This window comes from Peromyscus leucopus, chromosome 6 (genome assembly GCF_004664715.2).
Source record: "Peromyscus leucopus breed LL Stock chromosome 6, UCI_PerLeu_2.1, whole genome shotgun sequence".
Taxonomy (NCBI): domain Eukaryota; kingdom Metazoa; phylum Chordata; class Mammalia; order Rodentia; family Cricetidae; genus Peromyscus; species Peromyscus leucopus.
The window spans coordinates 7,902,502-8,046,680 of NC_051068.1; the positions used below are offsets into that span (position 1 = coordinate 7,902,502).

General features: G+C 45.4%; 2 protein-coding genes, 1 long non-coding RNA gene, 1 other non-coding gene and 1 pseudogene across 5 annotated transcripts in view; 3 read left to right on the plus strand and 2 right to left on the minus strand.

The window, feature by feature from the left end:
* The first annotated feature begins 30,712 nt into the window (after nt 1-30,712).
* On the plus strand, nt 30,713-30,883 carry LOC114697563. Its single transcript, XR_003735214.1, has one exon. It is a non-coding gene; the product is annotated as a small nucleolar RNA SNORA81 (small nucleolar RNA).
* A 17,994-nt stretch (nt 30,884-48,877) lies between these two features.
* On the minus strand, nt 48,878-61,806 carry Tmem212 (transmembrane protein 212). 2 transcript variants are annotated; one of them, XM_028875804.2, is made up of 3 exons: nt 61,378-61,806; nt 50,760-50,819; nt 48,878-49,487 (listed from the first exon to the last, which is right to left on the minus strand). In XM_028875804.2, exons 1-3 carry the CDS (start codon nt 61,534-61,536, stop codon nt 49,122-49,124), a joined length of 585 nt encoding a protein of 194 aa, XP_028731637.1. In that variant the 5' UTR covers nt 61,537-61,806; the 3' UTR covers nt 48,878-49,121. The 2 variants fall into 2 exon arrangements, with proteins under 2 accessions (XP_028731637.1, XP_037062403.1); XM_037206508.1 differs by lacking the exon at nt 50,760-50,819.
* A 7,667-nt stretch (nt 61,807-69,473) lies between these two features.
* On the plus strand, nt 69,474-72,563 carry LOC119088145. Its single transcript, XR_005091724.1, has 2 exons — nt 69,474-70,082; nt 71,597-72,563. It is a non-coding gene; the product is annotated as an uncharacterized LOC119088145 (long non-coding RNA).
* A 26,777-nt stretch (nt 72,564-99,340) lies between these two features.
* LOC114697545 lies at nt 99,341-101,592 on the minus strand (annotated as a pseudogene).
* Nucleotides 101,593-107,625: 6,033 nt separating this feature from the next.
* Pld1 (phospholipase D1) overlaps nt 107,626-144,179 on the plus strand; it is a 223,088-nt gene continuing 186,534 nt past the window's right edge. The window contains exons 1-2 of the mRNA XM_037207272.1: nt 107,626-107,737; nt 126,122-126,271. The gene's annotated coding sequence lies outside the window, so the exon portion shown is untranslated. The remainder of the gene's footprint in view (nt 107,738-126,121; nt 126,272-144,179) is intronic.

Sequence of the window (144,179 nt, forward strand, 5' to 3'; positions counted from 1 at the left end):
AAGAGCTTTCTGCGGGAGCGTTTCCTGTGGTCTGGACAGTTTGCATGGAATCGGACTGTAAAATATCTCCCAGAGCAGCTGTTCGTTCTAGGGAGGAGCCGCGAGAATGGACCCTTGCTATGATTGCTGCTGTTTGCTCTCTCAACTCTACCTTTCCCTGTAGAACCATGTCCAGCTGTGGGTCATTTCAGATTTTTCAGTCTCCTCAGACTTATCTGTTAGTTTTCCTTTTTTCTTCTTCCAGAATGTTGAGTCCTCCTAGTGAAGCCTTACAATCATCTTCCTTGAACCTGTAAGAACCTTGTTAACTATGGGATACAGGGTAAACCAAACACTTGTGTAGTGTCTGTCTGCCTGAGATAAAGCGTTCTTCCAATGAAGGTCCTGGAAGACATCAATGGCCTCCCTGTGTTTCAGATGGTTCGAGTACTCGAGCCAGGGAGGATGGGGTGTGTGTGAGGGGGTGGAGAGTGGGGGCGTGCAAAAGAGGGGAGGGGGTCAGGGAGAGAAGACAGAAAAGAGAAGGAGAGGAGACAGATGGGAAAAGGGGAAGAAAGAAAAGGAGAAAATGGAGGTTAAGAAGGGAAGAAGAAGGAAGGGAAAGTCTAGATACACAGAGAATCCCAATTTCCTGCAATAAAAAAAAAAAAAATGAGTGTACCTGGGCCAGTAAGGTTCTTGTTTTTGTTTTGCTTTGTTTTTTTTTAAACAATGTCTGAGGTAGCCTAGGCTAACCTGAACCTCCTTATGCAGCCAAGGTTGGCCTTGAATTCCTGATGCTCATGCCTCTGCAAGACCGGAATTATGAGCTACCACACACTGCTGTGAAGCAAAGACAGTATTCTTCAGCAGTAGCACACCAAAACTTCTTCAAAGGAAAGTACCTCTGTGGAGGGGCAGGCCTTTAGAGTAAAAAGCATGCTCTATCTAATGAAGCCCCCTCTTGATTTTATTCGTTTTATGGATAGTGTATGCGTTGAATTTTCTGAATAATTAATAGAAACTTGAACTTAGTTTGGCTGTGTGTATGTGATCCTGTGTACAGGATTGTGCATGTGTTTACAGGTTCACGTGCACTTGTGTGCATGACCTGTGGAGGCCTGGAGTCATCCCTCAGTTGCTACCACCGCCTCAGGTTTTGAGACATTAGCCTGGAGCTCATGGAGTAGGCTCAGCTGGCTGGCTGGCGAGTCCCAGGTTCCTCCTGAGAGTTCCCCTTCAGTGCTCAGACTACAGTTGCACACCAGCACGCCAGCCTTCTCTGATTTCTAATGTGGTGCCTGGAGCACACTCACTTTACTAGCCGAGGTGTCTCTATAATAGTGTCACAGCTCTGGCTAAGACAGAGACATGGCCAGGCCTCGGGCTGGATTTCAATAGGCTATTTTCCCAATGTCACACGTCCAAGGCTAAAATTCAATTTTAAAAGCTTCTGTACACGCTGAGTTTTGTGCAACACTTCTTCACTCAGGATTTCAAGATCATCAAAGGCTACAAAGCCAATTTGAGGCACACCTGAGTTCCATGAAATCCTGTTTCAAAATTCAAAAACCCAACTCAAAGCCAAAACTACCCCCTGAAAAACTCCAAACAAACAAATGAAATACCCCAAACCAAACACACACACAAAACCCCAACACCAAAACCCTTCCCTCCAGAATCAGTCAGGTCACTCTGCCAACCATCATCAAATCACAGCTTGCATTGAGGGTGCAGATGCCTTGCTGTGGAAGCAGGGATCCGTTTTGTGGGACACTCTTGCACTAAAGAACACAGCCATGAACAGAGTGATTGTAAACATGGCTCACCTACTGTTGGAGGGATTCTGGGTCCCTGTTATTCTAGGACTGAGTCAGTCTCTTCATTTTCTATCTAGAATCCTCTGTACAAACGTGTGTGTTTGTGGGTGTGCATGTGTGTTTAAGAGCAGTGAGGACGAAAGGCTGGATGGGATTTGATATGGTCGGTAATTTGTTTTAGTGGAAATCAAAAAAGAGGACAGCCTGAGTGAGAAAAACTGCTCCTCAATTACTTTCTTGTTTTTGTAAAAACAGACAAACAAGCCAAAAACACGTGAGCTCTTCTGAGCATCAGAGTTTGAAGGGTGTGCAGTCAGTGCATCACTCGGGGGGGGCAAGGGGGCAGGCGTGGTCGCCCAGGCGTGAGACGGCTGCTCACACCTCCATAGCCAGGAAGCAGAGCGAGGAGGATGCTGGTGCTCAGTCCACTTCCTACCCTCTGTTCTGTCCAAAATCCCTGTCCATGGAATGATTTTGATCACAGGGTACATCTTGCCATCCTAACTAACCCAATCTAGAAACTCCCTCATGCCTGGAAACCTGCCCCCAGGTGACTGTAGATCACATCAAGTTGATAATCATAGCAACCACTGGAATTCCATTACTGAAATGCCCAGAAGGTTTACTTGTGTGCTAGCCTACTGGGTTTTCTTATCAACTCATAACTGAGAGTTTTTTGAGAAAAAAACTTCTGTGAGAAAATGTCCCAGCAGACTGGCCTGTAGGCAAGCGTGCCAGGCATCTTCTGGGTTGATGGTTGACATGGGAGGGCCCATCGTACTGCGGGCCGTGCCCTGGTCAGGTGGTCCTGGTTGTATAAGTAAGCAGGCGGAGCAAGCCATAGTCTCTGCTTCAGTTCCCGTCTCCTAACTCCTGCCCTGACTTCTCTCAGGGATGGAGCATGACCTGAGAGTTTTAAGCTGAAATAAAATTTTCTCCCCAAGTTGCTTCTGGCCATGGTGTTTATCACAGCAATAAAAGCCCCAACCAGGACAGCTGTTATTTGCAAGCCTAAGATGACATGAATCTCAACAGCTACTCAGACCCTTGAGCAACATTTTTGGCAATGTCCTTGGGGAATCTCTGATTTAATGGCACGTCCCGTTTCACTCTCCCCCGCCCCCATTTCCAATGCAAGTGGATAGAGTCATGAGACTCTACAATATATGCTGATGATCTGCTGATGTGTGTTGAATTTGAAACTCATTCTGGTGCTGTCAGCATTCTACACAAATATTTCATCAATATCTGGATGGCTGATCTTGATTATCAATTTGATTGGATTTGTAATCAACTAAGAGACATGGCTTTGTGAGTCCATTAGTGTATTTTTAAACATGACTAACAGAGGGGAGAAGAGCCTCTGACTAAGTGGGCAGCACCTTCTAGTAGTAGCCTAGATAGAAAGAGGTCTGAGGGAAAGCAATGTTACCTTTGCCTGCCCACCTTCACTGCCTGCTGAGAAGCACATCTACTCTGCGGCTGCTGCTGCTATCACCATCTTTTGATGACAGCACAAGGCACCGTCTTAGCCTTCCAATATGAAGACCATAAGTTCTCCAGGATTCCTCAACACCCTTAGCACCAGACTGAACAGCTGAGGCATCTCACTTCAAGGACTGAGATCTACCAAGCTCTCTAATTCTCCAGTTTGCAGCCACTGTGGACTACTTAGCCTGTATTATGCCACCCAGTCTAATAAATATCCTTTTGTAATATACACCCATTCTATATATTGTCTTCTAGACTAGAGAATCCTAATACAGATATGTAATAACTCATTTAATAATAATTAAAAAAAAACCCACAATGAGTTGATCGGGGATGGTGCACACCTTTAATCCCACCCAGCACTCGGGAGGCAGAGGCAGGCAGATCTCTGTGAGTTCGAGGCCAGCCTGGTCTACACATCGAGATCCAGGGCAGGCACCAAAGCTACACAGAGAAACCCTGTCTCGAAAAACCAAAAAGAAAAAACAAACAAAAATCCCACAATGACTTGCAGGGCTCATGATGTATCTCTCTTGTCAAAGTTCTCGCCTATCATGCACAGAGCCCTGGAGCTTGATCCAGCACTGCATGAACTGGATGTGTTGGCACATACCTGTAATCACCGCACTTAGGAGGTGGAGGCAGGAGGATCAGAAGTTAAAGGTCATCTTTGACTACATAGTGACTTTGAGGTCAGCCTAGGTTATATGAAACTCTGTTTCCAAAGAAACAGGACAACTAAACACAATGAATGGCAGGAAAGTTGATCAAATCTGATGAATTAAGATCTAATTTCTACTCCGTGTGTGCGAAGTGTTTCAGATGTATTTGCTTTGAGAAGTTTCTGAGGGATACTGGATGCGAGGCAGGAAGGCGGGCAATGGCCGCCATCCCTGTCCAGCTTGTCTTGGTAGATCATGAACTTAGTGCTCTTTTGAGCTCTTCTGTTTGCAGTATTCCGAGGTTCTGAGACTTAAACACTCTGTAATGCTCAGGAACAGCCCAAAAAACTTTTCCGCAGTGTACCAGGACAATCGCATGTGAGCAGTGCTCTGGTGAAAGGGGGAGGGAGGAAGAGAAGAGAGAAGGAGGTCGGTTCCAGAGATGAGCAAGAACAGAAATGCATTGAGTGTTTAGAGGCCAAAAGTGCTTACTGTTGGTCATCAAGCACTCTTCCCGCTTATACTGTGTGTGTGTGTGTGTGTGTGTGTGTGTGTGTGTGTGTGTGTGTGTGTGTGTGTAGAGAGAGAGAGAGGTGTGGTGTGTGTGTGTGTGTGTGTGTGTGTGTGTGGAGAGAGAGAGAGAGGTGTGTGTGTGTGTGTGTGTGTGTGTGTGTGTAGAGAGAGAGAGAGAGAGAGAGAGAGGTGTGTGTGTGTGTGTGTGTGTGTGTGTGTACAGAGAGAGAGAGAGGTGTGTGTGTGTGTGTGTGTGTGTGGAGAGAGAGAGAGAGAGAGAGGTGTGTGTGTTCATGTATGTGTGTGCATAAGAGAGAGGGGGGAGAGGTGTGTGTGTGTGTATGAAAGAGAGAGAGAGAGACAGAGGTGTGTGTACTTCTGTGTATGTGTGTGTACCTGTGTGTGTGTGTATGTGTGTGTATGTGTGTGTGTACCTGTGTGTGTGTGTGTACCTGTGTGTGTGTGTACCTGTGTGTGTGTGTATGTGTGTGTATGTGTGTGTGTGTGTGTGTGTGTGAAAAAGAGAGAGAGACAGAGAGGTGTGTGTGCATACTTCTGTGTATGTGTGTGAGCGAGGGGTGTGAGTGTGTGTGTACCTGTGTGTGTGTGTCTAGTGCAGAGGTCTGAAGACAACTTGCAGCAGCCAGTTGTCTCTGTACCGTTGTGGATCCTGGAGCTGGAACTCAAGTCGTCGTTGGGTGATGGCCTTTACCTGAGCCATTTGATGGCCTGACAGCCATCATCTTCGAGTGAGCTCTGTAGAAGATCCTCCAGTTGACTCCTGACCACCCCTGTGTCTCCATCTTCCTCTCTTGCCACTTCCCACAAGCCACCGGGACCCTTGCTTAGCCCACTCACCGTTAGAGTTCTTAGAAGCCATCCTTCCCCACGCAGGCCCAGAGCGCTCTGCCCGTGCTTTTCACTCAGTATGGAACCCGTCATTTGGCCCATCAGTGACAGCCTGGTGGAGACACTTATCTTGTCCCAGGTATATGTCTTATCTGTCCAGTTAGATTCGGAGCTCTTAAGAGCAAGTGCTGTTTTATCTTTTGTTCTGGGTTTTGCTATTTTTCAAAATTGCATCTGACATGAAACGTTTAGCGTGAAGCTTCACACAACTGGTAGTCTCTGGTCAAAAGGCTCTTGTTGAGTGATGGTCAGTTAAGCAGTTGAGAATATATTTTGTTTGGCTGTTTTGGGGGGATTTTAATTCTTTTCACTGTATATTAATTGCACATGTTACTGTGTTCATAAGGATTTTTTCATACAAGTACTTGTACAATGAGTATGTTCTCCCAACTTCCTCTCCCCCGTCATGTACCCCTCCCCACTAGTCCTCCATGTTCCCACTAGATGATTTCATTTCTTCTGTTTATTTCTTCTTTCTTAATTTCTTTATATGTCCCGAGACAGAGTCTCTTGTGTAGCCTTAGCTGGCCTGGAACTCACTATGTAGATTAGGCTGGACTTGAACTCAGAGATCTGTCTGTTCTGCCTCTCAAGTGTTGGAATTTAAGGTGTGCACCACCACATCGTATGTGTGTGTCTGTACAGACTCTAGGAGCCGTGTATGAAAGAAAGCAAACACTATTCACTATTGTCTTTCTGAAACTAGCTTAATTCACTAAGCATGATTATAACTAGTTCAGTCCTTTATTTATTTATTTATTTAGAGACAGGGTTTCCCTGACTGTCCTGGAACTCCCTCTGTAGACCAGGCTAGCCTCAAACTCATAGATCCTCCGCCTGCTGTCCCAGGCTCCTGAGTGCTGGGATTAAAGTCATGTGCCACCACCACACAGCTCTGATTTAATCCATTTTTTTTGTGTGTGTGTGAATGATTTCATTATTATTATTTTTTTTGTTGTTGTTTGTTTGTTTTTCAAGACAGGGTTTCTCTGTGTAGTTTTGGCGCCTGTCCTGGAACTCACTCTGTAGCCCAGGCTGGCCTCGAACTCACAGAGATCCACCTGTCTCTGCCTCCCGAGTGCTGGGATTAAAGGCGTGCGCCACCACCTCCCAGCAGTTTTTTTTTTTTTTTTTTAAAGATTTATTTATTTATTATGTATACAGAAGAGGGCACCAGATCTCATTACAGATGGTTGTGAGCCACCATGTGGTTGCTGGGAATTGAACTCAGGACCTCTGGAAGAACAGTCGGTGCTCTTAACCTCTGAGCCATCTCTCCAGCCCCTCATTATTTTATATCTATATATACACCTATGTAGTTCACATTTTCCTTATCCATCTCATTGGACACCTGGGCTGGAAAACATCTTTTTAAGCACATCTTGTTAGTTAAAGAATTACAGGGTAAAGATAGTTTACCCTGAAAGCATACTTCGTGGATTTTCCACAGAACCTTTCAAGGTTCAACTTTGCTGACTTCCGCTCTTGTAGGAAACCTCACATTTAATAATAATAATAATAATAATAATAATAATAATAACACCCACTGTACCTGTTGCTTCCATTTCAAGTTTCCTATCTTAGCAAAGGGAACATGTCACTCTGTGTGGAGCTGCATGAAAGGAAAGAGCAGCTGTTTCCGGGCTGGTGCGCTCCACGTTCACACGCCCCCTCAGTCTATCAAAATGTTCGATTTCTCTTCAGAAGCACCGTCTTCTCACTGCCAAAGACCTACGCAAGACTAATTTCCTTCTCTTCTTTACTTTTGCCCAAGGCACGATGTTCAGTTTAGAGTTCGATGCTTTTTTTTAAAAACTTCTAGATGCGGCTGAAGCCACAGAGGTAATTGCATCACTTGGGGACGCGGAGCGCTTCCCGCCTCTCACCAGCTGGCCTGTGTACTGCATTGCGGCTGCGCACTGCTCATCTGAGTTTCCAGACAGAGGAAGGGGCCCAGAGGCTAAGGAGCTTGCCTGAGGTGTGATGGCATATACTAACGCTCCCCAAGTCCCAAGTGAAGGATGCTGTCCATATTTCCCTTCTTATTTCGGAGGAAAGTAGAATCCCAGCGCTACACCCAAGCTGCTGTTTGGCAGGATGGTGAAAACATTTGGTTTGTGGTTTTCATTTGCCAGGAGATCAAGATCCTTTCTTTTCTTTCTTTCTTTCTTTCTTTCTTTCTTTCTTTCTTTTTTTTTTTTTTTTTTTTTTTTTTTTTTTGTCTTCGAGACAGGGTTTCTCTGTGTAGCTTTGCGCCTTTCCTGGGACTCGCTTTAGAGACCAGGCTGGCCTCGAACTCACAAAGATCTGCCTGCCTCTGCCTCCTGAGTGCTGGGATTAAAGGCGTTCACCACCACTCCCCGGATAGCTCAGCCGTTAAAGGCTAGGCTCACAACCAAAAATATAAGACCCTTTCTTAGAACAGACCTGATCCAAGACGTTTAAAGTGACTCCCTTTGTGGCACAGAGCGGGTTATAAGCCATAGCTCCGCTTTCTCACGCTGCAGCCAAATAGTGGAGACTCAGTTACAAACTACCATCGGGGCCAGCAAGCCCAACAAGCAAAGACACTTGCTGCCGAGCCCGAGGACCTGGTTCCATTCACGGGTGCACCAAATGTGCAAAGAGATAACTAACTCCTGCCAGTTGTTCTCTGGCCTCCACGTGTGCCACACACACACACACACACACCACACAAACGTACACACACATGTGCACACACGTATTCACATGTAAACACACATATGCACACGTGTACACACACACACCAAACAAACAAATAAATACAGTTAAAAAATAGAGACTAAAGATAGGTACAGGTGAGTCAGACGGCTCAGCAGGTAACTCCGTTGCTGTGCAAGCTTGATGATCAGAGTTCAATCCCAGAACCCACATGAAGATGCAAGGAGAGAAGCAACTGTACAGAGCTGACCTCTGACCCTCATACATGTGCTGCGTAATATAGATGTCTGTAAATCCATGTGAACGCACATGATAATAAAGCTTTTAAAACATTTTTAAAAGCACCAAAGCTACCCCTCACTGAGAAGTTTTTAGGCAATAAGATTTCCATTTTATTTTTGAGAATTTTGTACATTGAGCAAAGGGGAGACAGAGCCGGTCTAATGGGTGGGATGGCGTGTCCTGGTGAGGGGTCCTTTCTCATTCCACCCCAGCGCCTAGAGACTGACTTCCATAGTGGTCACTGCTGCGTCAGTGAATGACTCAGAGCCTCAGATTTTATTCTTCCAGAGGAACCATTAAATAGACCTTCTTTGACCGCAGCAGAAGCAAGCCGTCTTGGCATGCCCCTGTGCTCCGAGCAGGTCTCTCGTCCTGTGACCCGTGTCCTCTGCAGTAGATGGGCTGCACCTGGGGAATCAGCTCTGCGTAAAGTCGGCCTTCACCCAAGGCGACTACATCATTTCAGTTGTTCCCTCCCTGCATGTATGGCAGCAAGCCAGAGGTACCCTGCTCAACCTCATGTTGGTACTTAAGCTCTCATGCACACTACTTTCAGATTCACTCGGTGGGAATCACCCTAGCCAGGCTTTAAGGCTAATCCCTTCTTTCCCGGGGCTCTGAAAACTGGGTGGCTGGCTGTTCTTCTATTCTATATATTGAGACATGGTTTTATGCTGGGGGTGGAGGGGTAGAACATTTGCAGAGCCAGAGTGAGACCATGGCCCACATCCCCAGCACAGCAAAACCAAATGAAGTGACCAAGAAAACAAATAGAAAATGTGTTTAGAAGGAAGAGCTGTCTGCCTGTCCATGAAGACTGGACATCGCTGTCTTGGAAACTGCTTGCCATGCAGGTTTTAACAATTTATATGTACTAGGTGGAACTGAATCACTGAAGCCACAAATAGATTCACTCAAATGTGACTTCTAGGGACAAGATAACTTTTCTTATTTGAGGTGGCTGATCTCATTCTTTGGGACAAGACCTTTTGCCTACTTGAGGTAAATAAGGTCACAGAAATCCTTGGAGTCTGTGAGGAAGAAAAGGTAAGGAAAAAATTCTAATCCTTTCTCATCTGCCTGCAGCCAAGTCTTTAGAAATATGGTCTTTGGTCATTGTTAATACATCAGTTCATGTTGAAATGATTTTGTAATGTTAATACTGATTTATTTCAATGAACTAGAATCTTTTTCTTCTACTATATGATTAAAGTCCTGTTAAATCAGAGAGGCCTTTCATGCCTCAGGAGACACAAAACCAAAGAAAAAGTCACTTTGGAAATGATGCCCCAAAGCAAAGAGAAAGGAGCCACATAACCACAGAATGGGGAGCCACATAACCACAGAATGGGGGAGCCACATAACCACAGAACAGGGGAGCCATGTATCCACAGAATGGAACCAATAGGATGGATCTGTAAGACAGAACTGTTCAGCTGGAAACTCTACCTTGACCCCACTCTCCCTCACCTGGCACGTTCACCTCCTTGCTTTAGTTTGTAAAATTGCCCCACCTCAGGGAGGCCCAGTTAGTACCAATTAGGCTGGTTTCAGCACCAATAGTAGAAAAATAATGGGAGGCGTCTCTCAGATGCAGTCTATGTGAGAAGCTTAAAAATTCATGATAAGGCTACACATGATGGCCCACGCCTTTACAGAATGAGTTCCAGGACAGCCAGAGCAGAGTGAGACCCTGTCTTGTAAAAACCCAAACCAAAACAAACACCTAGATAGAACTGGACCTGTGGCATTAATCAGGAATTCCAGCCTTGGAAAGGTGGAGGCAGAAGCAGATAGAGGCTAGCTTTGGCAACATAGTGAATTCAAGGACAGCCTAGGCTACATAAGATTTTCTCAAAAAACAAAAACAAAACAAAGAAAAACAAAAATTTTCAAGCATGGTGGTCACTATGTCTTTAATGAAAACACTTGGGAAACAGAGGCAGAAGCAGGAAGATCAATGCAATTTGGAGGCCAAAGTAGTATGTATATTGTGACCTCCAGATCAGGCACAACTGTAGAGCCAGACTCTCTCTGTCTCAAACAATAACAGCAACACACACACACACACACACACACACACACACACACACACACACACACACCACACATACACACACACACACACACATACACACACACACTCACACATACACACACACATACACACACACACACACACACACACACACACACTGATCCAGATTTCACATTGTATTATGAAAGCTGAATGTGAGGGCTGGGGTGGTGGCCCTGTGGGTAAAAGCACTCGCCACACAAGCTTGAAGACCTGAGTTCAAACCCCAGAACCTATGTAAAAAGTCAGATAGGCTGAGTATAGTGGTGCACGCATTTAATTTCAACACACAGAAGGCAGAGACAGGGAGGTCTCTGTGAGTCCCAGGCCAGTCAGGGCCACACAGTGAGTCCCAGGCCAGTCAGGGCCACACAGTGAAATTTTATCTTAAAATAAATAAATAGATAGATAAATAAATAAATAAATAAATAAATAAATAAATAAATAAAAGCCAGATGGAGTGGTGATGTTCTATAATCCTAACTCCTACAGCAAGATGGAGCTGGAGACAGGAATGTCATGGACCAGCTAAGGTACACAGCACAGCAGTGGAACCAAGAGGGACCCTGCTTCAATCAGGTGGAAGGCAAGACAGTTACAAGCCTGCCATGCTAACTAGAGTCCCTTGGTGCCTGTGACTGAGAGCAGGCCCTGGACTCTGGACAATAACAACGACCCCAAAGGCTCTTGCTCCTTATTCTTGACAATGAAGTGCAGGTTTACAGTGTTTATAACAGCAATGATATAATATAATATAATAACAGTAATGATATAATACTATAATGATGTCATTGTCGGGTAGAGGTCGGGGCACCTGGTAGCACTTGTTTTGGCTATACATTCAGCAGTTGTTTTGGTTCTATATCTTGGCATGATCAGGCTCGTGGAAAGTCCTGAATGTGATAGAGAGAGACATGACTGTCCAGGGGTCAGGGGCTAAAAGGCACAATAGAATCATGGCAAGGACAGGACAAGATGGTGGTACCTCAGCCACCTTGAAATCATGAAAGCTGTCCTCTTATCTCCACACGTGTTGTATACAGAGTATGTGTTATGAATTATCACTCGGGGACTGGGAGGGGACCCTGAGGGTACCCCACTTGTGCAGGGGAGCATGCCCGCAGATGCAGGCAGATGCAGCGGCGGGCTAGGCAGGTACACGCCGTGTGGGCAGGACAGTGGTGGTGGCGGCCAGTAATTCACAACTAAGACATGCATCCACATGAAGAGTTCATTATAATAGAGAGATGAAGAGGCAGAAAGACGACGACGACGGACCCTCACCTCGTGGGAGGAAAAGCAGGAGAGAGAGAAAGGGAAGAGGTTCTTCCTTAAGAAGAGGCTTCTATATCCGGATGTAGTATGGCCCCAAGGGGCGGGATCAGAATATTAACATTTCTCCATTTTGATTATCATAAAAAGAGGTGAATTATGGGAAATCGTGACAGTATGTATACAAGTATGCCCCCTTGGCTCCTCCACGTGAACATATACATATGCATACAACAGCAAACTCACAAAACCAAAACCCTAAACATAAAAATAATTCAATTCTAGAACTTAGAATAGAGAAATGGTGTTGTTACTTGGGAGTGGAAAGATTGATTCAACAGAACGTACAAAAAATAAATGCTAACCAAGGAAAAGATTGACCATGGAACTTCAGCAAAATTAATAGTTTTTATTATTAAAAGACAACATTAAGATTAAAAAGACAAACCACAGAATTGAGGGAATGCATTTGTAATGCACAGGAATCACCAAGGCCTTGTGGCTGGAATACTTAAAGAACCACTGATCAATACGGAAAAGACAAAAGACTTTAACAAGTAGGCTAGGCTGGACAGCCAGTGGCCCAGGACTCAGCTGCTGCCCCTGCATCCCCAGCACTGGCATTGCGAGTGTGCTACCTTGTCATGTTTTTAGAAGTGGGTTCTGGGGCTCAAAGCCAGGTCTTCATGCTTGCAGGGCTAGCATCTGCTATTTGAGGTATCTCCCCAGCCTCTGCTTGGATGTGATTGACTAAAGTACGTCATAGCGTTGCTGCATGACTGCATCCAAAGAGGCCAGCAGAGTACAATCTACCCAACAGTGAGAAAGACGAGATGCAGAAATAGTAGCAGAGTATCTGACCCCTGTGGACCCCGAGGAAACAGCAGGCATCTGCAGGAGAAGAGAAGAACACTGTTGGTACTGACAGAATAGACAGGATGTGGAGGGTGTGGTTCAGCCAGGGGGGACAATCACGGATGAGCATGGATAAGGGTAAGGACTCCAGGAGCTCACTAATGTTTTTTGTTTGTTTGGTTTGGTTTGGTTTTGGTTTTTCAAGACAGGATTTCTCTGTATCCCTGGCTGTCCTGGAACTCACTCTGTAAGCAAGCTGGCCTCAAACTCATAGAAATCTGCCTGCTCTGTATCGCATCTAATGCTGAGATTAAAGATGTTAGCCACCACTGCCGAGCACCAATGGGACGTTTTAAGAAGGAATCTTTCGGCTTATAAAATGGGATGAGCTGTAACAGGTCTTTCTTTGAACCACCAACTCCCTACTAATGACACGGAGGCTTTTTATTAATTATGAAAGCTTGGCCTTATCTTAGGCTTGTTCCCAACTAGCACTTAAAACTTAACCCATTTATTTTCATATACATCTGCCCTGTGGCTAGTTACCTCTCCTCAGTACTGTACATTTGTCTTTCTCCAAATCTTGCTGACTCTCAGATTCTTCCTCTGAGTTATTTTTTCTTCTTGGAACTTCCACCTACCCTCTCCTGTCTAGCTATTGGCTGTTCAGCTCTTTATTAAACCAATCAGAAGGTGCCTTAGGCAGGTGAAATAAAACAGAGATACAACATCGTACAGTGTGATCAAATACCCCTCAACATTTCCCCCTTTTTGTCTAAAAAAAAAAGGTTTTAATTCTAACATAGTTAAACTATATACAATAAGAACAATTATGAGAGATATAAGAACAGCATTCACAACATCTGGTCCATTTGTATTTGGCAAATTTAGAGAAAGTACTCTATTATCTATCCTATCCTGGTGTGTCCAAAGTTTTATACCTTAACCACTTTCTTCATAATTTGTATCACCAGTCTAAAAATACCCTTTTTTAAAAAAAATTTTTCGAGACAGGGTTTCTCTGCGTAGCTTTGCGCCTTTCCTGGAACTCACTTGGTAGCCCAGGCTGGCCTCGAACTCACAGAGATCCGCCTGACTCTGCCTCCCGAGTGCTGGGATTAAAGGTGTGCGCCACCATCACCCGGCTAAAAATACCCTTTTAGACCTTAAAACATTTTCTTAGATAAACAATTCAAGATTTCATGTCTCTCAACCATTATAAACTTCACATCTCTTTTGTGAGTTTCTTTTCTGAATTTGGTAACAAGGAAAACTATAACTATAACTATCTAGTCTTCAATCCCATCAGAGACCTGAAAAGGATAAAATACTACATGAGTAAACAGGAAGGGCAGAGTAGGCAACTTCAAAAACTATAGAAATGACAGAGACAGATGACTGCCTGGACAGTTACCCAAGGATCCTCTGCAATGTTGGGACATCCATCTTCAGCTTACAGGCCTGGAATATCTGACAGACTTTTCTGTGAAGCAGAAATTTTGAAAGACTGTCTTACCTTGTCTTGACAAAGTTCAGCAGCTAACTTCCTTTGTGTCTTCCTTGTCTAATTTGGACAGCATACTGTCAGCAGTCAAGGCAAGGGTAGTTTCTTGCCCAGTGGCTAACTTTGCCACAATAAAAGTAAACTCCATATGGAGTGTCTTTGATTCCCATCATCTTCTCTGAAGTAGATTGGTGCTTCAAGAAGCAGATGTATCTCACTGTCATGAAAAGCCTTATGATACTAAAACATTTTATATTTCATATTATGTAGACCTCTGACACATTTGAAGACCACCTGTCTATCTAAAATTCATCTCTGTTTAACCTTGAAAACATACTGAACATGACTATAAGTTTGATTGTTATAGATAATTACTAACCTGCATTTCTTAATCATCCTAAACAATTTGTAATACTAGCTTTCAAGGACTAGAACTTTACATTATATTTTTAAATGAACCACATAGGTACAATACCTTAAACAAGAGTAGGTACATACAGTATGTTATAACAAAAATAACCTTAAATTTGTATCAATATATAAAAATCCATACCAATTTAAAATATTTGAGACTAGTAGTTGCTTTTTAGTTTAAAAGTAGATTCAATTATCTCCTCTTGTATCATATCATTTCTATATCCCTCCCTTTTTTACTAGATAGGAGAGAAAGGATAGAGGAAAGAAAAAGAAAGAAATTAAGAAATCCCTTAATTTAACCTCCTTTGTTTAGTTTCCTCCCTGATTCCTTGCAACCCCCCCCCCACAAACAATGACAGACATCCATAACCTACCAACCAAAAACCACCCATTCCACCTCTCAAGAATGTGGGTGTTGTGTTCTCTAGACTGCTTCCTGTTGTCTGGGGACGGCAGCATCTTTAGGGGACCCTGAGAAAATTGAGATAATGGTCAAGTCCTGGGGCAGCTAGCTGTGTTGTTTGTCGTCCAGTCTCCGTGTGATGGGAAAGGGCAGGGCTTAACTAACGTCCTGGCTGGACTGGTCTGTGAGGCTGCGTCATCTCAGCAAGCAGCTTTGAAGCTGTTCTGGATGCAGAATTTTGAAGAAACTTCAACAGAGGCATTCTGAGAGGTTGGATCACCTAGGCTACCTGTCTTCATTGGTGTTGGGTCCTTTTGTTCTGAAAACAGACAAACTTTTAAAGGTAATATACATACCTGCATTAACACAAGTATGGAATGTATGTGTACAAATCAGATAAAGATGATTCTCTGTTCTATGTTTGAGCAAGTAAAAGGCATCTATCAACTTCATAAGTCCATTTGGACTACATAACCAAACTGTAATATGAATCTCCATCCATTCCAAATGAAAGGATGGCATGTAATAACAAGTCATGAAGACTCAGTAGTTAACAAGATTTACCATGTCTCATCCAGTCTCAGAGCTGTTCCCAGGTAGGGGATCAGCATACATGTGTCACCTGTCCTGTAGTCTTTCTTGGTTTCTTCCTTCAGATCTGTAGCCAAGAAATTCCAGAGATCTCCCCCAGTCGAATATGATCTTTATTAATTTTGAAGGAATCCATAGCTTTTTGTTTCCTGTGGACACAAGGGATAACCTCTCCCCCAATGTAACACACTTCCTGACTTCTATTCTGAAGTTAAGACATTCTTAAAATATGCAGGCTGGTTTAATTCAACAGTTTTTCTACTATCCAGTGTCTCTCAGTAGCTGTTGTTTTTTGTCCATTAGCATTAAAAAAATAAAGTTAATAAAGCACTATATAAGGTCTAAACATCCTGTGTTATAATATTTCCCATCTTGTTCTTTTTATATTACTTGACTCTCTCTTTCAAGGCTTTAACCTTAGTCTTTTTAAACTATTGTTTATTTTTTGACAATATATACCCATTTTCTTTTCTTTCTTCAGCACCTAAGCACATTGTTAAGCATACTTACCTGTTCAGAGGTTTTCACAATCTGGACCTGGATTTCTGCATGCCTGTAGCCTGTCTCTAATCGTGTGAGCCAAGCCTTAAGGCCAGGACACCTCTGTGTGTCTGCAGGCTCCTTTTGTGGCTCACCTTAGCACATGGCACTGGCAGCTGGCTCTGCCTGCCTTAGGTCGGTAAGAGGCAAGCCTCATGCCCATGGGCACCAGCCAGCAGCCATCCAACTCTGGGAGGTCCACACTGCAGCAGGTGTTTCTCAAGTGCTCAGCTGCACGGCAGGGGCCCTTAGAGGAGCCACACCTCTGTATGCTGCAAGCCCCAGACTGCCTGAGACTGCAGTTGCTAGGCTCTAGTTTCTTAGGCCCAATGCTTGGATATACGTGCCTCCATGTTGAACACCAAATGTAACAGGTCTTTCTTTGGACTGCCAGCTCCCGAGTAATGACACAGAGACTTGTTATTGTTTATGAAAGCTTGGCCTAGTTTAGGTTTGTTCCCAACTAGCACTTAAAACTTAACCTGTTTATATTAATCTACATTCTGCCACGTGTTTGTTACCTCTCCTCAGTACTGTATAACAGTCTTCCTTCACATATGACGGGCCAGTCTCTTGCCTCTCAAATTCTTCTTCCCCTGAGTTCCTCTCTTTCCCACTGGAAATCCCCACCTATCCTCTCCTGCCTAGCTATTGGCCATTCAGCTCTTTATTAGACCAATCAGAAGGTGCCTTTGGCAGGTGAAGTAAAACAGAGACTTGGTGTGAAGTAAAATTTTACCCATTGTGATCAAATATCCTGCAACAGTGACCATTTGAGTGGCTATTGCCCCTGTGTTTTCAGTGAGAAGGTTCAAATAAAATGAGAAGTCAGGGCTGATGGGGTGGCTCAGTGCAAAAAGGTGATTGTGGCCAAGACTGAGAACCTGAGTTTGATTCCTGCATCCCATGATGGCAGGAGATCACCCAATGAGAGACCACAAAAGGAGACTCAAGATGAATTTTGAAGACTATCAGTATCTAGGGATGTGTTGTATAGTTTTTTGTCAACTAGACACAAGTTAGAGTCATTTTGGAAGAGGGAACTTCAGTTGAGAAGATGTTCTCACTAGATTGGCCCATGAGCACCCAGCCCACTATGAATGATGCTACCCCTGGGCTGGTGGTCCTAGATGCTATAATGAATCAGGCTGAGCAAGCCATGGGGAGCAATTCAGTAAGCACCATCCTACATGGTGTTGTATTGCACAGGCAAGGACTTAAACAACACCTTTGGATTGGCTGGTAAGGTAGCAGGTGGTCTTAGTGGGACAAGAGGCCAGGGAGATGATGGGAGTGGGGGAGGAGACATGGTCAGTGTCTAGGAAGTGGGATGAAGAAGAGCTAGGAACAGAGTTTCCAAGTGTCTTTGCTTCTCACCATGTTCAAAGCTTGTAAGGCCTCAGTTTAGACTTCTCCATTGAGGAGGTCAGTTAGTTTACCTTCTTACTAAAATGAGTTTGTGCTAGTAATCTACTACGAAATTAAATTATTTTGAGACAGGGTCTCATGTAGCCCAGGTTAGTAGCTAAGGATGACTTTGAATTCCTAGTCCTCCTGCTTTTGCTTCCCTAGTGTTAGGATTACAGGCACGCACTGCCACAGACAGTATATGCAGTGCTAAGACTGAATCTGGGCCTTGTGGTGGTTTGAATAAAAATGGCCCCTACAGACTCATAGGGAGTGGCATTATTTGAAAGGATTAGGACATGTGGCCTTGCTGGCAAAAGTTTGTCTTTGGGGGTGGGCTTTGAGGTTTCAGAAGCTCAAGTCAGGCCCAGTGTCTCATTCTCTCTTCCTGCTGCCTGCCGACCCAGATCTAGAACTCACAGCTCCTTCTCCAGCACCATGTCTGCCTGCATGCTGCCATGCTTCCTACTAAAACAAAAATGGACTGACCTCTGAACGATAAGCCAGCTCCAATTCAATCTTTTTCTTTGTAAGAGTCACTGTGGTCACGGTGTCTTTTCACAGCAATAGAAACCCAAACTAAGACAGGCCTTGTGTATGCCAAGCCAGTTCTCTACCCACTGAGCTACATCCTCAGAACCATTTCCATTTTTACAGCATCCTTTCAGGCTGTGTGGACTGAGAACTGTCCACATCACAGGTGGGGCTGTCAATCCCGACAACTCTTTCCCGCAGCCACCAGGGCCTGTACCGATGCAGACAACGGTCAGAACAGGGCTGGATGCAACCTTCCTTTAATCAAGTTGCTGTGTGAGTTGCAAAAATGTTGCAACAGGGTGAAGAGCGGCTTTGGAGTCCCTCACACGGTTTTCTTTGAGATAGAATTGTGGGCAGCATGTGACTCAGATTATTTAGTTGTTTTCCTCAAATGGAATTATTTTAGAAGCAAAATGTCATTGTCGTTGACGAAAGGATAATATCTTTGATCTTTTTAAGGGAAAAAGTTTCCATCATCGCACTGTAATTGGGAGGTCAGGGAGGATCTGTTCCCACACACGCCGCCTGCACTAGACTTTCTTACTTGTGTTTGGATCAAGTCCCAGTTGGCATCAGACAGAACCACAAGCCCCCCCCATCCCTTTGTGAGCTATCAAGATCAATTTGTGAGTTGTAAATACCCAAATTCTCTCTAAAAGAATCCCCTGAAGTTGCCCTGGGGCCAAGGGATGAGGAATTGCTTAGAATTCCTCCCAGGTTGAAATCTAACTTTCAAAAGGAGCAGGAAGCAGGCTGGCCACCGTAAATCACCAGGAAGCAAGTGTTCTGAGGAGGCCAGGCTTGATATTAATAGAGGCCACGCTTTGTTCGTGCAGAGGAAAGACCTTTCAGTGTGTTGAGCGCAGAGAGACTCAAGAATTGCTCTTGTTTTGTTTACTTGAACACGTTGCTTCCCTAATTGGAGCTGGTTGCATTCAAATAGCCCAATTATGTGCAGCGTCTGTAAGCTCCACACATGTAAGGCCACCCAGTTTACTTTTGTTTCTATGTCAAGGCCTTTGACTAATTCAGCTTTTATTCAATGGAAATAAAAATGTAGCATGTCAAAGCACTAGTGTTTGGATTCTGCATAAAAGGTCCTTTCTTATTTATTTTCTCCTTCTCCTCCTCCTCCTCTTTCTCATCACCCCCCTTTCTCTTCTTGCCTCTCCTCATCTCCTTCCTCCTCCTCTTTTCTGGTTTTTTCTTTGAGAGGGGATCCACTATGTAGTGCACGCTGACCTCACACTCATGACCTCCTAAGTGCTGGCATTACAGATACGCACCACATGGGCTCTGCAGATACTTTCTTAGTTTAGTGTTAGTCAGACAAGAAAAGGCAGAGGCTTGGGGGTCAGAGAGTTGACTCCCGACTCTCTCTCTGTGGCTTCCAGAGATGGCACTGATAGATGAGCGAACCTCTGTGGATCAGTTTCCTCAGCGTTCACAGGCAGGTTCAGGGGCTGAGGCTCTGTCTAGCACTTCGATGATGTCCAGGCTGCTGTGGCTATGTAACTATTACACCAAATTGGTTGGCCTAAAAGAACAATCGTTTTTTACCATACCACCAGATTCAGTGGGTCAAATACCCACACAGGTCTCAGCTGGGCAACTCTTTAGCTTCTCGAGTCCATAATGGATGTCACTCAGAGGTGGACAGCTGGCAGATGAGCTGTGCTAAAGGGCTCCAGACAGCTTCACTCATAGTCAGAGCCAGAGATGAATTCATCTGTCAATCAGAGTGCCTGGCTACTGCCTGATCCTTGTGGTGGTCTCTCTAGCTGTCTCCAGTGGTCTAGCCTGGGACACGGCTCCTCACAGGGGAACATCCCAAAGGAAATGGATAGTTGTGATGTAGTCTTGGAAGCCAGAGCTTCCTTTCCACTGCCTGTATTCACTAACCTTGGTGTTTCATGGAGAGACCATTTCCCCACTCTGTTTCATTGCTTTGTGGCGGTCACTGACTTCGGGAGGCACATGTTTGATGGTTAGGGGCTGTAGCCCTGCTGGCTGAGTGCTTGCATACCACAGGAAAAGCTCTAGACTGGATTCCTACTCCACATAAACCAAGGATGGTTTACACACCTGTAATCCTAGCACTCAGGAGGTAGAGGCAGGAAGATCAAAAGTTCAAGTTCTTTCTCAGTTAAACAGTAAGTGTGAGGGAAGCCTGAGCTACGTGAGACTCTGTCTCAAAATAAGCAAATACATAGATAAATAAACAATGATGCTGAGATTATAAAAGCTTATTTTACACATTTATGATCTGCATGATATTTATAAAATTCATGAAATGACAAAGTTATAAAAATTGGGACTGGATAAGTGGTTTCCAGGAATTTCCAGGGACTAAGGATCGAGAGTGAATGTGTGAGACCACAGAAGGGCAACAGGAGGAATCCCAACCACGACAGACATGGTGTTCGTCTTGACTTTAATGCCTAAGACCTAGTTGTGATTTTTTGTGCCATAGTTTTGCAATATGGCATCCTTGAGGGGAATTTGGTGTAGAGTACACAGGATCCCACCCTGTGTGACTTCTTACAACTGTATCTAAAACAAACAAGGAAATACAACCCTGCACAAACCTAGTTTGTCAAGTATTTACACATGCTGTAGTGGGTGTGGCTAAGCATGTTGTCTGAGATTCATTTTTGCCACTATGATTAAATATCCCAACAAAAAGCAACTCAAGGAAGAAGACATTATGTTAAATCACAAATCCATCATATCAGGAAGTTGAGGCTGGCAGGAGTTTAAACTAGCTAGTCATATCCACAGTTAAGAGCAGAGAGAAACCAATGCATGCATAATCAGTACTCAGTTTATTTCCTCCATTCTTATACAATTAAGAACTCAAACCCAGGGAGGGGCCGCCTCTTTCTATATCAATTAATGTAATCGAGACAATCTCCCACAGACAAGCTCATAGGCCAACCTGATCTAGCCACACACTTTCTGAGGCTCTGTTTCCAAGTGATTCTAAATTGTCACATTGAAAATTCAAGCTAACCATTACACCTATCTCATAGGTCTATAATATAACTTAGTGCCTTTAGTGAATCGTTGACTTGCCAATCAGTATTTCCATTTATGCAGTTTTCTACTGTATCTGTGTGTTGTTTCACATTGTACTGGAAGAGAATGCCAAGGTTGTTCATCTGAGTGCCCTGTGGAGCCAAATGACTGTGAGGAGAATTGATAGGTCAAACAATCACAGCAATTAGAGCTGCAAGGAACCTCAGGAGATGAATGGGTCCAGGTTCCTTATTCCCCAGATGAAGAGACTGAGGCTTGAGTACTTACTGTTGCTTTTGGACTTCGTGACATTGACCACTGGCAGTCCACATGGATTAAAGGAAACAGAGTAATGGCTCTCTTGCAAACAACCCTGTTCAGAACACCCCTGCCCCAGCTTAGTGAGCAGTTACTCATACTGCGGACGACACTGTCCATCTATCTTAGAAGCCAATGTTCACCCCACAGGCTCTCACTAACAAGTGTCCCCCAATTTTACCCACCTCTGTGTGTGTCTTTGCTCCTTGACCTTTAAGACTCCCTGGTGCCAGAGCGTCTGCAGCCAGAGGATCAAAGACCCTCAGAGAAGTAACCCATGCTTAAACAAGATGAAGATGACTGGGTGAGTTATGAGGAAAAGGCAGCTAGGGGCCCCAGAGCCCTTCCTCATCTGGAAAATGCCTGAACTATATCCCAAGAATAAACATCAAGCCTCAAGACCTAAAAACAGGATGAGTCATAGGCAGAGCTAATATTAAAAGCTCATACCTCCTGCCTGGGGCTCCATGCTCACACGCCATCCCCTCTCCAAAAGGTTTCAATGGGGCTGACCCAAAGGACTCAATCAATATCTTTGAAAAAGATGAAAGAATGAGACAGCTTGTAATGGAAGATAGGAATGGAAGATAAAGAAGGAAACAAAGAGAAGAAAGAGTTAGGTATCTGAGTCCTAGAATTCCATGTCGATTCTGTCTCAGCTCCCTGGCAGGCACAGCAAGAGTAACCATTGCACTTGGTGGTTTTCGTGTTGTAAGAGAGCCCAGCTGCAGAAGCGCTGTGCTCTCTTTCTATTTCTCTCTGGGAGAGCTGAGTCCTCTGGAAATCTTGAACACCAAGGCATCTTTATATTTTGAGGACGTCTAAAGCTTACTCTTTGGTTCATGGTCAAAGTGCTTTTTTGTAAGCATGATGTGTCCATCGTCCCCGTCCGTCCGTGTCCGTGTCCGTGTCGTCGTCGTGCCCCCCCCCCCCCCCCCCCCCGCCAGTGCTGGCTGCGGAGTCTACTTAAAGAGGATAAACCCATTTTCATTCCCATTCTGTCTGCTTGCCACTGCCCTTTCTTTACAAGCCCCAGCCAGGCCCCACTGTTTAGGCTCAACCTCAGAGCATTCCTTGAATATTTCCTAAGCCCTCTCTGGTTACCCAGGCCCTTTCCCTCCCCAGTCACACAGAGCTAGTCGCTAGGATATTTTTGCAATCTACTACACTCAGCGGGGCATATAATCCTTGGCCATGTTATCTCAGGCACCCCCTTAAGAGTCCCTTGACAAATAAAGTAACCTGAGTCAAATTAAATCCTTGTTGATTGATTGGCTTGAGCGAGGTGCTCTCAGCCGGTCCCCCTCCTGTCCAGGCTGCCTGTTGCAAATAGACATTCCTTCATATCTGTGGCCAAGCTCTGTGTTTTCCTTCACGTTGCTCCCTTGGTCTGTGATAGCATCCATTTCTCTATCTGAAGTCATAATTCCATTGAGCTTATCTTTTTCATGAAATTTGCCAAACAAAGCATGTGAGGGCTTAACATTTTACACTAGTGCGTGTATTTTAAGTCCCAGGATTCTGGACATGACAGCTAATTTTGGCTCCTTTGTTTCATGTGTGGGAAAACAGAGGCCTGCCCCCCCACCACCCGGGGAAAGGCTTTGCTTTCAGCTCTTTTATTGGTGTGTAGTTTGGTCAAATTTCTTTATGGTTTATCTTCTATATAATCTCTGTTTTATGGGCTGGAGTTTTTTGTTGTTGTTGGTTGGTTGGTTGGTTTTTTTTTTTTTAACAAGTATTTATTTGTGTGCGCACATGTTCATATGTGTTCATATGCCACAGCATGTATGGAGGTCAGAGGGAAGCTTGCCAGTAGATAGTGTGTCCCAGGGATGGAACATGGTCTTTAAGCTTAGTGGAAAGTTCCCTGCCCCAGTGAGCCTCTTGCTGGCCTTTGGGCTGGGAGATTTACTTTTCAGAATCATTGTGCCATATTAAGAAGACACAATCTGGTGCCCTGTGTATTCTTAATCAATAATAATTCAAGAGCTAAGTGAAATCAGTTATCATTATTAACTTTCTATTCTCTTCCAATCTGAAAGGAATTAATGACTTCATAAGCCAGGGTCACTTTTTAAAAATATTAGCCACGTGGGTATTCAAGGCAGAATTCATAATAGTAAACTGCTTCTCTTTGTTGAACATCGGTCTTCTTAGAACAGAGCCAGTTCCAGTCGCTCTCGTCACCTGCCAAGTCCTACACTGCCATTCACAGCTTTAACACTATGAGTTTAAAGTTGGAAAGAGTTGGTACTAAAACCATGAAAGGCACAGCAAAGTAAAGACTACCCATGAGGGTGCATCCCCTGTCCCTAGGCTGCCAAATGAGCGATGGGGTCTTGTTCATAAGAAGGTGTCTTAGAGAACAGACAAACAAGGAGCTTTTGTAGGAGCTTCTGCAAACAGGAGGTGGGCAAAGTGTTCAGAACAAAGCAGGGTCATCCTGGAAAAACCCAGGAAGCTTTGATCTTCCGCCTTGCCTAGAGCAAGGTGAAAGGGTAGTTTGCAATGAGTCTAATCTGTGTATTTAAGTTAAACAACACTTTTAACCTGTGTGGACAAGCCTGAGGGCTATTCAAATGGTGACAAACACAAGCCGCAGATTTGTGATCAAATACACCAGTGTAAGATGAACTCCCTTTCCCTATAGGGTTAACTGTAGAGGATCAGAACTGCTTAAAGGGAGAGATCAGAGAGCAGAAGAATGCCAATTTGGCAGACAAATAAAACCTCAGTAATTGTGGGCATTTAAGTAAAATTCTTTCTCTCTCCTCTCTAGATTTGCTATGCTCCCTGGCCATACAACAGCTCAAGCTTTCAATAGATCTTGGGGATAGTGACTCATTTAAGACACGCCCCCCCCCCAAAAAAAAAGGGTGGGGAGGAGAAGACTGGGTTTTGAGCCCTCCTGGGTATGGGTACATCTCTCAGCTATGTGTGACTTTCCCAGAGAGCATACCTGTCTCTGCCCCCCACCCCGTTACTGTAAAATAACTCCCTGAAACCCAGATTAGGTGGGCCGCCTGGTACTGGCTCAGCTGCTGCAGGGTTGGTCCGGCATGAGTGGGACAGTCCTTGTAGTACATCACCCCATCAAGGAGGCTAGGAAGTGGCATTGTAAAAGCGATTTAATGTCAATTGTTTTTTGAAATATATGTTAAAGTGCCAAGGAGCTGTGATCTTCTGTCTTACCTGTAGTCAGTGTTTGGTGGCTTCTGCTAACTTCCAAGAGGGGCTAAGTGGGTGGAGCAAAGAAAAAAGACAAAGTTCTAAAGCTGTGCTTTACAGCCGTCTTACAGTGTCTACATGGGTGTGACAAAGGGAACACTCAGTTACAGGAAGCAGCCACCAAGCCAGTGAGCAGAGGCGGACCAGCAGGCCATTCTGATGCAGCCTCTCTATGTGTTGGCCAGAGCCCTTGAATCCTTGACTTGATTCAGGGCTGGAGCGGTAGATGGGATCCAGGTCAGGCTCTGCCATTGGGGAGGCCAGCAGCACCACCACAACTGTGCACACTGTACAAGGTCACGTGGCCAGGCTGACGCCTAGTCCAGGGCTCCTGTTCACTGAGCCTCCTGTGACCTGTGTTCACTGAGCCTCCTGTGACCTGTGTTGGGGCATTGAGAGCATCTTTTTGTCAGTCCTGAGAATGTGTTTGGGGATGGCCACTCAGCAAGCTGATTTTGTCCAAGCCTCATAATCAGGCAAGTTCTCAGACTTAGACTTCTGAGTGTCCCCCACAAGGAGGGTGGGTGTTCACATCCTCACAGGACGACTTAGGAAAGTCTGGACATCCGCTCCAAATTGTGCCCAGGACAAGGTCTTTACAGCTGCTTCTGCTGGGCTGAAATGTCCCCTCTTAGAAGGAGGAGGGCAGCTCAAGGAACTCACAGGAAGGTTCTAAGTCTCAGGAGGATCACATAAGACTCAAAGCTGATTCCTCACCCTCCAAGTTTATATAAGTGAGTGATAGCCGAGGAGAGAAGATGCTCCTGTGGAGGTGCCGGCAAGTTGTACGGGGACTTGTACGCCCAGTTTCTTCGGCTGCTATGACCCTCTCCATCTGTGTGAGCAGACCTTTATGTGCACATTCCAGGAGGTCAGTGCAGCACAGAGCCCTATCGCGGGTCCCGAGACCGCTGCGTGAGTCAGAAAAGCCCGTCCACACCAGGACTCACAGTTAGGCACGGAAGCAGGTTTTAATCTGAATTCTTCCCCTTGGACCAGCCACAGGACTGGCAATAAACAGCAGCGGACCAGGCTCTAGGCACTCGCCCTCTCCTGTCCCGTGTCCGTCCCCGTCCCGTCATGTGCCCCCCCCCCCCCCCCCCTGTCTCCCTGCTGTTGTGCTCTTACACCTAGGCAGACTCTGGGGCTCACCAGCTGCCAGGCCTCGCTAGTCATTTTTTTTCCTTCATGGATTGTCATTGCTTCACTGCATTGCAAGAAAATGATGTCATAGTGTGGGGCCCTGGTCCATTTCCGGGCTTTTAACCCGAGACTCGTGACCTTTCTCAGCTGTCTTGCTCTTGGAGAAAATGAAACACATTGAAATGTACAGGCCAGCAAACCTCAGAAAAGCCTCTGCGCCTCCAGGATGCCGCTAACTTCTGCAAATACATTAATGACCCAAACACCTTATCTGGGTGTCACATCTGGGACATGGTATGGACCCCCGTCTGTAAAATGGAGAGGAAATAGGCTTCAGATTGTGTCTGCAATTTCCTGGCAGCAGCCCTTTCTTCCCTACACTGGGTTTAATTACTAGTGACAATGTTCGGTGAAATCCGGCCTCCCGGCACGGCTTTTGCTCTGGGTTTTACATTAAAGTCTGGGCAAACTTAAATCTTCCACACTGCACTTGAGCCTCCGTGTCTTAGGACGGGTGAAACCCCAGCCCGAGTGACGTTATGGAATTATTTCCTGGAATGTCAGGGCTGAAACTGCCCTGTCAGGAATGACTCTGTTCTTTCAGGACTGAGAAAGCCAGGCTCAGACTGCATCCTTGTGCCAGGAAACCGGGGCTCTCGGGTCATTTGCATACAGCCAATGAGAGCCATCTACTGTTTCGCAGAGGTCTTGGAGACTGTATGACGCCGTCCTGGAAAAATCTCAGCTGGGGAAAGGGGATTTTTCCCCCCTTACCCTCAGCCCCATTTTAAATAGTTTCCTTCCCACAGCCCATGTGTCCACACTTGTAACCCCGCCCATTTTCCTGCCCAGGCCCCTGCTACTAGCTCAGGAATCTCAACAGCCACACAAAACTGGAAATGGGCTGTTTAAAACAAAGGTGCCATATTCGTTCCAGTTCGTAAACTAGACGTTTTTGGCACACAGTGGGGGAGAGTTAACCCTTGTATTTCACCCAGGGAAGGGCACAGTAAAATGCCTGTTCTTTTCTGCGTGACCAGAATGGCGAGCCCTAACGTGTTGATGCCCAATGTAGTTCTTAACATTATGACTGGGGTTCTGGTTAACCTAAGTCACTATTGCACGGTTTCACATGATACCACAAAAACTGGGTATGTTTCCTGACTCTCAAATTGTGCACATTTTCTACAAATTTTCTTCCCTCGGTTCTAGAAAGCAACTACTGAACTGTCCAGGTCTTAGAGGGGTGTGGTAGCAGCCAGAGATCTGGTTTGTTGATAAAATGCCCAAGGGTCACCTTAAATTATTTCAGCATAGAGTGGGACATAAATAGGAAGGAAGATGTATGCATATAAATAAGCAGGGTGTCCAGTGTTTAGGGGAAGCTCAAACGTTATTAATTTGGACATTATACAGACAAATATGGAGTCCCTACGTGTGCAATCACCAGAGCCATGGCTAGAAATCTTATCATTCCATTACGAGGCAGATAACAGTGTGTTGACTGAAGACCTGGGGCCTCGGAGGCATGCTCTGGATTGCTAGATAGCGATGCCTCAGCTCCATGCCCTTGAACAAGTCATGAAGCCTCTCTCAAGTACAGATATTGCATCTGTGAGATGAAGGTGTTTATGTCTTATGTCTAAAATGTTATGTCTAAAATGTTTACTCTGAACTTGTCTGTTTTCAAATGAGTGGAATCCATATTGGCTGATGTTTGAAGACATCTACTAAATGTGTTAAATGGAGTTCAAACCCTAAACTTATTCTGTGTGTGTGTGTGTGTGTGTGTGTGTGTGTGTGTGTGTGTGTGTGTGATATAGGCATGCATGTGCCACACAGTGCATGTCTGGAGGTCACAGGACAACTTTGTGGAGTCAGTTCTCTCCTTCCCCATTAAATGCATTCTGGGAATAGAAATCGGATCAACAGGATTGATCATGGAACAACCTTACCATCTCTGGATGTTTAGAGAATCCCAGGTGTATTGGGCTTTCTGCTGTCCACTTTGCTACTGGAATCTCCTTGGTTTCTCTCAGCAAGATTATGAATTAGCTACTGATAACCCCCTTTGGACCATGAGGAAATGGGAGAGTCTGCCCTAAAATGACAAGGAGGAAGTCTCCCCATGCAGGTACTTTTCATTCCAAAGCTCTGTCCATGTTCTGTTACAGAACACCTGTGTGTTCCAAACTGTACTATGTAACGGAATCATCACAGGAAGGCTTCCTGGAGCTGATGGCTGGGATCTAACTATTCCCAGCTCCTACAGGTTCCCAGGGCTGCAGGTGGTACTAAGCTGAGTCAATGACTCAAAGCCCACCACACTGAGCTGTGGAGAGCCACAAACCAAGACCAAAATGGAGAGAATCTAAGAAGCACCTTTCTGATCCAAGTGAGAAAGAATGTCTCCATTGTTGTCGAGCAACAGCTGCAGGGGGGCCTCTTGGGAAGGAAGAGCCCTGCTGTGAGGGGCCACACAGATCCTGGAGCACTTATTGAGAAATTGGCCTACCATGGATCTAAGGTTCCTTCTAACTACAAAATGATTTTTATTTGTTTGTGTGGTTGGTGTTTTTTTTATTGTAATTAAAAACGTATTTATGTGTGTGTCAGAGAGAGTTTACAACAGTGCCTGTGTGGAAGACAGCAGACTGTGTGTGGGAGCTGATTCTCTCTCTCCTTCCACCAGCTGGGGCCCAGGGATTGAACTCAAGTCCTCAAGCTTGGTAGTAAATGTTTTTACTGGCTGAGCTGCCTTGCAGGTCTGCTGTTGGGATTTTTAAAACGCGGTCTCACGTAGCTCAGGCTAACCTCACACTCACTATGTGACAGAAATGGCCTTGAACTCCTGCCTCTCCTTCCGGAGTGCCGGAATTACAGGTGTCACCGTCACACCCAGTTCTGTGGAGTGCCAGGGAATCAAACCTAGGCCTCACACATGCTACAGGTGAGGTGATTGACCAACGGAGGTGCATTCTTAGTCCATAAGTGGATTGTTAGGAGAGCCCAAAACAAGAATGGGAAGACTGGTGCTGGGTGAGAGGATAATGTCGCCCTGCAGGTCACAATTCCATGCTTTGTGTCTTGAAGATTTAGAGTCACATTGGTGGTGGCAATGAAGAAAAACTGAGAGAAATGTCACCTAATTTATGTGATATGGGATTGCCATCAAATGAAACTCCACCTGAGGAATAATAAAAATGAAAACAAATCATTCATTGGCTATACATTTTTATCATAGAATTTCATATTTCTATGGCAACAATAATATTCAGTTTCTACATCATAGTGTGAACATTTCACAATGTTAGTGGGAGGACCAAAATACACCGTTGTTTCCATTTTATGTCATAAGAACATAGAGGGGGTAAGTTTAAAGAACACAACTACTTGGTAAATATTTCAAAATAATGACCACAAATAAGGCCAATTCAAGGGGAACACAGCTCCAAATTTATTGCTCATTCTTTCCACCCTAGGAAGGAAGAAAATGGAGAATTATTTATTTGTACAGTTTATCAAAGAAAATTCATTTTTTGCTTCTGACATTTAATTTAACCATTTTTATGTCCCAGAAACACTGAAGGATGACTCAAATAACAGCATCAGGGAGCCACTTCAGGATCGGAGGGGCATCAGCAGAGAGAGTCAGAGTGGCGAAAAGAGTGTCAGAAAGGTATAAAAAAGAAATACATGCTCAATAACGACTGGGCAGGGGCACAGCGCGCCAGGCTGCTGTTGCCGCTGCGGCAGGGGCTGGATGAGGAAATTCGGATTGCCGCTAAATATTTCTTCTGGTCATTTGCTGTTTCTGCTGTCTGGATTGGCGTGGGGCTTTTCAAAAACTAACTAACAGGAGATTAAAGGGAACTTTCGGAAATCTTTAATTGGAAGCCAAGAACTTGAATTTGATTAGAAGTGAGGGAAGGAAGTGAACATTTCTTAAACACTTCTCCAGGACTGCGCGGGCCTTCCAGGTCTCACATTAGAAATGATGCCATCCTCGGTGGTTGAGGATGGGGCTGGCTCCATTTTCCAAAGAGGAAAGTAGGCTCAGGTGATTTGATTCCGAGTTGCTGAAAGCTGCCCCAGTACCCAGAAGGGAGGGGTTAGAGGAGATGATTAAACCCCAAGCTGCCCAAGGAGGGCTGGGTAAAAAGCCAGGAAAGGCCGCAGGTGCCTTAACCCTCGCATTGTGGGGTGAAGACAAATGAACCCTGGGGCTCACCTGCCTGCCAGCCTAGCCAAAAACAGCAAACTTCCAGTTCGGTGAGAGATGAGACATCTGATGTGACCTCTGTTCTGTGTGTGGGAGCGCGCGCACGCACGCACGCATGCGCGCACGCACGCATGCACACACACTCATATATATGCATTCCCACACACACACAGTGCCACAGAGCGTTAGTGCTTCTCTGTGCACCCTTTAATGCTAAAGCAGCTCTGCAGACAACCGCTGCTCCTTGAGTAGAAACCCCAACCCATCCCCTTCTATTCCTTCCTGGAGGTTTTTCTTGAGAGCAAGGGCATAGTAAATTCCCTGCAACACGCGAATTGTCTTTCGACTTAAAGTATGACTACCTGACTACCGCAGGCTTAAGTGAGAACTCAGCTATAGCTAGGAGGACGTAAAAACGAAATCGAGGATTGCATGCTGCTACCCGTTTGACCCCATGCTCCTGTCTCGCTTTTCCGGCCCCTTTGCTTTGATGACCACCTTTGAATACACTGTTCTATTTTTAAATGGCATATGTCATTTATTCTCTGTCTCTCCTGCTTGGCGGTGGACTGTATTCTTGGGGTGTTCAGTGCATGTCAAGCACTTAAAAGAGGGACTGACATGTTTTTCTGCAAGGAGCGAGATGATGCATATTTTAGGTTTAACTGGTCACATGGTCTATGACACTGACACTCTTGCCTCTCCAGGGGACAGTAGCCTCGGACAGGGGTGGCTGTCTTCTAACAGGACTTTGTCTATGGACATGGAAATCTGTGTATGATGGGACGTTGAAGTGTCATGAAATTTTGATTCCTCCCTCCCCCAAACATTATATATATACCCTTTTTGTTAAGCAGTGTGCTAAAAGTACAAAAAGCAGGATCATGTCTTGGATTTTTTAATAATGCTAGGAGAGTACACAGAAGAAGAAAAGTAGCTGTGTTGGACCCCAAAGACTGGGGTAAACCGTTTTCTTAATGTCCAGTGTCTTAATATTTGGTGAAATATGTCTTTAAAGTTTAAAGGAAAGTAGAAAATTAAATTGTATTTACACTTATTTAGTGTACATACGGAGGTGGAGACGTGCATGCCTCTGTGTGTACAGAGGTCAGAGGCAACTTTTGGGAGTTGGTGCTCTCCTATCATGTGGGTCTTGGGGATAGAACTCAGGTCGGTAGACTTAGCAGCAACCCTTACCTAATAAGCCTTCTCTCTGGCCCAGAAATTAGACTTGAGAATTAATGTTCTTTAATATAATCTATAATAATAAATAATAAATAGAACTATTTTTTAGAGCAATAATTTCCTAAGGACAGAGTTTCTGTTTTGTGTGATGGGAAAGCCCCACAAATGGACAGTAGTATCAAGACATAATATCATGAATATAACAAATCAATACAATTAATGTAATTAATGAATATAAATATAGTTATTGAATGAATACTATGAATGTAATCAGTGAATACCACAAATGTAATTAATATCACGAGTGTAATTCATGCCACTGAATTGTGAACTTAAAAATGGTTACAACTGCAAATAATATGTTTATTTAAAAAAATAAGGTGGAATGTAATAAAAAAAATCAGGTGGAGTGTAATCGCCATACATTATATGTGTGTCTGAAATTGAAGACAGCGATGTTCTAAAATAGGAAGTGGTGATGGTGTCCTGGGCTTATGAGGATGCTGGACTAAAGTCTATCAAATTGTGCAAACAGGCAAATTGTGTACTATGTGAATTATTTGTCAATAAAGATTTTATAAAACGTAAAATAAAACAACTATTTTTAGCTTTAGATTCATAACTTCCCAGAATGCAGTTGGTCATCTCTAGCCCATGGTCTATAGTTTGCTAACCCCTGGTCTAGAAAATAGTGCCTAGAACAGAGTAGGTGCCTAGAAAATGGAGTACACTGTGATTGGCCGAATGATAGCCCCATGAGATTTCTATCAGATTCACCATCAGTAACCAGCATAGTAGGTGCTCCACACTGCCCTCCAGGTCTGAATAGCAGGCAGAACCCTGAATGTCTGCATGAGTCGGAAGTGACCTCTCACACATCCCATGAGACCTTTTACGAAGTCTTCTACAAAGAAGCCATCACACCATCGAATTGTTTGGATGTCTAGTTCAAGTCCATCTAAAACACTGACAGTAGGATTATGTGTTTCGGCAGGGTTATGGTGCGGCAAGACTGTGAACCCAGTACCGAGGAGGCAGAAGTGAGGTCTCATGCTTGCGGCTGCCCTGGGCTCCACCCTGACTAAAAGGCTTGATTCTGGACTTTGTCTCCCTACACTGAACCAGTTCTCTCTCACTTTATACACAGTTGTTTGGGATGTAGAGATAGCTCCGTTGCTAGAATGCTTGCAAGCGTGAGGACTGAGTCCCATCTCTATAAAGCACATGAAAACAAAAAGCTGTGGATGGTGGCACTTGGTCACCACAGAGCTGGGGAGGCAGAGACCCGATGAAGCAAATGCACATTATTATTAATGCATTTATTTTTGATGTAATCGTAAATAATTGAAACTATAATAAGATAAGATTTTTTTGTTTGTTTGTTTTTTGTTTTTCGAGACAGGGTTTCTCTGTGTAGCTTTGCGCCTTTCCTGGAGCTCACTTGGTAGCCCAGGCTGGCCTCGAACTCACAGAGATCCGCCTGGCTCTGCCTCCCGAGTGCTGGGATTAAAGGCGTGCGCCACCACCGCCCGGCTAAGATTTTTATTTTTTATGAATGCTTTTACTCTATTTTTCTGTGCTTAGGGTTTTCATGAGATTATTCTTCACCGTGAAAGGACTTTGGCCGACCCAAACCATCTAGATTACTTTGTTTATGGAAGAGGAGGCCCCACAAGAGAGTGGACGCTCAGTTGGTCAGAATTAGGCCTGGGTTTCCTGGGCTGGGGAGACAGTGCAGGTGGTGGAGTATTTGCCTCACAAGGACAAGAACCTGAGGTCAATCACCAGACACCTTGTGAAAACTCAGAGCTTCCTGGTGCACACTGGAGAGGTGGCTCCATGCTGCACACTGGAGAAATGTCTTCCTGGTGCACACTGGTGAGGTGGTCTTCCTGGTGCACACTGGTGAGGTGGTCTTCCTGGTGCACACTGGAGAGGTGGTCTTCCTGGTGCACACTGGTGAGATGGTCTTCCTGGTGCACACTGAAGAGGTGGTCTTCCTGGTGCACACTGGTGAGGTGGTCTTCCTGGTGCACACTGGAGAGGTGGTCTTCCTGGTGCACACTGGTGAGGTGGTCTTCCTGGTGCACACTGGAGAGGTGGTCTTCCTGGTGCACACTGGAGAGGTGGTCTTCCTGGTGCACACTGGTGAGGTGGTCTTCCTGGTGCACACTGGGAGGTGGTCTTCCTGGTGCACACTGGAGAGGTGGTCTTCCTGGTGCACACTGGTGAGATGGTCTTCCTGGTGCACACTGAGGGACGGGCACAGGAGGAGCCTGGTGCTCACTGGCCAGTGGTCTAACCTGTTTGCTGAGCTCCCGGCCAGTGAGAGCTTGTCTTAAGGGAGGTGACTGGCATTCCTGAGGATGACACTCAGTGTTGTCCTCTGACCTTCATACACACACACACACACACACACACACACACACACACACACACACCACACACACACACACACACGCACGCACGCACACAGAAATACACACATCTATACATTGAAATAGGTTTTAAAAACCTCAGGTTTGCTGACCAACTCTCAAGAAATAACTAGAAAGAGCCGTCTGTACTGTTGTGTTGCCACTTATGAAGACTTAAAGAAGACAGATTTCCCAGAAAGAATGAAATCCTTGTCATTAAATCTTGCCATCTTGCTTGGGCATTTTCTTGAACTTGCTTTGTTGTTGGTATTTTACTCTTTTGACTCCTTCCTTCCTTCATTTCTTCCTTCCTTCCCCACTTCCTTTTCCCACCTCTTCCTTTAGACAATCCTTGCTATATGTCCCAGGCTGGCCTCGAACGCAGTCCAGGTTGTCTCAGCTCTGAAGTGCTGGGATTGCAGCATATACTGATACATACAATTTGAAAGTTTTTTAAATATTTTATTTTATGTGCATGGGTGTTTTGCCTCCATGTACGTCTATGCACCATGTGTATGGAGTGCCTGTAGAGGCCAGACAAGGGCATTGTAGGCCCTGAAACTGGAGGTACAGATAGTTGTGAGCTGCCATGTCAGTGCTGGGTATTGGTGAAATTATTAAGGCCACTCCACGTAGTTAAAAGGGAGGTTTATTTTGTGGGGTAACTTACAAGTGAGTGGATAGTTTACAGAGTCTGGGAAAGGCACAGTCTGGCGGTGTTCTCTGGAGAACTCTGCTCGGTCTACCTCCAGCGTCCAGGGTCCAGGAACCAAGCAAGCCCGCACATCTGGATCTCGGGTCTTCAGGGTCCTCTCTTGACCCTGCCTTGTAGGCGTGACAGTTACCGAAGCCTCAATGGCGGTTGGAACTTCCAGATCAAAGCTGGAATGGCTACCCACTACAGCTGGGTATAAAACCGGGGTCCTCTGGCATAGCAGCCAATGATCTTGACCGTTGAGCATCTCTGCAGCCCCCAACTTGATTTTTTAAGCATGCAGTCATCCCTTAGGAACCCAGAGGATTGGCTCTAAGGCTGCCTTTGGATACAAAAATCTATGCTACTCAAGTCCCCAATATAAAGTGATGATGCTTCCCCCACATTTTTGATTTGAGAATTTGGAGTTTGAGAATGAAAACCCATGTCAAATGAGAGACAAAGATATTATTTGTAAAATGAATGAGTTGTCAATAATATTTTGAGACCTAGGGCCCAGATGAAAAAAAATCAATAGAGGAGATTTATTGGTTCGCTTAACAATCCCCCAAAGTGGGATCTTTTTAAAAAAATTAGTTTTAAGATCAGATATTATCCTGGGAGTGAGAAATCAGAAATAAATCAGTGTTGAATTGCCATGGCCTCTTCCATCAAAATTTGAAGCCTGTCAAGATGCCAAACTTCCAAGAAAATGTTAAAGGCACATCACTGGGCATCCGCATGGAATGCAGAGTCAGCACAATCTGCTTGGTCCAAGAATGGCTGGAAGGGAAACCAACTCACAGGCTCAGCCCTAAAGAGGACAACGATGTCACACCCTTCCCACTCCAGTTCGGGAACACCAGGGAAGAGGGAGGGGAGAGACAGTAAGAGACAAAAGTCAGAGGACCACTGTGAATCAGCGTCTTCTGGGCATGACAGGTCATTGAGCTCATAAACTCACAGCAGCTGTGGTTGCCTGAACAAGGCCGATACAAGAGCTAGCCAGTCAACACTCCAGCATGGATGAGAGGTGTTCGCAGGGCCCCACCACACTGCTTCCAGAGGAGCTACTGGAAGTTGATGGCTATTGGGGAAGAGAGAGTCAGTTTTCTTCGAGGTTGACGACTACGGTACGTTTACCTGAGCTCCAGTGGATGACCCAATATCTATGTGCACACAGGCAGCACTAACAAAACGAACTCAGTGAAGAGGAGCAGGGGAGGAAGGGGAGGAGGAGAAATGGAATTGGGAGGGGTCTGGGAGGAGCTGGAAAGGAGCAGGTGCATATGATATAAATACATTGTGTTCATGTATACAATTATAGAAGAATTAAAACAACAACAACTTGTAGTGAGGGTAACAGAGACAGCCCCCACTTACAAGAAACTCAGACTCAGAAGAGCTGAACACACCAGGCTGTGTCAGGGCTGAGGTCTGGATGGTAGCTTGAGGATGAAGGGTGGCATAGAAGGATATTGTCTTAGTTCTTTTGCTGTAAAGAGACACCATGACTTCAGCAACTCATATAAAAGAAAGCATTTAATTGGGGCTTGCTTATAGATTCCGAGGTTTAGTCCATTATCACTATGGTGGGAAGCATGGCAGCAGGTTGGCAGACATGGTGCTGGAGAAGGAGCGGAGAATTCTATACCTGAACCTGTAAACAGCAGGAAGAGAGAAACTCTGGGCTTGGAATGGGTTTCTTTAAACCTCAAGGCCCATTCCCAGTGACACACATCCTCCAATAAGGCCACACCTCCTAATCCTTTCAAATAGTGCCGCTCCCTTGTGACCAAGTATTTAAATCTATGAGCCTACGGGGGCCATACTCATTCAGATCACAACAGATATAAAGCCAGGGAATGATTAAAGCAGATTTGAACTTGATAGAGATCTTTCTAGAATCCAGGTTCTAGAATGGACATAAAGGACAATGTTCTAGAGAGAGAGAAGATGGAGTGTAGAACCTGACTTAGCAATCAGTGCTTCAAGGAGACAATGGAGACTTGGTAGCTGATCTCAGGTGTAAGGAGTCTGGGAGAATGTCAGGTCTCTGACTGGACCCAGTGTCACAGTGCTGGGAACTGAGGTGGAGTTTACAGAAGAGGAATGGGGACCTAAGAGGAGACCCCCAGAGCCCCAGCAGCATCTTGGGGATCAGTTGATGCTCCTGTGAACACCTGGAGGTGGTGTCCAGGAAGCAGCAGCAGAAGCAGAAGAAGAGGGAGAGGAGAGAGAAAAAGGGAGGAAGACAGGGGAGAGGGGGAGGGGAGAGGGAAGAGGGGAGAGGGGGAGGGGGAGGGAGGGGAGGAGAGGGGAGAGGAGAGGGAGGGAGGGAGGGAGAGGGAGAGGGGAGGAGAGGGTATGGCTCATTAGACCAGGACAGGGGACTCAGCTGTAGAAACGGACTGTGAGGCTGAACAACTTGAAGGTTGGTAAGGAGGCCGCCATCCTTAGAGGTAATCTAAGTGAAGGAGGGGAGACTGGGAAGAAGTTGTGGGGAAAAGGGGGAACCATGGGTTGATGCAAGGACATAGAAGAGGAGGTGCTCTAGGCAGAAAGTGCTCAACGGTTTCTAAGGCTGTGGAGAGGTCAAGGAACACACACTTTGGCAAGCATCCATTGAACCTGGCCACCTTTGAGTCCTTATCTGAGCTCTTCATCATGAGAGAAAAGGAAAGCAGAGTAATTGTAATGGTTAATATTGTCAATATGACTGGATCATCAACAGACAGGCCTCTGCACACGTCTGCGAGGGAGTTTCTAGAGAGAGGTGGGAAGACCCACCCTGAATGTGGGCAACATCGCTTCATGGGCAAGGACCCCACACTGAATGAAAAGGAGAGAGAGAGCGCGGAGCAGCGCCATTCATCTCTCTCTGCTTCTCCCTACAGGAGCAGTGTGGTCAGCCACCTCACACTTGGGTTATGATTCCCCCACTGTACCCCGAGGCTGGGAGCCCAAACCAACTCTTCCTCGGGCGGTCTTTGCTGGGCATTTTGTCATAGCAACAGGAAAAGAAACACGTACACGAATCATTTCATAATACTGAGTTAAATTAAGACTCTTACAGCCCATGGCACTGAACACTGGGTTTATTATGAGTTCAAGGGCAAGGCACCATTTGTGTGGACTGTGTAAGCAACTCAAGTCTGGAGTATTCCAGGGCACCTGGGGCTGGCCCTGCTGGCCTCTGCTTTCTCTTTAGTACTCATAATGGCTTTTTATTAATGGTAAGAGACTTGGAACTGTTTACCCCATAAAGATTATGACTCACATTAAAGTCTGTCATTCAGTTTCACCTCTTGTGATCCTTTTGCGTCTGTGTGCGCCTCTGTCTCCACGGTAACTGTTGCTGAGTCCTCTAGGTTCCACCTTCTGAATTCTCTGTGCTGCTGAATCTTGGTTCTCCACCTGGCTGGATTAAAGGCGGTCCAGAAAATTGGCAAATCATACGTCTGGGCATGGCCGTGTGGTTGTTTCCAGAGAGGGTTAGCCTGTGGATCAGTGAATCCAGGGGGAAAGACCTGCCTTGAAGGTGGGTAGTACGGTCCAGTGGGCTGGAGGCGCAGATGAACAGAGATGGGAGAAGCCTGTGCGCATGCTCCGCCCTACTGAATGGGCACCCTCCTTGCGGCTGCTATCAGACTCCAGGCTTTTGAGCCTTCGAACATGACTTTGCAGACTCTCGGTGGGGCCCGCCGGCAGACCTTCAGCCTCATACTGGAGCTGGGTCATTGGTCTCTGGTTCTGAGGCTTCTAACTCCTCGGACTCAGCAGCCACTGATTTCTGTAGTTGTCTAGCCTCGGACAGCCACTGTGGGGCCGGACTATTCAGTAGTTAATCTTGTAAACCCAGCTTAACATGATGTGTAGGGTCTGCTGGGCTTGTTCCTCTGAGAAGTCTGCAGAAAGCAATCTCTAAAATGTGCGTCCTCTTCCCCGCTCCCACAAGGCATCCCTACACCAGACACCGCTGTCTCTCTCCTGGACTCGTGCTCCCAAGTCTTCTGCTCCTTTAGTCTCCGGTGGTCAGTAGAGCGCAAGGATGCATCCCAGGTCTCTCTTCCTCTAGCTTTATTGTAATTTGCGGTGAGTGCATGGTGGGAAGTGAATGTGAATGATGAATATCTGAAGTAATACCTGAGTTTATGAGTGTGGACATTGAAGAGGAAGACCATCTTCAAAAGGTAAAGAAATGCTCTGTCAAAGAGGCTCTGACTATAGTACCGCCCGATGCCACAGCCCCTTTTCCACTTATGACATGAGGTCACCCTATGGTGACTTCCATAGTGGCCGCACTAGTTTACATTCCCACCGGCAGTACAAGGGTTTCTCTTTCTCCTAATCCTCACCAGCGTGTGTTTTTGATGATAGCCATTCTGAGTGGGGTGAGATGGAATCAAAAAAACAGCTTAATCTCATGTTTCCTCGATGACTAAGGACACTGTGTACCTTTTCAGATATTTATCATCTATCTGTATTTCTTCTTTTGGTGACTGTCAGCTCATTTCACTGGTCCATTTATTGATTGCATAATTTTTTGGTGTTTAAGTTTTGCGTGGCTTTCTATATTCTAAATACTAATCCCTTGCTTGGTGCCTAGTGGGCAAAGACTCTTGGCCATTCTGTAGGCTGTCTCTTTTCTCTGTTGATTATTTAGGGAAATTATTTTAAAACAACTCTCCTCCCCATCTCACAAATAAACTGGAGACAACATATCCCTTATCTATCAAAAAATATAGTGGAAAGTTGCTGTTTTCCCAGACAGCCAACACAAAAATTCTTGTCAGTTGATATGACAGATTGAATATTGGGTAAAGAAAAATTTTGCTCTGAAGTGGTTTAAGTAGAAAAAATTTTAAAATAAGAAAGTGGTTAGAGTGCTCTGGGAGCTGTGAGTAGACATGTGCTTCTCACACAAGTAATGCTTCTAGTATGTCATGGGCTGATGCTGTAACTCAACAATATGATGTAACCTAGGGACACATCAGTGTATTCAAACAGGGAAAGCGCCATGCATCACTTACAACAAAACAAAACAAACAAACAAACAAACACCTCTTTTTCTACTTGCTTTCACACAGTGCTCCCTTCTGAGGTCTCAGAATACTATGTCTGAATAACGTGTCAGAAGAAATGAAATTTTACTCAAAGTCGTAAACTGTGAGAGATCTGGAAAGCTCTCTGGAGACTGCCTGTCCAGAGCCCCTCCAAAAGATGAGCCAACATAGGCCACAAATGACTGATGTGTTCAGAGCACAGTGATTCGGCCCACACAGTTCTCCCAGGTGCTCAGGCCAGGGTATAGGGAGAGTCACGGTCTCACTCCTCATGCCCATGCTCCGTTTCTCACCCTCGTTGTGTCTCTGGTTTTCTTCCTCCTTGATTGTGAGACATGCACTCAAGTATCCTGGGATACCTAGCCAGGATTCTTTAACATAATGTAAAGTAGGAAACCCACATTGGTACCTTCTGACTAGAACTGGATTCCTTTGGTGTTTTTTAGCACCATTATAATCACCCAGGAATCTCTGGAAGTGTAACCAGTGTTCATTGAATTCTTTCACACTTCTTTGGGTTTTTAAATCAAGATTCTACCTTGTGATATGAGCATATTTTATGTACATGTGAGTGTGAGTGTTTGTGTGTGCACACACATGTTTGAGTGCAGAGGTGAACATTCTCCTGTGTGTGCATACCTGTGGATGCCAGAGGTAAGGCATTGGGTGTCTTCCTCAGCCACTGTCTACCAGCTTGCCAATCCAGCCAGCCTGGCACGTCAGTAGGCTGCAGAAATTGGCCTGTCTCCTACCTAATGCTGGGTGGGTACAGATGTGTGCTGCTGCACCCAGATCTCACGGAGGTGCTGGGGTACAGATGTGTGCTGCTGCACCCAGATCTCACAGAGGTGCTGGGTACAGATGTGTGCTGCTGCACCCAGATCTCACGGAGGTGCTGGGTACAGATGTGTGCTGCTGCACCCAGATCTCACGGAGGTGCTGGGTACAGATGTGTGCTGCTGCACCCAGATCTCACGGAGGTGCTGGGTACAGATGTGTGCTGCTGCACCCAGATCTCACGGAGGTGCTGGGGTACAGATGTGTGCTGCTGCACCCAGATCTCACAGAGGTGCTGGGTACAGATGTGTGCTGCTGCACCCAGATCTCACGGAGGTGCTGGGTACAGATGTGTGCTGCTGCACCCAGATCTCACAGAGGTGCTGGGTACAGATGTGTGCTGCTGCACCCAGATCTTATGGAGGTACTGGGTACAGATGTGTGCTGCTGCACCCAGATCTTACGGAGGTGCTAGGGTACAGATGTGTGCTGCTGCACCCAGATCTCACGGAGGTGCTGGGTACAGATGTGTGCTGCTGCACCCAGATCTCACAGAGGTGCTGGGTACAGATGTGTGCTGCTGCACCCAGATCTCACGGAGGTGCTGGGTACAGATGTGTGCTGCTGCACCCAGATCTCACGGAGGTGCTGGGTACAGATGTGTGCTGCTGCACCCAGATCTCACGGAGGTGCTGGGGTACAGATGTGTGCTGCTGCACCCAGATCTCACGGAGGTGCTGGGTACAGATGTGTGCTGCTGCACCCAGATCTCACAGAGGTGCTGGGTACAGATGTGTGCTGCTGCACCCAGATCTCAGGAGGTGCTGGGTACAGATGTGTGCTGCTGCACCCAGATCTCACGGAGGTGCTGGGTACAGATGTGTGCTGCTGCACCCAGATCTCACAGAGGTGCTGGGGTACAGATGTGTGCTGCTGCACCCAGATCTCACAGAGGTGCTGGGGTACAGATGTGTGCTGCTGCACCCAGCAGAGGTGCTGGGTACAGATGTGTGCTGCTGCACCCAGATCTGTGCCAGAGTGCTGCTGCACCCAGATCTCACGGATGCCAGAGGTACACCTGGGGTACAGATGCTGCTGTGCACCCAGATCTCACAGAGGTGCTGGGTACAGATGTGTGCTGCTGCACCCAGATCTCACAGAGGTGCTGGGTACAGATGTGTGCTGCTGCACCCAGATCTCACGGAGGTGCTGGGGTAGAACTCAGCCCCTCATGTTTACAAGGCAATAGCAGTACTGACTGAGCCACTACTCCAGTTTGCAAAATTCTTCTTTTTAATGACAATAATAATAATAATAATAATAATAATGATAAATCCTATCATTTTAAACGTTTTCTCCTCTTCTTCCTTTCCTCCTCCCCTGCTTCCCTTCCTTCCTTCCTTTCCTTCCTTCTTTCCTTCCTTCCTTCCTTCCTTCCCTCCTCCCTCCTCCCTCCCTCTCCTTCCTTCCTTCCTTCCTTCCTTCCTTCCTTGTTTTTGCACTCAAAACTGAACCTAGGCCTCTAGCACTCTATGAGTTATACCCAGGGGTCCCTCTTCACCTTTTAAAGCAGGGCTTCCCTAGGCTGGCCTTGGACTCACTCTGTAGCCTTGAACTTTCAGTCCTCCAATGGCAACCTCCCAAGTAGTGGCCACCAGCTCCTGATCATCTTTTAAATGTGCTTAATATCTATTCAAACATGTATTTGTTAATACTACTTTAAAACATTACGGTATGATAGACAGGAAAAATAAGTCTGCAGGGCTATTTCAAGTGAAAAGGTGAAGCTGTGGGCATGGCAACTGACAGCAGGTTTCTAACCTGAAAACTGACCAAGCTCACTTGTCAGGAACCCAGCCCTCCTCCAGCCATCCCACCCAAGTCCCCTGCAAGAACCACATCCCTCTCATTTCCCCTCACAAGCGGCTGTCATCTTGGTGTGTCCCCATTGATGATGAGAAATACAAGCATCCTAAGAACATCGAATGTTCACTAGTGGGAAGCCTCAGAAAGACTGCCATTTGGGAGTGAGAGAAGTATGTCTCTGCAAGGTCACAGGATTGATGGTACTCTACCTGAGAGGGTACAGTGGTCAGGGGCCTGACTGACCCTGCAAGAGTCAGATTGGACCAGAGTCCAGACTCTGCAAGAGTTTATGGGGCCACCTCAGTATTCTCATCTGTGAAATGGGCACATAAACTTCTGAGTATTGAGGGACAAAGAAATAAACACATGTAGCTAGTACCTGCAGCTAGCGAGTAACTACACCAACTACCTGCAGCTAGCTAGTAACTACACCAACTACCTGCAGCTAGCTAGTAACTACACCAACTACCTGCAGCTAGCTAGTACCTGCAGCTAGTGATTACACTAGTAAAGGGCTGGTAAACTGCACCTACTATTCCTCTCCTATGACAGGGCTTCATGTTGCTGCTCTTTCACAGAACTTGAGATTGCAGAAATGTGAATACCTGCATCCTGATTCTGTCTGTCTGTCTGTCTGTCCTCTCTCCCTTCTTTCTCCTCTCTCCTCTCCTCCTTCTCTTTTTCCTCTCTGCCTCTCTTCTTACTCTCCTCTCTCTCTCCTCTTCCTCTCTCTATCTCTTCTCTCTATCTTCTCTCTCTCCTCTTTCCTGTCTATCCTCCCCCTCCCCTCCCTCACTGCAGGTGTGTGTGTGTGTGTGTGTGTGTGTGTGTGTGTGTGCGCGCGCGTGCGCGCGCACGCGCGCACCTGCCTGCCTGCCTGCATGCATGTGCAGGTACCATAACCTGTGTGTGCACTTGTGGAGGCCGGAAGCTGATGTCTGCCACCGTCTTCTATCTCTCTCTACCTTGTCCTTTGAGACAGGTCTCTCACTGAACCTGGAGCTCAGTTTTTCTGCTAGACTGGCTGGCCCATGGGTCCCACGGATCTGCCTGTCTCTGCATTAGCAGTTTAATCACCCCACAAGCCATCTCCCCAGCTCTGTGATTATTCTTCTAGATTCACACTTCTTTATTGACCAATCTGAAGACAATGCAATAGACCATAAGAGGGAGAAATACAGTGGACTCTGAGTGTACGTGGACCTATCTCAAGCCTGCTCTATCTGCCTAAGGAGATTCAGCTCCCAGTATTCCTACAAAGATCTTACTGGAGTTCAGTTTGAGGCCTCAGGCCCTAATACAAGAGTTATGGATGAAACCCCTCACCCAGGTTCCTGTAAGCAAACCCAATTAAACTCATTGAACCAAGGAAGGAACTGAAAACATAAAAGCAGAAGGGAGCCAGCTGGGAAGAGGAGGGCTTTAGTGGGAGGGGACAAGGGAGAGTGATGGGGGGTGTGTGTGATCAAAGTGGACTTGTCACATATGAAAACATCACAACGAAACCCATGAGTAATTACCATGAGTGACCACATGAGTAGTACTCTGACTACTAACAAAAATTAAAAATAGCTTCCGGTGAATCCAATTCAAAAAACTTATACAGAAGCTGTGTGTGGTGGACCACACCTATCATCTCAGCACTTCAGAAGCAGAGGCAGGAGGATTGCTGTAAGTTCCAATCCAGTCCCATCCACATAGTGAGGGCCTGTCTCAAAAATATATCCCTCCCAATACATTTATATTTGTAATGAGGCAGAGAAATCTACTCACGCTTTGGGCCATTGCGTGGCAGCTTATTTATCTTCTACTGTGGGAAAGAGCCGCCCATCAATAAATATTTTGCTCAAGTGTCTTTAAATTGCACGTGAAGGGTTTACCAGCATCTTTTATGTGAAGCAAATACATCTCCATTCATTAAAAAAAAAAAAAGCAAAGTCACCATTCACATGACAAGGGGGGAAATGTTTTCCTCCCCCTTTTCATTAAAAAAGCCACAAAACATAGCAAAAAATGATGAAAGAAAAAGGAAAGGCGCCATCGCACCTGGCAGGGGAGGGGTAGATCAGCTGCAGGACCTCCTGCAGGGTGCCAGCAGTCCGTGCTCCCCTTTCCTCAGAACTTCATTGCTGGCTGGAGCAAGACTATTCTGGTTACAGTGTTTCTGGCTTTGGTGTCCTACCTAAATTGTGTGGTGCTGTGTGGGGCAGCGGTCCGCCCTGTTTGTGCAGGCCAGAGTCCTTCCCAGCAGGGCATGAAGTCAGGAGGGCTGACCATGTGTTTCTCAAAGTCTTCAGATGCTCCATGCCTCCTTTTCTCAGTGTGTTTGGTTGGGACTGAACTGCCCTTTCTCTGTGTGACCTGTAACAAGATCACCTCAAATCTATGAAAGACAATTGTGGAGGAGGGAGGGGGTGTGGCGATGTCCTAGGAAGTGCCTGGCTCACTTCTGAAAACTCACAGGAGAAAACCTCAGAAGAATGTTGGTTGGTAGAGAACAAGTGTGCCCCCCACACACCGTGTTCTCCCATCCCCTTCAAATCACTGTTTTCTTTACCTTTCTTTGCTTTTCAACATAATAACAATTATTATTGTGTACATTAACAATGTGTTTTGATCGTTGCTTTCTCTTTTTAAAAGACAGAGCCTCCAACTCTCACAATTTGTGATAGTGCTGTTTTCCCAAAGAACAGTGGTGCTCAGAGTGACACTTGAAATTGCCATTTTAAAGAGTTATCAATGTTTTATTTGTAAGAAAACAAAAGTACAAGCCAGGAGCATGTTTTATGAGATGCATCATAGTCTAAATGAAAATTTAGGGTATTATTAGCAAAAATAAAAACAAACAAAAAAAAATTACTCAGTCACTTTCATTACGTAGAGAATCTAGCAATACAGGCTGGTGGGATGGCTCAGTGGGTAAGGGTGCTTGCCGCCAAGCCTGAAGACCCAAGTTCCAATCCCGGAATCCACACGATAGAAAGAGAGATCCAACTCCGGGAAGATGGCCTCTGACCTCCACGTACACATGGAGTGTATTACAGTTGTCCTGGGCACCTGAGCATACCCCCAACAAATAAATGTAACAAAGGGGAAAAAAATCTACCATTGTAACCGTCTGTGGGCTCTTCACAGATGGAGGAGTCTATACCTAGGTATAGACACTGTTTTCTTCTAAGCCTATGTTTTCTGAAATTTTGATAGATAATATATTAATTTCACTGCTGGAAATTACATCCAATATTTTGAGATGTACATGGAGACAGGCTGGATTGGGCTGTGCAAATGTGGGTAGGGGGCAGGGTCCCGTCGTGTCAGCCCCACAGAGTGGCTAATGAAACTCGATCTGCTGCCATTCTGGATAAAGCAATGTCAAATCAGCCAAAAATGCTCCCAAGGGAAATGTCACTTAGTAAATTTATCTAGATGTCTACCTAAATGTGGTGCTGCATTGTAGGCAGTTAGGGAATGGGGACTCTGTCCCGAAACGGCCCTAAGAAGAGACTCTTTTATAAAGAATACGGTAGAAGGGACTGGGGATGAGCTCAGTCGGTAGAGTGCTTGCCTAGCATGCAGGACACCATGGGTTCAGTTCCCAGCACCTCATAAACCAGTGTGGTGGTTCACATTTGTAATCCCAGAATTTAGGAGGTCAGGGCAGGAGGGTCATAAGTTCAAGGTTAGCCTTGGTTACATTGCAAGTTCAAGGCTAGCCTGGGTTACTTCATATCTTGTCTTAAAAAAAAAAAGGAAGGGAGGAAAGAAAGAAATAAGTTATAATGCCAACTCTGACGTCTGTGGTCATTAGACTTTCCCAGGGTGTGTGTTATAAATGCATATTGTCTGTGCTCTTCCCCAGAATTCTACATTGCAGAGTCAGGTGGGGTCCAGAAATTTGTTTTAATAAGAACCCCGAAGGCAGGCATATTAGAGCTTTCTCCAATGACAGCACCCTGGAGGTGAAGGCGGAGGACCAGGGTCATCCTCGGCTATGCAGTGAGTTTGAGGCCAGCCTGGGCTGCAGGAGACGCTATCTCAAAGCAAGTAAGTAACAAACGGTCTAACCTGCCCAAGAGCTTCTGATGTCATCTGCTCTGAGAAATCATTACAGTTGTCGTGGGCTCTATGGACCGAGTGACTTCCATGTTGGCGCTCTTTACCTCTGGCCCAGTGGCTCTCACCCTTCCCAGTGCTGTGACCCTTTAATATAGTTCCTCCTGTCGTGGTGACCCCCAACACAAAATTATTTCGTTGCTACTTCCTAACTGTAATTTTGCTAGTGTTATGAATCATAATGTAAATATCTGATATGCAGGCTATCTGACCTGTGACCCCTGTGAAAGGGTTGTTCGAGCCCCGAAGGGATTGAGACCCACAGTTTGCAGCTTCTGCTTCCTGTTCGTTTTCTCTCTCCAGGGACTTCAGGTAGCCTCCTGGCACAGTCTCTGAGCTCACTTACCAAATTCTGCATCCAGTTTTTTTTTTCCTTTCTCCCTGCCCTCCATTTGCTAAATGCAGGTATTCTGACTGAGCCTTATGCATAAGGGGGCAGCCATGTGCCTAGTGAATCCCCTACGGTGGGGAATTATACAGCCAGTACTTCACTGGCTCTCATAGCCATAGGTTACATCTAACAAGAACTAGAAAATGTGGGCTGTTCACCACCTGGGGGAAATCTTAAGTCCTAAGTTTCCAGGTGCCCTGGCAGTGCAGGGAGGGAGGTAATGTGGGTTGGCTTGCCTTGGCTTGGCAAGCCTCCCTGTAAAATCAGCTCTGTTCTAGGAATGGACAGGATTTCCTTTGCAGACTTATGTAGAAGCCGAAGAGGACGGGACTGACTCCTGTATCAAGAGTGCCAACTTCCTGTATGCCAGCTTTGCTGATTGGAGTACACAGAATAGAACTGGAAGAAAATAAAGCAGCACTGCCTGACCCCGGGAGACAGACATCCCACAGGCGGAGTCGGCAGTGGGAGCATCTCTGCCTAAGGAAGGCTTTTCCACAGCAGAGGATTAACAGAGGCCACGCCTGGAAGAATTAGGAGCAGAGGTGGCTTTTCCACCTTGAGGTCTGCTGTGGTGGGGCTGGGGCTGGGGCTGGGGCCAGCAGTAGCAATGGAAGCAACAAGGCAGGCCGAACTAAACGGGCTTGGGAGGAAGGTGCCTGGGTTCTGACCTGGGTTCTGTCCCTAAGCTGAGTGATCTAAGCAAGTTATGTTTTTCCTGGTCTGTTTGAAACTGGTCTTATGCACCTCACGAGGGTTGAACTTGTTATTGAGCCAAGGATGACTTTGAACTCTTTATCCTCTTGCTTCTGCTTCCTAAGAGCTGGGATTACAGATGTGTGCAAACCATACCCCATTTTTTGAGGTTCTTGGGATCAAACCCAGAGCTTTGTGCATACTAGGCAAGTACTTTACCAACACGCTATTCCTTTAAATGAACTGGTTAAGCAGAGCATACAAATTTTAAGATGTAAACAGCACCACACAGTCCAAAGTTGGCTAAGACTGTGCATTAGTGTTATAACTAGCTCTCTTGGAAAAAAATAAAAAAGCACAGCTTGGTTTGGGCTATCATAGCCCAAACAAAAATACTGGGTATTGTTTAGCCACCAAATTAAAGCATCCACATTTGACTAATATTTAAAGCATAAAGGATCTTTCTACAATCAGTTTCCACAACGCTCTTAATATTCTCTATTAGAAAAAAATGTCTATGGTAAAGCTTAATGTGGTAAAATAAAGCAAATCATTAACTTTATTCTGTTTAAATTGGAGATGTACAATAAAATGTGTTGGCAAATATATTTCCAGAGTCAAATTCGCGAGTCCGTCGTCAGTCAGCTCACATGCAACTGTGCGTGTTTGAATATGTGCATTTGCATGGTGAGAACGTTTAAGACTTACTGCTTAAGGAACCCGGGGAGACAGCCCAATGGGTAAAAGCACCTGCTGTGCAAACCTGAGGACATGGGCACCCCATAAAGGCTGGGTGGAGACAGGCAGATCCTGAGAACTCACAGGTGTCGGGGTCAGCAGGAGACCCTGTCTCAAAGGAGAACGGAGGGGAGCATGGAGAAAGATGCCTGACATCGTCCTCAGGCTTCCACATGTGTGCATGGGCACGAGCACCTCCAGTTCACACATGCACACTCACAAGATTTCCTTCTGAAGACCGGATGTGTTGGCATGTACCCACAATCCCAGCATTTGGAAAGCTAAGGTATGAGGATACAGAATGTGAGGCCAGCCTGGGCTACATGGTGAGACCCTGATCAAAATACCGTAAATATACACACAATATGTATATATGTGTGTGTGTTGTCTTAGTAAATCTTGTGTGTGTGATGCAGTATTGTTATCTATATCTTGTAGTGTACATTATACCCCCAAAACTATTTACTTACATCTGAAAATTTATATTCTTTGACTAAAATTTCCTTACTTCTTGAACCCCCAACCTTTGCCAATAACTACACTATGATCTTCTCAATGAATCTGGTTTTTTTGATTTCACATAGTTGATCGTACAGTGTTTGTTTTTGCCCTGCCCTATGCTGTGACATGAGGGAGGAGTTCCTTTTTTAGGCCCAGCCTTCATCAGAATGTGTCTGCTTTGCAGAGCATGGTGATTACTGCAGACTCATAACCACTCAAAGTGAGGAGCATGCCTGACAATTGAGTAGCCACTGGGTGACGGCCCATGTGCCAGTAAATGTCCCCTCCACTGCCATCCCATAAGAAACTTCAGTGAACTCATCAGGCCAAGTGAGCTCATGCATGCACATACGCATGTACACACACACACACACACACACACACACACACACACGTATGCACATGTGCACATATACACACATCATACACACTCGCACACACATGCACACACACAAAGACATGAAAGTAGAGGGGAAATTAATGGAGAAGGGGCTCAGTGGAAGAGAAAAGGGGGGCAAGAGAAAGTAAGGTAAGGTAAACACGATCTAATATATACATGTATGAAATTGTCAGTTTATTTAAAAATTAAAAAAAAAAAAACCTAAAAGGAGATAATACCAAGAGGTGAGAGTATTTATGGACTATTGTTTTATTCCTATGCACAGCTTTAAAGTTCTAGGTTGAGAAAGAAACTGGCAAGTGGTGCCCACTATTGGGGAATAAACCAGTTATAAGCTGGACCCTGGTTACCATGGCAACAGATAGAGGGAGACCAGGCGGGGATCCCACACAGTCCTTCACTGTTCAGGACTGAGGGAGGCCCAGTCTCCCTTTGTTGGAACTCACATGTATGTGTCCGTTCTGCAACAATCTTGCAGAAAGCTTGATGAACAGGCCGAGGGACACACAGAAGAGGGTGAAGCTCAGGCCCAGGTCCAGGGCTTGAAGTGCCAGGTGGTACTCTTCATAGTGGAGGGGGTCCACACAGACTGACGGAAACTTCGTGTACGGGAAAGGAAAGGTGACTGCGTAGCCAACGTAGCCGGTCCCCGCAGCCGCTGAGAAGGAGTAGAAGCAATATGGACCAAGGAGGGCAGATTCCAAGGCTATTGCAAAATGAAGTGGACATCCCAGAATGCTCAGAATTACGAAGGTGAAGCCAGCTTCCCACTGAAAATAAACAAACAAACTGTCACTCGGAGGAAGAAACCACTGTTACTGGAGGCCATTAATCTCCTCTACCTGAAGAGGAGAAATACACACACCTTTCTATCCCATCTACACTCAAGACTGAGTTTCCTGTAGCCCAGGCTGGCCTCAGATTTCTATGTTGCTAAGGTTGGCCTTGAACTCTTGGTCTTTCCTGCTTCTACATCCCAAGTGCCACACTGGATTACCCCCCACCCCACCCCCCCCCCCCACCCCACCCCACCCCACGCTGCCATTTAAAATTTAGACCTACGGCCTCTGTATGCCAGGCTAGCACTCTGTCCCCGGACTCCACGCCCAGTTCCCTCTACCTTCCTCTTAGGATCTGCTGCTCTCCCTGCTGCCAATCTCTGCTACAGGAGGAAACCACACAGCAATGTGAGCTAAAACGAAATCGGTTCAATAAAGTTTTATTTGTTTATTTCCTGTCATACTCAGAGTGCCTGTCGATGTTGGGAAAACACATCCCCTCTTTGGACCTTGCTACTCAGGGTGCCATCTGTGGTTGGGGAGCATGACGCTGCTGAAGAGCCTCTGAGAAAGGCTGCCTTTCAGACCTCATCCGGACCTTCTCAGTCCGAGCCTGTGTTTTAGCTCAAGCTCCAGCTGACCTGTCCACGGCCTTTGCCACAGAAATGAGGCTACAGTAGAGAGCACACTCTTTCCGTAGCGAGGGAAGAGCTGACTCGGTGCCGTTAATACAAGCTGGCTTGGAGTTCTCATCCTTTCCCAGATCTGAGAGCTCGGAACGTGACCTCCGTCCGAGGAGTTGTTGAGGCTGGGGGCGGAGTGTTGGTCTAGCAGCACTGAGTCCGGGGTTCACTCCATACCCCCCAAACACACACACACCGTGGGCACTTACATTATTGAAGCGGGGGAGCCTGTTCTTTAATTTCTACAACATTAGCTCAGGGCACTGACCCGGGCCCAACAGTAATCATGAACTTAGAGAAATGATTTAGAGTAAAAACTGGATAAAGTTACATTTTAAACATAGTTTATAAAATTGGGCAAGGTGGCACATGCCTGTAATCCCAGGACCTGGGAGATGGAAGAAGGAGGATTAGAAATTTGAGGTCATCATCAGCTACATGGCAAGTTCAAGAACAACCCGGGATACACAAGACCCAGTCTTCATGTGTGTGCGCGCGCACACACACACACACACACACACACACACACTCACGACTGTCAAATCCGCTGTTCCATCCCTGCTGACATTTTTGTATTTACCAAGTGTCTCTGGGTCCACTTTCTATGAGCAAGCAGTACAAGTGCCCCAGCTGTGACGGCCTGTGAAAAGAAAATTGGAAAAAAATAACATCCACAATCGAAGGGACCTCTGCAAAGAGTTCAATCTGCCTCACAGCTTGACAACTTTATCACAAGCTAGAAGGCAGAGCAAAGGGTGAGACGGATTTATGACTCTGATCCTTTCTTCTTGTGGGAGAGGAACTGTGTGGACAGGGAGGAGACTAAGCCATTAGAGTCACCAGGACGTGAGTCACGCCAACTCATTTTCCATTCTCTGTTGCCTTTGCCGTCATGGCCACCACCTCTGCTACGGTCAGGGTGACACCGTTAAATTTGCTTCACAGGTCTTGCCCTGCGCTTTGTGCCGTGGTTTGGATGAGAAATGCTCCTGTAGGCTTGTGGATTTGAACACTTGTTTCCACGTTGGCGGCACTGTTTGGGAAGGGTGTAGACCTTTAGAGCCTTGCTGGAGGTAGTGAGTAAAGCCCACTGGGGCGGGCCTTGGTGCTTACAGTCTCTCCCCACTTCCTGCTTGCTCCCCTGCTTTCTGTGTGGGGTGACAATGTACAGAGCCAACTTCCTCCCCCTCCAGGCATGCCACACCTTTCCTGCCATCATAGACTGGAGCCCTCTGGAACCATAAGCCAAATAAACTCTGAAGTTGCTTTTAGTTATGGTATTTTTAATCACAGCAACAAAAAGTAACACATGTACAACTTTTAAATTTTAAGGATTTTTGACATTTATTTATTTTTATTTGCCTCTCTCTCTCTCTCTCTCTCTCTCTCTCTCTCTCTCTCTCTCTCTCTCTCTGTGTGTGTGTGTGTGTGTGTGTGTGTATGTGTGTGTGTAAGTCAGATAAAGGGATGGGATCGGACCTCTCCTTCTGTTCTATGAGTCCCGGGGACTGAACCCAGGGTGGCAGGCTTAGCTGCAAGCATCTTTACTTACTGAGCAATGTTACCACCCCAACATCCTGTTTTTTCATTTTTCCATCAACTTTATAAAGCTGCAAATAGGACAAACTGAAATGGAGACCTGTCTCCACGCCCCAAATCTTTCCTAGCAGGGGCCTGGTCTTTCACAACCTGCTTTTTTTTTATTTGGGGGCCTTGACCTGCTGATGGGATACAGACACATGACTCTGTTTCCTAAATGACAAAGACAGCCATTAAGATGGATGTACATGGCAGGGCATTTAGTGTTGTGGGTGCAGTCGTGTCCACTTTTATGAAGAGTTTTTCTCTACAGTCCATGTTTAAAGAAAGAGGCCCAAAGTACAGAATAAAAATAGTTAATAAAGGAGGAAATGGAGTGTCCAGAATGTTGCAGTAGATAATGGAAAAAGAATCTCTGAGCTCATCTTGGATTCATCATGAGGTCTGATGAAGGAGCCGTTTGTGGTAATTGAGACTGAGAATCACTTATCCGAAAACCACAGAAATCCTTACTCTCAATCAAAGCGTGGGTTCTGAGGTCCAGATAGAAAGCCGGGAGGAGATGATTGGAGTGTAGAAAGGTTTAAAAACAGCACAGTTTTGATTTTGACAGAGGAATAAATATGATGGCATGCACAGAGCTGCTGGATTCAAGAGGGGAATGAGAGATTCTCCTGTGTGATCTAGTGGGATGCTGCTTGCAGAGTTCCAAGTTTGGTGTATTTACCATTTTGAAACTTGAATTTAGAAACTGGGAGAAGGAAACTCCCGCTCATGCATGGCTCCGGTTGCCAAGCCCAAGATCGCAGACTTGGCGTGGGTCTACCATGAATGTCCCGGGCATAAAAACAGGACCATCTGTAGTCAAAAGAAGTTCCTGGCTTGATTCTGCAAGAGGCACCTTTCCAGGGGACGTTCAGGAGGCAGAGGCAGCACACGCAGAATAATTGGGGGACTGAGGCAGAGAAATGGAGCCCTGGCTGTCTAAGCGTCCAAATGGACACATTGCTGCCTGTCAGCAATCAGAGAGAGTCAGAAGCAGGAGACTTGCTGGCTTGGCTCTGGAAGACGGCAGCCATGATGGGATGCTGACTCTAGCTTGCCGTAAGTGTGCTGGCAGCAGTTTCTTTCCTTTTCAAAGTTGAAAAACGCTGCGGAATTGCAGTCTCCTGTCATTTTGCTCACAGCAGCCAGCTTGAATTGTGCCTTGTTTACGCACAGCTCTGAAAAAGCTCTTTCACGGGGTAGCAGCCTAGGATACGGCTGTTCGGTAACTCATTAAATCCACTTGGCTGATGGGATGGGGTGCCAGAGCTGAGCACACCCATCTTCCCGATGCTGTTCCTGAATTTAGATAAGAAGAGGGAAGAAGGAAAAGGGAAGAGATCTGAGGGTAGGGAATGGAAGTCAAGAGGGAAAGGAAAGGAGGAAGGAGCGGGGTGTTTGGGAAGTGCAGGGCTGGTTGATCGGTGTGGTTTAGGGAAGGGCAGGAAGGCAGGAGCCTGGGGTAGGAGAGAGCACTCCTCCCTCTGCCAGGCTGTTGGCTGGCTTTCTGGGGTAATTGTGAGCCCTCCACTGGACGTTCATGCTGCTTACAGACAGTATGCAGTTCCCAGAAGCAAATGAATTGAAGGAAGCAATTTCAGAGGCATCACATGAAGATAGATATACAGCTTAGTCACTTACAAGCATCTATTGTGGGTCTACTACAAGCAGTGAGGTAATCACGATGCAGATAAAGTAACAATAGCAAGTCTTCATTCTGATTAAAATAGGGCAGACATGGTGAAAAGCTCGCCAGTGTTAACACGCTGAATCTACTCAACGAGGCTGAAGATGTAGTTCTGTTAGCAACGTGCTTTCCCATCACACAGAAGCCCTGATTGTGGGCATGGTGGTACACATTTGTAGAACGCAGAACTCAGCACACAGAGGCAGGAGGATCAGAAGTTCAATGTCATCCTCCACTACACAGGGTCTGAGGCCAGCCTGGGCTGCATGGGACCCTATGTTGGTTACTTTCTGATCTCTATCATAAAATACCCTGACAGAAAGAGCTTAAGGGAGGGAGGTACTGTAGCTTACAGTTCCAGGAGACACTGTCTGCCGTGGACGGGAAGGCATGGTGACAGACAGGGAAGACATGGTGACAGACGGGGAAGACATGGTGACAGACGGGGAAGACATGGTGACAGACAGGGAAGGCATGGTGACAGACAGGGAAGGCATGGTGACAGACAGGGAAGGCATGGTGACAGACAGGGAAGGCATGGTGACAGACAGGGAAGGCGTGGTGACAGACAGGGAAGGCATGGTGACAGACAGGGAAGGCATGGTGACAGACAGGGAAGGCATGGTGACAGACAGGGAAGGCATGGTGACAGACGGGGAAGGCATGGTGACAGGGAAGGCATGGTGACAGACAGGGAAGGCATGGTGACAGACAGGGAAGGCATGGTGACAGACAGGGAAGGCATGGTGACAGACAGGGAAGGCATGGTGACAGACAGGGAAGGCGTGGTGACAGACAGGGAAGGCATGGTGACAGACAGGGAAGGCGTGGTGACAGACAGGGAAGGCATGGTGACAGACAGGGAAGGCATGGTGACAGACAGGGAAGGCATGGTGACAGGGAAGGCATGGTGACAGACAGGGAAGGCGTGGTGACAGACAGGGAAGGCGTGGTGACAGACAGGGAAGGCGTGGTGACGGCAGGAGCAGGAGGCTGGCTGTTCATGTTGCGTCTCTACTCATGATGCAGGCAGTGGACAGGAAATGGACCTGAGCTACAAGGCCTCAGCATCTGTCCTGCGTGACTGACTGACTGTCCAGCAAGGGTTCTTGTCCCAAAGCTTCCAGAACCTCCTCAAATAGTGGCACTAGCTGGGGGCCGAGTGCTCCAACCCCTGCACTTTGGATGGACATTTCACACTGAAACTAGACTTTTTCCTAAAAATAACGTTAAATAAACTGATGTGGAGCTGGTCTCCTGCTTTTCAGAAGAGGCTAAGAGGCTGTGTAAGATGAAACAGGGCACCAAATAACCGCATGAGTCATGATTCCAGCTCTCACTGGAATTTGCAGTCTAGATAAAAAAAAAATAATGTGCACATACAAACGTCCCCATTGAAGGGACTGAGGAAAGATGGCTCAGTACCTAAGAGTGTGTACAGCTCTTACAGGGGACCCGAGTTCGGTTTCCAGCACCCACGGCAGGCAGCTCACACCTGCCTGAAAGGCCAGCTCCAGGGATAGGATGCCCTCTTCTGCCTTCTGAGATACCTTCTCTCTGTGTGTCTCCCCCGCCCTCCCCCACACACATTAAAAACAAAACAGCAAATTTACTAAATAAAACAAAGCAAAACTGGACAAGAATGAGAGTGTGGCACACAAGAAGCATTTGGGTATCAAGTTTAGGAGGACAAAGAGCCTGGAGCAAGTCTTGATGGCCTTGGTTTCCATGGCCATGACCAGCGAGGGCACGCCTGGCTGGAAGGCTCCCCTGGCTGGAGACCGTCATCTGCAGAGATGAGGAAGCGACACTGTGCTTGGGGCACAGACAGGGGGAGCCAGCCTGCAGCAGGGTGGGATCTTGGTGGAGAAAAGCAGAAAATGAGAGTTCAAAGCTGTGTTCCACAGGGTGAGGAGGGTCTCAGCAGTTACGTGTGGGGTTTGTCTGGGACGGTCAGGCAGCTCTTTGAAGAAGCTAGCCTGACTCACACGGGCTTAGACATCTGAGACAGATGTTTTGTGCTGGACTGGAATGGGTGTGGTCTCGGGGTCCCTGCAGGACCCTGGTCTTTGGACTTCAAACTCCACTTAGATACAAATCCTTTTTTTTTTTTTGAGACAAGGTCTTGTTACCCGAGTTATTAGAGTCAGAACCTGGACCCTGGCAGCATTAACAAGCCATATCAGCCACCCACTCTCCCAATGGGGAGAACAGAGAGGTCCAAGTTCATCTGCAGGACCTTACTAGGAGGTTTAGGTTTAAACAGAGAGCCAGAGGTAGGCAGGCATAGGTGAGCATAGGTGGCTGGTCAAGGTGTGTTCCTGCCGTTGTCCCAAAGTTATCTGGGCTTCCTGGGGACACTGCAGTTACTTACAGTGCATCGTTCCGGTGGTCTCACGGGCTAAAGGAAGGGCACGGTGTCTCTTTAGAGCATCCTCACTCCTTCTAGGCAATGTCACGGGACTCAGGTCGGCCTCCAGCTCAGCGGAGGAGGACTTGGAACTTCTGCTCCTCCTGTCCCACCTCCCAAGTACTGAGATTCTGCACCACCATGCCAGTCTGTGTGGTGCTGGAGAACCAGACTGGGGCCTCACATGCTTAGTAAGCATCCTCCCAACTGAGCCACAGCCTGAATCCTACCAGTCTAATTTTATATCTAATATGCTCAGTGCCACATCCTCACTGTGCGGCAAACTCTACCATTCTCTATTCCATTGTATTCTATTCATTAAAGCTGCTGTTAGCTACCCAATACGGTTTTATAATCCGCTAATGCACAGATCCCTAAGGTTTGACCTTTCAGGGTTGCCTAGACATAAAATCTTAGCAGGGTGGAAAAGGGAGGTGCACAGTGAGGAGGAAGAGGAAGATGTACGCTGGGACACGTGTTGGGAAAATTTAGCGTCCTTTGACAGGTGATTTAAGCAGGGCTGGTTTAGAGTATTGCTCCACAGTGCAGGTCTAGAGGTGACAGCATGACATTCTCTGGTTTTACCAGTTTTTAGCGCCAAAGCTTGGATGTTGGCAGGATCAGCAAGCTAGACTAGGCCAGCTGTCCTCAAAAGGCCAAACAAAATGACAGTAGAGAGAAAGGTGATCTATTCAGGGTGGACATGTTAGGAGAAAGAACAAGTATAGACCCTCCAAACCCACTTCTGGTCTCCACATGAAGTTTATCTTCAGATAGATGATAAGAGGTGTGAATAACGGGGCACCGTTGTTCAGGCTGGGCACCCACCACGACTGACCCATCACTCTCTGAATTCACGTCTTTCTATCAAGTGGTTTGACAAGCTGTAGGAGCTGTGTAGAACCTTCTTACGGAGGTGGGTTAAACCCTGATGCACCTTTTCCTTCCTTCTCTCAGTGTGAGATTCCTGGGGGAATTCCAATTCCTTGGGGTCCTTTGTTTCCATACCTTGATGGCCAAAGGGAGGGGCAAACCTATTTGTCTTTAGAATCTCTTCCCTCTTACCAGAAGTGGTAAGTGGGAGCTGCTTAACAAACACTGCTGAGGCCCCGTCATAATCCAGTGCTGACCCTGTCGTCCACAAATCCCCAGCGCTGACCCTGCCGTCCACAGATCCCCAGAGCTGACACTGCCGTCCACAGATCCCCAGCACTGACACTGCCGTCCACAAATCCCCAGCACTGACCCTGACATCCACAGATCCCCAGCGCTGACCCTGTCGTCCACAGATCCCCAGCACTGACACTGCCGTCCACAGATCCACGCTGACTGTGTCCACAGATCCCAGGTGACTGATCCACAGATCCCCAGCCTGCCCTGTCATCACAGATCCCCAGCGCTGACCCTGTCGTCCACAGATCCCCAGCACTGGCCCTGTCATCCACAGATCCCCAGCACTGACCCTGACATCCACAGAACCCCAGCACTGACCCTGACATCCACAGATCCCCAGTACTGACCCTGCGTCCACAGATCCCATGCTGACCTGCCGTCACGATCCACACGAATCCCCAGCACTGACCCTGACATCCACAGATCCCCAGTACTGACCCTGCCGTCCACAGATCCCCAGTGCTGACCCTGCCGTCCACAGATCCCCAGCACTGACCCTGTCATCCACAGAACCCCAGCACTGACCCTGACATCCACAAATCCCCAGCACTGACCCTGACATCCACAGATCCCCAGCACTGACCCTGACATCCACAGATCCCCAGCACTGACCCTGACATCCACAGAACCCCAGCACTGGCCCTGACATCCACAGAACCCCAGCACTGACCCTGCCGTCCACAATCCCCAGCACTGACCCTGTCATCTATAGATGCCCCCAGTGCTGACCCTGCTCTCTCTAGATCCCCAGTACGGACACCGCTGTCCCTAGATCCCGAGTCGCACAGTCTGAAAAGTCTACTTTAGCAGAAAGAATTGAGTCAAAGGTCATTCTTGGTTTGAAATTGATTTCCCAACACAAAGAAAGGGAAGTTGAAGAAGAAAGAATTGGTTTGGATGACTCATATGTTTTTAGACAGGCTGACTATAAAGAGGCTTAGACTACTCAAGTGGGAAACTAACCATTGACAAGGATCAATTTGCTCACCCCGACTTCAGCCAAATCACCAGCATAGCACTTCCTTGTACAATCTCATTTGGGGGCCTGTGAACGAGACGGCTCGGCAGGCGAAGGAAGGCTCTGCTGACCAAGCTCCAGACCCGAGTTTGATCCCACGTGGCGGAAGGAGGGAACTGGCTACTGGATGTTGTTCTCTGACCTCCACAGGTGCTCAGGGGCACCCATGTGCACTCATACACACAGTAAATGAAGTGAAGAAATAAAATATGGTAATAGATAAATAAAAACGGTTGACCAAGACCTTTAGCCAGCAGCCCATCCTCCAGGCCAGTGGTGTTAGATTAACTGTGTCCTTGGTCTCTCTGTCCTTCAGCATCACCCTGTAGACAATGTCTGATCACCTAGTCTGTGCTCAGCAAAAACCCCATCATTTTTCCTTGCTGTTTCCTCTTAGTAATTTCCTATCCACTGCCCCACACCCTGCTCCTCGACCTACATTCTGTCTTGTGCTTTAGTATCTGGAGTTGAACTTGGCCCTGCACCGAGGTTCCTTTCTCCATTCTGCCTCAGTATTGAATAAACCCTGGCTTCATTATTTTACCCACTGCCAAACATTGTCTTTCCACTGCTACTCTCTGGTAGATGGAAGTCCCATGACTGCTAAGCCCCTACCTAGCCAAACCCCTTCTGTGACAGTTAGAAGCCTGCCTCAAGCGGAACCCTGACCTTGCATTAGCGAGGCACCGGGAGCTAGGCTGCGGCTTGCTTCAGGCCAAGACCCTAGACTCTCTAGATATGGGTCCTTTGATGGAACTCACGGGATCCAGTCTCTTCATCGGAGATGGCTCTGCAGGCCATGTGTTCCAGGATTACTAGGGCTCTGCCCTGAAGATGCTCTGACCTGCTGGCTGCATGCTCCATAGCAGCTGACGCCTATAAATAACCTTGCTCAGACATCCTAGGAAAATCGTGTACCGTGTGGCTTTCAGAACAGAGTTAGGAGGGTGTGTGGACCAGAAGGTGGGCCTGACTTCAGAAAGTCTTGACTAAAAGCTTTGAACAAATACAAGGGACAGGGTAGGGTCAGCGCTGGGGTATCACATGCAAAAGAACCCTCTTCTACATCTCCAAAGAAACACAGAGTCATTTGTAAAGGAAGTGACAATATGATTGAAATATACAAGGCATCTTTTCACTGGAGGAGGATGTGTCTCAGCAGCAACTGAAGAAGTGATTGGCAGGGGCGGTGTGGAATAAGGCAGGGGCCTTCTGAAGCTGACCTTCATCGGACAAAACTGTAGCTTAGCAGGAAACTCAAGAGGAAAAAAATATTGTTGTTGGAGGAGCGAGCACTCCACTGCTTTCTCTCCCCGGGGGGTTTCTCCTGCCCAGACCAGCCTCAAGTGGAGTCCTGGCAACCTAACCAAAGTTCCACTCCGTAACAGTCTGTGTCGCCAGAACACAGGGCCCAGGAGTCACCTACTCAGCCCACAGTGGCCATCAAAGGCAGCAGGTGGCTGTCTTTGTTCTAAGCTCTGGAGATAGAGTAATAAAGAAAACAGAAGCAGAACCTTAATCTTGTCCGATGCACAATAGGTAGTTAAGTTATATCGTAATGGAGATGGGGTGAGACCACAGGATTGGGAACTGCAGGTCGAGGCAGGGGTTACAATTTTAAAGATGCTTTTTACATTTGCTTTATTTATTTATTTTGTGTGGGGCTGGGGGAGTGAGCACATGGGTACCACGGCGCATGTGTGGAGGTCACAGGGCCTCTGATGGGAATTGGTAGGATCCAGGTATCGAACTTGGGTCTTCCAGCTTGGTGACAAGCACCTTTACCTTCTGGGTCATCTCTGCTGGCCTCTAGGAGGTTGCAATTTAAAACAGGGTGAAAGAGGGAAGACTTAGGTGGAGAGCGACATGTGACTGGGGGCTGATGGTGGGGAGTTGGCCGTAGCTCACTGGAGTGCTGGCCTGGAGGCATGAAGCCCGGCTGGACCTCCAGCACTGTGGAAGCTGTGTGTTCTGGAGTTGGCTTGTCCTCCCAGCACTGGGAGACTGGAAGTAGGAAGGTCAGAAGCTCTCGGCTTCATGGAGAGTTCTGGAACAGCCGGAGACACATTAGATCCTGCCTTTGAAAAAGTGGTTGGTGTTAGCATTTAGGCATCTGTAGCGGCCTGTTCTTAGGGTCCGGACAGGTTATATCCTCGGCTTTATCTGCAGAGCACCTCTGCGTGCTTTCGCTACATTTCCTTATAAAAGGCAGGCCTTACCCACCTCTCATCTCTTTCTTTCTCTTCGAGTCTCTGCCCCCTTCTCTGCCCTCCCCTCAATAAACCTCCCACGTGGGCCTGTTGTATGGTGTGACTCCTTCCCACATTTTTAAAATACAACGGTTTGGGAGCCAGCCAGGTACAAGAAGATTTTAGACAAAGAGCCCCCAGAACAAAGGCCCTGGGGTAAGACACACCTGTGTGTTCTTGAAATGGCAGCCATGAATGCGGAAGGGCATAAGACCCCGGAAGCTGCACTCCCAGGAACAGGATGGCAGAGCTGGCAGCCACTGGGTAAGAACAGAGTTTGGACAGGGTAAGGGAAAGGCTTGGTGTTAGCTAGCATTTGAGTCCAAAGCTCTGGTTAGCAGTCTGCTCAAATTGCCTTCATCCTCACCAAGTATCTTAGGATTAGACAGTTGTTCACATGCTCTCTTTTTACCCATGAATGTCCCCACAGCACAGGGGGAAAAGCAAGAAGGAACTAGTTGGATGAGACTCCTGCTTCGGACCACATAGTAAGACTGTTAAAGTCTGACATTGAACACAATCTACTTCCCCACACCTTGCGTCTCTGACTCCACACCCAACCCCAGCTTGCCTCCCTCCAACTCCTGAGCCACTCAGTAGTAGCTTGCCAGGGACACTCATGTCGTTTCCCTTGGCCTATGCCTAAAATACACCTTCAGCCTACATCAAATATATATAATCTTAGTCAAAACTGAGTCCAGTGTGGTGACATTAGCTTATAAGGGATGGACAGCTACATAATAATCAAAGCCTCACTACGCAGCCCAGGCTGACTTCCAGCTCACAGTCCTGCCTCAGTCTTCCGGGTGCTGGGGTTATAGGTCTGTGCCACCATACCTCATGAGAACATTTCATTGTTGTATACATGACATACAAACACACATGAAACAATGCTAAGAAAAAGCATGTGCTTAAAATTTAATTAATAGAAATTCCTGCTCTAAATTCAGGATTATGATTTTCCGCAGGATATAGACTTCTTTGAATTATTGGAAAACTCTGAACTGATGTATTATTTTACTTCCCCTTCCCTCTCAACTCCCTTTACGTCAGTATGTTTAATGAAATATGCCCTACCAAAGCCCCGTTCCAGATGGGACAGGCGATCCAAACGCTCCATCCTGTGTACCAAAGCTTGCAGGAAAAGACGGGGAAGAAGGCCATGACTCCCGAGAAGACACTGAGGCTCCCGAGAGTAAGCAGGGTCCGGCCAGCAGCCTGGTAGAGGCCCTTCATCTTCCTCTGCGACTTGAGTCTTTGCTCTGAGATATTTGTTACCAAAACACGAGGGTGAGCCAGCCCTCCACAAACATAAGTTTCTAAGAGACCGTGGCTGCGATGTCTGCAAACAGGAGCAGCGAGGTCCCGCAGACAATAGTCATTGTCTCCAGAGGTGAATGGAAGGAATGATAGAGCTCTGGGTGTAAGTTAGGCAGGATAAACTTTAACATGTCCTTTTTCAGAGAGCGCGGGCGACTGATTTCTCAGTTTGGAGTGGCTGCCTTGACTCCCTTCGTTTGCTGCGTCCTGGGGAGTGACCACTTCCTGGCTTAATCAGATTCAAAGGTTCACTGACTGAGCTAATTGTTTCTGAACTCAACCTGCCTGGTGGTTCCAGCAAAAAGCCACATCCTCTGTGCACAATAGAGCCACATTCCCAGCAAAAGTTCCCACAAGGCAAGGCAAGGATCACACACACCATCACTTGTCGCTTTTCATTATATTTAACTTAAATGGTTTAAGCAAACAAGTCTTTCCTTTCCAAGTTTAATTCCATACAGTTATTTATTATTATTATTATTATTTTAGACAAGGTCTGGGAACTTGCTATGGAGACCAAGTTGGCCCTGAATTTTTGGGGATCTTCCTGCCTCTGTCTCTGTAGGGCTGATATTATAGGCATCATGCTCAGCTATTTTCAATTTTTTTCTGCTCTTCCAGAGAACCTGGGTTCAATTCCCAGCATCCATTTGGTGGCTCACAACTGTCTATAACTCTAGTCTCAGGAGATCTGATACCCTCTTCTAGCATCCTTGGGCACAAGGCATACATGTGGTACACACACATACATGGAGGCAAAATAACCATATACAAATAATACATTTTTAAAGTAATTACATTTATCTGCTATGTGTGTGTATGCATGTACATGTGGTATGTGTGTGTGTGTGTGTGTGTGTGTGTGTGCGCGCGCGCGCGTGCGTGCGTGCGTGCGTGCATGTGTGTTGAAGGGGGATACTCATGCCATAGTATGACAACTTGCAGAAAACAGTTCTCTTCTTCCCTGATGTTGGGTCCTGGGCTCAAACTTAGGTCTTCAGGCTTGGAGGCAAGTGCTATCTCATTAGCAAAGACCATGGGCTTGAAGTCAGGCAGAGAAGAGGCTGATTCTGGTTTTGCCCTCTACTGGGTTTGTGTCCTAAAGGAAGAACGAGCTACTTAATTTTTCTGAGTCTATTATCTATTACCTTGGGAACATTAGGCTTGACTCTTCCTGACCAGTTTGATAAAGATTCCCAAAGGTCCCTCCCACGTACAAGAGAGGGAACCTCTCACCAGTTCTCAGAATTTCCCCCCAACCTTTCTGTCTTCTGATCTATAATAGCCATTCCACAAGTTGACCCAGATTTCGAAGCTGTTGCATCCAGATACACAGAATCTGGGAAAACTGCTCAGACTGTCTGGCATGGCCACTGTGCCCTGGGTCCTCTCAATGCTGTGGGCTAGATTTTCTGATTGTTTTCTTTCTACATAAACTAGAGATGTTCCTGGAGGGCCGAGAACTTGTGAGTCTTCTGCACCCAGAAAATATGCATGACCTCTCTGATAGCGTCTATGGAGCAGATCCACACTAGTAAATACTTGTGGGATCAATTCATGGAGATGTTAGCTTGTCCAGTCTGCATCTGGGCCCCAGGGAGCTGCACAAGGGTGAGCGTATGTGAGTTCAAGTTCACCAGAGCTAATGTCGAGGCCAGTTTGTTCGCTCATGCCGGGGAAAGGGTCTGGGGGAAAGACAGATTTGTCTGCATTTGTATTTGGTTGAGCTGTTTTGACTTTTTCCTTCACTTCTTATCTCAAGATTACAGCTCGGTGGTGAGCTAGCACATTCCGGGTCAGCCCACTCTGCTGTTTGCACGTTTGGAAAACAGTCTGTTGAAATCCCCCCCGTTAAATAGGACACAGTGCAAAGGATGGCAAACAAAGACAGTGTTTTCGTTTAATTTGGGGAGACTTTAAGTGCCTATAACATTCTGAATTAACACAGACTTTGTCAATGTAACTTAAAAGCTGTTACCACTAAATCTGACCAAGAAGAAGTGAGGTGGAACTAGGGACATCCCCCGCCCCATGATTTCCAGAGAGGCTGGACTCATGTTAACTTTGTTAAAGCAGGGACATCTTTCAGTGAGAACGGAGGTGGATGTGTGCCTGTTCCCAGCTTCCACTTTGTCAACCACAGCTCTGTACCTAGGCACCAGCAGCTACCACCACCTTCTCCTTCTTGGCACCAAATTTCTAGAACAGGAATTCTGTAAATTCTAGAAGAAGGCAGAGTCAAAACCTTCCCTTCTCTCCAATTCAAAGAAACCCCAAGACCTTGGCTCAAGAGAAAATGGTGGAGGCTCCACCAGCATTTCAATCCCACTTTGCCACTAAAGACAAAATTAAAAAGAAAAAGAAAAAGAAAGAAAAAGAAAAAAAAACAGACGAAAGCAGTGTTGGGTGTGGGGATGCCTGTAATCCCAGGACTTGGGCAGCTGAGGCCAGAGGATCAGTACTCCAAGATCAGCTTGGACTACACAGTGGATCTCTACCTCAACCCTCCCACAAACAAAACAAAACAAAACAAGCAAACAAAAAAGCCGACATTTGAATCCAGCTCCCTCCTGCACACTGCGCACCATCGAGCAAGGGATCCTAGACTCACCAAGGTTGGGTGACGGCAGAGATGCTGAGGGAGATTCTGATCCCACCATCCTGTACCTTTTTAAGTAATTCCTTCGCATGTAGTCCCTGTGAATAAGAGCCCCTCAGGTGCTAGAGTTTTAGAGTTCAAAAGGGTTCAAAGTTACAGGAGAGATTCATTTATATTAAAAAGAAATGTGTTATTTTTAGTATTGAGGAGTAGTCACCCATACAGTCGATAGAGCACACATTCTGGTGTCAGAAAGACCCGAGTTTGCTGGCTTGGGGGCGCATGCCTATAATCCCAAGGGAGGCAGAGTTAGGGGATCTGGAATTCAAGGTCACCCTTCACCACTCAGCAAGTCAGAAACCAGCTACATGAGACCTGTTTGAAAGTGGGTGGCAGTGATGAGGATAGCCCAGTAGATGAAGGGCTTGCTGATCTAGAGTAAAGACCAGGACTGGAATCCCCAGAACTTACATGTGTGAGTGTGTGCGTATGTGTGTGAATATGTGAGTGAGTGTTTGTGTGTGTGTTAGTGTGTGAGGAGTGTGTGTATGTGAATGTGTGTGAGTGTGTGTGTGTCTCTGTGTGTGTTATTGTATGAAGAATGTGAGTGTATGTCTGTGTGTGTGAGGAGTGTGAGTGTGTGAGGGATGTATGTGTGTGTAAGTGTGTGAAGAGTCTGTGAGGAGTGCATGAGTATGTGTATGTGTGTGAGTGTATGTGAGTGTGAGTTGTGTGTGTGTGTGAGTGTTTGTATGTGTGTGTATGTAATCCTGATATTCACTAGGCAAGATAGAGACAAGAGAAGAGTATAAGAGAATTTCCTGGAATCAATCAAATACCAAAAATTAAAAGAAAATAACGCTGGTAACAGCAGCATAGTAACTGACTCCAGTAGGGTTCATCAGAGGATATTAAAGGGAGAGAATGGTGGTGGAGTGTGTTGGTTGCCATAGTAACAAGTGGTCAAACTATGACCCATAACAGAACAAACCGATATCACTGCCTCCTGATACGACAGAATGGCCCGCACAGGGTCACCTGTACAGCATTTGCGCAAGAATATCTCCATGGAATCTACAAAAAGGGAACAATTAGATAAATTCGGGTACTAGGGACATTTTATAAATGTCTGAACTCTTCAGCATTATTTAAATATTAAAGTCATGAAAAAGAATAAGAAAGAGGTTGGGACAGTTCTGGAGGTTTGAAAATTTCAAGTTAAAAGTGTGCGGGCTCCATGAGCTTTGACGATGTGGATGGGCTGATGGTGCAGGGACGCGCGGCTCCGTGAGCTTTGACGATGTGGATGGGCTGATGGTGCAGGGACGCGCGGCTCCGTGAGCTTTGACGATGTGGATGGGCTGATGGTGCAGGGACGCGCGGCTCCGTGAGCTTTGACGATGTGGATGGGCTGATGGTGCAGGGACGCGCGGCTCCGTGAGCTTTGACGATGTGGATGGGCTGATGGTGCAGGGACTCGCCGTTCCTGAGCTTTGACGATGTGGATGGGCTGATGGTGCAGGGACTCGCCGTTCCTGAGCTTTGACGATGTGGATGGGCTGATGGTGCAGGGACGCGGTTCCTGAGCCTCCTTCAGCAGCTAGCGACAGCCTGCTTTCTAGCCGAACACGGAGCCTGCATGCCAGGCGACACTGTGGAGGCACACCTCACACTGAGAAGTACCTTTTCATAGACTTCAGGTCCTTCCCAAAGAGCCCATTTCTCAACCATTCAAAGCCTTTCCGGTGTTGGTGCACAGCCTGTTTCTTCTGCTTTTCCTCGTTGGTCGGGTTCAACTCTGAGTAAACTCTCTTTCCTCATAAGAACCAGGTCTAACAGAGGGCAAAGTTCAATGTTCTTATCCCTAACTGGAAACTGGCAAATTTCAATTTTAAACCCTCTAGTCTGTAGGATATGTGGACCTACTTAGAGATTGCTGCACCGACCTGTACTTAACCTAATTCCAACTATGTCTGCTTCCAGTATATGTCCCCTCAAGTGTTCTGAAATCATCTGGACTGTTTTTCAGAGCAAGACAGCTTGACTGTCGCCAGCAAGCTTGGACAGCTCGTCGTCTGTGTCAGCCCAGTCTTTTCAGGGCCTGGAGCAGCTGTGACTTGTGCCTTGTCCCTGCCAGCAGCCTCCCGCAGGCCACCCTGGGCACTGTCCTCTGCAAAGGGCGCTCCCATCTGCCATGGAAATGGAGAAATCACCAAAGGAGCGGTGCTGTGACGGAGGAGGGGTCGGGAACTCAGGCAGCAGGGAGGGAGAGACAGGACGGTGTCTGAGGAGAGAGGTGTGGAGAAGATGGAGAGGGCAGGAGTGAGTCAAAGTGGACCACGAGGAAAAGACTCCAAGTCCGCATCTGGGAAGAGCGGCTCTGGGGACACAGGAACCACGGAGGCTGCAAACTGCTCGTGTGCAGGTCACGAAATGCTTCAACAGCGGGGAAAGTGAAAGAAACAGACAAGGACCAAAGTGAGCAAATCCAAGGAGGAAGACGCTCGAGGAGCCCTGAAAACTCTCAGATTTTGTTTGTTTTAAAGATTGCTTCAAGGGAGAAAGCTGTGATTCACGTGTGTATGTAAGCACATGCTTATGGATGTGTGTGTTTGTATGCGTGTATGTATGTATGTATGTATATGTATTTCACTATATAGTCCTGACTGGCCTGGAACTAGACACGTAGACCAGGCTAGCCTTGAACTTGCCTCCCAAGTTCTAGGATTACCCCTATGTACCACCACCTGAGGCTTAGCCCATCATTTCACTCCTTGTTTTGACATGTTTAAAACAAAAACAGAGAAAGACCCAGATTCCCCTGTGAGCCGGTGGCGGCGACTCATGGCGGGCACCTGAGGCGTTTGGTGTCAGGGAGTTCTGAGCTCTGCTTTCTTGACTCTGGAGGCGGAAGCTTTTGTTCTCATCCACTAGGTTAGTGTGTAGCTGTTTCTCTGTCTCTCCCTGCCCCTCCCGCGCCCCACCCCGTTGTGTGTACGTGTGAACATTTTCCCAGGCGTGTAGAACGGCTCAGTCTAAGCATACGCGGGAGGAAATGCTGACACATGAGGGAAACCAGAACATCAGATAATGAGTTTACTCCCACATTCTAAAAGGAACTGAGCGAAGAGACTCCTTACTGTTTCTCCACGCCACTCCCACCAAAGTCTGTTTCCACACACAGATATTCATGGCCAGGTGCATGGCTCGCTGAGAAAAACTAAAAAAAACTAAAGGTAGGAGAGAGCCAGTTCCACAGAGTTATCTTTTTACCTCTGCATGTACATCATGGCATGTACCCCCACTGATAATAATACATACTATCTCACTCAAAGTGTGTGTGTGTGTGTGTGTGTGCTTGCCTATGTGTGTGTGAGTAGGTGTGCTTGCCTGTATGTATGTGTGTGTGCATGTGTGTAGATGTGTTTGCCTTTGTGTGTGTGTGTGTGTGTAGGTGTGCTTACCTGTATGTATGTATGTGTGTGTAGGTGTGTTTGCCTGTGTGTGTGTATGTGTGTGCACGCACATATGTGAATAACTTTTAACTTTCACCTGGAGTATAGCCGAAGACCAAACTTCTCAGTACTTCAGTCCTTGGTTCCTGCCCTACATATGAACATGGGCTTGAATGTCTGCTATATGGAAGTTTCCAGAATACAAACCAAAACCTCCTGGTGGAATGAGAACAGAAGAATGACCTCCCGTAAGTTCTAACCCTTCCTAATCTTGGTATCCTCAGTAAAATGTGGAGCTAGGATTTGACAGTTTCTGAAATGCTCTGAGTTTTTACAGCTTAGATCCCCGGGAGCAGAGACACCTGTGCCACCCACTGCCTGCCCCTAAGAAGCCGTCATTCCTCACACTGTGATCTGGAAAGTGGAGACCAAGTCACAGAGCTCCTCTATATGCAAGCCAAAGGCAGCAAGACCTGAGCGCACTGGGATTGGACCAGTTTCTCCTTGCGTGAGACATTTCACCCAGCATTCCTAGGAAGAAGCTTCCCGTTGACCCTGGGGGACCAGTGGCAGCCATGGCAGCCAGCAGCTACCTCTAAACACAAAGTAGCTTTAGCATTGCTAGCCTCAGCCATGGGCTAACGGTTGTCTGTGCTGTAAAGAAATCAAAACATATGAGCAGATATAGAATCACTACTCTTTTCCATCTTCTTTAAAAAATTTCTTTTCTTTTTCTTTTATGTGTATTGAAGGTTTCACTTGCACGTCCACCTGTGCACCTGTGTGTGCAGTTCCCACAGAGGCCAGAGGAGGGCATCAGATCCAGGAAGGACCAGAGTCACAGAAGGCTGTGAGCTGCCGTGTTGGGGGGAGGTGCTTTCCCCAGCTTCTTGAGAAGAGCTTAAAAGCAAGTGGCTGGTGCAGATTGGGTAGAACAAACCTCTAGGAAAAAATTATGATAATTTTGTCCTGGTTAATTTTGTTACTTGACAATTCATACATGTACACAGTATATTCTATTTACTAGCTCTGCCACGCCCTCTCTTATTTCTCTCCTATCCCTATCCCCCACCCCACACCACCACATCAGAGAGAGGGGCCAGGCTGTAAAATCTCCAGGCCGGCCCCCAGTGACTCCCTTCCTCCCATGAGGCTCCATTTCCTAAAGGTTCCGAGACTCAGCTGGGGACCAAGCATTTGGACATATGAGCCTGTGGGACACATTTCATACTACGGCACAGTTTTATCTCACCTGATTTTAGCTTTAAAGTTCTTGGGTTCTGTGTTGATTGCGTGTCTTCCCCCACTAGAGGGAAGCTCTGTGAAGGCAAGGCCTTTATTTTAGTTACCGCATCTGTGAAGCTTCTAAATGACAAGGGCCTCCATCTCTTCCTCCATGTCTGTCCAAAGCACACTGACAAAGCAGTGGCCAAGCAAGGCCACCTTGTCTAACAGGCAAGTTCACTGCAAAGAACGTGTGTCACCAACAATGGGAAGCAGGGAGGAATAAGCCACCTGAAGAGTCACAGAGAGAGCCAGGGGGACATTAACAACTAGCCACGCTGAGCCTGTCCTTCCAGAGAGTGAATCCATAGTTAAACTCCCACAAAAAGGCATCCCCTGGCCTCCAGCCTGGCCTTCAAAGGGCTTCTTGTCTGTCACCACGCCTCTGCTGTGTTCGCGGTTAGCACTAGGTGCTGCTCTTCTGCTGTTTATAGACACGTTTTTCTTTGCTAGGTGGCAGGAGCCTAACCTCTCAATTACACTCTTTCAGTCATCCTCTGCCAGCACACCCAGTGTCGTGTTCAGCCTCCTCTGAGTGGAGGAGATGTGACATACTAATCCACTGAAGAGCAGCCCTGGAAGGAATGATCCATACACGCTAGGAAAGGCTACTCCACAGTTAGACTTTTGTAATTGTCCTAATTCAAATATTTACTTAAACCCTGTTTTTATATTATGCACAGTTCAAGGGGAATGACATTGTCAGCTGTGTGTTTCCTGGAACTGACCGTCTGCCGCAAGGCCACAGATAAAGCTTGTTTATGGAAAAACAAAATATGAAAAAAAAAAAGACCCTGTTCTTTGGGGTTTATACTCCCACACATACTTGAGTGGGCGAGAGGACAGTGTTCCACGACCCTTCCCTCTGGTAATGAGAGGCAGAACTGCTTTCACTCCATGCGGGGATGGACGCACCAGGACTCAGACAACGCGGCGGCGGCGGCTTTTCTCACTGCTGGGACCTGACACCTGCCGGATGCAGTGTGAGCAAAGACGCCTTTGCTTGGCTGATGGTGTAAGGGACTCCAGACCATCATGGCAGGGAACACGTGGTGATATGAGGGGACATGCCCTGTCATCCTGTCGTCGACAGCCAGGACGCAGTGACGAATGCTGGCCCTCAGGTGACTTTCACCTCCTAACTAAATCTTGGGACCCTAATCCATGGAATGGTGTCACTCACATTTGGGGTGGATCTTCTGACCTTAACTAATTCAGTGTAGAAGCTCCCAGATAAACTCAGATATTTGCCTCCCTGGTGTTCTGGATCCTGACAAGTTGGCGATATTAACCACCGCAGAGAGCTTAGGAAGAGAACAACTTCTCAGTTCACCCTTAAGTTTTAAAGAACCAGCTAGTCGTGGTTCTTCAAACCAGATGAGGCAGGGGAATGGCTGTGAACCCTCAGCTACAGTGTCTCAGAGAAGCAAGTAAACAAACGGACAATCGAATAACAACACGTTTTTTAAGACTCAAAAGTCCATGTTTCTGCCAGGCGGTGATGGCGCATGCCTTTAATCCCAGCACTCAGGAGGCAGAGCCAGGCGGATCTCTGTGAGTTCAAGGCCAGCCTGGTCTACAGAGCAAGATCCAAGACAGGCACCAAAACTACACAGAGAAACCCTGTCTTGAGAAAAAAAAAAAAAAAAAAAAAAGTCAGTGTGTCTGCCCAAGCCCTCGGGTCGCTGCTTGGCTCTGTGGAGTTAGATAAACTCAGGTAGGTTTGGCACGGCTCGGAGATCCAGGGCCTACAAGTGGCTTGTGCTGTAATTACAGGATGCTAAGTTGGAAACCTTTCTGGATGTATGTAACAAGACAACACACAGCTTATTGCTGCTGTCCACACTGTTTTCTTTTTTTATTTTTGTTCTTTACCGGTAACTATTTACAGTAGCGGCAATCAGGCAACATGCTCATAGCACTCCTAGAGTTTGGCTTTTATTTTATTGTTTAGTTTTGTTAGTGCCGTTGGATCTTGAAGCTTTATGCAGGCCCTTGCGCTAAGCAGGAAGACCTACCTGAGTTCCATTCCCAGCATCTGTATCTAAAAAAAAAAGCCTGCTGGTATCACAGGAATGTGATACCAGCGCCGGGGAGGCACGGGCAGGAGGATCCTTCCGGCTGGCTGCCAGCCGGTATAACTGAGTCAGTGAGCCTCAGGTTTAGTGCAAGAGCTGGAGAGCGACTGAGAAAGGTACCTAATGTCAACCCCTGGCCTCCACACACGTGTGCACACACGCACACACATACGTGCACCAACAGACAGAAAGGGGGGCGTAGGAAGGGGCCTGAGAATGTAGCTTAGTCAATAGGGCGATTGCTAGCACAAAGTCACTCGTCACTTCATAAAACTGGCCTGGTGGCACACACCTGTGACCTCGGCACTCTGGAAGTGGGGGCAGCATGGTGCGAAGGTCACCCTCAAGAACGGGGAGCTGAGCCACAGGCCAGCCTGGAATAGATGAGATAATGTCTCAAAGATGTGAGGGTGGGGTGAGGGAGAGAGGGAGGGAGGGAGGGAGAGGGGAAGGAGGGAGGGAGGGGAGGGAGGGAAAGGGGCGGGAGGAGGAGGGAGGGAGGGAGGAGGGAGGGAGGGAGGGAGAATCGTGGAAAGACTGAAATCTGAATTTTATTACAGAGCTTGGAGGACAATGGAAGGAAGCCGTGAAGAGCTAGCTGCTGGGACCAGTCTGTCCTAAGAGAGGATTTCTTCTCATTTTTACAGTGCTGGCCTAAGGGTTGATGGAAATAAATACTTCAAATCTGGCTCTTTAACAAACTCTTCTCCCGGCCCTCTCTGGCCACAGACGCGGCCCTTCTTTTCTGAACATTCTATTCACTTCTATCATTTGACGATGGAACGGTGTGCTGGGGTACTTTGTGGGGATCAGTCAGGACGTTTAGAAATGGAGCAGGCTTTGTCTCCATGCCTCCTTGTCGAGTCCTAACCCCATCCCCACAGCCCGGCGGACACACACATGCGCAGAGGAGGGACGCAGAGAATGTGGTCAACCCTCCTCCACTGCTTTCATGACGTGGCTATCCAAGGTGGCCAGAGTGGCCAGAGGTCAGCTCCTGACCCTGCTCTCTTCAGCCTCCAGGAAGAGATGTTTCTGTATCCATCAAATTATCGATTTCCTGTAAGAATGGGGAGAGAATTTCTGAAAGAAGTCATTTTGGAGATAAATGGAAGATTAATGAGAGAGAACACAAAGTGAGTAGGCTGTGCCTGCTTGGATAATGTGACTTCTGCAGAGCTCGGGCTGTGGATGTGCTCACAGGGGTAAGAAATGTGGAAGCAGGATGGGGAGATGGTAAAGTCTATGCTACTAAAGCGCATGACCCTTGTGCGGCAGTTTGGAAGAAAATGGTCCCCTTGTTGGAGGAAGTGTGTCACTGTGGAGACAGGCTTTGAGGTCTCATGTATGCTAACGTTACAGCCAGTGTCTGAAGCCATTTTCTGTTGCCTACAAGTCAAGACATAGGACACTGGGCTCCTTCCCCAGCACCATGTCTGCCTGTGTGCCACCTTGTCACACCATGATGACAATGGACCCAACCTCTGGATGTAAGTCACCCTAATTAAATGTTCTTCTTTTATAAGAGTTGCCATGCTCATGGTGTCTCTTCACAGCAATAGGAACCCTAACTGAGACCCCTGGTTGGGATCCCTGGCACCCACATGGAAGCCAGACACAGAGCCTTGTGTTTATAACCCAGGACTGGGTGAGCAGAAGCAGGATGTGACCCCTGGGGCTCTCTGGTCAGCCAGGGTAACAAAACCTGTAAGAGACCCTTTCTCAAAAACCAGATGGGAAGCTATCGAGAGGGCTCCTGACACTGACCTCTGGCTTCTACACACGCACACATCTAGGCACATATCTGTGGGCACCTACATACAACACACATAAAAATCCTGTGAAAACAGACTTATATTTACACACACGACACACCCATAAATTACCTAATATTTCCTCTCAGGTGTTCTTTCTGCTAAATTGATCAAAGCTGTACAAATCCTGGTGTGTGGGCGTTTTAAATGTCACCAATTAATCTCCTCCATCCCTTTCTATCCACCAGCAGGTTCATTTACATAATTCCGGGCTGTAACTGTGAGTCTTAGTCACTATTAAAAGTTAGTTACAGTACGGTTTGACAATGATTTTCCAATTTTATTCCAAGCTTGAGACAAAATTTCATCTACTAACAGTGAAACAAACGCCAACATTCCTATCCTGTTGCCTCATTGTTTTATTATCCTCTTCCCTCATAGTGAATTTCATAAATATTGAAAAGAAACATGTTCTGCTCTACAGAGGCAAGGCTACACACATGCTATCCCAAGCTGCAACCCCCAGAAGACATCCGCTTCAGGCCACATAGAATTCTCCCACTTCCTTAATTCAGAAAAAAGAAATTCCAAAATCCAATGACATGCATTTGGGGCCAATATGAAACCATGGATGGACTTTGTGTGTTTCTACTGCTAACGACTGAGTCCAGAGCCTCCTGCCCGTGTGGCTGAATGCAAAGTAGGAATTGAAAATTGGGATAAAATACAAGCATGAAATCAAACCACACACCAGCACCTCTTAGTCCGCTCACACTGGGGATGCCCAGGCCATCCTTGCTTGTGAGATGGTCTTCAACTACACCTAGACCTTCATCACTTATTCTCCATGGCACATTTGCAAGAACTCTGACCCAAAAGTGCTTTCCTGTCTCATTCCTTGTCTCCTCTGCAAGTCTGTGGGGTGGGACTAGTACATGGGCCTCAACTGTGACTGTCTTCTAGACGGTTTTCCTTTCAAGGTTGCTTTTCCTCCATTGAACTCAGTAGACTGAAATGTGGCTTTCTGCATTTTTGCCAAACAATGCTCAGCCCTAGGCATAAAAAGGGTTTTGATTTTTACATTCATGTTGGAGTTACTGTTGCTTGAGTCAGAATCTCAAGCAGCCCACGTGGTTCTCAAAACTGTATGTAGCCAAGGATGATCTTGAACTCCTCATGTTGGAATTGCAGGCTTAAGCCACCATGCCTGGGTCAAGCTCAAATTTTAATTATTTTTTTCACGTTTTATCAGTTAAAAACATTTTAATTAATTTCACAGTATTTTATTATTTAGTTGTACTATAATTTACATAAACATAATCATAAAATTTTTATGTGACTTCTACTTTTATGATACTATAATTTTCTTCTTTCCTTCTTCCTTCCCCTCCCTCCCCTCATTCCCCATCTTCCTGCCTTTCCTTCTCTCTCTCCCTCTCCCTCTCTCTCCCTCTCCCCCCCTCTCTCATTTTATTGAGGCAGCGTCTCATTATGCCCACGGTGTTCTTCAAGTCACCATGTGGCCAATCCTAATCCTTCAGACTGCCCTGCCTGCAACTCTCAAGTGCTGGGATTACAGGTTTGTGCCATCAACATTGGCATAATCTTAATTCTTTTATGAATTGGTAACTACTACCTTAGTATAAAAAAATCCCACAATTGAGATTTTTAAGACAAAAGATTAAGAAAAATATCTTAAAGTATTGCTACATTAGCTTGAAGAACTTTCCAAATACAGAACGGTCCAAAATGATAGGTTTTACTTTATTTATATTTATATTTCTTTTTCTTTTTTTTTTTTTTTTGTCTGCTTGTTTTGTTGACTTTTTTTTTTTTTTTTGATAGAGTCTCTCTATAGCCTTGGCTGTCCTAGAACCTCACTATGTAGACCAAACTGGCCTCGAACTCAGAGATTCACCTGCCTCTGCCTCCTGAGTACTGGGATTAAAGGCGTGCCCATCATGTTGGTTAAACAGCTCACTGGTGGTGGCTGCCAATGGAGGAGAGTACTGATCAGAAGAATTGGAGGCCATGGTTACCTTTTTTAGAGCTTTACTGGGAGAGATGGGGGGAGAGTGGGAGGGAGGGAGGGAGGGAGGGAGGAGAGAGAGAGAGAGAGAGAGAGAGAGAGAGAGAGAGAGAGAGAGGACAGGAAGGAAGGAGCAGAAAGGAAAGAGAGGGATGCACAGGGGGCCCACCCGCTTTTTAGGCTGGGACGCTGTCGCAGGCTGATGATGTAAATCCTAGACTTTCACTTATTATAAAAAGCAGGTAGATGGGAATAGGGGCATCGTTCCTCTCAAAAACTGCTTCCAGCTGACAAATGGACATCATTTGGCTCTGAGGGAGTCATCCGAGGTAGACAGGCATTGTGGGATGCTGTCTGTTATCCGTTTGCTCTGGAGACATGTATCCCTCTTGGCTGTAGCTAGGAACTTTCTGTTTGACAAGATGCTGGTGACACAGAAAAAAAAAACTTAAAGAAAAGAATCATTATTATTTTATGTTGACATTTATCTGAGGTAGATCCAGCCTGTGCCTATGGATTTTGAAACATGTTAAATTTTATCAAAGACAGATTATTTTAAAGCACCTGTTTCCTTTATTAGTTTAGCATCCAGGAGATAGGTGATCAATTGTTAAAAGCATCTCACAGTAATAGATGTTTATATTAAAGTCTTTTTATAGTGCCCAGACGCTTTTAGGTCTGGGGGTATAAATACCGTTAGCTGTTACAGTTTCTTACTTGATGATCTCTGGACTCTGGTTCTGTGGTGGTCCTGTACCATTAGCTGAACAGTGAGTTAGAACAGGGAACTGGGAAGAGAAAAGCTTGTGGTGTATGAGAATTTGTTTTTTATATCTTGGAATTAGGGACAAGGCAAAGATCTGGACCCTGTCTGTATGCACATGAGAAACACAGGCAGTGGATCTGGAGTGAAGCAATGAGCTCTTATTTTAGGTGGAAATCTTTTTTCATTAAGTAACTCTGAAAGTGCAGTTAAATCTTTCCAGAGGTGGTAAGGCTGTTCTCTGTACCCGACAATAAAGGAGAGGTGGCATCCCAAAACTCCCAGGACTGAGTCAGTGGCTCTGGTGTTCAGAAGGAAAGAAACGGATCGCTTCCCTGCTGAATTCTGGGTTCCCTGCCATGTCTATAGTCAAGCCTAGGTCTGTTGGAGGTCTTAGCTTGATGTACCCATGCATCTTGGTGCCTGGGGGCAGTCAGCTGACTGGTTGTCTTTCTAGGTGGCACTTTTAACAAGGCTGTTGATGGCCTGGCAGGGCATTCGCTAGCCTGTGGCCTTTTCCTCACTTAAAACAGGGACCCAACAGCTTTTGGGAGTCAGCGAGTGCCAGCACTTGGCAATTTTGTTTTCGGGCTTTTATCTCTTCCCTGGCACACCTTAAATGCCACAGATGACTCTTTTGCCTGTGGGGTCAGGAGCCTTGCTCTCCAGATGCTTAAGTTTTAGTTGGGGAGGTCTGGGGAACAAGAGACGGATTTTACTCTGTGTCCTGATTTTTTTTTCCTGATGATTGATGGCTTAAGGACAGCTTTTGGAAGACCTGCCAGTAGGCAGACTATAAACTGATCCTTTTGGAAGACTTGTCTGAGGCTATAAGCTGATTTTTGGCTTAAGAGCCATCCTGACTACTGTAAACTTCTTTGTTTGGATCTTAGCCGCTTCCAGACCCATCTGTGTCTCTCAAGGCAGTGTGAGAATGAGTGGGTGGAGTTAAGGTGAGTTAGGGCAGGTCGTAGAGTCTGCCCACTGCCAGCGGAAGTCAGACAGAAAAGGTTGCACGTGGCAGACGCAGAAGTGGGGAAGGAGAAGGGTTCAGAGCTTCAGCAGAAAGCTTGGAGATAAAGTAACTCTTATTTGCCCACTCACTGGCAGAAGTTCCCATGATGCTGGTATGTGGCCAGGTTTACTGTGCCCGCCCCTATCCTCCAATGTAGGTGAAAAATATATTTTATCTGCCCCTTTGTCTCATGGCTGTAGTTGGGAGAAAAATAAAAAATTAAAATAACAAACCAGGATCAGACTACACTCTCGGACGTCCCTGAGAGTGGAGAGAGATCTAAGAATCAGCTCAAGTCACGAGTCCTCTTCGTCAAGGGGTCGTGAGGGCTGCGACTGTACTGTAGTTGGTCCACAGTTGAACCCTAGACAGCATTTACTTCCTCATCAGGAGCAAAATGTGCCTGCCGTTGCCAGTACAGCCCGAGGACAACCCCTGGGGTGTCCGTCGCAAAGAACATAGCTCAGACTACAGCTGTGAGAACAGCGGACTCACTGTGAAGAATCATGGGGATAACAGGAGTGGTAGCTGTGTGTGGGTCCAGCAGAGGCGGCGAGGGATGCACACGCCCTCACGGTCTCTCAGTCTCGTTGGATGGGGGAGGAGGCAGCAGGTGGCAGTGGTCACAGCAGGTCCTTGGTGCTCAGTGGTGTATCCGAGTCTGAATGGCACCAATGTTGGTTAAAACGGTGCTGCTCGTGGCTGGCCGCCACCTGCAGCGGCCATGCTGGTCGAGGAGAGTGCTGATCAGAAGAATCATAGCCACGGTTACCTTTTTAGAGCTTTATTGGGATGGGGGTAGAGAGGGAGAGAAGGAGAGAGAGGGAGAGAGAGAGGGAGAGAGAGGACAGACGGAAGGCAGGAGCAGAAAGGAAAAGGAGGGATGCACAGAGGGCCCACCTGCTTTTTAGCCTGGGACGCCATCCCAGGCTGATGACGTAATTAAGGACAGAATCCTTACACACCATGCCTGGTTTATTTATTTATTTATTTATTTATTTATATTTGAGCTGACCTGGAATTCCAGCTAATCCTCCTGCCTCAGCCTCTGGAGTGCTAGAATTATAGGCCTGAGCCGCCAAGCCTGGACACTCAAACAGTTACTTCATACATGTCCTTGGATCCCGGTCACCGTCTGTCACCTCTCTGGCCCTGCTCCTGCCTGTCCCTGTCTTTTCCTCCTTTCACGTCGTTCATTCTCTAGAGTTTTGTTTTTGTTTTTTTGGTTTTTTTTTTTAATGTCTGTGTCTGCGTCTCTGTGGGCAGATGCCCACAGACTCCAGAAGAGACATTAATTGCTCACAAGGTAGAGTTACCAGCAATGGTGAACCACCTAGTGTAGGTGCTGGGAACTGAACTCTGGGCCTCTGAAAGAGCATCAAGCTCTCTTACCCGCTGAACCATCTCTCCAGTTTCCCCATTTTTAAAAAATAAAATCCAGGTTCTATGTATGAAAGAAACCATGCGATCTAGGGGCTTAGCTACATTTGTTAAAAAGCACCGACTCCTCCTCCCTTGGGTCCATGAGGTCTGAACGCAGGTGACAGGCAGGCATCTGTGCCTGCATGTGGTTACTGAATACCCAGGGTTTGGGGATTGCACTGCGTCCCGTGTGGAATATCTGGGGGGAAAAATCTATGTACACTATGCTCTTATGTCTGTTAACTTTGTTTCTCTAAGACAAAATTCTGTCAATACAGCTACAGCTCTGTCAGGCATTCAGAATGAGAATAAATATAGATACACCAAGCTCTATATCCATTTACTTTATTTCTCTGGAATGAAATCCTGTCTCCATAACTTCATTTCTGTCCAGTTCCTTAGCTCGTAGTCCTGCTAACTCCTATGCTTCCAGCCTCATCTTCATTCTCTGTTTCTTTATTCTCCATTTCCACTCCTGGCACTCAGAAAACTCTACCCAAGATCTGCTTACCCTCTGTGGAACCTCTGTCTTCCTCCCTTTTTTTCTCACCATGCCCTTCTGTCCATTTCTACAGAAAATGCCTGTCCTCCTCTCCCTGGCCACACTGGTTCTCTGCCTCTTCAGGAATGTTCCTCCACCCTACCTTCCACCTTGATATGTAAAAACCTCTTTTGTTCTCAGTCAATTGCTCTGGAGAGCCACTAGGTCTCAAGGGGAGGGATGGTCTGAGCTTCATTAGCACAAGAAACAAAGCTATGCATCTCTAGCCAGCTTGTCTCGTAGGCTCAGCAGGAGAGTTAGTTACCTAGAAGTTCAACAGGTCTGGAAATATTTGGGCATGCAGGAATTTCATAGCAGAAGACAGCTGAAATATTAAAGGCTGGATCCCACCAAATATTCATAATAAATGGCTTGCCTCTTGACAGACCCTTGGCTGGTCAAAGTATAGCTTTAATACACAGGTGAATCTCTATAAAGGCATAAGAAGCATGAGGGAGTATCTGTTAACCTACCCTATCTCATCCCCCTTCAGAGCTGATGACACAAATATGACATTGTCCTGAACCATTTCCAGTCAGGTTCCAGAGCAATCTCTCAGCTTCCAGAATCAGCTCAATCAGCAGGACAGACATTTCTCAAGTAAGAACAGTCCTATGTGATCAGAAGGCTGCACCCTGAGCACAGCAACCTGGAGGAACCACACTGGTCCCCTTTGTGATGGCAGTGATGAGCAGTTAGCAATTAATCCAGCTAGGTCATAGCTGATGCCTTTCATCCCAACACTTGACAGGAAAGGCAGAAGAATGGCTGTAAGCTCCATGATAGCTTGGACTACATGGTGGTTTGAATGAGGATGGCCCGCACAGGCTCACTTCGAGCAGCACTGTCAGGAAGTGTGTCACTGGGAGTGTTGTTTGAGGTTTCAGAGGCTCAAGCCAGGTCCACTGGCTCTCTTTCTTCCTGATGACTTTGGATCCAGATGTAGGACTCTCTGCTCCTTCTCCAGAACCGTGTCTGCCTGCATGCCACCATGCTTCCCACCATGATGACAATGGACTGAACCTCTGAACTGTAAGCCAGCCCCAATTAAATGCTTTCCTTTGTAAGAGTTGCAGTGATCATGGTTTCCTTAATAGCAGTAAACCCTAAAACAGACTATAAAATGAAACCTGCATCAAAACAGAGGAACAAACCCAACCACCTTGCAGGACCAAGCTGAGACAACAATGGATACAACCACACCTTGATAAAGACTGCTTAGTTCTGTACACCTCCTGGCCCCTACAATTCAGTTTAATGCAAAGCTCCTGTCAGCATTCCAAGACGATCTTGAGATCACTGTCTCCCTTCCCATCTTCATCTTCTCAATGCATTGTGCAAACTTCCTTCCTTTGTTTTCTCAGTCGCTTACCTGGCTGCCATTTGTTTACTTGAGACAGGGCCTCAACATAGCCCCAGATAGCCTAGAACTTGCTACGCAGAAGAGGCTGGCCCAGAACCTTTAGTGATTCTGCCAACGCCTCATGTGCCACAATGCCTGACATCATGTCCATTTCTTTAGTTGGCATGTTGGGATGGGTGCCTGAGCCTTGCTTTGGGGCCCTGTAGAAGTGGGACTTCAACCCAGTTGTATCATTTTGTGAGACCAAAATGAGCCATCTTAGAAATAAGACCAAAATACTTTCACCCTAAAACTAAGGCCTAAGATTTCTCCTTTTGGGACTAGGCCATTAGTTACTGAAACCAACCAGGAAGTGTAAAAGTACAGAGTCACAAGATAGTCACGAGGTAATGCCTGCCAGACTATGGAATGTCCTCTCCCTGGTTTCCAGGGTAACTGACCACAGAAATGCCCCCACCTGAGGGCAGCCAATGAGAAATGGTGGTGGGCAACCACTCCCTTAGAAGTAATTTCTAGAAGTCCCTAGAAGCGAGCCAATCAGAATTGTACCCGTACTAGCACCCCTAAATGATGTAACCTTGTGACTTTTCCCTTTAAAACTGAGCTTGCAGACAGGTGGGCGCTTCCTCCAGCCTCCACTGCGTTGGATGTATTGGACGAAGTCCCTGCCTAGGCTTGTATTGCTTTTGGATATCCACGATTAAACCTTGCTTTTGCATTCCGGCATGCTCGTCTTTGGTGGTCTCTCTGGGGGTCATGATCTGGGCACAACAATTTGGCTTTTTTATTTTGCACTCAATGCAGTTATCTCCATTGCCATCCTTGCTCCAACAATGATAGAATTTTCTTCTTCATTATGGTCAAATAAAACTCCATTGTGTATGTGACTGTTATTCTTGGTTGTCAACTTGACTATATCTGGAATGAACTACAATGTAGAAATGGAGGGCACACTTGTGATCTGGATCTTAAGGCAGGAAAACATATGCCTTTAATCCAGATCTTGAGGCGGGAAGGCACACCTTTAATCTGAGCACCACCTTCTGCTGGAAGTCTGTATAAGGATGTGGAGGAGGGAAGGCTTCATTCATTCTTTATCTGCTTGCTCTCACCTTGTCAGCACATCCGTTCCTTCACTGGCACTAGAGCTGACTTCTCCAGGATTCCAGTATATACAGAGAACCAGCTGAGACACCCAGCCTCACGGGACTGCGCAACTACTACATTCTTGGACTTTCCATTCACAGCTAGCCATTGTTGGACTGTAGCCTTAAGTCAGTTCAATAAATTAATATATGTGAATGTGTATGAATAGGTATAATATGAATATGTATATGTATATGGTGTTTCTATCATATATATATATATATATATATATATATATATATATATTCATTCTGTAATTTCTGTGACTCTAGAGAACCCTGACTAATACAGTGTATATACACCACATTTTCTGTAACCATCCCTCTGGGCATGGGTTCCCTACCTGGGCTACTGTGAATAGTGCAGTAATAAACATGGGTGGGCATGCATCTATCCTGAGACTAGGTTTTTATTGTTCTTGCTTTTGTTGTTTAGGATATTTTTGTTTTTTGTTCTATCATGAACTTTTGACACATACATGCACAGACATACCCACACTTTGTACACATACATACACAGCACACACACACACACACACACACACACACACACACACACACACACACACGTCAGTGTTAGAGGAGTGCACCACCATGTTAGTTTGTACTGTGCTAGGATTTGACCCAGGGCTTGGGCAGATAAGTAAGTACTCTTCAAACTGGCCAAGCACCTTCACACCCTGCCCTATTTTGTTCAATGTCTGGGGTGTTTGGCAAACAGACCACAGCCTGTTGGCACCCATTGGCCTCTAGGGCCACCACCAGCAGTTTGTCCTTCCACAGAAGCATGGCACACCAGAGGCCTATTAATATTTGATGTCGATGGTGCTTCCCAGTCACTCATCCCTGTAACTCTATCAATTCCCAGACACCTCCCAGGACAGAGCGGGGGCACCTCCCAGGGTGGAGCGGGGGCACCTCCCAGTGCCTGTCTAACCCATCTACCAGTCAGTTCTTCCTTTATCACAATGAACCCTTACGTCGAAGCTCTTCGCTTCAAGGATGTTATGAGTGAGAAAAATTGAGAGTTGGCTGGATTCTCCTTTTTTTGCCAAACTGAGGCTTGCAAGGGATGTCCTCACTCTTCCTTTCTTTTGGGCCACAGTGTAGACACCACCCACAGTCCTGATCTAGCTTGGAAGGGGCAGGTTTTCTAAAACAATGTTTACTTTTGTTGCTTTGGCTTTTTTATTTTATTTATTTATTTATTTATTTATTTATTTAACAAAGGACCTCATAGGTCCCAGACTAGTCTCTAACTAATCAAGGAAGACTTTGAACTCCTGATCCCCCTGCTTTGACCTACTACTGCATGCTGGGGACTACAAGCACGTTCCACTACGGCGAGCTCACCAGGTACTGCACATTGAACATGGACTTCGCACACAACATTCTCCTGGAATGACCGAGATCCCAGCCCACAGGTTTCCATTTGTCCCCTCTGCCCTCTTCCTCACTACAAGCACATGAGTCCCTCATTTAGAAAGTCACAATGCAGCCTCTCTGAAGACGGTATTTCTTTGAAGGGACTCCATTCATTTTTGTCTTCAGTAGTAATGTGAAATTTTGTTGACACAGAAGTAATTAATGCAAGGCTTTAAATTTACATTGCTTATTTTCCACATGGTCTTACTGGTGTGCAGCCAACTGACTGAACAGAGACAAACACTAACAGAAAAGGAAGAGAAGGAAATGAAATGACTTCTCATTTGCAACTACTAAATCCGAACTGTTCTTAGACAGACATTATAAAAATCCACCGCTCTTAAAGACTAGCCTGGCTATCTTTTTTTAAGTAACAGATCTTTAAGTAAATTTCTATGTTTGTGTCCCTGTGCATGTGAATGGTGTGACTGGCAAGACGTGTGTGTGCAATCATGGGTCCTGGGGATCCAACTCAAGCCATTGGGCACTTTACCTTTGGAACCATCCTGCTGCCCCAATTTTCATGGTTTTCAATTTATGCATACTTTGTATGAAATCAACCTATTTCTATAGGTTGTAAGCCTGTAAAGTCTTTATATAGTAGGCAAAAGATTATAATCAGTGTACAAGGGGAAGATTGCTCACGATGTAAATTTGAGGATCTGAATTCAAACCCCAGAAGCCAACTAAACAGTCAGGTATGAGAGCCTGTGGCTGTGACACCAGCACTGGGGTCAGGGATGGGGACAGAGGACAGAGGTGCTCTGGAGTGTGCTGGCTGCCAGTCCAGTGTGGGTTCACACACAGAGATCCTGACTGAAGCAACAAGGCAGAAGACCACAGCAGAGACCCCGATGTCCTCCTCCGGCCTCCTGTGCGGTCACACATAACCAGGTAGTCACACATCTACAAAAATATGAATAAAATATTTCTCAAGAGATGCATTTATGTTACTTGTAAAATCAGAACTCCTAGATGTAAATATGAAGCTATGCAAGTCAAAGGACAGAGATGATTTCATAATCCTCTGCAAAGTGGGAAGAAAATATTAGATGGTTTTAAAACATAAAAGTTGAAATATTGCTTGCTACTTTTTTTCTGTTATGGGTCTTTATTTTCATAAAAATGCAGGTCTCCCCATACACAAGTATTCACAAACACCACTTGCTGAGTTTCTTTTGTTTTGTTTTTGTTCTGCTGTGGTTTTTGAAACAGGATCTCACTAGGTAGTGCAGGCTGACCTTGAACTAAGCATCCTTCCTCAGCCTTCAGGGTGTTGGAAGTGCAAAAGTTTGCTGCCCTGCTGAACAAAATATTAAATACTCACCACATCTTTTGATTGACAAAAACATTATGCAGGGAGATTTCAAAAGATATTTTTACTTTTTATGCGTGTGTGTTTCCTGTTTTGTTTTTATGTTCTATTTTACCTTGACTGAAACAGGCTGAGGAGGGAAGGGTTTATAGGGACAGATTCTGTTGTCCCTCTTCAAGGGGAGTCAGGGCAGGAGCTCAGTGCTGGAACCTAGAGGCAGAAAGAAACTGAAGCACAGACCGTGGGAGAATGCTGCTTAATAGTTTGCTCTCCGGCTTGCTTAGCTCTCTCTCTTACTACAGGCCAGGCCCACCTGCCTAGGGATGGCACTCCCCACCGCTGGGCCTCCTGCATCAACTAGCCATAAATTTTAAAAAAGTACTGAGAAGGTATGCCCACTGGCCAATCTAATGGAAGCAATACCTCAATTAAGAGTAATTCTTCCAGCAGGGTATGGTGGCACATGACTTTAATTCCAGCACTCCAGAGGCTGAGGCAGGTGGATCTCTGAGTTCAGGGGCAGCCTCATGTACAGAGAGAGTTCCAGGACAGCCAGAGCTACACACAGAAGCCATGTCTCAAAAAGCCAAGAAATTCCCCTGTCCATGTGTGTCAAGGTTTGTGTCAGACTGACAAAAACTAACCAGCACCGTGTGTGTGTGTGTGTGTGTGTGTGTGTGTGTGTGTGTGTGTGTGTGTGTGTTGGAAGGGAGGTACATACCATGGCATGTATGTGGAAGTCTGTGGACAACTTTTTAGAATCAGCTCTCTCGCTCTGTCATGTGGGCAGGAGTCTAATGCACATCAGTGCTGTGAACAAAGCACCTTTACCTGATGAGCAATCTTGCCAACCCGTGGAGACATTTCGCTAAAGTGAAAACAATAAAAGCAGTGTAAGGGAAACAATATAGGAACCAATATGAGCAAGTAATTTTGAAAGAATCAAACTGCACAGTATGGGATGCAGAAAAAAATCATATAGCTCAGGCTTATGCTAGAATCTGCTTAATTAAATACTACAAGCACTGTTATACCTATAATTTGATTAAGCACACATGATCAATGGTGGAGCTACCAAGAAATCAGAATATTTGTTGAATGGCATGGTAGTAATAGGCAATGCTTGTTACAGGTATTTAGTTAAAGATAGAGCTGGACAGATATGGGCTAGCCTTGTACAATGAAGAGCTGACTCTCATCCCCTATTAACTCCAACAAAAAACAAACAAAACAAAACGAAACAAACAAATAAAAACCACCTTAGTTCCCGAATCCAGAATCTAATCTTACTTTATATATAAGCTCAAAAATGTTGTTTGTACATACGTATTGCATTTTTTTTGAGATATGAAACTAGTGTATAAATTGAGGGATACTGTTTTATTTGTTTGAGAGAGTTGCTTAACACCAAGTCTTATTTATTCAGCAGCCAAAACTGTCCATAACCCATTTAGCAGCTGAACCAGGGTTGAGTTGATTTAGGGTTGTTTTAAAAAAATCTGGCACCGGGGCTGGAGAGATGGCTCAGAGGTTAAGAGCACTGACTGTTCTTCCAGAGGTCCTGAGTTCAATTCCCAGCAACCACATGGTGGCTCACAACCATCTGTAATGAGATCTGGTGCCCTCTTCTGGCCTGCAGACATACATGCTGGATACATAATAAATAAATAAATCTTTAAAAAAAAAAAAAAAAAAAAAAAATCTGGCACCGCCAGCGGTGCTTTCTCAGTGTGAAGAGGAGAAAAATGCATACCCTCTTCCCCTTTCCAAAGGTGGTTCCTGGTCCCCCGGCTCAGGGAGGCTCAATGCTCCCCTTGTTTGGTGTGAGGCTGTGTGCTTGGTTCCTTGTTATGCAAAATAAATGCAAAAACCAAATGAGCCAGGCTTAGTGGCTTGTGCCTGCAATCCCAGCATTTACTAAACTGCCTGAGGACAGCTGAGTTTCAGGCCCATCAGCTCCAGACCCCCAAGACCAAGTTCTCAGCACAAAGGAGATTTACTTGCCCCAGAGGGACAGAGGGCAGGGAATAAGAGACAGAGACAGGAGAGAGAGGAGGAGGGAGAAGGGGAAAGGGACAGGGAGAGGGGGAGGGTTTGTCCTGGAGTGGTACAAGGACCGCCTCTGGATAGAGAGGAGGCAGATGAGGCCCATAGGAAAATGGCGGTTTGTAAAGGTAAAAGGGGAAACCCCCGTGTTAGGATGAGGTGTTTAATACCTTGACGGGCATGTTAATTAGGGTGGCTGCAGAGGGCTTTTGATTGCTGGACTTCAATACTTTGATAGCTGGACTTGACTTGGTGGTCAGCCTCAGGAGGAGGGAGTGGCCAAATAAGGGAGTAGAGCTTGGTGGTGGCTTTAGGAAGGTAATCTAATGGTTTTTTAGCAAGGCAAAAGGAATGCGGGGAGGACAAGGCCTGCCAGAGCCCTGTTCGCCATGTTCAGGACAGCTAGAGTCCCTTCACCTTTTCTCAGAAGAAACAAACATAAATAAATACAAAACTTCAGACCCTAGGCTAGCAATCGCTCATGTGCTTGCTAGAAGAAACCCACCTCAGACCCATGAATCAGAATGTGCATTTGATTAAATTATTCGAATGCACACTTAATAAATTAATTAATAGTTTATTGTGTTCTGAGAAAGGGTCTCATCCAACCTAGGCTGGCAATAAACTCAATGTATAGCTGAGGATGACTTGGAATTCCCACCCTCTTGCCTACACTCCCAAATTCTAGAATTAGAGGATTGCTCTACCTCCACTGCATCATGGGTTGCTGAGGATGGACCCCAGAGCTTCGTGCATGCTAAACACTGCACCAAATGGGCTATATCCCCAGCTCCCAGAAGCCCTGTGATCTCAGAAGCAATATGGCAGGGCCACATTGTAATAAGAACCACCAGTGTAGGCACATATAAATGTAAGAGGTAAACAGCAGTTAGATGAGAATTATTATACCTCTCACATCAAGCCACATCAGACACAGTGCAGACATCTGGCTCCCTTGTTATACAGAGTGGTCAGCAGATAATTTTGCAGATACTCTGTTTTATTTTAACTCCCTTTCTGTAATTTCTCTTTTATTACCAGTGTGTTATGTGCATTTTTGAAAGGATGAGTTAATTTCAAGATAATAAGGAAGATAGTTCCATTAGAAGACACACTGCTCTGTAGAGCTGAGGATCAGGATGTAGGCAGAAGTTTCTCTCCCACCAGCACTTTCAAATAAACACACTGAGGATTATACTAATTACAAATACTCGGCCCATAGCTCAGGCTTATTATTAACTAACTTACATTTTAAATTAACCCATACTTCTTATCTATGCTTTGCCACGTGGCTTGGTACCTTTTCTCAGTACGGCATGTCCATCTTGCTTCTCCCTGCTTCTCAAGACTCCTCAGAATTTGCCCTTCTTCCCAGAATTCTCCTAGTCTGGCTCTCCTGCCCAATCTCTCCTGCCCAGCTATTGGCCAATCAGTTCTTTATTAACCAATGAGAGTAATACATATTTACAGTGTACAAAGATTGCTCCACAGAATTTCCCCCGTTTGGTCTAATTAAAAAGGAAGGTTTTAACTTTAATATAGTAAAATTATATGCACAAAACAGCAATTAAGTAAGAATTACAATTACAATATCTAGTCCATTTTTATTTGGCAGAATTAAGGAAAATACTCCATTATCTATCTTATCTTGGTGAGTTTAAAGTTTTACATCTAATTTACTTTTTTTTATCATAACTAAGGAAAACAATAAATATAACTATTTAGTCTTCAGCTCCATCAACATCATCAGAAGGATAAAATGTTTCCTAATGATAGGGACATCAGGCCACCTGGGCAGTCACCCTAAGTTCTTCTGTGATGTTGAAGCATTCAGCTCTGGCCTACAGTCATGGTATATCTGATATGCTTTCCTGAGAAGCAGAGAGTTTTGAAGGATTGTTGTACCTTGTCTTGGCAAAGTTTGGTAGTCTCCTTTCTTGAGTCTTTCTGGTCCAGTTTGGATAGTCAGTTGAGGCAAGGGCAGTTTCTTTGGCCACATGGCTAGCTTTTGCCATAAAGAAAGCAAACTCCATATGGAGTTTCTTCAGTGCTCATTATCTTTTCTCAAGTAAATTGGTGCTGTCAGGAGCATACATGTCTCATTGTCATAAAAAAAAAACCTTATGTTATCAAAGCATCATAAATGCCATATTCTGTAGATCTCTGAGGTATTTGAAGACCACCTGTCTATCTAAAATGTATCTCTGTTTGATCTTGAAAACACACCTAACATGACTGTAAGTTTGACTATAATAGATTACTATTAATCTGTATTTCTTAATTATATGTTACATTTTAAAAATGAACTGCATAAACATTATACCCTAAACAAGAGTAGAAACAATATAACAAAATTAACTATAAATTTGTATCAAAATATAAAAATCCATACTAATGTAAAATATTTAAGACTAATAATTGCTTTTTTGCTTTAAAAGTAGATTCAATAATCTACCCTTTTATCCTATCATTTCTATATCCTCTTTTTCTTTTCAGAAAGAGATTCTTGAATCTAATCTCCTTTGCTCAGCTTTTTTTTTCTGACCATTACTAATAACATCTTGTAACCAACCCCCTTTAAATGATGACAAATACCCATAACCAATCTTTTGGGATTGTGGGCATAGTTCTCTAGACTACTTCCTGTTATTTGGGGGCACTGAAAATTTTTGGACCCTGAGAAAATTTAGAATATTGACTAAATCTTGACTGTAATAGTCTGTGAGGCTGGATCATCTCAGCCAGCAGCCTTGAACTGTTCTGGATGCAGAACTCTGAGGAAACTGCAACAGAGGCACTCTGAGAGGCTGGATTACCTAGACCATCTGTTTTCATTGGTGTCTTGTCTCCTTGTTCTGAAAATACATAAACTTTAAAAGGTAATATACATATCTGTATCAATACAAGTACAGACTGTACACTGTGCACAAGTCAGCCAAAGACGATTTTTTGTTTTATGTTTGAGAAGGTAAAATATACCTTCTCAATAAAATATATTTATTGTAGTTTTTCTAGGTTTATTTCTTATGTTTGTAGCCAGGATTTTTTTTTTGGGGGGGGAGAGGTTTCCTTGATCAAACCTGATCATCTTTACCTTTAATGAATCCACAGCCTTTTATTTTCTGTGGAAATAAAACCAGAATCTCTCTCTCAAAGTAATATATATTTTGACTTCCATTTTGAAGTCAAGACATTTTAAAAATATGTAGGTTGGTTTAATCCAGCAGCATTTATAATCAAATGTCTCTTAGCAGCGATCGCTCCTTCCTCAGCAGTCAAAAAATTCAACAAATAACATACAATATCCAAACTCTCTGTGTATTTTCTATCTTTCTGTGGCTTTTTCTTTTATATTACTTTACTCCCTTTTTAGGACTTTATTTATCATTTTAAAACTATATTTTTTAGTCTAAGACTGTATATACACTTTCTTTTCTCTCTCCCAAGCCTATGTATATTTTTAATCACACTGTAACCCATTTAGAGGTTTTTCCCCCATTTGGCTCTCTCTTTATTGCGTATGTATAATCTTTTTCTGACTGCATGAACAAAACCCACCATGCAGCATGCTGGCGCAGCTTGCACTGGCAGCTTAAGCCCACAGGCAGCAGCTGAGAGATGTCCCTCGGTACCCTCACCTGTGTGAGAGACTGTGGGGAACCCCCAAGCATCTTAGTTCACGAGGTACTGGAAGCTGCCAGGAGATGTGTCTCTGTACTGTGGCCAACATGAGAGACACCAGACTAGGAAGCCAAGTTTGGCTTTGTTTTTGTGTGTTTAGAACCTTTTAAAAGCTTTTTCAGGTCTTATGTGGATCTACACAGGATGGTGGGTGCTATTTGTAGGTGGAGTTTTCTTTCCCAAGTAATCACACAGAGGCTTATATTAATAACAAACGTTTGGCCAATAGCTCAGTCTTATTAGTGACCAGCTCTTACAATTTAAATTAACATATTTCTATTAATCTATGTATTGCCACGTGGCCCACAGCCTTACCTGTCCTCCAGCATGTCTTGCTCCCTCTGTGTCTCCTGGCAACTCCACTGACTCCTCCTTTTCCTCTCAGCAGTCTCCGTTTGGCTGTTCCATCTATACTTCCTGCTTGGCTACCAGACAGTTAGTTCTTTAATAACCAATGAGAGTAACACACATTCACAGTGTACAGAAGGATTATTCCACAGCACCAGGGAAGAAGGGGAAGTACACTAAGGAGGAAATGTATTACCTGTGCTCAGATTTTGAGAATAAAGAGAGTGTTATGCAGACAGGCTTATGCAAAACCTGTGCCAACACAAGTGAGGACAGACTGCTACTTTGGCTGCAGTAAATTTTGGATCCTTGGATTTTGTAAATAGCCCCATAAAGCACTCCCCTTGCTTTAATTCAGCGCACAAAACTCTTGCAGCAAAGATACAAAGTCAGGAGTCTGAAAACGGCTATCTAATGTCACTGACAGAGTACTAAGGTGCATAGACCGAAGGCTGTCTAGGCAGCCAGTGAGACAGCATGTCTAGGTATGTGTGTGAGGGTGTTTCCAAGAGAGATTTGCACAGGAGTCCAGTGACTGAGTGGAAGTCACTTAGCAGTGTCTTAGCTTGGGTTGCCATTGCTGTGATGAAGCACTGTGACCAAAAGCAACTTGGCGAGTGTGGTAGTGTGAATGCAATTGGCCCCCATAATCTCTCAGGGAGGGGCACTATTAGGAGGTGTGGCTTTGTTGGAGTGGGTATGGCCTTGTTGGAGGAAGTGTGTCACTGTGGGGGCAGGCTTTGAGGTTTCCTATGCTCAGGTTGTCACCCAGCATCTCAGTTGACTTCCTGTTGCCTGTAAGATGTAGGGCTCTCAGCTATTTTTCCAGCACCAAGTCTGCCTGCATGCTGCCATGCTTCCCACCATGATGATAGTGGACTAAACCTCTGAACTGTAAGTGAGTCCCCTCAATTAAATGCTTTCCTTATAGGAGTTGCTGTGGTCATGGTATCTCTTCACAGCCATAAAAACCCTAATCAATAAGAGGAAAGGGTTTAAGTGGCTTATGTTTCCACATCACTGTTTATTATTGAAGGAAGTCTGTAGCTAGAGTTTTCCTGCCTTGCCCACAGTCAGGACAAATCCTTGTCACCCGCCAGTCCCACAGCCACTCAGACCTAACCAAGTAAACACAGAGACTTATATTGCATACAAACTGTATGGCCGTGGCAGGCTTCTTGCTAACTGTGCTTATAGCTTAAATTAGTCCATTTCCATAAATCTATACCTTGCCACGTGGCTGGTGGCTTACCGGCATCTTCACATGCTGCTGGTCATGGCGGCAGCTGGCAGTGTCTCTCTGCTTCCGCCTTCTCTTTTCAGAATTCTCCTCTCTCCTTGTCCCACCTACTTCCTGCCTGGCCACTGGCCAACCAGTGTTTTATTTATTGACCAATCAGAGCAATTTGACATATAGACCGTCCCACAGCAGAAGTCAGGATGGGAACTCAAGCAGGGCAAGAACCTGGAGACAGGAGCTGATGCAGAGGCTGTGGAGGAGAGCTGCTTACTGGCTTGCTTCTCCTGTCTTGCTCAGCCTGCTTTCTTTTAGAACTGAGGACCACCAGCCCAGGGATGGTACCACCCACAATGGGCTGGGCCCTCTTCCATCAATCACTAATTAAGAAAATGCCTTATAGGCCTGCCTACAGCCTGATCTTATGGAGGCATTTTCTTAATCAAGGTTCCCTCCTTTCAGATGAGCCCAGCCTGCGTCAAGTTGACATAAAAACTATCCAGCACACAACAGCTTGGTGTGTCCAGCAGAAAGAACAAAATGGCAGGGGTATGACTAGTTGAGTCTCTCTGAGGTGGGACCTCCATTTTCTGCCCTTGGGTGCCTGCACGTCTGCAGGGTCCAGCCAAACTTTCAGACAGTCCTTGGTATAGAGGAGTGTGGATTGAGAAATAGAGACATGGGAAATAGAGACATAGTGTAAAGGAAAAAAGCAGACACACAGAATAGCATGGAGAGGGCTCTGGGTCAATACCACAGTCTCCCGAGTTTATTCCTCATGGGATTTTTATACGCCAGCAAGGGGAGAGGCAAAAGAGCGCTCTCTCTCTCTCTCTCTCTCTCTCTCTATATATATATATATATATATATATATATATATATATATATATCCCTATATCTATCTATCTATCTATCTATCTATCTATCTATCTATCTATCTATCTATCATCTATCTATCTATCTATCTATCTATCTATCATCTATCTATCTCAGACACTCTGGTTCAAGGTACAAAGTACAGACAAGTGTAAATACTTCCTTAGTTCTCAAAACATCTAGTAGCCACACCTTATGGCAAAATATCCTGTAATTAGGTCTTGAAGTATAAGACACCTGGTAACCATGCCTTTGGCCAAAACATTCTATTATGCAGTCTTACTGGGCAAAACAAGCTCAGACTCTCTGACCTTGAGTCAAGATGGAATAGGCCACCCTATGGAGTCTCTGTGGGCCCCCACACTTGTCTTGTTGAGAGCTGGGCATGAATTGGGACTTAGCAATTGCCTGGAGCTGTTTAGTCAGCTTTCTAGCCCTTGGTTTGGGAATAGCGCAGTGCGGAACTTCTCAGCCTCTGTACCTGGTAAATCTATATCTGTCTGTCTGTCGGTCTGTCTACCTATTGGCATGTGTCTGTTTGTCTGTCTGTCTGTCTGTCTATCTGTGTATATGTGTACAGGAGTTGTTTCTCTCCTTCCATCATGTGGGATCCTGGGATCAAACTCAGGTTGTTGGACTTGGCAGCAAGTCCCCTTATCACTGAGTCATCTCACGGGCCCCTAAATCTATATTTTGTATATCTCTATATAGTCTATTGGTCCTGCTGCTTCTACGGGTATGGTCTATAGTTAAGTGTCAAAATGTTAGTCAAATAATACACACACACACACACACACACACACACACACACACACACACCATGCACCCACGAACACAAATTTTTTTGTTTTATTTTGTGCTTCCCAGGAAGTCCTGGTTCCCAGGAGTAACATGAACTCATCTGAAACAGGGAGGAGACTGACAGGTGCTGTTCCTTCAGCCGGGTTGTGTAAGAAAGCTGCCTTGACTACCTTACAAGCTCAGGGCATGCATCTGAAAACACGGTTGTGTGTGCCCACAGGGTCCACGTTTGAGTGGGAAAATGAAAATTATGGCAGAGATGAAAATGATCTCTCTCCACCTTGGTTGTTAACTAATGTTTACCAATCAAACACTGCCCATGATTCTCTGGAGGTCCAAAAAGATGAGAAAGTACACAGGCAGGGACCCAGGTCAACCCTGAAAGATGCCAACATCACTAAGGGAAACTTTATGACAATCCATACCATTTCTAGTCCTTGTTTTAATTGAAAACATTTGCTGGTACCACAAACATGATTTCCTAAATCTGAACTAAATCTGGAGAGTGTGAAATCAAATGTTTGTGGAGATATTTGCTTAGGAACTGTAGAGTGTTAATGTGTAACCATCTTAGGGTAGATGATTTCAAGACCTAAAGGTGTGATATTGGCTTTCCAACTAAAACATCTCATCTTATTCTATCTTTATCTAGGGAAGATTGAAACACAGCTTGATGGGAAAGAAAATTTGTCTTTAGGGCCTACCAGACAGCACAGTGGTGGAGGCTGTGTATGCAGGCTTGATGGCCTGAGTGCTGTCCCGAGATCTGAGGTAGTAAGGAGCAACTCCAGAGAGATGTTTTCTGACCTTCACACATCCGTACTTTGGCATGTGAGTATTGTATGCACACATTCCACATACAATAAGTAGATACAATTTTTAAAAGAAAAACTGTCTTTAACTTTGGAACGGAATGCAGTCTGACACACATATTAGCCTAATGGTAGAACCACAGCTCAGACTGAAAAGACAAATAGAGCATTGTTTAGTGAAAGTTTAAAAATGCTGGCTCTGGGAACAGCTCAGTGGGTAGAGTCTGTGTCTAGCTTGCCTGAGCTCTGGGTTCAGTTCCCAGCACCGGGAAAACAGAGGCATGGTGACACATGTCTTTAATCCCGCCGCTCGGCAACGGTGGGAACACGAAGCAAGGTCGTTCTCAGCCACATAGTTAGTTGAAAGCAATCTGGGGTACACGAGAAACTGTCTCAAAGCAAAAGAAACCAACAAAAGCAGTAACGGGACTTCGGTGGCTCACTGATGTCTCTCCTCGTCCATCCCTCCATTGCTCAAGGGCTTTAACCCCAGCCATCTCTCCAGCCCCTATTATTGATTTAGTTAGACAAATTCTCACACTGTAGTTCAGGCTGTCCTGGAAAATCAGTGTGTAGTCCAGGCTAGCCTCAAACCTGTAGTAATCTTCCTGCCTCAGCCTTCCAAGTGCTGAGGTCACAGATAATAACCATGATACGTGGCTTGTGGCGGTTTTTGTTTGTTTGTTTGTTTTCTGCTCACTTTATGGAATTTTTCTGGGAACTGACCACAGTTGCTTTTATAGTAATTTGAGTGCAGCTGGAGTAAGACATACAACTGTTTTGCTCTAAAAAGCTTACCCACTTTTAAATGTCTTCATGCATATTTGCTTATTTAATATTTATCTTAGTTTGCCTAAGTGTGCAAATCTTAAACACACAGTTCAAAAAGTATGCCAACAGCAGAACTTTGGATGCTAGTTTATTTATTTATCTGTTTTTGAGATTGGATCTCAAGGGGTCCAGGCTGAGGACAATTCCCTTTGGGGCTAGGATGTTCTTAAACTTCCTAATCTCCTGCCTTCCTAATCTCCTGCCTTTACCTCCCAAGTTCTGGGTCACAGGCCCATGTCACCATGTCCACCCTGAGACTCCTTGAACTAAGGAAACTTAGAAACGTTGTACAGAAAGCTAAAATAAGGTTATAGTCAGGAACCTCCCTAGGCCCTTGTTGTAGAATATTATTTTAAGATGTGTTACTTTTGTTTATGTTGCATTTGTTTAACTCTGTGAAGCTGTGTTACTGTGCCTGTCTAAAACACCTGATGGTCTAATAAAGAGCTGAACGGCCAATGGTGGGGCAGGAGAAAAGATGGGCAGGGCTGGCAGGCAGAGAGAATATGTAGAAGGAGAAATCTGGAAGGAAAGAAGGGGTAGTAGCCAGAGAAGGAGGAGGACTCAGGGTCCAGCCACTCAGTTACACATAGAGAAAGAGTAAGATTTACAGAAGAGAACGGAAAAAGCCCAGAGGCCACAGGTAGATGGGATAATTTAGGTTAAAGAAAGCCTGCAAGAAAAGGCTGGGCAATCATAATTAAGAATAAGCCTCCATGTGTGATTTATTTGGGATCTGGGTGGTGCCCCCCTAAAGAGCAAAGCCAACAATATACCCTGGCAATGTCTGCACCATTTCTCACTCTCTCTGGAGGCTTTGAGTCTTTTTCATAGCTGTTTCTTTGTTTTTTAAGTTTTGGTTCTCAGCATGTGATTCTCTTCCACTCTGTATGCCCTTGTGGTTGAAGTGACTCATGCTAGCAGATGACTGAGAAGAGATCTTGCTCTACACCCTGTGTCTCCAGATGAACATGTCCATATTGCCTAATTAACATTGGTTTTGGATACAGGGTCTCATGTAACCCAGGCTAGCCTCAAACTTGCCATGTGGCCAAAGATAGCCTGAAGCTCAGGCTCTGCTGTCTCCTGGGTGCTGGGATCCAGGTGCGCACTCCCGCCTTGTGCAGCGTTGGGCTTCGTGCATGCTGGGCAAGCGTGCTATCACGGAACCGCACCACTAGCCCCTGATGGCCATGAATAGTGAAGTGCCTGTGAGTGAATGAAAGGTGAAAGCAGGTGGGATTAAATGAGAATGACCCCCATATAATTCTTGACCCCGTCGGTGGAGCTGTTTGGGTGGGATTAGGAGGTATGGGCTTGTTGGGGTGGGCGTGGCCTTGCTAGAGTGGGTGTGTCACTGGGGTGGGCCTTGAGGTTTTAAAAGCTTGTATCGGGCCCACTCTTGTCTCTGCATGCTCCTCGGATCAGATGGAAGCGCTCAGCTACTGCCTCAGGGTCGTGCCTGCCTCCTGCTGCCAGGCTGCTGCCAGATGATCATGGACCAATCCTCGGCAACTGTGAGCAAGCCCTGCTTAATGCTTCCTGCTATAAGATGTCTTGGTCATGGCGCCTCTTCAGAGCAATAGGAGAGTAACTAAGACAGGAGGAAGAAAGAAGGGGAGGAAGAAAGGAAGAAGGAAGGGGGAGGAGGAAGGAAGGAAGGAGGAAGGAAGGGGGAAGTGCAATGAATGGTTGTTTGGTGGAGTGGGTGACTTGGGGATCATGAAGATTATGCCAGAGAGAATCTAGGGGACAAGCAATGGCTTCGACTCTCCGTGTCTGAAGGAGAAAGATACCAGGGCTCAGAGTCAGGGTAAGGCAGGTGAATGGCAAGACCAGAGAGGCTCCAAGGAGTCAAAATAAAATTGGGAAGCCCAGCATCATGGTCTTGGCTATACAGTGAGTTCAAGGCCAGCTTGGGGTAACTTGAGACCCTATCTCATTAAAACAAAACACACAGAAAGCCCTATAGTTGTTGTCTTTTGGCTCTTCTCTTGGGGGGCATGCCACCTAGCTCCCTAATAAATCACACACAGGGGTTTATTCTTTTTTTCGCCCCCAAGAGAGGGTTTCTCTGTGTAGCTCTGGCTGTCCTGGAAATCACTCTGTAGACCAGGCTGGCCTCGAAACAGAGATCCACCCACCTTTGCCTCCCAAGTGTTGAGATTAAAGGCATGCACCACCACCATCCAGCTAATTCTTAATTATCAATGCCCGGCCTCAACTTGGCTTAGTTTCTTGCCAGCTTTCTTTAACTTATTCTGACTGCCTTTTGCCTCAGGGCTTTTCCCATTCTCTAGCTTCTGTAAATCTTACTCTTACTCCATGGCTCCCTGTGTAGTAGGGTGGCTGGCCCCTGGAGTCCTCCTCTGGCTGCTAGCTCTCCAATCCCTCTTCCAGATTTCTCCTTCTGTTTGTACTTTCTGCCTACCAGCCCCACCTATCCTTTCTCCCGCCTCACTATTGGCCAGTTCTTTATTAGACCATCAGGTGTTTTAGACAGGCACAGTAACACAGCTTCACAGAGTTAAACAAATGCATAAAGAAAATATAAAGAAAGGTAACACACCTAAAATATTCTACTACAAAGCTCCCTTCAGCTTATAGCTGGGAAATCTGCTGCATCACCATCTCTTGGTTTCATTAACGTCTCACTGATAAGCAGTAGTGCTAATCACTGTTCTCTATATTTATCGACCATTTATAAGGATGTGTCTGTGTTCATCACCTGACTTTCTCTCTCTCTCTCTCTCTCTCTCTCTCTCTCTCTCTCTCTCTCTCTCTCTCTCTCTCGTTTCCTTTGAGACAGGATCCTACTATGAACCTCTGGCTGTTCTGGAACTCACTGTATAGACCACACTGGTCTCAAATCTGTAGCAATCCTCCTGCTTCTGCTTCTGTGGTGCTAAAATTACAGATGTTCATCAGGATGATCAACTTATTTGTGTATGTATTGACTGATTTTGTTTTAAACTTTTCTGACATTTTTTATTTATTTGGGGAGGGAGGGAGAGACGGTGTGTGTGTGTGTGTGTGTGTGTGTGTGTGTGTGTGCCATGCTGCAGATGTGGGAGCACTTGTGCTTGTGGAGGTCAGAAGACAACTTTCCACAGGGATGAACTCATTTCAGCAGCTTTGGTGGTTGTCTCACTTGCTTGATTTACTGTTGTTTTGAGACAGGGTCTCCTGAAGCCCAGGCTTGTTTGGAATTCAATACAGAGTTGAGGGTGACCTTGAACTCCTGATGCTCCCACCTCCACTTCCCAAGTGCTAGGATCATAGTCATGCACCAGTAGGCCTGACTTTGGAGAGTACTTTTGTAGTATCAGGGAGTCTTTGAAATGTTTATCTACATTGGTTTTCTTTCAACGATCTACCCGAAGAGTTAAGGGATCTTGACCCAGGTGATAAATCCAGTGTTTGTCCCAGCATCCATTTGTAAACTGCAAACGATTCTGAAAGTATTCTAGAAACCATAAGGATGTAGTTATACTCTTCGGCCATTTAAACTATATTTAAACAAAGTTTAATGACAATTAAACTTAATTTATAAATAGTGAGATAAAAATGATTCAAAACTGTCTGTACAGTATTTTTTTCAGCACACTAAACTTCATATGATTTATTTTAAAAGATTGCTGGTTCCAGATAATTAAAAACCACAAACTGTATGGCAGCAACTATAATACACAGGTTTTTTTTTTTTAAAGGGTTTCTTTCATTATCACATAACAATGGAATATAATTTTTAAAAATACAAATGGCATTTATAGCATAAGGCTCTGTGATAGAATCAGCAAATTAAAGATAAACATCAGAGAAAGGTTCTGAAAAGTAAGGCGTGTCCTGTTAGAATTGACTTCTTCCTTTCTAACAGTGACTGATTTACAGATACTAATAGGTCCAAACAAAAAGTTTCTGGAACTCCTAGAAAATAATTAAACTTCAGTAGTAGTAACTAATGAGGTTGGACTATCATGGCAAGCTAACATTTAACTTGTTGGTACCCAATGGCTCCTTTTTAGAGTTTATTACACTTGAAACAATATGGCAGAAATCTCAAAAGTTTACTCATTAAATATAGTTTAATTTTTTTTTTTACAGATCTCGTTTTGAAAATTAATTCATATATGCTGCAACTTCAGAAGTTTGAATTCAAACTCAGGTGTGAAGGCAGAGCCAGGAAAGCCGTATCCGGTGCTCTGTCTGTTTTCTGTACAAGTCAGTACACGGCTCTTCTGTGATACAACACAAAACGGTGATCCTAAACATATTCAAGTAAAGGCAGAAAATACATTGCTAGTTGAGGCAGATCATGCTAAAATATAATTCACAATGATTAGTTTGTGCATTTATGATGGTTAATAATAGTTTTAATCAATGAAATAATACAAATTAGATTTGCAGCATTTTTACTGTCTTTTGTACGAAGCATAAGTTGCTTTGAAAAATAAGACTGGAAAAAGTGAATGACTCACTCTTTTCTCTTCATGTTACCCATCCAGCCATATAACTGCAAACAAATCAATACAGTACCAGGATTCTTCACATTAAATGAAGACAAACACAAAGGAAGTAGATAACAGGTGAACTGCCAGTTACCATCAACTCAAGCTTTTTAAAAACATGAAGATTACAAGCCAAAATAAACATCTGATTTAAAACTGCTACTCAAGATAACTCGATTGTCCTTTTACACTTTGAGACTGGTAAGAACTAGATCTTTAAAAACCTGAAGAGGAGTTTGTCAGAGGAGAAAATCCTCCTCTGCTTTAAAATAATTCAACTGGTTAGGATACGCACAACTCCTGCGTTGGCTGGCATGGAAGCAGGTGTTCTGTCAGAGAAACAATCCATCTCCCCAGAAGCAGTTTCTTCCAGCCAATGTACACCAGTATAAATCTGCTTACCCATGATTGAAACTGCAGTGACCCTCCACAGAGCAGCTCGGGACACGTCACCCGAAAAGATCTTCCAAATCATTGCTAGCTGAACTGCTGCTGGTCATGGTGGTTGGTGGCTGTGCAAAGTTCTGTGGGTTGAAGAAGGGATTGCCCTGCATCCCAAAGGCAGCCTGGCCCATCACATTCACCTGTGTGCCCACGGCTGTGCTGCTCATACCCGGGGAACCTGGAGGAGGTACAAACTGATTCAGCCACTGATTTGGTTTCTGTTGGGAGAGCTGGTTCATGCTAACTTTGGGTTTCTGAGAGCCAAAGATATTATTAAGGGCAGACCTAAAGAAGTTTTGGTTCAGACTGACCGGCATGTTGAACCCTGAATTCTGAAAGCTCATGTTGGCATTTAGGCCATTTGTCGAATTTCTCTTTGTATTATCAGTTGGTGTAGAAAACATCATGCTGAGGCCCACGGAAGGAACGGATGTGAAGGTACTTGAAGCAGAAAGCTGAGGAGTGCTAACAGTAAGGCTGGTCAAAGAGATCACATTGTCCATCAGCCTATCTGTCAAGTTCTTAGTCTGTTTGATGGGTGCCATGGGCATGTGGACTTGGGCCTTAAGCAGCTGCTGGCTTTTCAGCTTCTGGGCTTGCTCCTGTTCTCTGTTTTTCTTCAAGTGTAAGTGATGCTCTTTTCTGTTTATTCTGCAGTCCATCTTCTTTATTTTCTGATTCACCACCAGTTAGAACCTCTGCTCCAATGTTGTTGAAGACCTTGTCAGTCTGACTTCCAGCATGTGTAGCGTTTGTCTCCTCAGAAGCATTCATTTGATTTCCTATGTCCAAAGACCTCTGCTGCTCCTGCATCACGTGAAGCTGCTCCAGCTTAGGCCTGTGTTCAGACTCCAGTCTGCTCAGCATCTCCTTTATGACCGCAATGAACTGAACTGATTGAGATTAAGGTTGTTTTCAATACTCAGGGGTATGAGATGAGGCAGTACTTTTCCAGCCAGCTGCTCTTTGGTGATTCCCAATTTCTTATGAGTAAAAGTACATTAATAAATAACTATAATTCCCATGAGGACCACAGGCTCCTTAGAGGAAATATGTTGTAAGAAGGGTAGGATATCATCAAGGACAAACCATTCATCCAAATATTCCAAAATCTTTCCTAAACACACTAATAAATTCACACGGACAGCAATGTTTGTAAACAGGCATTTTTAATTCTTAGAATCAAAGCATTTTTCATGGAAGGGTAGTCTATAAGATTTGCAAAAGTTGGGATGATGTTTAGATAGAGCTCCTGGATCTGAATGGAAGGAGCCTCCAGGGCTCTGTAGACCATGGGTAGGACACTGTTCTTTATCTCATGGGGGGGGGGGGTTGTTAGGAGCAAATCCACTTTTTGTAGAAAATTAACAAAATCTGGATTGGCTCCTGCTGTTTAAATACAGGACCAAATTCAGGTAGAATTAATTTGACATATTCTTCTTTGGTACATTCCTCAGCAACCAGTGAAACATTAGGCAAAACAAAGGGGACCATATCCAGGTTTACAAATTCTGAAGTCAAAGTATCCAAAATTCTCTGCATGATGACATGCTTAGACAGCTTTGGTAGAACCTTTGGCAATCCTCTGAAGAACTGTGATTTCTGAAGATTATCTCTTTGGAATAAGGTATCAAAATATTGAAGTGTGACTGCACCAACATCACCAAAGGAGGGACTTTTGGTCATTTGATCTGTGTCAGTTCTTACAGTTGGAGTTACATTTAGCAAGAGTTTCACATGTTCACCAACTTCCTCAGGTATACTTGTAAGGGAACTAGATCCTAAACGACTCAGCTGATCCAGCTGGCTACTGAAACTCTTATAAATATCTTGCTTGTTGACTCCAAATATAGTTTTCCTTTATTAAAGACAGCATACATAACAGTTCCTAAAGAGTACATACACTGGCTGTTTCACAGCTCACGGAGAGGGTGTATTCAGAAGCCAAGTATTCAGGACTTGGAAGACACAATGATGGTAAGTTTGGGTCCCACTCTTTACAAGGAAACTTGGGCTCTTGCTCAGAAGGATTGCTTAATGACCCACAAAAATCGAAACCCATTATTTTCCAGGCTCCGCTTTTATTCAAAATTATGTTTTCAGGAGCAGCCTTTCCATGAACCATTTTCACACTGCTATGCAGAAATGGTGATCGTTCAGAAACCTGAAGCAAGCCGCACTTCATTTCTGCGTCATAAAGTTTATAATCCTTAATGTCTGGCGATATTGAAGAGGGTAGATTTTCCCAGTTACCAACAACATTGGCTAAACTGGCAAAAACTGCTTCTGTACAAAATGCCAAGCAATCCCTTGACTCTTCTAAAGGATGCTGGACAGTAAGAAGTTGAGGGTGGTATATGTAGCCTGGTGAGCTGCTGGACTCCTCGTTTTAAAGAATCAATGATTTGATCCTTTTCAAATTTTTGATATTTATCAATCAGCTTTTTATCAAAGACAAAAACAGCCACTTCCTGTTTTGTTGACTTCTTTGTGCCATTACAAATCTTCCATGCCAGCCCACTGCCGCCACTGGCAATGTGTCGCCCACATCAAATTCTCTAGTGATTCTTCAATTTATTAAGCATGGACACCGTGGCTGCAGTACTTGGTAGTTCAAGTTACCTCGAAGCCCGCTACCTGGAGGGGCGGTGCTGGGGCCGTCCCCCACAGGCTCCCTCAATGCCTCTGGGCTGTAGCTGCTCTGGCCCGAGGCCTGGCTGCCACCGAATGCTTACTCCATCTCCTCTGCCACTCACTCCCATGGCCGCAGAACACTGAGAAGTAAAGGAGGAAGGGAGGGAAGGGATCAGAGACCAGAAGGAAGAGTAACGGAGGGGGAAGAGCACCGGAAGACCTGCCTGGTCCTACTGTCTGTACAGTATTGTGCTAAGGTTACAACATTTATGCACAAAAGAGAAACTTAAAGGAAATGTCCCCACATGTAAAAATGAGTGTGTATGTGGGAACTGTATATTATTTTGATTAAGTTTTTCCTAAAGAATTACTGCCTCCCTCAGGTTCTCCCATAAAGGTCTCTGTAGTGGTTTAAAAGAAAATGGCCCCCAAGGGAGTGGCACTTTTAGGAGCAGTAACTTTGCTGGAGTAGGTGTGGTCTTGTTAGAGAAGTGTCACTGTAGGAGTGGGCTTTGAGGTCTCATATTTGCTCAAGCCACTCCAGACTCAGACCACTTCCTGTTGCTAGTGGGTCAAAATGTAAGGACTCTCAGCTCCTTCTCTAGCACCATGTCTGCCTGCATGCTGCCTTGCTTCCGGCCATGAGGATAATGGCCTAACTAAACTTCTGCCCACAATTAAATGTTTTCTTTTATAAGAGTTGCCATGGTCATGGTGTTTCTTCACAGCAATAGAAACCCTAATAGAAGCTGGTACCGAGGACTGGGGCGTTGTCATGATAGGCTTGACCATGGTTTTGTTTGAAGGAATACAGTCCTTGGCACTGTGGATTAGAAAAGCAGTTGACTACTAAGTGCTGCTTAATGGGCCATCCTAGTAGGAGCCTGGAAGACAGTGGTGCTGAGTGTGCTCTGATGACCTGTGGGGGGCCGCCTGCCTCAAGAGGCTTCAGAGGAGATGAATTTTAGTAAGTTGCTTAGAGGACCGTTTTTTTTTTTTTTTTTTTTTTTTTTTTTTTTTTTTTTTTTTTTTTTTGTGATATTTTTGGTGAAGAAAGTGACTGCCTTTTGCCCATGTCCAAAGAGTCTGCCTGAGGCAAAAGTGAAGAAATTTGGGTTAATTCCCTTGACAGGGGACATCTCAAAACAGCCTACTATTGACTCTGTTATGTGGTTAGTAAGGTCACTCTTACATAGATTTATAATAAAAAAAACAGCAAGAAAATGTAAACTTTGTAGAAAAAGAGCACCAGGAAGTGGAATGGAGCTAAACCTTGTGTTCAAGGAAATAAACAGATTAAGAAATGGAATAAAGGGAGTGGTGACCTCAGGGCAAGATCCCACCCAGCTAAGTTTCCAACTTGAGCAAAGGAATTAAAGAAAAGTTTAGAGCTGGGTGTGGTGGTCCACGCCTTTAATCCCAGCACTGGGAAGGAGAGGCAGGTGGGTCTCTGAGTTTGAGGCCAGCCTGGTCTACAGGTCCGGTTCCAGAAGAGCCAAGCTTGAGCAGTGCAGAAAACCATGGAAAAGAAAGCTGGTGAGGATTTCGTTGAGTGAGGGGGCCATGTTCCAGCCTCAGGAACCGGCAGAACTTGGCAGCTTTGGCCATGTCCTTCTGACTTTAGAGTGAAGGATAGAAGAACGGGGCTATGGAATCTCCCTCCACAGCTAAGGAAGGCTGCTGAGGCCAGGCCTGTGTCAGGGATGTGCCTTCATGGAGGCCCAGAGAAGCCTTTGTGTGAAGCTGTGAAGTTGAAGCCTGGATTACCTTGGAGACCCCAAGATTTTAGAAATGCCACAGTTGTGGGATACCTGCCAAGGAGAGCTGCTAACAGTGAGTGGAACCAGTTCAAGAGAAAGAAGTGTGTTGTAGTCAGCAAAGCTGAAAGGAGTTGGAGATCTGAAGAGCGTTTTGACATCAAACTTGGAGATGGAGAGGTTGGAGTTTTGGTCTTGTTTCAGTCCAGTATCTCCTCACTATGCTGCCTTTCCTCCCTTTTGGAATGGTAATGTATATCCTGTGCCATTGTATGTTGGAAGTGTAATCTGCTTTTTCATTTTGATTCTATAGGGGTTAGAGCTAAGAGACTGCATGAGTCTCGGAGACTTTGAACTGAGTACTTTTAAATGATGGTAAATTGTGGGGACTTTTGAAGTTGGACTAAAGGCATTTGGCATTATGATATGGCTACAAGGCTATGGGGGCCAGGGAATGGAATGTGGTGGTTTGAATGAAAATGTCCCCATAGGCTCATTGTTGGTTAAATGGCATGCTGCTCGTGGCTGGTCGCCGCCCACAGCGGCCATGCCGGTGGAGGAGAGCGCTGATTGGAAGAATCAGAGGCCATGGTTACCTTTTAGAGCTTTATTGGGGGGGAGAGGGAGAGAGAGGGACACACACACACACACACACACACACACACACACACACACACGGAAGGAAGGATCGGAAAGGAAAGAGAGGAAGGGGCGCACAGAGGGCCCACCCGCTTTTTAGGCTGATGATGTAATTTAGGACAGAATCCTTACACTCATAGTGACATTACTTGAATAGATTAGGACTTGTGGCCTTGTTAGAGGAAGTGTGCCACTAGGGATGGGATTTGAGATTTTAGAAGCTCAAGCCCGGACCAGTGGCTTGCTCTCTTCCTGCTGCCTGCCAATCAGATGTAGAACTCTTGGCTCCTTCTCCAGCACCATGTCTGCCTGTGTGCTATCATGCTTCCATCATGAGAACAGTGAACTAAACCTCTGAAGTGTAAGCCAGCCCCAATTAAATGGTTTCCTTTGTAAGAGTCACTGCGGTCATGGTGTCTATTCACAGCAATAACCCTCTAAGACAGAGCTCATAGCCCGAGGTAAGTCCTAAAGTTCCCATTCTCCTCCATCTCTGTCTATTTTGTACAGTGTGATCCCAGAATACACTGTAGGTAAATCATCCAGCCACATTTACATTACCAAACAGTTTGTTTATTTATTTATTTATTTATTTATTTATTTATTTATTTTGGTTTTTCGAGACAGGGTTTCTCTGTGTAGCTTTGCGCCTTTCCTGGAGCTCACTTGGTAGCTCAGGCTGGCCTTGAACTCACAGAGATCCGCCTGCCTCTGCCTCCCAAGTGCTGGGATTAAAGGCGTGTGCCACCAACGCCCGGCTAATTTTTTTATATACTATGAATTGAGATAATATGCTCAGCTTGTCTTTTTGTACATTGAAAAATTAATTTTCTCATTAAAATTGTTCCTACAGTATCCAAAAACTTTGTATTTTTGCAAAATACAAATGCAAACATTATGAAGTAAGCATATATTACTTTTATACTCAGAAGAAAAGATGAAAGTTTTAAGAGATTTAGAAAAAAACTTGTGTGATTAAAAACACCAACTTTGAGATGAGTGTATGTATTAGTTACTTTTCTGGTTGCTGTCACCTGCCTGGAAGCAGCTGAAAAGAGGAGGCGTTCATTCCAGCTCACGGTGGGAGGTTACAGTCCATCACGGCAGGGAAGGCACTGTGGGCAGCTGGTCACATTGCCCTGAAATCAGGAAGCAGAGAGATGAAGGCTGGCGACCAGGTCACATGCCTACTGTGTTCAGTCAGGACCCCAGCCTTGGAATACTGCCACCACATCCCTCTTCAGTCAAACCTCCTGGAATGTCCTCACAGACACCCCCAGAGGACTTTCGGGATGGTGATTGCAGACCTAATCAGATGACAATGAAGACTGGACGTCACAATATGTGAGTCAGAATTTCTGCGTTTCCCCCACCCAGACAGGTCTCACTCTGCAGGCCAGGCTGGCTCAATTGAGTGCTGGGGTACAGGCTCTTCTTAGTCACTTTCTTTCTCGACACCCCTGGGAAGAAGTAACCATCACACAATCTCTGAGGACAGTAGCAATGACCTATGGCATTCTAGTACGTCTAAAATTCACGTTCGCTACAGCTTCACCTCCCTGCTGGGTGACACCTCAGGGGACAGAAGTCTGGTGGCTGGACAGTACTTGTTTTATTTATAGTTACAGTTAACAGAAAGAGCTATTGTTCTGTGTTAATGCCAAATGTTTCCATGATGACTTCTAAGAAATCAGGATGTAATTTTACAGCCTGATGCTTTCAACCAAACACCTCACATTATCTAAAGACAAGCTTGAAAGAGTGCCGTGGTGCACAGGCCCATGCTTATCACATCCCTGACACTAACCAACCAGAGAAAGGGAGGAGGAGGCTCGTGTGGCCTTCCAGTTACGTGCTTGTCATAATCTTGCAAAACTCCTCTTAGGCAATGCCCTGTTTGCTTAGAAGGCTGTGCATATAATTGCAAAAATCTGTCAGAATCATGGGATTCTAAAGACATCAATTATTTATGTCAACAAGGAGAGGGGGATGGCTGCATGATCTTGGATCATCATTAGGAGGGATGTGCTCAAAAGAACGCAGTTCTCGAGGGCGGGGAAGCTGCAGGTTACAGGAAAACTGAGCCCCACACTGTAATTTCACCACCCCTCTGCCTGGACTGAAAGATTATATTTTTCATTTCGTGTGCTGCCATGGACATAGTAAGACATTATGTAACTGGGTCCGTCTCCCTGTGTAATAGTCAATAAACAGTTTCAAAAGGCCGATGGCGTTTGTAGTTTGATGTGCAGGGAACTGTTGCATCTCTGGGCATGACGGGATGCTGTGTTGTGCAACCAACTTGGAACCGACCTGTATTCAAAATTGTATTCCAAAAGGGTTTCTATTCAAACCACATGGCCACTGGCTTTGATGACGACTATCTTAAGTGGGCCAAATAGCAGAATCGCTATTTGGACAGTTCCATAGGTATAATGGGAATTTCTCATGTTTTCCTCCCATTTTATTTTTGTTTTTCCCTCTAAGATTTCTGAATTAGACCCAGTACTCATGTCAAGTGGGACGGAGAAGTGTGGGTGTGGGGTTTGGGCGGTGTGTGAGCTCCACCTGGTCTTTATAGCCAACCAGGTGTGTAGCAGAGACCTATCTAAAAACAACAAACAAAACCACCCAACCTAACTGAGCACACACACACACACACACACACACACACACACACACACACACACACACACACACGCTCAGCGAGGGTGGGCAAGGAGGAAAGAGGGGACTGGAGGGGAGATTTCTATCTTCTGCAATCCTAGCTGGGCGGACAGGCTGGTTTCTCCACTCTCTCCAGACTCCTCTTCCTTACTTGTAAACAGGCGACAGCACCTAAGGTCGGATTAGCAGGAAGGCCACACACAGTTGACCTCCATGAAGCCCCGTGTTAAGTTTGCCCCTTCAGGCTAGGAATATTTCACCCGTTGGCTAGCTGTTGGCTTGTAACTTGCGGCCAGCCTTGGCGACTAGATGTCATAGACAAGGACTGGACTCAGAGATTAGGGAAATGAACTTGGTAAGAACGACGCTAGCGTGCGCCCCGCGGATAACTGCGGCTGGATTAGGAAACTTGGGGAGAAGAAAGTGTAAGAACCGAGGCAGTGGGAAGGCCGGCGGCGGCGGAGGCTCTGTCACCACGGCTGGCCGGCGCCGCCCCGCCCCACCCAGCAGACGGGCTGGCGAGTTCCGGGCGGCCAGTCCCCGCGCCTCCCCCTCCTCCAGCCGCCCCAGCTGTGCCAGCTGCGCGGGACCCGAAGCCTCCGCCGCCGCCGCCGCCGCAGCGTGTGTGCCCGCGCTCCAGGCCCGCAGGTAGGAGCCGCCCGCCAAGGCCAGGCATGCGGGGCTTCCGAGCACGCAGGGTGTCCCGGCCCTGGCGCTTCGTCCCGCCTCTCCTGGCCCTCTTGGAGTTGATCTCAGCAGCCGTGTCCCTGGAGGTTCCTCCTCCCATCTACACCCCCCCACCTCCCCAGTCTTAATTCCTGCAATGTCTGCGCTGGCGAGAGCGGTGCACACTGTGGCCGCAGGCGAGGACGGCTGCCCGGAGTGCAGAGTCGGGTCATCTGCTGGTGCCCTAGACCCACTGCACCCTCAAGTTCCTGCAGACCCCGGGCGAACTCTGCAGGATGCACCCCACCCCACATCCTCCAGCCAGGGTGCAGTGGACCTGTACGCTCCCCGTAACTAGATCGTCTCGCACTCCCCGAGCTTGTTAGCGCTGTGGGCTGACAGGGATGGCGATGGCACCAACATCCCGGGCCAACCAGGAAGTGCTGCATTCCAGCGGCTTAGAGTCCAGCTGAAGCGCAGTCCCCGGCACTTAGCCACACAGCTGCTGCCTGGGGCCAAAGATGTGCGGTGTTGACGTGGAGGAGCGACAAGGGTAGCAGCAAAGAGCAGGGCCTGGGTTAGAGGGTTGTTATTTTAGCTCTGACCCAAGATATTTCAGACTGAGTTTTCCGGTCAGGGAGTGAGGTCCTCCAAGTCACGGGACTGTTTGAAACAGTCTCTGTAGCCCAGGATGCCCTTAAAGGCTATGTAGCAGAGGATGAGCACAGTCTCTGTAGCCCAGGCTGTCCTTAAAGGCTATGTAGCAGAGGATGAGACTCCTGGTCCGCCTACCTCCACCTCTCAAGTGCTGGGATTACAGGTCAGGACCTTTTAAGATTTTGCCAGGCCCTTCCCCAGTACCCTGGGGCTACCTGCCATGCCTATGTTGGTACACACACACACACACACACACACACACACACACACACACACACACACACACACACACCCTGCCCATCTCAGATCACTGCTTTCTTCCTTTATGAAGCTCGAAATACCAGTACAGTCTTAAGGACCCGAGGAGCTCCTGCATTTGACCAGTTCTAGGTCTGTTAATGGAATGAACAGATCTGTCCATTAGCCAGGCCCACCCGGTTCGGCTTGGCCAACTCCTTATGACCTTCCCAGGGCCCCTGGAGACTAGTTGCCCAGGAACATCAAGCAAGGTATGTTAGTGGCGCTGGTAGGGAAGCCTGAAAAGGAGCAGGGAATCTAGTTTGAGCTATTCTCTATGACTATTTATGCAAGAATTTCTTTCCATAGTCAATGCTTTGTGACACACAAGTGAATTTTTACTCAATCATTTAGCTTGAATTTGCAAGCAGCCTTTAAATGGTGTGTGGGACCTTTTCAACTATTATGTAAGCTAGTATCTGAATTTTTATGAGCCAGTACAATTAGCTTTCCAAATAAAAAGTGAATGGTGAAGGTTTTGAGGTGGTATCCTTGCTGGTTTGTTTCTGGCATCAGTGTTTACACACACTGGTGTCAAGTTCGCTACAGGCTCACTTAGGTTTATTGATTTACTGATACCTACATGAGTAGTATATAGTTAGTTCGGAATCCTGCTCATCAGAAGTTTAGTTAGTATGTATTTCTTAACCTAAAATTATAAGTGGTCTTATGTAACCCTGTAAAATAGACACATCACAGCAACAAAATCCATCAACCTTTAGCTTCAACATATTTTAAAGATTTACTTTGTTTTCCTGTTTTTATTTTTTTCTCTTATTTTATTTTACATTAAAAATGTTTTTTTTTCATTTTACATACCAACCACAGACCCCCCCTCTCATCCCTCCTCCTGCTCTCCCCACTCCTGCCTCCCCCGCCCCACCCCTTCCTCCAACAGGGTAAGTCCTCCCATGAAGGGACAGCTAAGCCTGGTACATTCAGTTGAGGCAGGACCCAGCCCCTCCCCGCTGCATCAAGGCTGTGCAAGGTGTCCAGCCACAGGTAATGGGATCCAGAAAGCCAGCTCATGCACCAGGGATAGATCCTGATCCCATTGCCAGGGGCCGGCCCCTCAAACAGACCAAGCCACACAAATGTCTCCTGTATGCAGAGGGCCTAGTCCGGTCCCAGGCAGGTTCCACAGCTGTTGGTCTAAAGTTTATGAGTTCCTTTGAGTTTGCTTCAGTTGTCTCTGTAGATTTAGACTACTAGCAATAGTGGAGAGGGTGCCTGAGCTGGCCTATCCTGGTAATCAGATTGGTGAACACCCTAACTGTCATGATAGAACCTTCATCCAGTAACTGATGGAAGCAGATGCAGAGATCCACAACCAAGCTACCAGGCCAAGCTCTGGGAGTCCAGTCGAAGAGAGGGAAGAGGGATTATATAAACAAGGGAGGTCAAGATCATGATTTACTTTATTTTTAATTTATTTAATTATTCACATTTAATTATGTGAATATGTTTGTCCTGGTGTGGGTGGGTGTATGCCTGAGTGCTAGTGCCTAGGAAGGCCAGAAGAGGGTGTTGCCCAAGCTGGGTTCTATGAACTGAACTCAGGTCCTTTGCAAGGGCTGTGTACTCTTAACTGCTGAGCCAGCACTCCAGTCCCGCTTCTTCAGGTTTTTTAAAAATCTTTACATTTTACTTTTACTTTGTCAAAGTACACGCATGACTTTGCATCTTAACAATTTAAAAATATGTGTTTGTTTGCACTCAATGTGTCTGTCCCGGTGCTCATCCCCTTCATCCCCAAGCACGTCTCGGCTTCCTTGCAGGGATTAATAACACTTAGTAATCATGATTACATTGCAAGGTTCAGTTTTCTCACTGAGTGAGGTCGGATTCTTTTTTCACAGCTTTCTTTAAATGCACTTGAAGAAAACCTGTTTTGGAGATAGGGTTTCTTGTATGACCCTGGAACTCACTATGTAGGTGAAGATGACTATGAGTTACTCCTCTTTCTGCCTTTGCCTCTGCCTCCCAAATGCCAGAATTATAGGTCTGCACCATCATTCCTAGCTCAAGAAATCCACTTTTCTTTTCATGTGGCTCAGGCTGGCCTCGCTGAACTTGCTGGGTTGCAGATGACTTGTGCCTCTGAACCTCCCTGCCTCTACTCTTAGTGCTGGGGTCACAGGCATGCACCACCATACCTGTCCACCCCGAGTGCTGGGATCACAGGCATGTACCACCATACCTGTCCACCCCGAGTACTGGGGTCACACACATACACCACCATACCTGTTTTGTGTTGTACGTGTCAACTGAGCTACAGCGACATTCACTTTTAAAGAGGAGTGATAAAAGCCATAGCCAGATAGATGGTGCTTAGCAAACCTTACCTCCAGGGGTGAGGAAGTCTGTTTGAGGGTCAGGTGGTAAGCTAATTTGAGTTTGCGGTGGAAGCACTTTGTGAGTCTAGTTCTCTAGAGGTAGGAACAGGGAAGGGAGTTATTCTTAGTACTTCCTCCTCTGGATATGTAACAACAACACAATCTCACTCACTTTGTCCGCTTTAGTAGTACAGTGTGAGCCCAGGTAATGACACATTTTTAGTACCAAAGACCTTTCTGATGAAGCAAGTCACTGGATTTAGCAATTTCCCATCCTCCCCAGCCATATGCTAAAGATAGTGTCAGAGGACCCAGCCATGAGACATGGGTCTTTAAACCTGTGGTTCCACTGAGTCATTGTGTGCAGGAGAAAAGCAGTCCTACGGAAGGCCAGCTTTGTGTTTACACTCCTTTAAATCTCAATGTCACAAAGGAAATGTATTTGCTAAGGTGTGGTTAAAAGATGTTTCAGGGTTCAGATGAGGAACAGAACCTCAGCTTCCGGTAAGCCTGGGACGTTTCTGATTAGAAAGGGAATCACACGGATTGCGTCATATGGTTCAGTGGGAATGCATTATAATGCCGTGTTTTCCCTGAACTCACAGTGCAGTGTCAAATCTGGACCCCAGATGTTTCGGTGTGGGTTATTTGACAGCAGCACATGTCATGTAACTGTTCCACAGGATCACAGTTTTTTTTCCTGTTGTGAAACTTTATCAAGTTTTAGATTTATTGAATAAACATTAAAATGATAAAATAAGATAAATTGATAATTTAAGCAACACTTAGATGGTGTCCCCTTGGTTTTGGACACACTGAAGACATCTCCTTTACATAGCTAAGGCAGTTAGAGGCAGCAGCGGTCACAGTAAGCGTGAGGAGAGCTGGGCTCCAGCCCAGGCCCCTCACCCTAGAGCTTTTGTATTGCTGTCGCCCTAAGAGATTTAGTCCTGGAGTCTACCTCCCCAACAAGCCACCTTGCTAGGTTTTGTCTCATTTTGTCCTCGTTCTTAGGCATTAATAACATGTCAAAACTGCAGGCATCATGCAGCTTGCACAATCAGTTCAACTCCTTTATTTTTGAAAAGGGAGGCACAATGGAGTGTGGTCATGTTGCTGGTGGGAGGCTGTGTCTACTACTGGACCAGGTTGCTCTAACCCCTGGCTGTGAGGAGTAATTAAATTATCTCATCTCATCTATCTATCTATCTATCTATCTATCTATCTATCTATCTATCTATCTATCTATCTATCTATCTATCTATCTATCTATCATATAGGCCAGGCTGGCTTTGAACTTGATAGCTGTGAGTTTTGAGCTTTGTAGTTCCTGATGACTTCTGGTCCTCCTGTTTCCACCTCCAAGTGCTAGGATTACAAGCCTTCCTCACCATATCATGATATTATGCAATATTGAGAACTGAACTCTGGGCTTTAAGCACGCTAAAAATGCATTCTGCCAACTGAGCTGCACGCCTAACACACTCCAGTGTTTCAATAACTGTTATGACCACACTGGAGCCCATTTGCTAAGTAAGGGCCCAGGTTGTATCAAGAGGCCAGAGTGGACTCTTGCACTGATTCTGGGCCATGGAGGTGTTGCCCCAGATTTCCAGTCTCCTTCCCCAGATGCTGCATGGTTGGTGACACTGGGCTGTCTTCTGCATGAGGGGAACTTCTTATTTTGTACTTAATTATTTTTGAGCATTTGGGATCTGGAGTTGGAAACTTTTGAAAGCCTCTGACGCACAGAGGAAAATCAACCAAGAGCAGCAGGGAGTGAAAATAGCCTTCTTTAGTTCTTCGGAGGTGAGTGAGAGTTAGTCCTGCGGCTAAAACTTACAAACTGTGCATGTATATATATTTGGTTTTTCAAGACAGAGTTTCTCTGTGTAACAGTCCTGGCTGTCCTGTAACTCACTCTGTAGACCAGGCTGGTCTTGAACTCACAGAGATGCACCTGTTTCTGCCTCCCAAGTGCTGGGATTAAAGGCGTGTGCCACCACCACCCAGCACAAACTATATATTGAAAACAGAAAATGTTTATATTAAACAGTGACTCTTTTCAAAGTGAGCTTCTGCAGACAGCACCTTTAGAAAAGGGAGGCTGAGCACCAGCACAGGAAGGAGAAATCAGCTATGGGTGCACAGTGTGGCGTGCAGGCAGTGTGACAGAACCTTTGACAGGTCTCTGGGCAAAGCATGGGGACGCCCAGGAAGGGCCAGGCTTGGGGAAAATCAAAGGCATTGACTGTCTTCAAGTGATCTTAATGTTTAAACTGTTGCTACTGATCCTAGTTTGCTTTCTGTGATAAACACCACCACCAAAAGCAACTTGGGCAGGAGAGGGCTTATACTTTATAGTATTACTGAAGAAGTCAGGGCAAGAACTCAAGACAAGAACCTGGATGCAGGAACTGAAGCAGAGGCCACAGAGCCATGCTGCTTACGGACTTGCTCAGTCTGCTTACTTCTTTCTCCTCCTCCTCCTCCTCCTTTTTCTTATTTTAAATGTATTGATTTTACATCCCAGCTGCAGTTTCTCTTCTCTCCTTTCTCCCCAGCCGCCTTCTGTCCCTACTCCCCAATCCACTGCTTCATTTCTGTTCAGGAAAGGGCAGGTCTCTCATGGATATCAACAAACATGGCATACCAAGTTGCAGGAAGACTAAGCACCCCCTCCCCCCATGTATTAAGGTTGGTCAAGGTGATCCAGTATGAGGAGCAGGGTCCCAAAATCTAGTAATGTGCCCACTGTTAGGCGTCCCACAAGAAGACCAGGCTGCACAACTGTCACACACATGTAGAGGACCTAGGTCAGCCCCATGAAGGCTCCCTGGTTGTCGGTTCCGTCTCTGTGAGCCCCTGTGAGCCCAGATTAGTAGAGTCTGTGGATTTTTCTTGTGATGTCCTTGACCCCGCTGGCTCCTATAATTCTTCCTCCCCCTCTTCTGCAGGACTCCCTGACTTCTGCCTAATGTTTGGCTGTGGGTCTGCATCTGTTTCCATCAGTTGCTGGATGAAGCCTCTCTGATGACAATTGGGTTAGGCACCCATCTATGAGTACAGCAGAATATCATTAGGGATCATTACATTGACATTTTGTTTTTCCTCCAGTTATGTTTGGTTCTATTCTAGGTCCCTGGGTCATCCAGCCCATGGGTCCTGGCATTCCAGGCAGTGTCAGAGGTGGGCTTTCTCTCCTGGCATGGGCTTTAGGCTAGACTGGTCCTTGGTTGGCCACTCCCTCAATCTCTAGGCCACCCTCACCCCAGCACATCCTGTAGGCAGGGCAGACTGTAGGTGGAAGGTTATGTGGCTGGGCTGGTGTCCCACTCCCTCCACCAGAAGTCTTGCCTGGTCACAGGAGATGCCAGTTCAGGCTCCAGATCCACTATTGCCTGATTTCTTATATGACCCAGGACCACTGCCCGCAGTGGGCTGGGCCCTCACGTCCACCATTAATTAAACATGCCCCACCGGCCTATCTGAGGGAGGCATTTTCTCAATTGTGGTTCCTCTTTCCAGATAACTATGAGACAATAGCAACAAGCTAACCAGCATGTTAGTTAACCAACAAAAGCCACGGTGGAACCGTGTCCACACGTCCCTCTCCTTTATGCCACCGTTGTCCAGGCGGGTTTTCGGATGGCGTGATGGTGTTGGAATCCCTTCATCTGCATTGATTGCTGTCTGTATTCTGGGAGAAGGCACAGTCCTGGAGGCCACAGATGGCGTTTTCTACATATACAGCAGTTCACTAGCCTTGGGTGCTGAATGAAGCGGTCAGTTAGTGGTGAAGGGAAGTGGCCAATCACTGGAGACCCACGGGCATGTAGGCAAATTAGAGTGTCACGTTGGTGTTTTGTTTACATGTCCCTCACGGTGCCCTTTACTACTCTGTTCTGGTTTTGTTGTTGTGACAGGGTCTCAGATAGCGGAGACTCACCTTGAACTAACTCTCTGTATCAGCTGAGGCTGACCTTGAATTTGTGATTCTCTTGGCTCCACTTCCCAAGGGCTGGGATTGTAGGCACAGACCTTTATACCTCAATTATATACTGTGTGTGTGTGTGTGTGTGTGTGTGTGTGTGTGTGTGTGTGTGTGTGTAATTTCATCATTATCACCATTTCTTTTTCTTTTTTTTTCTTTTATTATACAATACCATTCAGTTCTACATATCAGCCACGGGTTCCCCTATTCTCCCCCCTCCCACCCCTCCCCTTACCCCCAGCCTACCCCCCCATTCCCACCTCCTCCAGGGCAAATCCTCCCCTGAGGACTGCGATTAACCTGATAGACTCAGTCCAGGCAGGTCCAGTCCCTTTCTCCCAGTCTGAGCCAAGTGTCCCTGCATAAGCTCCAGGTTTCAAACAACCAACTCATGCAATGAGCACAGGACTCAGTCCCATTGCCTAGTTGCCTCCCAAACTGATCAAGCCATTCAACTGTCTCACCTATTCAGAGGGCCTGATCCAGCTGGGGGCCCCTCAGCCTTTGGTTCATAGTTCATGTGTTTCCATTCATTTGGCTATTTTTTTCAATAATTGAGTAAAACTGAAATTTATTATAAGCCACAGTCGTCCTAGGGACCTCCATGCTATATATATATAGCCTCTATGGTTCTATGGGTTGTGGTCTGATTGTTCTTTATTTTCTATCTAGAATCCACTTATGAGTGAGTACATACTATGACTGTCTTTCTGGGTTTGGGTTACCTCACTCAGGATGATTTTTTTCTAGTTCCATCCATTTGCCTGCAAATTTCATGCTTTCATTGTTTTTCTCTGCTGAGTAGTACTCCATTGAGTATATGTACCACATTTTTTCCATCCATTCTTCTGTTGATGGGCATCTAGGTTGTTTCCAGGTTCTGGCTATTACAAATAGTGCTGCTATGAACATAGCTGAGCATGTATCTTTGTGGTATGAATCAGCATTCCTTGGGTATATGCCCAAGAGTGGGATGGCTGGGTCTTGAGGTAGTTCGATTCCTAATTTTCTGAGAAACTGCCATACTGATTTCCACAGTGGTTGTACAAGTTTACATTCCCACCAACAGTGGAGGAGTGTTCCCTTTGCTCCACATCCTCTCCAACATTGACTGTCATTGGTGTTTTTGATCTTAGCCATTCTGACAGGTGTAAGGTGGTATCTCAGAGTCGTTTTGATTTGCATTTCTCTGATGATTAAGGATGTTGAGCATTTCTTTAAATGTCTTTCAGCCATTTGTAGTTCTTGTTTTGTGAATTCTCTGTTTAGCTCTTTAGCCCAGTTTTTAATTGGACTGTTCAGTACTTTGATGTCTAGTTTCTTGAGTTCTTTATATATTGTGGAGATCAATCCTCTGTCAGATGTGGGGTTGGTGAAGATCTTTTCCCATTCTGTTAACTGTTTTTTTTGTCTTATTGACTGTGTCTTTTGCCCTGCAAAAGCTTCTCAGTTTCGAGAGGTCCCATTTATTAATTGTTGTGCTCAGGGTCTGTGCTGTTGGTGTTTTATTTAGGAAATGGTCTCCGGTGCCAATGTTGTTCAAGAGTGCTTCCTACTTTCTTTTCTATTAAGTTTAGTGTAACTGGATTTATGTTTAGGTCTTTGATCCACTTGGACTTGAGTTTTGTGCATGGTGACAGATATGGATCTATTTGTAGTCTTTTACATATTGATATCCAGTTATGCCAGCACCATTTGTTGAAGATACTTTCTTTTTTCCATTGTATAGTTTTGGCTCCTTTGTCAAAAACCAGGTGTTCATATGTGCATGGATTAATGTCAGGGTCTTCAATTTGATTCCATTGGTCCGTATGTCAGTTTTTATACCAGTACCAAGCTGTTTTTATTGCTATAGCTCTATAGTAGAGTTTGAGGTCAGGGATGGTGATGCCTCTAAGGGTTGCTTTATCGTATAGGATTCTTTTAGCTATCTTGGGTCTTTTGTTTTTCCATATGAAGTTGAGTATTTTTTTTTCCAAGTCTGTGAAGAATTGTGTTGGGATTTTGATGGGAATTGTATTGAATCTGTAGATTGCTTTTGGTAAGATTGCCATTTTTACTATGTTAATCCTACCCATCCATGAGCATGGGAGATCCTTCCTTTTTCTGATATCTTCTTCAATTTATTTCTTTAGAGATTTAAAGTTCTTATCAAAAAGGTCCTTCACTTGTTTAGTTAGTGTTATCCCAAGGTATTTTATATTATTTGTGGCTATTGTAAAGGGTGATGTTTCTCTGACTTTTTTCTCAGCCTTTTTATCATTTGTGTATAGGAGGGCTACTGATTTTTTTGAGTTGATCTTGTATCCTGCCACTTTACTGAAGGAGTTTATCAGCTGTAGGAGTTCCCTGGTTGAGTTTTTGCGGTCACTTATGTATACTATCATATCATCTGCAAATAGTGAAAGTTTGACTTCTTCCTTGCCAATTTGTATCCCTTTGATCTCCTTTTGTTGTCTTATTGCTCTAGCTAGAACTTCTAGTACTATATTGAATAAATATGGGGAGAGTAGACAGCCTTGTCTTGTTCCTGAATTTAGTGGTATCGCTTTGAGTTTCTCTCCATTTAATTTGATGTTTGCTGTTGGCTTGCTATAAATTGCTTTTATTATGTTTAGAAATGTTCCTTGTATTCCTGATGTTTCTAAGACCTTTATCATGAAGGGGTGTTGGATTTTGTCAAAGGCTTTTTCAGCATCTAAGGAGATGATCATGTGGTTTTTTTTTTCTTTCAGTTTGTTTATATGGTGTATTACATTGACTGATTTTCGTATGTTGAACCATCCTTGCATCCCTGGGATGAATCCTACTTGGTCGTGATGGATGATTGTTTTGATGTATTCTTGGATTCGGTTTGCCAATATTTTGTTGAGTATTTTTGCATCAATGTTCATGAGGGAGATTAGTCTGTAGTTCTCTTTCTTTGTTGCATCTTTGTGTGGTTTGGGTATCAGGGTAATTGTAGCCTCATAAAAAGAGTTTGGTAGTGTTCCTTCTGTTTCTATTGTGTGGAACACTTTGAAAAGTATTGGTATTAGTTCTTCTTTGAAAGTCTGGTAGAATTCTGCACTGAAACCATCTGGTCCTGGGCTTTTTTTGGTTGGGAGACTTTTGATAACTGTTTCTATTTCTTTAGGGGTTATTGGTCTATTTAATGGTTTATCTGGTCTTGATTTAATTTTGGTATGTGGTATTTATCCAGAAAATTGTCCATTTCTTCCTGGTTTTCCATTTTTGTGGAGTACAGGTTTTTGAAGTATGATCTGATGATTCTCTGGATTTCCTCATTGTCTCTTGTTATGTCTCCCTTTCCATTTCTGATTTTGTGAATTTGGGTGCTCTCTCTTTGCCTTTGGTTAATTTGGCTAGGGGTTTGTCTATCTTGTTGATTTTTTTCAAAGAACCAACTCTTTGTTTCATTGATTTTTTTTGTATTGTTCTCTTGTTTTCTATTTCGTTGATTTCAGCCCTCAATTTGATTATTTCCTGGAGTCTATTTCTCCTGGGTGAGTTTGTTTCTTTTTGTTCTAGAGCTTTCAGTTGTGCTGTTAATTCATTGGTATGGGATTGCTCCATCTTCTTTATGTGTGCATTTAGAGCTATGAATTTTCCTCTTAGCACTGCTTTCATAGTGTCCCATAAGTTTGGGTATGTTATACTTTCATTTTCATTGAATTCTAGGAACTCTTTAATTTCTTTCTTTATTTGTTCCTTGACCCATTGATGTTTCAGGTGGGCATTATTCAGTTTCCATGAGTTTGTGGGTTTTCTATAATTTTTGTTGTTGAGGTCTAACTTTAAGGCGTGGTGGTCTGATAAGATACAGGAGGTTATTACAATTTTTTTGTATCTGTTGAGATTTGTTTTGTGTCCAAGCATGTGGTCAGTTTTTGAGAAGGTTCCATAGGGTGCTGAGAAGAAGGTATATTCTTTTGTGTTAGGATGGAATGTTCTGTAGATATCTATTAGGTCCATTTGAGTCATAACATCTGTTAGGTCCTTTATTTCTTTGTTAAGTTTCAGTCTGGTAGATCTGTCTTTTGGTGAGAATGGTGTGTTAAAATCTCCCACTACTAATGTGTGGGGTTTGATGTGCGTTTTAAACTTTAGTAGTGTTTCTTTTATGAATGTGGGTGCTTTTGTATTTGGAGCATAAATGTTTAGAATCGAGACTTCATCTTGGTGGATTTTTCCCGTGATAAATATATAATGTCCATCCTGATCTCTTTTGATTGATTTTAGTTTGAAGTCTATTTTATTAGATATTAGGATAGCTACACCAGCTTGTTTCTTAGGTCCATTTGCTTGGAAAGCCTTTTCCCAGCCCTTTACTTGGAGGTAGTGTCTGTCTTTGAAGTTAAGGTGTGTTTCTTGTATGCAGCAGATGAATGGGTCCTGTTTTCTTATCCATTCTGTTAGCCTGTGTCTTTTTATAGGTGAGTTGAGACCATTGATATTGATGGATATTAATGACCAGTGATTGTTAATTCCTGTTAATTTTTGTGGTTGTGTTGTGTTGTCCTTCTGTGGTGTATGTTGGTGTGGGATTATCTATTGCTTGATTTTTCATGGATGTGTTTAGCTTCTTTGGGTTGGATTTTCCCTTCTAGTGCTTTCTGTAGGGCTGGGTTTGTGGACAGGTATTGATTAAATCTGGTTTTATCCTGGAATATTTTGTTTACTCTGCCTATGGTGATTGAGAGTTTTGCTGGGTATAAGGGTCTGGGTTGGCATCCGTGGTCTCTTAGTGTCTTCATGAGATTTTTCCATGATCTTCTAGCTTTCATAGTCTCTATTGAGTAGTCTGCTGTTATTCTGATGGGTTTGCCTTTATATGTTACTTGGTCTTTTTCCTTTGTGGCTCTTAATATTTTTTCTTTGTTCTGTGTGTTTAGTGTTTTGATTATTATGTGGCGAGGGGACTTTTTTTTTGGATCCAGCCTATCCGGTGTTCTGTAAGCTTCTTGTATCTTCATAGGTATTTCTTTCTTTAGGTTAGGAAAGTTTTCTTCTATGATTTTGTTGAATATATTTTCTGTGCCTTTGAGTTGGTATTCTTCTCCTTCTTCTATCCCTATTATTCTTAGGTTTGGTCTTTTCATGGTGTCCCAAATTTCCTGGACGTTTTGTGTTACGACTTTTTTGTCTTTAGTGTTTTCTTTGACTGACGAATCTATTTTCTCTGTTGTGTCTTCAGTGTCAGAGATTCTCTGTTCCATCTCTTGCAATCGGTTGGTTATGCTTGTTTCTGTAGTTCCTGTTCGTTTAGTCAGGATTTCTATTTCCAGCATTCCCTCAGCATGTGTTTTCTTTATTGTCTCAAATTCATTTTTCAGATCTTGGAATGTTTCTTTCATCTGTTTAATTGCTTTTTCTTGGCTTTCTTTGATTTCTTCCTATTTTTTGTGCGTTTTTTCTTCCATTTCTTTAAGGGAGTTTTTTTTATTTCCTCTTTAATGGAGTTTTTCATTTCCTCTCTAAGGAAAGTTTTTATTTCCTCTTTGAGGGAATGTTTTATTTCTTCTTTAAGGGCCTCTATCATCTTCTTAAAGTCATTTTTAGGGTTGATTTCTTCTGTTTCCTCTGTCTTGGTATGTTCAGGTCTTGCAGGTGTAGAATCACTAGGTTCTGATGTTGCCATATAGGTCTTTATGTTGTTGCCTGTATTTTTGCACTGGCGTCTACTCATCTCTTCCTCTGTGCGGTGCAGGTGGTGTCTGTGTCTGAGAGTGCCTCTCTTGTTCTAATTTTTAGTCTTGGTTTAGTAGGAGTTCTTGGTTAAATTGATGCTATTGGGCTATTTCTTTAGGGGCAGCTGATCTCAGTCGGTGAAGTATATACTTATGATTCTGGTGATCTGGTTTGGTGGCTGGGCAGCGCCTTCTTCTGTGTTCCCAGGTCACGTTTTGTTCATTCGTCAACTCCTCAGCTGATCTTATTTCTTCAGACTTTAAACTGTAGGCATCTGAATCCTCTCCCAGATAGGTTTCAGCTGAGCGGGGTAGTCTCACCAACACCTCCAAGTTGTTGGGTTTCGCAGGATCAGCAACTGGGCCCTGGGTTGTCCTCAGACGGAATGTTCAGATTCGTTCTGGTTCCGTCTCACGGAGATAGCTTCTTCACCGGATTTTGGGGTTAGAGGCGTCCCTGCTCCAAGCTGTGTCTGCTTGTCTCCGTCTCCAGGCCTGTCTACCTCTGCGGTCCGCCGTTGGGCCTGTTTGTCTCTGCCGGCTGCCGCCGCGTGCCTTCCTACCTCTGCTTGTCTCCTCTGCCGGGCCCGTCTACCTCTGCAGGCCACCGCCGGGCCTGAATGTCCCTGTAGGCCGCCGCCGCCGCCGGGCCCGTCTACCTCTGTGGGCCGCCACTCGCGGACCTACCTGGTCTGCTTGTCTCCACCGCCGGGCCTGTATGTCCCATTATCACCATTTTTATAATAAAACTATGTAAGCTAAGGTAAAGTAAAAATACAGGATTTGGGGGAAAAGTAAGACTATTTTATTTTTTGATCCTAACATTGCAGGGTTGTCAAAAATATTTTTTAAAAAATGGAAAGAGGGATGTGTTAGAAATCCAAACAGCTCCTGTTATCCCAAGCAGGAAAAACTGCCTGTTAGGGTGCTGATGATGGTAAGTGTGTTATAATATTTATTATTGTAGGGTGTGTGTATGTGTGTGTGTGTGTGCGCGTGTGTGCGTGTACATGTGCGTGTGTGTGTGTGTGTGTGTGTGTGTGTGTGGTGTATGTGTGGTGTATGTGTGGTGTGTGTGTGTGTGTGGTGTATGTGGTATGTGGTGTGTGTGTGTGTGTGTGTGTGTGTGTGTGTGTGTGTGTGTGGTGTATATGCAGTGGCGTGTGTGGTGTGTGTATGTGGAGTGGCGCGTGTGTGGTGTATCATGTGTTCCTATGCGTGCCTGCAGAAGTCAGGCAGCTTTTGGGAAGCGGTTCTCTCCTTTGGCCTGGGGAGATGGTCTGTGGATATAAGCATTGCCGCAGAAGCTTGGGGTCATGAATTCACCCATGACCACCTTGCCTGGCCAAAGACAGTAACTATCTCAATGTGGACGTGTGTAGCCACCATCTCACCTCCAATTCCGTGCCCAAATCTGCCGTGACCAGGCAGGACATATCTGCGTGCCCTGTCCACGTCCTCACGGGAAGCGATGACTTCAGGCCTCCCATAGCCGTGGGCATGGGGTTCAATCCTGAGAGCTCTTTTCCCAAACTCATTCACATATGCCTCAGTTTTCCCACCTGGATAGTGAAGATAAAATAGCCCTCTCACAGCACTCTTAGGAAGTGCAGGAAACAATGTCTGGGCAGCGTCTAGAGCCTGGGACATCGAAACGGCACCATAAATGCTGGTTTCTCCTGTTTTATTCGCTGTGTTCTTCTCAACCCCCACCCCCAGTCTAGCAGGAGAAACATGAAAACAAGCTAAGTGGAGTCCGTGCTGGAGTGGACAATGGAGTGTGGCCCGTGGGCATGTGAACTCAGCAGAAATTAGCGTGTTCAGGGAAGTTCTTGGGTGAGAGTGGGCTTCTCTGAGACTCTCGTGTAGGAGTCGGGAAGATTCTGGTGGCAGAGCTGGTCACACTGAAGACCGGAACCATATGCTTTTGGTGATTGCGGTTTTAGGGTCTGTATGTTGACACTGGCCAGATTTTCTCTTTTTTTTTTTTTTTTTTTTTTTGAGGCAGACTCTCACTATGTAGCCCAGGCTGTTCTCAAATATGTGGCTAGCCTCCTGTTGCTGCCTCTCAAATGCTGGGATTACATGTCTGTACCACCAAGCCCCACTTAATTTTCCTTAATCCATAAAGATATCATAGTATTTAATTGAATGAGCGTGATTCACCACTGTTTTCCAGTGTGTGTACATATGGACATGTATTTTTCAAGTGTTTCAAGAATAAAAAAACCAGCAGGGTGTACTGTCGATGGAAGAGTGAGCTAGCTCAGGCTATCTTGAAAACACTCTCTTCCTATTCTTTAGCTTCATGAGAAGACTGCCCCTGGCAATATCAACTTCCCATTCCCTGTAGACATTTTGAAACTGTCTTGTGTGAGTCATGTGTGCACTGGGGAGGGGTGGTGGCTGTCCTGTCGCTTCATCATGGCTGGCCTTGGCTGTACTGTAACAGGGGGAACGAACGCCGTGCCTTAGCATCCGCCCCAGATCCGGTTCCGGGTATGGCAGGGTGGAGGTGGGGAGCAGAAGTGACCCTCCCACTCAGGACACAGCAGGGAGAGCTTGTCGCCAGGGCTGTAGCTCAGGGCGCTTGCCCTGCCTTCGTGAAGCCCTTGGCTCCTATCCCCAGCACTGGAGTTCCCCCTCCTCCAAAACAAAACAAATAGGATTTCTTCTTTAGGTCAACAAATCTAAATGCAAACAGAAACCACGGTAATATCTCGTGGCAGAATAGAATCCATATGATCATTTCATAAAGAAACTTGGCAATATGCTTAATATAGGCAAGTATTTTGATTAGGGAATATAAATGGAAATAATCCAAAGGAAATAAAAATGTACAGGAGAACATATTTATTATAGTATTTTGTAATAGTGATTTCTTACTTTTTGACACAGAGTCTCATCTAACTCGCATGGGCCTTGAACTCACTGAGTAGCTGAGAATGACGTCACTCTCCTGAGTCCTGGCCTCTACCTCCCAAGTGCTGAAATTACAGATGTGTGGTAATTTGTACCAATTTAGAACAATAGCATTGAAGCTTTTGTAACTGATAGAATTGGTTCATTCGGAGAACTGGTTTTTATTTTTCTCAGGAATTTGATGAGCTAATTGTGAAAGCATGTTAGTAAAAATCAAGATTTCTGGGACTGATGAGACAGCTCAGAGGTTAAGAGCACTGGTTGCTCTTCTACAGAACCTGGGACTGATTGATTCCCAGGACCCACATGGCAGCTCACAGCTGCCTGTAACTGCAGTTCCAGAGGATCCAATGCTTTCTTCTGGCTCCATGGGCACTGAAAGCACACGGTGCCTGGACTTGTATGCAGGCAAAACACCCACAAACATAAAAAACCCAAAATTTCTGAATTAAAATTCCTAAATTTACATTGAATAAATTATATTGACAACAAATGCTACAACTTCTGAAAACCCATCTTTTACTGGTTATTTCACTCTTTGCTTTCTGTTTTTCTGAAATTATATATGTTGCTTTTGTGTAGTAGAGATGCTGTAAGTACTGCCTATGCCTCTCCCAGCTACATGTTCTGTAGTGATGTACTGTTGGTAGCTTGAGAATACTTCTGGTGGGAATGTGTACATCACGGGAACTGGCGAACACTACAGCGAGGCTGCCCTTCCCCCTCCACCTGGGTATTAAGCATGTGTCGGCACCCCAGGATGTTACCTGGGTATGACACTGGAGCTATCCACTTCCTGCTCCTGCTCCACGGGCCCAGTTCTTTTCTCTTACCTGTCATGGTGCTTTTGATCTAGAGATGTGGTTGGCTAGAGAGGAATATGTGTAGTTATGCGACATTCTCTTCTCGTTTTCTACCCACTGGAACAGGAATAACAGATACTAAGGATTTTAGTCCAGCTCAACCCTCAGTTCTGTTGGTCCCATTTGGAGGCAACAGGATGCTTCTGACCTGCTCTTTTCCCAGGAAAAGCTCTTACTCACCTTAGTGTTTCCAAAGTCTTCCAAAGAAATCAGCAAGGAACTTATCAGAATACAGTGATTCCTCAAAGTCTCATGATGCACCCATAAAATGGAGGTTCTCAGTGGTGGGGGGATGGGACTCAAAGGAGTATATTGTAAGTTGTTGTGAGATTTTGGCCACCCCTCATTGTCTGCTTGGCCCCTTCTGAGGGTTCTTCCTAAGAAGGCCCCTGGGCCTGTGTGCCTCTCAGCTAACTTGAGTGCTGATCTGCCTTGCTTGATAGCCTCAATTTTTATGTTTAGATTCAAATTCTGGGCCTGAGAAACTGTAACGAGAGGCTATTTGTGCGTCACCCTGTTACCAGGCCTTGTCCCTCATGCTGACTTCTTTGGAGCACACATTCCTCCCTCAGGCACCAGCCTGTGGTGATATTGTGTCCCCCAATATATTGTGTACCCTAATATATTTATCTGGGGTCAGAGAACAGAACAGCCACTAGATAGATATAGAGACCAGAAAATGGTGACACACACACACACACACACACACACACACACACACACACCTTTAATCCTAGCATTCTGGAGGCAAAGATACATCTGTATCTCTGTGAGTTCAAAGCCACACTGGAAACAGCCAGGCATGGTGGCACATACCTTTAATCCCAGGAAGTGATGGCAGGAAGCAGAAAGGTAAATAAGGTGTGAGAACCAGGAACTAGAGCCCTTTAAGCTTTTAGACTTTTAGCAGCAATTCAGCTGAGATCCATTTGGCTGAGGACTCTGAGGCTTCCAGTTTGAAGAAACAGGATCAGCTGAGGAGTTGATGAGGCGAGGTGAGGAAGCTGTGGCTTGTTCTGCTTCTCTGATCTTTCAGTATTCACCCCAATACCTGGCTCCGGGTTTGTATTTATTAAGAAGACCCTTCAAGATTCCTGTTACACTGGCTTTTGCCTCAGGTGGAGATCAGCCGGGGAAGCGGGTGGATTTCCATTCCTCTGCTGGACAGCAGTTGGTTTTGACTGTGCTGCAATGCAGCCGCCTGTCTCTTTCAGGAGGGGTCTCCTCTCTTACGTCACGCTGTTCTCTCTTCTTTCTGATGGGAGCATCTCACCCCCAGTTGTCTGCATGGCTTGTTTCTTGTGTCCTCTGGATCAATGACAAAATGTTATGTTCCTGGAATAACATTGAAAACTGCCTTCTGTCGCAGTCCACACTGATGTCCACTGCCTTACCTGATTTTAGCCTTTTGCCTCGGGTTATTTCAGTGCTAGCCATTTCCACACAAGAACTTGAGTTCCGTGAGAACAGGAGCCTGCTGTACAGTTGGTGTTCATTAACTGCTGGTGAGATGAACCTGCCTGACTGCATATCATTAGATGTGCCCAATATTGGTCTTCACCCTGGGTTCCCGAGCCACACATCTGCTTCTCTCATCTTCCTCACAGATACTCAATGCTGAGAAACTTCTGCAATTTGGAACATGTACTGATGTCAATGGACAAGAAAGAAAACCTGGGATTTTCTCTGTGGATGCCACTTTTCATTTTCAGAAAACTCACAAGGACTTGATTCAGTCGCCCGTATTTGTCCTGTGGGTAAGTAATCTGTGATGGGAGGGATCGAGCGAACTGGAAACAGTATGAAGTCACTGTGACAGGCTTGCAGACTTTTTCCTTTCTTGTTTGTCTTCTAACTAGTTTTTGGTTGGGATGTTTCGGATTAGGAGGTCATCTCTCACTTATGAACCACCAGGAGGCTAGAAGTATGTGTTGGTCACATGTGTCCTGACTCACCTCAGCGGAGGAAATAGGATCAGGCTGACTAACGGTGAGGTAATCTCTGCAGATCTGTTGCAGACAAAGTTAATAGATTACAATTAAAGCCTTCATCCTGCATTCATAGGGGGCCCTGCTCCTGCTGGCATTGGGAAATCTACCAAGCAGTCTTCGGTGCCGAGCACTGTTAGGTGCCAGTGAGTCTAAGTAGTGATTCCTGCGGTGTAGTGCTGGCAGATCTAGAGCTTGCAGATATGAACGACCTCTGGCCTGTGGGCTGCATGTGGCTGAGAACAGATACACATTCAGCCCAACACAAATATGTAAAATTACTTGAAACAGGAGAGATTTTTTGAACAGTTCTTGGTAGTGGAGTTTGTAGATGATGACATCATACCAGTGTTGTGATATCAGAAGGCTGGGTATACTGCATGCATCCATTGAACCAGGACTGGACTGTGTAGACGAATCAGGCCAGACCACCTGAAGTGGGCTGGTATTTTGACCTGATAGTAGAGTTCATCCTTCTTTGGTAGTGATCTTCAAACAATATGATGATCTTAATGTTTATTTTTCCCTAAGACTGATGTGTTAAAAATCCCCACCCTCAAGGCTATGGTGATATGAACTGGCATCTTTGGGCAGCGATTAAATTCTGATAGCTCTTCATGAGTGGGATTATTGCCTATTCCAGGGTACAGTGGGATGGGACGTCATACACACAACAATAATATGTAAAGTATTTTTTATATACTAAAAAATTGTGTTTGTTTTAGATCTACAGATAAGTTATGGAGGAGATAGAGAATGTCCCCAAAAGGATACCAAGGGGTGTTAGCCTTTGGCTTCTCTGGATACATGGGTGAAGGTCTCTATTGGGCCACACATTACATGGCTCCTCTGTGTAAGGTCATCTGTAATGTTGTATCTCATCACTAACTAAAGTTCATGCTTTTATTCAGAATTAATTTGCTCCTAATTGGCTCTTGCTCTGCCTGTGTCCTGTCTAGGACACCACCTCACAGTTGGCAATTTAGTAGTGACCCGCTTCTGGGCTATGCTCCCCCCCTTTCCTTGTTTCTGATGACCTTGGCAGTTTTGAAGAGTACTGCCTAGGTGTTTTGTTGAATGCCCATCATTTGGGTTTCTTGATGATTTCTTATGAACAGACTGGGACTGAGGGTTTGGCGAGGGAAACCACGGAAGTGAAATGCCATTCCCTTGACTTCAGAACAAGACACACATGATCAGACTGACTTCTGAGTGACACTGACCTTGACTGCTGCCTGAAGATGTGTTTGCAGCTGTTTCTGTTATGAAGCTATTTTCTCTGCCCTGTTAATGGTGCACACATCTTGTGAAAGCAGTCATATTTGGGGGCAAGGTGTTCTAGACACTTCTTAGGAAGATGAGTAGTTACTGAAATGTGGTGATATTTTGGTTGTGCTCTCACAAATAAAGCTTGCCTGGAGATCAGAGTGGGGAACAGACCACTAGAGGCCAGGTAATGGTGGCACACACCTTTGACCCCAGCACTTGGGAGGAGGAAACAGGAAGTGATATGGCTGGGAGGAGAGAGGAAGTGATAAGGTGGAGGGGAGACAGGATCTTGGCCCCTTTCAGTCTGAGGATTCCTAGAGGTAAGAAGTCTTTCTAGTGGTTGCCATTCTGCTTCTCTGATCTTTCAGCTTTCACCCTGATATCTGACTCTGGGTTTTTATTATTAAGACCAATTAGAATTCATGCTACACTGAACTTTGGGATTGTGCATAGAAGATTTGTCTTAGAACTCATTTACTTATTTATTTATTCAATTATTTATATGGTATGAACTAATGCTATTTATCTTATGCTTTGGACTATTATCCAGGGCTATCTTTCTAATTTAGTTATATTTTGCTTTTGAACAATATTTTTTTAAAAAGTTCTGCTCTGTGGCGTGTGTGTGTGTGTGTGTGTGTGTGTGTGTGTGTGTGTGTGTTGTGTGTGTGTGTGTGTGTGTGTGTGTGTGTTTTGTTGGGGTGAAATTCAGTATGTTAGGCAAGATTTCTACTACTAAGCTATATCACCAGCCCATGTTAAAAATGTTAATTATTTCTTTTTTGTTTTTAAGATTTATTTATTTATTATGTATACAGTGTTCTGCCTGCATATATACCAGATCTCAATATAGATGGTTGTGAGCTGGGAATTGAACTCAGCACCTCTGGAAGAACAGTCAGTGCTCTTAACCTCTGAGCCATCTCTCCAGCCCCATTAGTTATTTCTTAATATGATAACTTCTTAGTCCAAGGACTCAGAACCTGTGAGTCTTCTGTAAACAGAATGATCATGTGTTTAGTGAGTAGGAATGACTAGAAGTGATGATTTTTACCGTCACCACCATTATTAATTATTGCAGGGTCTTCTGTGACTCAGGGTGGCCTTGAATTTACTATGTTGAAAATAATGATTTTAAACTTCTGATCTTTCTGCCCTTACCTCTTTAGTGCTAACATTACAGGGGTGTATCATCATACCTGGTTTATGTGGATTGGAGGTTGAACCCAAAACTTTGTGTACTCTAGGCGAGCAACTGGGCCATGAATCTAGAAGTCATGAATCTTGTTTTATTTCCTTGTCGTAGAACATAAGCTAAGCTGGTCTGGGAGAAGGTCAGAAGCTGTATTTAAATAAGGCATGGATTTCATCTGGTCTGTGGTCCCTGTGGCTGCAGCCCTGGGAGCTGATAGGGAACAAGGGTGACGTCAAAGCCCCAGTAGAAAGGTCTCAAGCTGACTGGGCTCTTCAGACTCTGAACTGGCCCCTGGGCTCCTCAACCACCCTGGATCTTCTTCCCCTCAGGGGGCATGCCTGGAATTATTTCCCCAGAAGGAGCCTGACAGAAAGTGCAGGCCCAATGCTCTGGGCTGGGACTTGCTTTAGCAGAGGATGTCAAGGTGGCTGACCCCTGGGCAGTGTCCTCTCTAGCTCTTTCACAGCGTGGTCTCTATTTCCTCTGTTTCTGGCCACCCCAGCTCCTGCCGTTCTGATTCTATGGTAGGCCAGTCTCGCTTATGTTACCTGGATTCGGTGGCCTGAGAGTGGTCTCCTTACCTTAAAGTCTTTTTCAAGAGTCAGTGACATTTATATTTATCTGTTATTTGACAAATGAGCCATAGAAAATGATAACCTGATGGCACTTTTGAAGAAAGATAGCACTTAAGAGGCAATGAACCTCTCAAATATTCTAGCACTGGAATGAAGAGGAATAAATTTAGCCAACTTTAGTTCACTTTACATAGGAGACCCAAAACAAAGAAGTTTAAAAACTTATTCATGGTGGCACATGCAACCCTTTTCCCATTAGTAAGATGCTTGTGTATGCCACTTACCTTTCTGGTTGGTGTGACAGAATCCTTGAGAAAACAGTGAAAGGAAGGGGGGGTTGTTTTAATTTGAGGGTGCAGGCTGTCATGGTCGGACAATCACTATGGCAGGAACTTGAGGCAGCTGGTCATATGGCATCCACAGTGAGGAAGTAGAGAGTGAGGAATGTTAGTGCTCAGCTCCCTCTCTCCTGTTTATGTAGCTTGGAACTCCAGCCCATGGACTGGTGCCACCCATGTTTAGGTGGCTATGGAGGTTGGAAGAGGATGTCAGATCACCTGGGGGCTGTAGTTACAGGCTATTGTGACTTGCTGAACATGGATGCTGGGAACTCGGATCCTCTGCAAGAGTAGCAAATGCTCTGAACTGCTGAACCATCTCTCAGGTCCTGAGAGCTATAATTTCATGCTGAGGTTTTGGACTTTGTCAGCAGCATAAGGGTGTTTATGGACAAGCATAGTGTTATGATGGTTGGCTTGAGAAGAAAGTGATTCCAGGAGAGCAGTTAAGAATTATTGAGACAGCCCAACACAGATGTAGGATGGACTGAAGAAGAGCCCAAGGTGACATGCAAACAGAAGTTTTGCTGTGTCCTGTAGCCACTTCCAAATAATCACTCAGAGGCTTATATTAATTACAAATGCTTGGCCGGTAGCTCAGGCTTATTACTAACTAGCTCTTACATTTAAATTAACCCATAATTTTGTTCTATGTTAAGCTACGTGGCTTAGTGCCTTTTCTTGGTGTGGCATTCTCATCTTGCTTCCTCTGTGTCTGGCTAGTGTCTCTTGACTCCACCCATCTTCTACCCATCATCCTTTGTTTGGCCAACCCATCTATACTTCCTGCCTGGCTACTGGTCAATGAGCATTTTATTAAACCAATTCAAGCGACAAATCTTTACAGTGTACAAGAGGATTATTTCACAGCATTTCCCCCTTTTGTCTAATTAAAAAGGAAGGTTTTAACTTTAACATAGTAAGATTATATACAACAAAAACAGTTATTAAGTAAGAATTACAGTAACACTATCTAATCCATTTGTATTTGGTAAAATTAGAGAAAATACTTAATTATCTTATCTTGGCAAGTCTGAAGTTTTATATCTAATATACTTTCTATTATAACTAAGGAAAACTATGATTATAACTATTTAGTCTTCAACTCCAGCAAAGCCCCCAGAAGCATGAAATGTTACCTAATGATAGGGACCTCAAGCTACCTGGATAGTCACCCAAAGTTCCTCTGCAACATTGGGGCATCCAACTCTGGCCTACAGGCCTAGCATGTCTGACAGACTTTCCTGTGAAGCAGAGAATTTTGAAAGACTGTCCTACCTTGTCTTGGCAAAGTTCAGCAGTTGTCCTTCTTGTATTCTGCTGGTCCAGTTTGGACAGTAACTGTCAGCAATTGAGACAAGGGCAGTTTCTTTGTTCACATGGCTAGCTTTTGCCATAAAGAATACAAACTCCATATGGAATTTCTTTGATGCCTATCATCCTCTTTGAAGTAGTTGGTGCTGCCAGGAGCAGATGTGTCTCACTGTTGAGAAAAGTCTTCAATTATTAAAACATTTTAAATGCCATATTCTGTAGACCTTTGAAGTGTTTGATGATTGCCTATCTATCTGAAATTATCTCTGTATGACCTAGAAAACCTAACTAACATGACTATAAGTTTGCTATTATAGATAACTATTAATCTGTATTTCTTAATTATATATTACATTTTCAATGAGCTACATAAACATAATACCCTAAACAAGGGTAGAAATATACATACAGTATAACAAAATTAACTTTAAAGTTGCATCAATAAACTAAAATTCATACTGATGTAAAATATGTAAGATTAACAGTTGTTTTTTGTATTAAAGTAGATTCAATAATCTACCCTTTTATTCTATCATTTCTATCCCTCGCTTTTCTTTTTAGAACAAGACCCCTTAATCTAACCTCCTTTGTTTAGCTTCTTTTCTGACCATTACCAATAACAACTTGTAACCAACCCCCCTAAACAGTGACAAACATTCATAATTTATTTTTGAGAATGTGGGTGTAGTGCTCTAGACTACTTTCCTATTGATTGAGGGCACTGATAATCTTTGGAGGACCCTGAGAAAATTCAGGATTATGATTAAGTCTTGCCTGGAGTAGTCTATGAGGCTGGATCATCTCAGCTAGCAGCCTTGAAGCTGTTTTAGATGCAGAACTTAGAGGAAACTGCAACAGAGGCACTCTGAAACATTGGGTCATCTGGGTCATTCTTTCCCATCAGATAGTTTTCAGGGTGTCTTCCTTGATCAGACCTTATTTTTGTTAACCCAGAATGAATCCATAGCCTCTCATTTCCTGTGGAAACAAAGCATAACCTCTTCTCCAAAGTAGCATATCTTTTGACTTAAATTTTTCAAGTCAAGGCATTTTCAAAATATATAGGTTGGATTAATCTAGCAACATTTATAATCAAATGTCTCTCAGCAGCTGTTGCTCTTTCCTCAGCTGTCAAATAATTCAAAGGCAGCACAATAACATACAGTATCCAGACTCTCTGTGTACTTTCCATCATTAGGTGACTTTTTTTATTTTGCTTTACTCTATTTTCCTTTTCTTTTTTTCCCCAGAGCTGAGGACCGAACCCAGGGCCTTGAACTTGCTAGGCAAGTGCTCTACCACTGAGCGAAATCCCCAACCCCACTTTACTCCCTTTTAAAGGACTTTATTATTTTAAAACTATATATTTCTTTTTTATGACTGTCTATACCTTCTCTTTACTCTCCCAAGTCTATGTATATTTTTAAACACACTGTAAATCATTTAGAAGTTTTTTTTTTTCCATTTGAATCTGTCTTTACTGAGTATCTCTATCTTTTTCTGACCACATGGGTCTTTAAATTGCTAAGCAGTGTGGCTAGGACTAAAGTGGCAGCTTTGGCAGCTGGCTTCACCCAGCTTCTTGGTCTGTGAGAGCTTAGCATCATGGCACAGATACTGGCAGGAGTCATGTTTACTACTCCAACTCTGGGGAGTTTCTGGGTCCACAGTGCCACCAAGTAGTGTGCCACCTGCTGCTCATAAACTCCATTTAAGTGTTTGGTAGCAGGACTTCCCAAAAGAGCCATCTGTGCTGCCAACATGAACCAGGGAGCAATGTCTTAAAGGAGCCACACCTCTTTTTGCTGCTAGTAAGCAGCCTACGCAAGAAAATGCTACTACCAAGAAACTGTGCTTAACTCTGTTCTTTTGTGTGTTTAGAATCCTCTTTTTAAAGTTTTCTCAGATTTTATGTGGAAATTCTTGTTCCATGTTGGGTGCCATACGTAAATGGAGGCTTTCCTGTGTCCTCCCACAGCCACTTTGAAATAATCACTTAGAGGCTTAATATAAATTATAAATGCTCAGCTGGTAGCTCAGGCTTTTACTAACTAGCTCTTACATTTAAATTAACCCATAATTCCCATCTACGTTTAGCCACATGGCTTGGTACCTTTTCTCAGCACAACATCTTCATCTTGCTTCTTTGCATCTGGCTGGTGACTCCCTAGTCCTCCCTTCCTCTTCCCAGCATTCTTAGTTTGGTTGCCCTGCCTGCACTTCCTGCCTGGCTACTGGCCAATGAACATTTTAATAAACCAATTCAAGTGACAAGTATTTACAGTGTACAAGAAGATTATTCTGCAACAGTGGCAAGTACAAAGTCCTCTGGTGCACCTGCAGCAAATGTGGGGATTGCTTCTTCTTGGTGGTGAGGGTGAGATAAGGTCAAAGGAAGGAAAGATGTAGTCAGAACTCCTTATTTTCAGAAATATTTCTATAGACTGCGCCAAAGTAATATGCAATTCCATTGTTATCCCCAGCTCCTTAGGACTCTGTTCAATTTTCAGGAACGTTATGTGTAAGATGTTAAATGCTGCAATGATTTAAAACTAAATGCAATGGATTATATTAAGTCTACAGATGACAAAGCACTCAGAATTTCATGCTGCTTTATGATTTTACATCCTATTAATGCCTCTGCTCTCAAGGACACTTTTGTCTATTTTTCAATGTAGAAACACTGTGTACTGTGCTGCCACATTCTCCCCGCTCTCCCATAGGCTGAACTTGACCATGATGGGAGTGCATCCACGTGGAAACTGAAAAACACTGTACACCACAGCTGGTTTTGGTTGTCGTCCTAAGAAGGTGATGGGTAAAGTGCTGAAGGGCTATGTGGTGCCTGCAGTTGTCACACTGTGAATAAACAATTGAGGAGTATTCTTTTAGCAAACGGATTCATAAGCCAGATGCTTAGTGAACACATGAGGCTCAGGAGTGTCCCTGGCTTCACAGGTCCATCGCACACTAAAAGGAAACATGGGGATCTTCTTTCACCGTAGTTCGGCTTTGGATAAAAGAGTTCAGCAGAACCTAACAGGACCCGGTAGAATCAATTACTACATAAACTTTATAATGAAGACTATTTTATATTTTATTATTTAGAAATTGTACACCACATATTTTTATCTAAGCATCTTTACAGTAGACGTGTGTATACAGGTACACATGACTACCTATGTTTCTCTGTGGAGGACTAATGATAGATTGAGCTGAGATGGAGAGCATGTGCCTCGCATGTACAAAGGCCTGGCTTCCAGCCCTCGCCACACTACCACCCAGTATAAACCAGGTGTAGTGGCACACTCCTGTAGTCCCAGCTTTTGGGAAGTGGTGACTAGAGGGTCAGATATTCAAGGTACCAGTCTGGGCTACATGGTGAATTCAAGGCCAGCCTGGGCTATGAGACACTATCTCAAAAAAACACAAACAAACAAACAAGACAAAAACCCAATCACAGCAGCTCCCTGTGTTGGCCTCCTTTTTTCATACCTTCAGATCCTCTCACATTCACCTTTGACTCCCACGTTACTGGCAGACAGTTCTATGAAGAGTCCTTGCCGTCACAAACAGGGCCACTAATGTGTCACTGTGGTGCTCCCCCCCCAGAAATGGGGGAGGGGCACTTTTAACTGATGGCAGAAAGCAGCGGCTGCTCCCTTTTCTTCTCTAAGTGAGCTGTTCTGAGAGGCATCTCGGAAAGCTTCCCAGAGGATCCCAGGGTTCCAGCAGCCAGAGGCTCTAGCCTAGGCCATTGCTACAGAACTTCCCTGTGTGGGAACGGCCCCCATCCTTGGCCACCCCCCTTGGTCTTTATCCTGTTTCCTGTAAGCCACCTGGCATAACTCGCTGACACACAGGTGGGCACAAGCTCTTCATCACTGCAGAAGTAGTCTCCTGATCAAGGCCTCTGTTTCCCTCCCTTCCACTTCCATTATGCCACAGCTGGTCCCAAGGAGCTTAGAGTCTTGCCGTCTTCGATGTTCTGTTCATGCTAGCCCCTCTGCTTGGAATTCTTTTAGTATTACTATTATTAATTCATTTTTATTTTACATGTATAAGTGTTTAGCATGCGTGTGTATATGTGTACCACATGCATTCCTGGTGCCCAGAGATGACAGAGGAAGGCATTGGTGAGCTACACGACATGGGTGTTGGGAATCAGACTCCAAGAGCAGTATAGACTCTAACCATTGGGCTATCTCTCCAGCCCTGCTTCCAAGAATTTCAGTGCTTAACAGTGTTTGGGAAATTATGGGATTCTGTCATTATCTACAACCTCAATATCCCAAGAGAAGAAACTGAAGCTCTAAGTGGAGAGGACCAAAGTTTTCAACACTGACTTACGGCAGAGCTGAGCCCTTTCTTTTTATGAGCATCTGTTTCTGGCTCCTGAAGTGTCCACACATCTTTCCACTCTGGTCCTGGGAGTCTATTGAACTAAATGTTTCCTCCTTCTACATCCCAAGATGAATGGAGTCCATTTCAACTGGGATTCCTTATTGCCTGAGACATTTTGTTGCTCTCAGAAGATCAGACAATAGCTTACTTTTACTCAACAGTTGAATCTGGTCCCTCCAGCATGTGCTGACTCTGGTTTTAGTTTGTTTGTTTGTTGTTTGTTTTGTTTTGAGATATGCTCTCAGTGCACTATGTAGTTCTGAAACTCCCCATGCAGATCAGGCTGGTCTCATAATTCACAGAGACCCTCCTGCCTTTGCCTTTTGAGTGCTGGAACTAAAGAAATGTGCTGCCATACCCAGCTTTGCCAACCAGTTTTTATAAGTATTTATGATTAATGCAGTGGAGGACAAATTGAGGAAGAGTTGTTCCTTATTGAGAAAGAGTTCGTAGGTACTGGAGATTTAATTTAGTGGTAGAGCTGGGTTCAAACTCAGAACTAGCACCACTACCAAAATCAGAATGCAATAGCAAAGAGAGAACTGTCTATGCATGTATATACCATACATGGTATGATTGGAATGTGAAAACAGATATATGAAATATCTGCCCTACTATAGAAAATATGCCTAGCTCACTTGCTAAATAATGCTCACATTTACAGAATGAGAAGAACAATCAACATATTAGGGAAATGACACCCTGATGTCTACAGCTTCCATTTCAACAGCATGAGGAAGTTCTTACAGCCAGGTCCTATGGAGCTGTTTCATATCCAGAAGACCCAAAGGGACCCGACTCCCTTTATCTAATGACGCTTCAAATATCTCCAGCCAAGAATGCTGGCACAGGCCTATAATTCTCTCACTTGGGGGGTGTAGACTGGAATATCAGGAGCTCAATGTCACCTTCATTTTGGCTTTGCTAAACTCTTGTATCCATAGCCAGCTTGTGATTAATAATGGGTGAAAGCAAGTCCCCTGTTTCCTTTTCAGTGTAAGGATGAAACGAATCTGAAGCCGACACATCTCGGCTTAGTGTTCACCAAGCATCTTGCTTAGGAATCCACTGGTTTTGTAGAAGAATACTCAATTGTTTGTTTATTCACATTGTGACAACCACAAGGACCACACGTCCCCTCCGCATTTTGCCCGTCACCTTCTTAGGAGGACACAGAAATCAGCTGCGCACTCCAGTGCTTTTTCAGTTTCCATGTGGACATGGTCAGCTTACGGGACAGCGGGGAGATTCAGCAATGCAGTGCCCAGCGATTCACACTGGTAAACAGACCAACGTGTTCTCGGGAGCGGAGAAATTAACAAGATGTAATTCATAAAACAGCAGTCAATTCTGAGTACTTTATTGCCCCCGGGCTTAATAAAAGTTAGTTCAATTTAATTTTTAATCATTGCTACATCTAACAAGTGACTCGTAACATTCCCAAGTTTTCCTCCAGAGCCCAGGACACCATTGGAGTTGTGTTCGACAAGATTACTCTGGTAGCAATTTGTAGAGATGTCTTGCAGAGGAGGGAAAAGGCTGAGTGAGAGTTAGAAGGGGAGAACATGAAATGGCTTTAAGAAATGTCCCCAGACCCCACTGGCATGAGTTTAAATGAAGTCCAGGTTAATAAAGAACAGCATGAAGATCTAACTGTAGGACCAAATCCTTTCTGAGGCAAGATCTTATTCATGTAGCCCATGCTGACCTCCAGCAACTCGTTCATGTAACCATTGCTGGCCTTGAACTTGATCCTCCTGCCTCTGACCTCCCAAGTGCTGCGATCTCAGGTTTGTGACTCCAGAGTCCTCTTTGAACTTAATTTGTTCTTGAGACAGGTCTCATTGCATAGCCCAAACTGGCCTCAAGCTTGTTATTTCCCTGCCTTAGCCTGCCAAGACACTGTGATTTGCATACACGGATCCGCCCCCTCCTCGGGCAGGACCTTTAATAAAACTCTGCTCTGTATATTCTTGGTGATGTCTTGGAGCCATCTCACAAGTTCTTCGAGCCCCACCCCATTCACAGTCTTGCTTTGCTGTCTTCTTGGTGACCGTCCACCACCTAAGCAGTCAGGACTTGTATTCTCAAGTGTGAGTGTTTGTGTGAGAGACTCTAAATGATGCTGGGATCTGTCTGTGCTCGGCAGCACGGTCCGGTTCCCCATGTTGACAGGAGTCTGGAGGTGCTGGGTTTGGATCTCTGTGACTCACATCAGCCTGGGGAGAGCTAACTCTTTCTGTGGCCTCTTGCTGCCGTAGCTGCTGGAATCTGTCATTGGGCAGGAACACAGCCTCTTCCCCACTCCAAAGGTCCGCACAGGCTCTGGGCTTAAAGCCCTCCCTCTCCCTTTGCAGATCCCCAGGGACACACTGGTGACCAGGATCCCAGGTCCTTTCTCGCTACTGGAATGTAGGCAGTTCTTTTTGAGTTGTCCCACACTCCCCTACATGTCATAGACGACATACAGACAAGAGATAAAGATGTGACTGTGGCCCTGGTGGCATGGTGGGCCACAGATTCAATTGGAATGCCGCTTCGGCTCAGGCATTGGACAAAGAGGGAGGACCGCTTTGAGATTTGAGATCATATTTGATTTGAACTTGAAGTAGATGCCTGTGGGAATCCAGAGGGTCCTGGGTGTTCCGGAGAGAGAACAGAGGGAGGGTGGTGGCGTTTGTCTAAGTTTACAAACGTCTCCTAGACTCCCCTCTCTGTGGGAACACAGAATGGCAAGAGACTTGGTTGCCAGGCCGACTTAAGGAGATAGAAGAACTCTAAGCCACACCAGTGTTGAAGGGAGGGTGTTGGCCGAGAACCCAGGCCTCCCCAGCCAGGACCCCTGCCGAGGAGAGCTCTGAAAGGAAGCAAGCAACATAAACCAAGGTTGGGTCAGCACTGTGGCCCAGGCTGGGAACAGGCGACCACTGTGCTGTTCATCTGTTCAGAGCCGGATCACAGCCTGTGAATCCCTCCCTCCTGCCTCCTGCCTTGCTGCAGTGTGGGGAATGGCCTGTGAGCAAGAGGACATTTGACACCTCTGTGCCCTGCCATGCTTTGATCCAGCTTTGATAGTCAGCCTTAGGAACATTTACACAAGCTGAGGGATGGGAAATGTCACTGTTTTCCCTGTTTGATGTCTCTATGGGACTCATCTGTCGTCACTACATTTCCCCCTTAGTCACAGGCCTGATACGTCTTTCCTCTTGCTTGTCTCCTATCTGGCAAATTCTTCACTGTAATTTAGTGGCCGCAGATCTCAAGCTGGCCAGATTGTGTGTCACTCCTGGTGTTTATGTTACCAGGCTTGGAAAAAGACCCCCGAGCAGATAGGCTTCTGAATGGCTACATGGTTGAGTTGGCATTCAGCAAAAAGCAAGCTGGAGAGGTGTGAGATGGTTCAGAAGAGTAAGGTGTGTGCCACCAAACCTGATGGCTTGAGTTCGATTCCTGGAACCCACGTGCTGGGAGGAGAACTGACTGCCATGGGTCTCCCTACTTACGCTGTGATACATAGAGACTCACAGAGACACAAAGACACACACATGCACACAGGCACACAGGCATGCACACACACACACACAGACACAGACAGACAGACAGACACACACACACACAGACACACATACACACACACACACACACATACACACGGACACACAGGCTAAATAAATACATTTCATAGCATGCCCTGGACATGGTTGTTGGTTTAGGAAATAAGATGACTCTAACATGAAAAAGACAGAGCCTTATCTGGAGCTATAGCAGAGTAAATTTTCTACAGCCAGATCTGTTGTGCGGGTGAGTTTGGCTATAACCACAGGCTTGCTGTATGAAATTCTATTCCATGGGAATTAAAGTTTGTGGCTTTGTAAAGGCATTTATTGCAGATGGTAAAAACTTTTCTCATATTCTTTTGCCAAAGCCTAGAAGCGTGGAAAAATAAGGATGGCCCTTTTGCTGAGGCTGTGTGTCCGTTCTTATCCCCTTAAACATTTAATGTGTCCCCTGTGCACCGCAGAGAAGTTGAGCATTGCTATTCCGTATAACATAGCAACTTAAGTGTAGAAGTCTATTACTAAGAACATGGGAAAGCCAGAGAGGGACATTTAGGAATGGCGTTTTTCTGAGTGTCACAGGTCCCAAGGCAGTGTTCAACTTCTCTCACAAAAGCAGTTTAGATGCAGGTACTTGAGAGCTGGCATGGTTAGCACTAAGGGACCTTCTGCCTCTGCACCTCTCCAATGCGATGTCTCCAAGATGTGGTCCTTGTTGGAGACGGAGTGTGGTGCTTGACGCGTCCAATTCACATTGTGGGCAAAGACTGAAGGGAAGGCGAAGGGAGGTCCTAGCTCCCGGGAAGGGCCTGTCTCGTCATTCTTACACGGTCACGTCTCACTAGCCAGAGCTTGATCACCTCAGCCGCTCTGCCTAGCCGCACTCTGAATCTCTCAGTTATTTTGCACTTGATTTTCAAAAATTTAAGTAACAGACTTGTCTTCTCTTTGCCATTGTAGCCATATACTAAGAAAGGTCCCCTGTGGCAGGGACTCCTGGGTGTCTTTCTGGACGATTTCACGTCTTCTCTGTGTCCTCTCGTCTGTAGTAATTGTATGTCCGGAGCTGGCTAAGTTTGCCACAGATGTGGGGTTACTAAATTACATGTATCTAGGGGTTTATTACAGGGGAGTGATGTACTCACCTGCAGGCTTGGATAGGCCAGCTAGACAGAGGTAGTGCCAACAGAACCAGCGGAAGTGGGGGACCGGAGTTGAGGAAGTGTGGGGGTCCTAAAGGTCTGTCAGCGGATAACTTCAGCCTTGTCAGGGGAATGACTCTTGACTACGGAATCTCCGGGATCCCTTCACAGAAGCTGACTGGAAACTAGGGAACATTTTGTGTGTGCTCACGTGTGTGTGCTCACGTGCACACACCATAAAACGGCTGCTGCCTCCTTCCCTGTGTGGCTCTGATGAGACAGTGGTGTAGTGGCTGACCCTGGTTATATACACATAAGAAAGGGCACTTTGGGGACTGTGGTTCATCCCAGTGATGTCAACATGTCACATATTACTATTTAATTGCCAAGTATTGACAGATACGGGGTAAAACCTAGTCAGCGAGTATTTCCTCATTTCCGGGCTCTGACAGAGCTTCCCGGATGCTATTGTAGTTATTGCCTCTGACGGTGATGTGGAGCTAGTTGCGCAGCTGGGTCTTTTTACAGCTTTGTTCTATTTTCCGTGTATCATAGGTAGTTAAGACTTCTGTTTCTATGTTGATGAGATGAGTGAAGAGTTTCGAGACTCATCTGCCATTAGGAACACATCCAATGCAGCAGCAGTTAGCATTGTTTTTATAACTAATAGAAACACAGCTCAGTTTTAATTTTATTATTATTAATTTTTTAAATATTTATTTATTATGTATACAGTGTTCTGCCTGCAGGCCAGAAGAGGGCGCCAGATCTCGTTACAGATGGTTGTGAGCCACCACGTGGTTGCTGGGAATTGAACTTAGGACCTCTGCAAGAACAGCCAGTGCTCTTAACCTCTGAGCCATCTCCCCAGCCCACAGCAAAGTTTTTTTTTTTTTTTTTTTTTTTTGGTTTTTCGAGACAGGGTTTCTCTGTGTAGCTTTGCGCCTTTCCTGGAGCTCACTTGGTAGCCAGGCTGGCCTCGAACTCACAGAGATCCGCCTGGCTCTGCCTCCCGAGTGCTGGGATTAAAGGCGTGGGCCACCAACGCCCGGCTCACATCAAAGTTTTTAACTGCTCAAATGTTTCTCCTTATTATTTTGATATTCTGTATACAAATGCTAATTGATCTTTTTCTTCTTTATTTTTTAACGTTTGTGTGTGTTCATGAGTGTGTGCACGTGCATGAGTATGTTGTGTGTGTGTGTGTGTGTGTGTGTGTGTGTGTGTGTGTGTGTGTGTGTGTATACTTGAAATGCCACTGTGCTTCTGGGGAGGTCAGAGGACAACTTTTCAGAGTCAGGTCTCTCCTTCTACCATGAGGGTCCCAGAGGTCAAATTCAGGCCATCATGGTTGGTAGCAAATGACTCTGCCTACTGAGCCATCTCGCCAACTCATTCACGACTTTCTCATAATAAACCATATATTCACGATGGACAAAGCTCGCCGACTCATTCATGACTTTCTCATGATAAACCATACATTCACGATGGGCAAAGCTCTCTTAGGTACACTTCACCATGTGCAACTAAAGACTAACATTGTAGGCAGTTAAAACATTGTATGCAGCAAATGTTACCAGGCATTTTCTATCAGCAAACTATTTAAAATACTCAGGTTGCTTTATTTGTTCAAAGTTTAAAGCAAAGCAATTCTTTATAGTTATCTTGAATGTTATTCCTTTAAAATAATCCCATGCCTCCATTCTTGGGTGCCAGAAGTATTGGGTGGAAATACAGCCACTTAGATAATGGAACCTGGTATTGAGTCAACATTTGGGAGGTTCTGGGCTCCAGTTATTTTTGTTTGCTTATGAAAAGTGCAAGTCAATGTTCTATCAGATTTAAGTTGCTTTTCTTTTTTCTTTTTCTTTTTTCTCCTGAGCCTGGGCATCTCCACATAGCCCTTGCTGTCCTGGAACTTGCTCTGTAGACCAGGCTCGTCTTGAACTCACAGAGACCCACCTGCCTCTGCTTCCCAAGTGCTGGGATTAAAGTCATGTGCCACCATGCCCAGCCCTGTAAGTTCCTTTTTAATTGCATTTCTATGTACTTGTTTTTTGTGTGTGCCGCAGCAGGCACAGGGTGGAGAGGAGCTTGCAGGAGTCTGCTCTCTAGTCTACCCCAGGAGTCTGCAGGATGGAACTCAGATCCTCAGGCTCTGAACTTGGGTTTCCGGTGCCCATACCTGCTGAGCCATCTCACAGCCCGCCAGACTTAAATTCTTGGAAAAAGAAATGAGTAACTAGTTGCAATTTTTTTTTCATGCAGAGATGGTCCTTTAGTGTGGGACTTTCTGCCCTATCTGGGTCAATTCTTCCTTCAGGTGCCGTTCTCATTGGAGGAGGCATTTCACATTCGAATCCCAACAGCTCTCAGCCTATAGTCAGGATTCCATCTTTCCTGTGAGCTTACTTCATACGTGAGTCTCTCCCCATGTACAGACCATGTCTTGACCCAACTTTCCTGTAGCCTTTCACTCTCCTGATTTGGCCAGCCTGTATGAAAAAACGTTCTCGCGGCAGCAGCCTTACCTCAGTGCTGTGTTCTCCCCAGCTCCCTACTGTCTCCTGGAACCCTGGCCTCAGGATTACCCCGCCCAAGCAAAATCTACGCAGCTGTCTGGCTGCCTGGCCTGCTGGGGCTGTTGATCACCTTCTTTCCTCCCCTGTGTTCTTCCCATGAGCACCACAACACACTCTGCTTTTATGCATCTGGCCAACTCCTCTTTGGCTCAGTGAGTAATGTGGGTGCTGACCTTCCTGTCTCCCCGCGTCTTTCTACTCCACTAACCTTTTCCTCGTATGTACCCCACATTTCTCACTGCAGCTGTCAGCCCTGGAGCTCTTACCTCCTAGAGCACTGCTAATTTCCTGCCGCCAGATTTACAGTTAGGAGGACTTCCCAAAACTTAGATTTGAGCTTAAAACCTTCTACATTCCTCATTCGGTCCAAATCTGCCTCCCCCACGTCCCCTGTCTTCCTCTCCAGGGGCTAGCACTTGCCTTGTGCACTCTTGCCCCAGGGCTCTTTCGGTAGGCTGTTCTTCCTTTCTTGTAGATAAGCATCCTGTACCTTCGTAGAGTCTACCTTGATGCGCAGTTTCCTGTGTGCTGAGTTGTTTCTGCTCTCTTCCCTGTTCCTAAAGTTCTGTGCTTTACATACTGTAGGTGTAAGTTTCTCCACCACCTGCCTGTTCCCAACTACTCATCAACCACTTCCTAGATAATTGACTTGGAGGTTTACTATTTACTTGTAAATGCTCAGTGGGTAGCTCAGGCTTATTACTGAGTAGCTCTTACACTTAAATCAACCCATAATTCTTATCTATGTTTAGCCATGTGGCTCAGTACCTTTCCCAGTACAACATTCTCATCTTGCTTCCTCTGTGGATGGCTGATGACTCCTGACTCTGCCCTTCCTCTTCCCAGAATTTTCCTAGTCTAGTCACCCTGCCTATACTTCCTGCCTGGCTGTGGCCAATTCAAGTGACAAATCTTCACAGTATATAAGAGCATGATCCCACAGCAGCATGCCTTTGTTGGTTGGGCCATGGACACCTCCTCCTCCATGAGTTCTCTGGCTTTTTGAGGTCCATTTCTTAGTCAACTTTGATCCTTCAGAGTCTACAGACTTCCCAGCACATAGTAGGTATTCAGTGGCGCTTGGAATAAAGGGTCCGTTAGCAGATGCAGAGCTTGACATGGTGGCTCATACCTGTAACCTCAACATTTGAAACCAAGGTAGGAGGATTTCAGTGTATCAGAAGTCAGCCTGGACTATGTAGTAAGTTCTAGGCTAGACTCAGCTACAGGGTAAGATGCTGCCTTAAAAAAACCCAAACCCAAACCAAACCAACCAGCCAACCAACAAAAAAAGATGCAAA

What these genes read in the sequence shown, in the direction of transcription:
- Tmem212 (XM_028875804.2), bottom strand. Translation starts at nt 61,536, where the DNA reads ATGAAGGGCCTCTACCAGGCTGCTGGCCGGACCCTGCTTACTCTCGGG. An exon ending in CCATCTGGAACGGGGCTTTG is followed by an intron (nt 50,820 to 61,377) that starts GTAGGGCATATT and finishes TTCTTTTCACAG; the next exon opens with GCCGTCACAGCTGGGGCACT. An exon ending in AGTGGACCCAGAGACACTTG is followed by an intron (nt 49,488 to 50,759) that starts GTAAATACAAAA and finishes GTTTATTTTCAG; the next exon opens with TGGGAAGCTGGCTTCACCTT.